The sequence below is a fragment of the Phoca vitulina genome, unplaced genomic scaffold (genome assembly GCF_004348235.1).
Source record: "Phoca vitulina isolate PV1807 unplaced genomic scaffold, GSC_HSeal_1.0 scaffold9, whole genome shotgun sequence".
NCBI classification, from domain to species: domain Eukaryota; kingdom Metazoa; phylum Chordata; class Mammalia; order Carnivora; family Phocidae; genus Phoca; species Phoca vitulina.
Genome location: NW_022589712.1, coordinates 64,479,841 through 64,624,019, shown reverse-complemented (window position 1 = coordinate 64,624,019; position 144,179 = coordinate 64,479,841). Strand labels below are relative to the sequence as shown.

The 144,179-nt window shown below is 34.5% G+C and overlaps 2 pseudogenes; both read left to right on the top strand.

The window, feature by feature from the left end:
• Nucleotides 1-896: 896 nt before the first annotated feature.
• Nucleotides 897-3,271, top strand: LOC116634289 (annotated as a pseudogene).
• Nucleotides 3,272-26,306: 23,035 nt separating this feature from the next.
• On the top strand, nucleotides 26,307-68,102 carry LOC116634288 (annotated as a pseudogene).
• Nucleotides 68,103-144,179: the final 76,077 nt, after the last annotated feature.

The window sequence follows — 144,179 nt, the reverse complement described above, 5'->3', positions numbered from 1 at the left end:
AATTACACTTACATTGGTATATGTGACATTTTCTTATAGATCTGAGGCTCTTTTTCTTTTCTCTTCAATCTTTTTTCTCTTTGGTCATTAGATAGTATAATTTCTATTTCTTCTGCCATCTTGAATTGGCTATTAAAATTATCCAGTGAAATATTTATTTAAATTATTGTATTCTTCAATTCTAGGATTATCATTTGGTTCTTTTTCAATTTACATATCCTTTTGGATAATCTTAGTTGACTCATTGTCATACTTAACCTAAATTTGTTAAACACAATTTCATTTATTGGATATGTGGTACATATTTATAGTAGATGCTTTGAAGTCTTAGTACTCTATATCCTACGTCTGGGAATATTAAGAGAGGGTTTCTATTGACTGATTTTAACCTGAATATGGGTTATAATTCCCAGTTTCTTTACAGATATCATATTTTTTATTGAAAATTGGACATTTCAGATAATTTTTGTAGCAACTCTGGATTCTGAGGGCATTTTTGAAGGTTGTTGTTAGTACTTTTTGTTTGTTTCTGTGTTTCCTAACTTGCCTAGGCTAAATCTATAATATGTATCTCCTGCAGTGCGGGGCCACTGAAATCTATTCAGATTTTAGTTTGTTTTTAATTTTTGTTTTATTTTGCTTTGTGTTTGTTGTTGTTGTCATTCTAACTTGTAAGCCTACTTTTAGAAATTGACCTTCATGTCCACAGATTAGTAGTCACTGGATGATTTGACAGAGATTGTGTTTAAATGCCAGAGCTGACAGTTTTCCCCAGCTTTGGGTGGTGGCCAATGGTGGACTCCATCTTCCCATCCAGAGGGTAAGGCAGCATAAACAGAGCCAGGCACCCCATGCCCCACCACCTGCAGCCTCCTGCCTCTTGCCTCAGCACCCAGATGTAGGCCATCAGGTGTCTGGTGGTAGGAGACAGATCTGTAGGTAAATCTTGCCTACTGATCAGTTACACAACCAATGCATTTCCTGGAGAATATATTCCCACTGTCTTTGACAACTACTCTGCCAATGTTATGATAGATGGAAAACTGGTGAATTTGGGCTCATGGGATACAGCTGGATAAGAAGATTATGAGTGATTACGTCCCCTATCCTATCTGTGAACAGATGTATTTTTTTTTTTAAGTTTTTATTTAAATTCTAGTTAGCTAACATATAGTGTAATATTGGTTTCAGGAGCAGAATTTAGTGATTCATTATTTACATATAATAACCATTGTGCATCACACAAATGCCCTCCTTAATAATCACCCATTTAGCCTGTCCCCTGCCTAACTCCCCTCCAGCAACCGTTTGTTCTCTATAGGTAAGGTTTGCCTTAAGGTTTGCCTCCCTCTCTCTATCTGCTTCCCCTATGTTCATGTATTTTGTTTCTTAAATTCCACATATCAGCGGGATCATGTGATACTTGGCTTTCTCTGATGGACTTATTTTGCTTAGCATAATACACTCTAGCTCCATCCTTGTCATTGCACATGGCAAGATTTCATTCTTTTTGATGGCTGAGTAATATTCCATTGTAAATATGTTTGTGTGTGTGTGTGTACCACATCTTCTGTATCCATTCATCAGTCAGTGGAATTTTGGGCTTGCTTTTGCCATAATTTGGCTATTGTTGATCATGCTGCTATAAACATTAGGGTGCATGTGCTCCTTCAAATCTGTATTTTTGTATCCTTTGGGTAATACCTATAGTGCAATTGCTTGGTTGTAAGGTAGTTCTACTTTTAACTATTTGAGGAACCTCCCTACTGTTTTCCAGAGTGGCTGCACCAGTTTGCATTCCCACCAACAGTGTAAGAGGGTTCCCCTTTAGAGAAAGGGGGCAAACATCCTCATCAACATCTGTTGTTTCCTGTGTTGTTAATTTTAGCCATTCTGACAGGTGTGAGATAGTATCTCATTGTGGTTTTGATTTGTATTTCCCTGATAACGACTGATGCTGAGCATCTTTTCATGTGTCTGTTAGCTATCTGTACGTTTTTTTTGGAAAAATGTCTGTTCATGTCTTCTGCCCATTTCTTAACTAGATTATTTGTTTTCTGGGCGTTGAGTTTGATTTCTTTATAGATTTTGGATACTAACCCTTTATCAGATGTGTCATTTGCAAATATCTTCTCCCATTCCATAGGTTGCCTTTTAGTTTTGTTGTTTCCTTTGCTGTGCAGAAGCTTTTTATCTTGATGCAGTCTTAATAGTTCATTTGTGCTTTTGTTTCCTTTGCCTCTGGAGATGTGTCTAGTAAGAAGTTGCTATGACAGAGGTCAAGAGGTTGCTGCCTGTGTTCTCCTCTAGGATTCTGATGGCTTATTGTCTCACATTTAGGTCTTTCATCTGTTTTGAATTTGTGTATGGTGTAAGAAAGTGGTCCAGTTTCATTCTTCCACATGTTACTATCCAGTTTCCCAACACCATTCGTCAAAGACACTGGTTTTTTTTTTTTTTTCCACTGAATATTCTTTCCTACTTTGTTGAAGATTAGTTGACCATATAGTTTCTGGGTTTTCTATTCTTTTCCATTGACCTATGTATCTGTTTTTATGCCAGTACCATACTGTCTTGATGACTACAGCTTTGTAATATAGCTTAAAGTCTAGAATTGTGATGGCTCCAGCCTTGCTTTTCTTTTTCAAGATTGCTTTGACTATTCAGGGTCTTCTGTGGTTCTACACAAATTTTAGGATTGTTTGTTCTAGCTCTGTGAAAAATGTTGGTGGTATTTTGATAAGGATTGCATTAAATGTGTGGATTGCTTTGGGCAGTATAGACATTTTAACAATATTTGTTCTTCAAATCCATGAGCATAGAATGTTTTTCCATTTAAAGAGATGTATTTTTTTAACAGATGTATTCTTAATTTGCTTTGCTCTTGTGAGTCCTGCATCTTTTGAAAATGTTGGAGCAAAGTAGTGCCCTAAAGTGTGACCACTACTGTCCTAACACTCCCAACATCCTGGTGGGGACTAAACGTGATCTCAGGGATGACAAAGACATGAATGAGAAACTGAAGGAGAAGAAGCTGACTCCCATCACCTACCCATAGGGTTTGGCCATGGCTAATATCAGTGCTCTCAAATACCTGGAATGCTCAACTCTCACACAGCAAGATCTCAAGACAGTATTTGATGAAGCTAATGGAGCAGGTCTCAGCCTCCCTCCCATCAAAAAGAGGAAGAGAAATGCCTGCTGTTGTAAATGTCTGGGGCCCTCTCCCGCCCTGTCCCCCTTGGAAACTTTGGTATGCTTTGCTCAATAATGATGGAGGCTTTGCCTCAATGCCAAATTTTTGTTACAGATTAGTTTTTCCATAAAACCATTTTGAACAACAACAACAAAAAGCCTGGAGCCAAGTAAGACTTATATGTTGTGTGTATAGTGTGTATAAGATGAGAAAGAACATTCAATGTATAAGCCATTTATATATCTGTCCTGGTTTTTACCTGCTACTGGACTTTTTGAGTTTCCAGGGTCTATATGCACAAGCTCATGATATGACAAGAGTATTTAAATAGCTCAGGGCCTTTCCAGTCTACTCTCCTGGAAGGCCTTTTTGGTTCTTGTGCAGAACAACACTAGGAACATGCTTGCCCAAACCCAAAAGAAATACCTGACTACTGGAGCAAGGCAATGGCTATCCCTCAGATGCTACTTCCAAAATGTAATTTTCTCAGGAAATAATGAGCCCTTTTGTCCCTGGCAAAGAAACTACTGGTCCTCATGGCCTATGCTGCCTTGGCAGAACTTCTACATTGCCCAAGATGGGAGTAGGGAGGTGGGATCAGCTCTAGGTCAGAAGGACAAATTCTCATTCTTCTTGCCTCAAGTTCAACAATTTTCAAATATAAATGCTTGTCAGATTGTTTAGTAAATTTCCAAAGTCCTGAAATAGTTGTTTTAATCACACTCATTTTATAGTTACTGTTTGGGGAGTATCTCATTCATCCATAGCCATAAGTTCCCTATAGTCTCTTTCATGAGCATAATAAGCAAGAAATAGAGCAGAAGCTCATGAGCAGAAAGAATAAGAAAACATATGTGTTTATTTTTAAAACAGTACAAAATCGTCAAAATAAAATAATTCAATGACCTTGCCATATTTTGGGTTTCTATATGAAAATCTATATACTCTAATTAACTTCCTATTATTATATTTTTATAAATTCCAGGCTAGAATATTTTACTAAACCAATTCTTTATTAAGCAACTCATTATGTGTATTTTAGCTCTCCTTTGTTCAGTTCTTAAATAGTAAATCTTTTATTTATTTACTGAACTTTTACTATTTTCTAATAAATTCTAAATGTTGTTCTATGAAGTTAGAAAACAACAGTGACAAAGATGCAGATTTTATATGCAGGGAAATCATAATCTAAGGGAGAAGCTAAACATTTGAAGCCCATTAAAATATTAGTTGATAGCAAAGAAGATATATTATTTGACCTTCACAATACCTTCAGTAGAAAATTTTTATTTCACAAAAGGTGTTCTGTTGCCTTTGCCACCTTCTGCCCAACATACTTTCATGTAAGCAGCATCTATTGGTCCCCTGTGTGTTCAGAGAGAAGCACAAAAAACTATAAGGTTTTAGAAAGCAGCATCAATAAATCTTCTGGAAGCCACTATCTTTTCTCAAAGTCTTCCTTCTTTCCCAGAGCTTTCAGTACACCCCTCCCCTGATTCTCCTGAATCCCCTAAGCCTTGGTGTTTTCTAAAATCTTAATTGAGTACTTAAAAAACTAAAAGTGAAACTACATCTTTTTAAGACAAAAACATTTCCAACTTTTTGTGATTAATACCAAGAAAACACAGTAGATTTTCATAAAAATCAACTGAACAATTGTTCTTTCATTGTCATTTCCAAGGAAATAAATGTCAAAGTGTGGTTTTATAGTGAAACACAGCAATAACCCATAAATTTCCCAGTGAAAGCAGCTCTATAGGGTAGATTCATGATGAGATGAAATGAAAGAAGCAGGATTAAGCAACAGTCAACTGATATTAAAATGTCAAACACAAGGTGAAAATAATCCTTTGATTGAAGATAGTACAGTTTGTGGAATTCACATGTTTTCACAAGGATGAACAACTATTTCAATAAAGATATTTTCTTTCATTTATTTGACAAGATTCTGTACTGATGAATAAGTTGAGAAAAAAGGAAAGGAATACCAATACTTGCCTCCTGTAAAAGTCAAAATAGGTTAATTTATGCTATGATAATAAACTAACTCCAAATTCTCAGCGGCTTAAAGCAACAAAAAGTTACTTATTTTTGCTGCAGGTTCCATGCAGGGCAGTGACAAAGTCTCTGTTCATTATAGCCACTGAGGCTGATGGAAGCTCAGTTTTAACATGCTTCCACAATCACCAAGACACAGGGAGGCGACACAGTAAATTGTGCATTGATTGTTAAAGCTCCTATCTGAAAGTGACATGCATATTTCCATTTCTTACTTCTTTGAGCAAAAAAAAAGTTACATGGCAATTCCTAACTACAAGAGCAAGAATGTGAAATCCTTCCAGCTACCTAGAAGTACAACCAGAATATTTGTGAGCAGCCCTACCTACTACCTCTGCTCTTCATGCAATCTACAATTTAATGAGGTAAATTAGACATCTATTCCTATGTCATTATAAAAAGAGATATAAGAGCCAATGAGCAAAATGATAAAAATACAAAGGTAATGACAATAAAAATGTTTAAATAATGTCTAAGTTTGGGGTGCTTGGGTGGCTCAGTCGTTAAGTGTCTGCCTTCGGCTCAGGTCATGGTCCCAGGGTCCTGGGATCTAGCCCCGCATCAGGCTCCCTGCTCTGCGGGAAGCCTGCTTCTCCCTCTCCTACTCCCCCTGCTTGTGTTCCCTCTCTCGCTATGTCTCTCTTTGTCAAATAAATAAAAAAGTAAATAAAATAAATAAATAAATAATGTCTAAGTTTTATCAATTTATTATTTTGCCAGTCATCATTTTAAGTGTTCTACAAGGTACTACTAATGCATTTAATTCTCAAAGCAACTCTCTGAGGTAGGTAGTATTGTTATTATCTTCTTTTACACATGAGAAAACTGAAACACAAAGAGGTTAAGTGACTTGCCCATTATACACGCGCACACACACATATATATATAGATATAGATATAGATAGATACCTATATCTATATCTGTCTATGTATATATAGATAGATATATACCTATATCTATCTATCTATCTATCTATCTATCTATCTATCTATCTATCTATCTATGAGCCAGGATTAGAACCTAAAGAATCTGGTTCTTCAGCCTGGCCTTTACATACTATAGGACATAATAACTTGTTTGCCATAGTACTTTTATTTTCCACCTTTGCTTTTAATTTACAAGACAGGTTTTCATCTAAAAGCTTACTTAGAAAGTTGCTATAAAACTAATCCAAGCGAAACATCTTTAGTTAAAATGGAGAGGAAAAGCTGGAGCCCATCCCACTTGGGACAGCATGTACTGTCTTCCAGCTACAGATCTAGAAAGCTGGCATTAACATAAAAAATACTTGACACTTCTTTACTGCTAAAAATATGACTAATTAATGTGACCCCTCACATCCTCATACCTTAGCTAAATTATCTATTGGTAACAGGTGTTATTGTAACATTAAAAAAACAGAAAAAACCAAGGACCCTGAGATACAAAGTCAGGAGTCTTTTGTCAGGCTAAAATTGAATATACTAAGTTTTTTATTTCTAGAGTTCAATATTTTAAAACCTTTTCTCAACTACATGTACGCAAACAAATCCAGGATTAAGAAGGCTGTAAAGGGAGGATGGATGATGCTCCATAAAAAGGATGAAAAGCACTATCCTACCAGTTAATTATTAGCCAGCTGGGTAATCTTGTTTAATTCTATAAAGAGGCCAAAAAGCACAGCTATCTGGCAGCCACCAACAGAGAAGGAGAGTTTGAATACCCTCTATACGCCATGAAATCCATGCACCTGTCGAAAGTATTTCCTCCTCCAATCCTAAATGTGCTTCTCATTACTCTTTCTTCATTAACATTGAAATGAGAAAAATACTAAGATATATATTTTTCTTTTTCTTTTTTTTAAAGATTTTATTTATTTGACAGAGAGAGAGACAGCGAGAGAGGGAACACAAGCAGGGGGAGTGGGAGAGGGAGAAGCAGGCTCCCCGCTGAGCAGGGAGCCCAATGCGGGGCTCAATCCCATGACTCTGGGATCATGACCTGAGCCGAAGGCAGACGCTTAAAGACTGAGCCACCCAGGCACCCCAGATATATATTTTCTAACTTCGCCACCATTAATTGCTTTCACTTAAATCGTCTGAATATAAGAAAGAAACACAAAGCCAATATTTATAATATTTCTTCTGAGAGCACAGCATTTAATATTAGTAGTCATTACTACATATTATTTTAAGGAAATAAATACTTAAAAACAAGCAATTTTAGTTTCCAGTCACCAATAATATAAATATTTGGCATTTTTACTACCTTTAAAATAATTAGGTATTTTTGTGAAATATGAGAAATAATTTAAAGAAATACAAAAATAAATAAGTAAATACCTATAATAAATATATGGATATTATACATAGCCCTCTTTCCCATACACAAACACAGAGCCACATTCATTCACTGAATACTTCCATTTTCTATTGTTCTCCTTTAATTAACCTCATGAATATATTAATGCATTTCAGCCATGCCACATAAAACTTTTTTTTAACCTTCATAATTATAACTGGATGTCAGTATGCTTAAAAAAAAAGGTTAAGATATTTCAAATCTTAGAATATTTTCAACTCTACTATTAGTAAGATTAATTGATAAATGTAAATTTGAAAAAGCATTTTAGGTTCAGGCAGCAAAACTGATAATATTTCAGATGTAGTCATTCTACCTACAGAGTTAAATTAGAAAACATGGTAATTTTACTGTTGAAACTAGTATAACATAAAGTGTGTTCTTTAAAATGCGTTTATATTTTTTAAAACCTTAAAGTATATCTCTGGTATATCTTCTATATATCTTCTTCATTCTCTGGGTCTTATATTACAGTGTGTGCTATTGGACACAAATTTCAAAGCCTCTATTAATTTTCAACGAAACCTTAAGTGATTAAGATGATTTTACTAGAATTTTTTTATGTCCTTGGAGAAGTTTGACATCAGACATACACCACAGAAAATAATTCTAAAGAAATGAAAATAAACAAAAAACACACTCATTTTAGACATTGTTTTTCAAATCTTGTCTTGAACTTCCTACCAATGGGATTTTTCTCTCTAGTTATTCCCTATTAAATGATCATCTCATTCTCTAAGACACTTAAAATTCCTCATCCCTCTTTTGTTTATAGTAGTTTGTTCTTTCATGGAAATCATGGTACTGGATATTAATCTTATATCACATTCATATTGGACAATGAATTTTCTCAACAAAATAGTTACATTCCTTTAATGAGGTTACTTAACTCCCAAGAACACTTTATATTCTCAGTGCTATGGCTATAAAATTTGATACTAGATTTATTTTTTTGATTCCACAAGCATCTTCCATATATTTGTTCCTGTATTGTAATGGGACATTTATATAAAACACTATAGGCAATCATATTATCATCACTGTCCAGAGTGCTATAAGGTTCCACTGCTGTCATTAAGTACTCACCTGCCAAGTTAGAAATACTTCTGTTTTAACAAATGTCTTTCCTGCCATCCAAATGGTCACAGCTGCCACAGTAACAAATGCCATCCTTCCTCAGTATCTATTTCTCTAAATCTCTAAAGAGTAACATCTGAACAAAGAATAAAAGGGGCAAAATCACATAAAGCCTGATTATATTCTTGGAATGAGTTCTATTAGTTGTAACTGAAGAGTTTAAGTGGAATGGAAAAAAAAAAAATCAAAATATGTCCTTAATAGAACTTTTTTCTCTGAGTATTATTGTGTTTAATTTCTGAAGTTTCCTTCTCTGGGTTAGTAGGGCATTTTAAACCAAAATAATTTCATTTGGCTTTGAGAAGTGCCCTGTTAAGCAATCTAGAAGTTTAGCAAATTTTCTAATTCCCCTTTGATTTATTATGTAACCTTAAAGTTCTTTAATATCACTTTTTTTTTTTTTTTTGCAATCTGACCTCTCAGTTACATTGTCATACATGTTTCCTGCTCTCTCAAAGGGAGGTGATCTAGATTAATGAGTTTGAACTCCACAGATTAATACTCTATAAGTAGAAATCACTTTTCAATTGGTATTATTTCACTATTTCAATTTCCTCAAATCACTCGGGATCCATACTAACCTAGAGGGATGACAAACAATAAGATTAAGCTAGAACAGCCATGATGTAAATTCTCACACAACCTTCAGAAAAATATGAGTACCAATGTTGTTAGGATTAGACGAGGACAAGCTAACTGCTGCCAAAGCAGAAAGACAATTTGTTCTTTAAAGGATCTTACAAAGCTCTTTCCCTAAGGCTTGCCCTCTAACTAAAATCATGCCCAGGAGATAAATGGAAGCCAGTGAGATACAGTGCACAGAAGCAGAGAATGTTTACTGAAGTTTGATGAAAGAGAATCAGCCTACCAGAGCATTGAGACAGCTTGCATTGATGATGCAAATTAGTCTAGAAGGGTGGTGTTATGACTGTGACAGTCTTCCAAAGAATCAGGATTTGTTAAAATTGAACATGTGGTCTAGAAATGTAGGCAGAATGTTGTTGGAAAAATGAACAAATTTAACAGTTAGAATATTAATATTACAGATTATTGAACATATATTAAATATTATTTGTAATAATACATGTATTTTAGAAGAAAAAAACTCAACATTGAGGTTTTCATCTCTCTTTAAAAATTTCAGATGCTGTAACCCTGTTCTTCTAGGATAGTAGTATGGCAGTAATAGTAGTAGTAGTAGTAGTAATCTGATGTAACTGGTAACTCCTAAGTAATTGCAGTAATTTGGACAATGTAGCTTGTGATTGGGAAAAAGCATTCATCTTTAAAGATATGCCATTAATAATAAGTAACATTTATGATATTGCTTACTACATTATAAGCACATACCAAGTGCTTTACATACAGTGCCTTATAGCAGTGAGGTACAGAAAGATATATTTCTCAAAAGTGCACGATATTTACTGAAATATGATCCTAGAGAAATTTGACTACTTTCTAAAATCACAGAATTATACAATAAAATAATCTATCTTCATTATTAATATATATTAGAAAGGTTAAATTAACAAAGGGATAATAAGAATGGTGTACCAAACATTTGAATGGAGACCATATAACCACCATAGAGTTTAGCTCTTTATCATATGATCATGTGAATATTCATTACCATAAACATACCTTGAATAGTTGTTTGGCCAATATTTTCAAGATAAGAATAGAAGAAAGATGCTGCTAAAGGCTTTGAAAGTATAGCTTCTGGGTCACAACTGACTATTCAGTGTGCTTTTGGGTTATAAATATTACTCAAATCAAATCATAAACATGTCTTTATAATATACTATATACCTCAGATTTCCAGAAATCTACAACTGGGAGGAAAAGCAAAGTATACAAAAAGTAAAAAACAAAACAAGACAAACAGAAAAACCCAAAATATCCCCCTCCACAGAAAAATTAATATTTAAGTAGTGGTTAAATGGCAATAAAAGCACTGTCAAGAGAAATTGTAGACTTAATTCCCCACTAATTGATACAACAGAGTATTATCCATAAGCTAAAGATAATCAGGTAAGTTTTTTCAGAATTTATGTAAGAGACTGACCCAGAAGAATTCACAACATGTGAAAAGAGAGGGATATTATTAATGATAAAAGAAGTTTAATGTGGCAATATGTAACCCACAATAAAAATATAATAGAGCACCTTTATTTATGTATGGTCGATGGGTGGCTTTTGAACTGGTGAAAAAAAAATAAATGGATAGTAACTTCACAAAGGTACTTTTGCCTTGAAAATGTATGGAGAAAAGTAAATGTTGTACAGTGTGCTGTAATCTTAGATTTTACATAGACAACAGATAGAAAAAAATGCAATGGATTTAATTCCCAGTTATCTCTTATAAAGATCTGATCTGTTAACATAAATTTACAAATGTGAATTTCTAGGCAAGTATAATGATCAGCAGTTCTGTTCTAGTAGGACACACACACAAAACTTAAAATAAGTTTTGATGATTTCATGCAATTAATTATCAGATAATTAGAGGCATTTTCTAAACCACCAAAGGTAATAATGGAAGAATATCATCGTGGAAGAAAGGGGTATGAATTAAGTTTTAAAAGAATGGCATTATTTTGAGTAATGAATAATGTATTGGAAAATAAACTTCGAGAGTGTAGTGTAACCTGCTAAAGTTAATTATACTAATAATACAACTCATTAAGCAACGACTTATTAAATATCTTCTCTTGCACACAAAGAAGCTACACCTCCAAAATATATGAATGAATTTTGAAAGACTGCCTTCCCTAAAGTACTTTATAAATTAATGAGAGAAACAGACATATATCACAAAAAAGTCAGATTTTCACACTGTTCAAATATTTGTAATAACAGATATTGATTGATTTGGAGAAAATGACTTTTGAACTTCATCTATAATTGAAATACAAGTTTAATGCAATTCCTAACAACATTTCAGAAACAGTGAGTTTTGACAAATTATGAAGGGAAGAATGAACGGGGGGAATCGGAGGGGGAGACAAACCATGAGAGACTATGGACTCTGAGAAACTGAGGGTTCTAGAGGGGAGGGGGTGGGGGGATGGGTTAGCCTGGTGATGGGTATTAAAGAGGGCACGTTCTGCATGGAGCACTGGGTGTTATATGCAAAAATGAATCATGGAACACTACATCAAAAACTAATGATGTAATGTATGGTGATTAACATAACATAATAAAAAAAAGAAATTGGTTTATTTCATCTAGGTTATCAATTTCGTGGGCACTGAGTTTTCAAAGCCCAACTGATTTTGACAAAGGTGAAAAAGCAAACTGATGAAAAGGCAGCCTCTTCAAAAAATCATGCTGGAGCAATTTAATATCAATAGGCAAAAATAATAATCCTTACCAAATCTCACACCTTGTACACAAATTAAGTAAAAAAAAAAAAAAAAAAAAAAGGATCATGAACACAAATATAAAGTGTAAAAATTTTATAAAAACACATAGGAAAAAGTTTTAAAGATCTAGGCCTAGTAAAAATATTATTAGACTTGACATACAAAGCATGATCTACAAAAAAATAAAATGTGTAAGTTTGATTTCATTAACATTAAAAATATTTCCTCTATGAGAGTTTTTGTCAAGAGAATGAACAAGCAAGTAAAAGACTGGGAGAAAATATTTTCAAATTATATATCCAAAAGACTAGTATCTAAAATATATCAAGAACTCTCAAAACTCAACTGGAGAAAAAAGCAAATGACCAATTAAAACATGGGCTAAATACATGAAGAGACATTTCACTGAAGAAGATAAACAACTGGAAATTTTAAAAATTTAAGTAATTAATTAAAAAATAAAATGAAAGATATTAACCATCATTAGTCTTATGTAAATGCAAATTAAAACCTCAAGAGTTGCTGCCAAATACCTCTTAGAAAAGCAAAAAAAAAAAAAAAAAAAAAAAAAAATGACCACCTTTCTAGCAAGTATGTGAAAATACTGGATCACTCATATATTGCTGTTGGGAATCTAAAATGGTACAGACACTGTAGAAAACTGGCAGTTTAACATGCATCTGCCAAGTGACTCAGCAATCGCACTCCTAAGAATCTATCCAAAGAAAGGAAGATTTATGTTCATCCAAAAACCTATACACAAATGTTTATGAATCAGTTTTATTCCTAAGAGCCTCAAGCTGGAAATAACCTAGATGTCCCTCAACAAGTGAATGGCTAAACAAAACATGAAGTTCTACTCAGCAATAAAAATAAAAGCATTGTTGATTTGGATAAATCTCCAGAGAATTAGACTGTATGAAAAAAATCCCATCCTCAAAGGTACAAAGGTACTGTTTGATTCCACTTGTATAACATTCCTGAAATGACAAAATTATGAAATAGAGAATAGACTAGTGATTGTCAGGTATTAAGGAGGGGTAGGGGCAGGGAGGAAGCAGGTGTGGCTACAAAAGGACAACACAAAGGATCTTTCAGTGATGAGAATATTCTGTAGACTGACTATATCAATGACAATATCTGAGTTATGATAATGTACTACAGTTTGGCATAATGTTACCAGTGGGGGAAAGTAGGTAAAAGGTAATGGGATCTGTCAGTATTATTTCTTACAAATACTTGTAAATCTATAATATTTTCTCAAAACAAAAGCCTAATTAAAAAAAAAATGAAAATATGGTCTTTATTTTTATTTTTTTAAAGATTTTATTTATTTATTTGAGGGAAAGAGAGTGAGAGAAACACAAGCAGGCAAGCAGGGGAAGGGGAAGGAGAAGCAGGCTCCCCGTTGAGCAGGGAGCCCGACATGGGACTCGATCCCAGGACCCGAGATCATGACCCAAGCTGAAGGCAGATGCTTAACCGACCGAGCCACCCACATGCCCTATATTTTTAGACCAGGAGGTAATGTATAAGAAAATCCACAAGAGGAAACAATTTCTGGGCAATGTTCACATTAAAAATACTGATTTTGAGATGTCCATGAAAATTTTTTACAGATTGCATTCTTCTGGAAGTAGATTTGAGATGAATTAGTGTGCAGAATATTTATTTTTGAGTGGTTTTGGGATTAACAGATGTTAAAGGGAAATGAAAGAAGCAAAAGTGAGTAGAGAGTCCAGCTGTAAGGCAGACGTGAGTACATATTATCTGACCCTAAAGAGATACTCTGGAGCTAAAAAAGCCCATCAGAGTTATCTCATGTTGGGTAGAAATGACTAGGCCTATAAGTGACTGATCCAAACTGCTCTAGACTGAATGTTTGCATTCCCCCAAAATTCATAAAATGAAACTTAATCTCTAATGTGGTGGTATTAGGAGGTGGGGCCTTTGGGAGGTGATTAGGTTATGAGGATGGAGCTCACATGAATATGGTTAGTGCCTTTATAAAAGAGGTCCCAAAGAGCTCTCTCACCCCTTCTGCTGCGTGAGGACACAGCAAAAAGATGACCATCTATGAACCAGGAAGTGGGCCATCACCATACACCTAATCTGCTGGCTTCCTGATCTTGGACTTTCCGACCTTCAGAACTGTTAGAAAAAATATATATATATATTTGTTTTTAAGCCACTCAATAATATTTTTGTTATAGCAGCCAAAATGGACTAAGACAGAATTTAGTACTGAGAAGTGGAGTGCTGCTATTAACAAATACCAAAAAATGTGGAATGGCTTTGGAACCGGCTAATGTGTAGAGGCTGGAAGAATTCTGAAGTGCATGCTATAAAAAAGCTTACATCGTTGGGAATGGACTGTTGCCATGGTGATTTGGGGGAAGGCCCAGAAAGAAAAGAGGAGACCTGGGGGGTGGGGGCACTGCAAAAAAAAAAAACCAACTAACAAACAAAAAGACCACTATCTTCTTAAGGAATACTTAAGTAATCCTGACTGGAATGTTGGTAGAAATATAGATGATAAAGGTCATTCTGATGAGGTCTTAGAAGGAAATGAGGAACATGTTAAGTAAAACTGGAGGAAAGGCTGTCCAAAAATACTTGGCTGAATTGTGTTTGTGCCCTAGTTTTTTGGGAAAGGTAGAACTCACGAGTTATGAAATTGGGTAGTTAGCTGAAGCTACTTCCAACAAAATGCTTAAGGTGTGGCTTTTGTTCTCCTGATTGCTTATAATAAAATGCCAGAAGAGAGAAATGAATTAAAGATGAAATTTTAATCAAAAAGGAAGCAGAACTTAAAGATTTGTAAAATTGGGGGCGCCTGGGTGGCTCAGTCGTTAAGCGTCTGCCTTCGGCTCAGGTCATGATTCCAGGTCCTGGGATCGAGCCCCACATCAGGCTCTCTGCTCCGCGGGAAGCCTGCTTCTCCCTCTCCCACTCCCCCTCCTTGTGTTCCCTCTCTCACTGTGTCTCTCTCTGTCAAATAAATAAATAAAATAAAATAAAAAAAAGATTTGTAAAATTGTCAGCCTATCCATATCGAAAAAATGAAAAAGTGTGCTCAGAAGAGAACACTAAGGGTGTGGCTAACCAACCCTTCCTAAGGATATTAGTCAGCCACTTCCACAGAAGCCAGGAGCTCTTGTTTAAGACAAAGGAAGAATGACTTCTCTCCAAAGCAAGACATTTCAGAGATCCTCAGAGTTGCTACTCCTATCACAGGCCCAGAGTGCAAGGGCCCCAGGGACAGAGTGATTCAAAGGAGGAGCCACAGCCTGTGGGACCTAGGGGCACACAGAGGGCTCTGTTTCCCTTATTTGACCCTTATTTTCGATTCCTTTACCTGACTATGCCCCATCTACTGTCTATGACGCCACCAAGGAAGAAAATGTGGAACCAGGGTGGGGAGGGGCCAACTATATATATATATATATAGGCTCTCTGATATTTATAATGCTCACATTATGTGTCAGTTCCTTTCATCAGGGAGTCATGGGCAAAATGTTGGAAGTACATTTTTGTCACTGTTAGTTAATCAAAAAAGAACCATATTAAAGCCAAATGAGTGAGTGAAATAACCAGAAAAACAAAAACAAAAACAAACAAAAACTTTGGAAATATTCTTCACAGAAATTTATTAGATGTTCAACTACACATTTGCATTCTACTTCTAGGAGATACATTTTAATATTAAAAGTTACACTAAAGTCAATCAGGACACCATTTTTTCATTTATATAAATCATGCATAAGCCATGTCATTTGAATCTTCATTAACTGAGGGATACAATCTATTTAAGATTAATTTGTCCATATTCTAAATGCATAATAATTGTTTGAGTAAAGTTGGATAACATGAATATTTATACCTCAAAGCTTAAACTTTATGTAAATTCCTTATGTTAATTTACTATTAAAAATTATAAAGTCATCAGTAAAATTTCATAAACCATTAACATTTTTGCCATTGAACAAAATTATATAAGGGTAAAAAGATTGAAACTTTCAGCACTGTTTTGCCAACTAAATATTACAGTTATTAATGTACACTTTCATTTGTTTTTCAAATACTACTTGGAATAGGTAGTAAAATAAAACTTATTTTAACACAAAATAAATTTGTCAGAGATTACTTTTCTAAACAATTGTTCTACATCTGATCTTTTCCCCAGATTTTGAGCCATTCTACTATACACACTGGAAACCAATGATTAATATATAAATATACTTCATATTGTTTGTTACCAAATAAAAATGTGCAGAGCTAAGAAATAGAAAAATGAATTACAACAGTGCCATTCTGAAGCTTGTTGAGTTTATCAACAGAAGACATTGTTTTTTTAACTTTTTAAATTAACATATGCCATTTGCTGAACTTTAAGAGCCAATTATTTGTTATCAAGTATCCTTTATTAGTCATTGTCAATGCCTTTCTTTAAACATAAAGTAAACCCATATTTTAAGGAAAACATGAAGATAAGTATGTATTTAATTCATCTACTTAAAAGGATGAAATAAGAGGTCATAGGCAAAGTGCTTTGATAGACCCTTCAACTACAATAGAAATGGATTAACATTAAACATAATGGCAAAATACCACCTCTTTTGAGCTTACAATGGTTAAAAAAATAAAACAGGAAAAGGCTCTTTATAAAAGCATGAACACAGTCTTAAAAAACCTTCCCACTTTCTACTGCAGAAAACATAAATTATATACTTTGCAACCAGCTGTAATGGTAGGCATAGGCAGCTGGTCCAATTTACTGTATAGTACTATTGTACATATTGTTTGATGCACAAATTACTTATAATTTCTAGAAGTGCATCTTTGCAGTTTGATATTTTTAAGTAGCACTCCAACAACTTGAAAAGTTGTAGACTTTTGGAGAGGCTAATTCTGAAAAGGCTTTACCATTGCTGAGTATGTTTTTTCGCATCATGGTTTACAATAGTCCATTTTATATGTTCAAAAAAGTAAACAGAAATGATGATGGTTTCCATACACTTCAGGAAAGAACTTAGCAAAATTTTGATGATTTTTATGTTCTGATTCCTAATGTTAAACCTTTAGCTGTGTCCAGTACAAAAATAAATCCACACCTCAAAAATCTGCCATCATCATAATTAGAAAAAGGAATTCAAAACTTCAGAGAACATTGAATGTGGGTCAAGTATATTGGAAAAGAATTCAAGAATTTGAGCAAAGAGTTATTAAAAGAAAACTCCTGGTTTTCTCAAACCAAAGAGGAAAAGCAAGCACTTAGATTAAAATCAAAGGTCACTTTACCCACTGTGAAATTGTAAGGAGACTGAAACAAGCACTTTTTTCTAAGTATCTGAATTTTTCTTTTCACATGTTTCAATGTGTTGAATCAAGAGAAGAGAAAGTTAAAAATCTCTTTTCTCTTTTAGTACCTTGTCACTGCAAGCCAAGTGCCCTAGGATGGCCTCTTCTGTCAGTACAAACCCTGTTTTCTGGCTTCTACAGCCCCTTGGACAGTCTGCATACAGTTGCTGCCATAGAACACGACCTAGACTTATTTGCCCCTGAAAGTGTGGGTTCCATTTTTGCTCATACCAGCTTCTCTAATATGTTCTCGTATTGTTGTATCCCTATTGTTCTTCTGTGATGATAGTCACAGATAATAAGTCAATAATGGAATTGTAAAAGTAGTATAAACTAGCATTGAATGGACTTAAGTCCACTGAATGATTATGAATGGTCTTTTCCCTAAATGTTTCCTTTGTTATTTAAGGCTCACTGCATTTTCCTTTGAAAGTCTTGGTAGGCTTAAATAAGGATTAACTCATTACAACACTTGTAGATCTCCAATGACCCTGGCCTTGTGTTCTAAGCATTTTGTCTTTACACCACTTTACATATTCAGCATTTGTAAAATACTTTAAGTCCTTTATCTTTACTCCTTTGTAGGAAGTTCTTAATAGCACTATGCATGCATAGAAAAATAGGACAAGTCTACACAATTATATCCAAATATATATACATATATATAGTGATGGATTTCACCTTGTGTATAAGGTTCCAATGATATTTTATATATTATGTCATGATTCACAGACTGTTATTTCTAGTACAGACATCTCTCTGAGCTTTAGCTCCATTGACTGAGTTGTATACATGGTTTCTCCATTTGATTGCTCAATGACATCTCAAACTCAATTGAACCTGTAAGCTCTTATTCCCATTCCCTAGATCACTCTTTCTCATAACTTTCAAATATCAGGGAGCACAACTACAAAACATCTAGTTTCAAAAAACTGGACATCACCCTGTATTGGTTAGCTAGGGTTACCAAAATAAAGTACCATAGGTTTGGTGGCTTATATAACAGATTTATATTCTCACAATTCTGGGAGATGAAGTCAAAGGTCAAGGTGTTGAAGCAGATGATCCTCTTGACATATCATCGAAAAGTCAATAGTAGCCTAAGGCTACGTCACAATGCCTACATCATTTACCTCACTTCATCTCACACACAGGCATTTTATCATCTCACATCCCAGGAAGATGAGAGTATAGTACTAGAGGATATTTTTAGAGAGTACACATTCACATAACTTTTATTACAGTATAATTGTGCTATTTTATTATTAGTTATTGTTGCTAAACTCTTACTGTGCCTAATTTGTAAATTAAACTTTATCATATTTAGGAATAGGAAGAAAAACACACTATGTATAGGGTTCAGTATTATCTGTGATTTTAGGCATCCACTGGGGGTCTTGGAACATATCCCCTTCAAATAAGGGAGGACTACTGTGTCTTCCTGTTTCTTAATATGATTTTCCCTCTGTACCTGTGTCTTCTTATAATGACACCAATCATATTGGATTAGGCCCACCCTAATGGCTTCACTTTAACACATTAAAGACCCTCTATCTCCAAATACACTCACATTCTGAGGTACTGGGTGTTAGAACTTCAACATGAATTTTGACATAATACATCCTTAATCTCTCCCTCATCCTCACTCCTCTACCTTCAATCACTGAACCCTGTTAATTCTACCTATTAAATATATCTCTAATATGCTTACTTTTCTCCATCACACTTCACTAACCTAATCTATGACAGTATCAGGTTTCACTTAGATTTCCCAGACTCCTAGTCTCATCCTGCTTCAATCATTTCTCTGTATTAGTTAGAATGAACTTTCTGAAATCCAGATCTGATTATAACACAACAGTGACTATATCAAGCAGTGTCAGGAGCTCAGATGAGCTGCCAAAGTGTCAGAGGAACCCATTAAATAGCAAGCCAAAAATGAAAGAGTTAAGCCTTTAATTACTTACTGCCATGGTATAAGCAATAGTCTAAACTGGAGAAGGTGCCAATTCCCCTGGTTCCATTTTCTCCCATGGAAGGGTGCATCAGTTGAGGGTTACATAGATCAGTGCATATGTGAGGGTTGTCTTATGAGTGAGGGAACTCTGAACAAAAGGCTCCAGCAGTTTTATGAACCCGAGGCTGGGAGGAGGATAAGGAAAAGGGCTAGTTGTAGAAAAGTATTGGATACTGAGTCAGAGTGGGGAAAAGTGTCTTCAAGGTTTCCCCTTCCTCTCTCCTCTTCTAGAAGAAGGACCTCTGTCCAAGGACTCACATAGAGATCTAGGACTGAGATGTCCACGCTAGGAATGGGATATTATAATATATATATATTATATTATATATATATATATTATATATAATATAAATATTCATAAGAGCATGACTGGCCAAGGAAAACTGAGTCCTTGACTACAATTCCCTTGAGAGCAACTGCAATATTCTAGCTGTGCATCAAGTCTGCTGTGTGTGTGATAGGATACTGGAGCAATGGGCGGGGGGGGGGGGGGGGGGGCAACTTTATCCATGAGGCCTGCCAGGTAAAGCCTCTGTAACTGCCTATTGTCAAGCCTCAGAAACGACATAAAAGATTTTAACCAGGAGCTGGGTTTCTCAAGTAGTAGAGTCAGCAGAGTTAAATTTTATAAAGTTAGAATCAGACTCCATGGGTTCAAATCTTGACTCTGACATTTATAAGCTGTGGATCTTGGGATAATATCTTAAACTTTCTGTACTTTACTTCCCCAAATTAAATTTGGTATAACAATAGCACATATATTTCATGGATTTTGTGTGTCTTAAATGAGTTAATAAAAGATTTTAAAATGTCACCTTGCACATACTAATTGATCAATACATGTTAGCAATCATTGCTATAAGCATGATGATTATTACTACGATTTTCAAGAGGAAAAGAACTAAAAAATATGTATGCTAAAATTAATCACCTTATAGTTTCAGCTTATAAATATGTATGTTTCTATAGACAATTTAGAAGAATAATAAAAAGAACAAATGGTCATGATGCAGTGCAAATTATCCTTATTATGTCCTTACTAAGGTAAAGCAACATAGGTAAATATTTCTACATGTAGAAATGCGTTGCCTATGAGAATACTAAACAGTAAACACTAAATTATGCTAAACACGTATTTTCCTATCTTAAAGATGAAACATGTAAAGGTCTTATCTTTTCTCTCAAAAAATAAAAAGAGGGTCATCTATCACAATCTGGTGCCTTGAATCAAAATACATTAGTCAACTGAATACAAAACATAAAATTACCTTAACAATTATGCTGCATATCACTGGGTTAAAATGTTCTGGACAGTAAATGAGGTAATAATATGAGGGCTTTAATCATAGAAGATCAGTTCAATACTTGGCTGAATATTTAGAAGAATTACTCCATTACCTAAGTTTTGATCATCCTTTTCCTTTTTTAAAGCTCTAGCTCTCTACATACATTGTGGCCTTTCCATGAAGAGAAATATTTAAAATATTCATTTAGTAAAAATTCTGAGGAATAACTTAGTTAAAGTAAGGGAAAAGCATAGAACAATCTAATAAATGCATATTGTAATAATATGGTCCTCCTAAAATTTCTTACCATGTACAATTTCAGAAAAAAAATTCAGGATGGAATCAGTATTTCTAATGCAGGCCAGCCAATATTTATTTAACAAGATATATAGAAAATCTGAGGTTGTTTGTAAATAGATGTTGGCAGATCTCTAGAGAGTTGTGATTACTCTAAGGCTTGGTAAAACCTAGTAACCCTGAATAGTATATGCATACAAAATTGATAATGGCTGGGTTTTATTAACTTAATAATATGACTGAAAATGTACATAATGGTTCTGGACATCCAACCCTTATATAGATGCTGTTTTTATGATTTAGCAGTGAACATCAGAATATTTGGTTTTGAAGTCATAACTTAAATTAAGGGGGTTTTAAACTTACTCCTAAAACTAAATCTCAAAAAGCAAGCTGCATTTCACTATAGACAATCTCCAAAATTAGGTAGTGTAATCATTTTCATTTTAGTGTATCAGAAAACCTTACTCTACCAGCATGCATGCCTTTATTGTCTATTATCTATTATCACCATCAGTTAACAGTCTCACTACCTTTTTTTCCATTTCTTTTCATGTGAAAAGACTCTCATGTTACACTATTGTTTTGCCTGTGAAAGTGGCATTTCTGCTTAACTGCAAGGCTAAGTGGTCAAACAACCTGGTTAAAAGTCTAAGCAGGTAAGTGACAAGCTAAAAGATAAAATATTGAATCCTGAGACTCCATTTGTAATGAATCTATATCCCACATGCCAAAATCATTTGGCTACCCATAGTTTAAGGGATCCAAGGGAACACTTCAAAGAAATGGATACAAGGGAGGATGAGTCTTTGAACTAGGAAGATTCCTTTAGAGTGAAAACACGAATTGCCAAAAAACCACAGATGTTCACCACATGAACAGGTGAAAAAATACTACTCTTTCAAATATATTTATCAAAGTCTTTTCTGCCTTTCTGTAATTTCATTTTAAATGGGCCTTACTTTTCAGCTGTTCTCTGCTTAAAAAACTTAATAAGTAAAGACAGATTGTATGACTTCATTAACAATGGTGAGCCAGAATCTCAAGGCCTTTTCTGGGCCTCTTTTCTCGGCATATGTAATTTTCTAATTGCTGTTCTCTAAAGCAAGAACTGCAATTAGAAAAATGTTATCTGAGGACACAACTCAATTGAACATTATTTGGCATTTCAATTTGTTTTCTAGCATTGAATCACTGTAATGGAAATTCTACTTGAAAACTTGGTTTGTCATAATCACCTGCTTATAGTTTATCTGCATGTATGGATTTCCTTTTTCAAATCTTCAATGGCCCATAAGCATACTCATTAGCACCCACAGAAAGTTCACTGGGAATGCCCCTAATAAGCAACTAGTGCAAGAAGGTAGCGCAGCAAAATGAAATTTTTAAAATACATTCATTTATTTACTTATTAGCAGCACTGTGGAATTATTAAGATGGTTTGTGGTAAATTAAAGATGACCATACATTATTTGCAACTTCTGAGAGGTAGAGTCCAATTTCCTTTCCCTTGAATCTGGGCTGTCCTCAGTGAGCTGTTTGGCCAAAAGAATACTGCAAGAATGTTTCGAGACTTCTGAGTCTTGCAGTGTTCATTTGGGTCTTATGGAACACTTGCTCACTGAAATCAGTTGCCAATTTGTGAGGACACACATGCAGACCTATGCAAAGGCTCATGTGAAGAACTGAGGCACCCAGATGACACCGTCTCTGAGCTCCCAGCTGACAGCCAACACCAATGTGGCAGCTATGTGAGTGAGCCACCTTGGGAAGTGAATCCTTCAGCCTCACTTAATTCATCCCAGCTGATGCTGCACCAAGTAGAAAAGCCATTCTGTCAAGCACTGCAGAAAGTACAGATTTAGGAGCAAAGCTAATGACTGCTGTCACTTTACATTGCTAAATTTTGAGATTTAGTAATTTATCAGTAATGCAGCAATAGATAATTAAAACAAGGACCGTGGCTTAAATAAAATTATGCAAAGAGGAAGGGGAGGGAGGGATTTTAATTTTTCTTTTTACTTATTTAATGTATTACATTGTTTTATTATTATTCTCTTTAGAGTTCAGTTATTAATAAACACTCTTGTAGTCTACCAATCTGGATGTTTGTAAAACTTGAGATTTTTCTAAATTGCTTGTATTGATTATTATGCCTTGAAGAGAACACTGTAATAGCTTCCTAACAGAAGTTTCTTTAGAGAACTTCCTCTATCCAGCTAATTCTTAGTAATGGGAATTAAGAACATATATTAATTTGATCAAAACAACATCTCTCTACTTGGCTAGAAAATAAATATGAAATAAGGAAGGTGATGATATTGAACATTATTGATATAGTAAGAGATCACTAGTTGCCCCAAACTCTTCCACCCTACCTCAGTAGCTGACAGTATAACTACACAATTACTCAGAACTGAGTCATATTTGAGTCCTCTATATCACTCAGACCTGGAAATTTCATTCACCATGGGTTCTATCCAAATTATAGCTCATACCTACCCACTTATCTCCATCTCCTTTGCAACCTCCATGGGTTCAGTCACTATCTTTTTCACCTGCACAACCACAATAATAAAATTCCCCAATTCCCCCTTTCTTCAATAGAACCCATTCTCAAATGAGAAGCTAGAGTGATCTTTTTAAAAGGAAAATTACACCTAGTGTATATTGCTGAAACTCTACAATGAAAACCCTGCAGGCCTTTACAAGACCTGATCTCCAACCACGTTGTCCAGGAATCTGTTTTGATCACAGTATCTTCTTTCTATCACTCAGACACTACAGTACACTATACTACAATCATATTTTCTTTCTTTTCTACTTCAGAGGATCTTTCTTAATGTCTTAAATACTCTAAACTGGATCTTCAAGTATCAGGCTCCTCTTGTTTCTTAGCTCTCAGATCTCAATCCAAGTAACCCTGACCACTGCAGCAATCTACAGTTATTTTCCTCCTTCAAGCTCAATCAATATTAGTTTCTTCATAAAACTAACTGCAATCTGAGCTTATTTTGTTGACTCTTTTTTTCTAACTTGTTACTTATTGAATATTTGCCCATCTCACCTTGTACAAAAGTGCTGGAAGAACAGATATCATGTTCTTTGCTGTCCCAGAGCCAAGAAATACCCTGGCTCATGGTAGGTTTTGCATAAATATCTGCTAAATGAACAAATGAATAATTCTTATATTTGTTTCTATAATAGGCTTCTCAAAGGACTTTGAACCACATTATAGGCATAATGCTATAAATTCTATTCTAAGGAAACATAATTGTAAGAAATCTTTATCTTTTGTAAATGGCCATAGATACACTAAATGATTCTTTACTAAGTTTATGTTAAGCAAAGATAAGGAGAAAAAGTGAGCCAGTCTCTTTACTTTAGACTCACTCTAATTTTCTGTGGCTTTTGTTGTTTTCCACTCAAATGCATTCATTCAAATAGAAAATGTCTCAAGTGATCTTTAAAAAAAAAAGTACCTCAAGAAAAGAAAATGTAACCACGATAACCAAGAAGAAAGGAAAATATATCTTATAGATGAGACAGGGTATCAGTATTCTTTTTAATAGCCATATGCATTTGGGAAGTGAAATAATTTTGAAATGATTAACAACTTTTAAATATCAACAAATCTGTATTGTGAGGAGACATAAAATGCTTTTCTAATTTCCTTCATTTTATACAAGGTAAGAAATTGTGGAACTATATTGTGGAAAGAAATTGTGGAACTATATTGTGGAAATATATTACTATATATTTGGAGTTAAAAAAATCAAATTTGAGTCCTGTTCGAATGAAAAATTAAATTTTCAAAAGCAGAGGTGAAAGTTTCAGTGCTGACGGATTTTCGAAATCTCTACGAAGTCACTCATCCATAGAAGTTTGATATTAATGTGTAACTTGGTTCTGAATATTTTTATTTCTAATATTCTTTAGAAATTATTAACTGAATTTCTCTAAACTTTAAAAAAAAAACCTCTGTTCAGAAATATCTATTTTAGTAATATATACTTATCTTTTTGTATAGATCTAAAATAGAGAATTTATTAGACCAATTTTATTACCACCTGGCATCTTTTTAATCTGTAGGAATAAAATTAAAATTGGTAAAACATAAAGGTTTGATAAGCCTCTACATTACTTCATACCTCCTGCAAGCATAAATAAGTACAGCAAGAAGCATGAGGAAAAAATTCAGCAGTAGTTTGGAACATTTATAGTTATCGATAGAAACATATTTCAGTAAATGTGTCTACTGAATTCCCTATCTTTACAGCAAATCACAAGATGATTCCATCTTCTTTCAAAATAAAGCAGAGTATTGCTCATCTTGAAAATGAACATTTAATAATAATAATAAGGATGAAACAAAAGTGGGGGTAAAGTTAACAATTACTAAATGCTTACCAAGTGTCATGCACTAAATTCTTTTCACTAATTAATTTCAAAAATTAGATTAATTAATTTAATCCTCATAATAATCTGATAGGGTATAAACTACTTTTATACCCAGACAGTAGTGCTAAGAGATGTTAAATAACTTTCCTTACTCTAGTCATATAGCCAATGCATTGAAATTAGCATTCAGATGGGTCGTCTGACTCCTCAGCCTAAGTTCCTGATTATTATACTGTGCTGCCTCCCAATGGAAGTTTTAGGTTCTCAGCACATATAGGTTATCCACTGTAGCACACCTAGAATATCAGGATCTTTGGAGTTAGGCATAAATATTCAAATACCAGGTCTGCCACATATTATTTTTTGTCGTTTTGAAGTTCCCTAACTTTCTGAGCTTTATTTTTCCATCTTCAGTAAAAAATGATTTTTCCCACCTCTCAGGAGTCATTATAAGAATGAAATATTTTTACATAATGAGGTGTCCAGCATTGTGCTTGACATGAGCTTGGTGATTAATAAGTGTTAATTTCCATTCCTTACTTTTTAATATGACAAGGAATGTGTATAGAAGTCAGAGTGTGTGGCATAGTCATCATATATGAATTCAAGGACTAGGAAGACCAGTAAAAGTCATTTATTAAAATAGAGCTGACTTCCTAAATAATCTCAATGCTCTTTTGACTGAGATAAGAAACTGTCACTAATCAAAGGAATGTATCCAAGGTTGTCTCATAGGTTTTACTCTGAGATATCATTCACAGATAGTTGAAAAATGTTTAATCTATATTTGGAAGTGAGTTCAAGGTTATAATAAATTATGATTGATAGCAGTTCTGGGTTAGTGACAATGGTGGCTGTTCAGAACATCAGAATCTCAATAGAAAATCATGCAGTGGACGTGCATGGTCTTAAAGACGTAATGAGACTCCTGGAGATGGCTATGCTGACGGTGCCCAGCAGAAGAACACCCAGTGTACAGGGTGAGTGGGGACTGAAACTCAGCCAGTGTTCCACATGCCAAACCCTCCAGTTAAGCGCTGGAAATATACAGTAACAATACCATAAAAAGTAAGATCAGTGAATGTTCAAATATATCCTTGCCATTCTCTAAACAAACAAAATCGCAGGGTGACCAGGGACTCAGGATTTTACACTTGATCTTAGCCAAAAGGCCGAGAAGCGATGGACCCAGGATTTTAGGACCTTGTATATTTTTACACTTAAACCTGGCTGCACAAATATGTGTTTTAGATAAAATTATTTTGTTTAATACACAAATTAATAATATAGAAAATTAATCAGAGATAATTATAATTTTGGGATACTTTTAAGTCCTTTTCAGTACAGTGTATGCAGATCTGCATACATTTTTCTCCCAGAAATAAGATTCCTATCATACATGCCATCTTACAACTTATAACAATGACATTTTTCATCATTTTCCAGTGTTATTAAATATTATTGTCAACATGTTTTTAATGTTTGAAAAGTATGCATGTTATATCATAATCTATTGGATTTTTCTCTTACATAGATCTTGTGTTGATATCTTTATTTGAATTGATCTTTGGATAAAAAGCTAAGAATTAAATAATTAGTTCAAGAATATGGACATTTAAAGTTTTTCTGGGGCTCCTGCTGGCTCAACCAGTAGAGCATGCAACTCTTGATCTCACGGTTGGAATTCGAGTCCCACATTGGGTATAGTTTACCTAACAATAAAATCTTAAAAAAAAAAAAAAAAAAGTTGATCATTGTTTGTTTTAAATAAATTGCCAAATTGTTCTTAAGAAATGTTGTGATCTTTTACAGCCATATATTAGAATGTCATTCCACCACAGCCTCGTAAAACCTTGATATGCTATTATTCTTTATCTTCAAATACTTAACAAATGGTATCTTATTATAATATTAATTATATATTATTATATTAATTTTTCTTCTGAAAGAACCATTTGCTTATTTTCCTTTGAAAATTACCTAATCAGGGGTGCCTGGGTGGCTCAGTCAACTAAGCATCTGCCTTTGGCTCAGGTCATCATCCCAGGGTCCTGGGATTGAGCCCTGCATTGGGCTCCCTGCTCAATGGGGAGCCTGCTTCTCTCTCTCCCTCTGCCTTTCCTCAGGTTTGTTCTCTCTCTCTCTCAAATAAATAAAATCTTAAACAAAAAAAGAAAAAGAAAATTACCTAACCACAAATTTTAGCTTTCTATTGGTGTCTTAAAGTTTTAAAAGCATTCTTTCAAATTTGGTTCTGGGAAAAACAAAACAAAACAAAACAAAACAAAACACTGAATTCAAGAACAAAAATCTTAGCAACAACTGGAAGCATTTTTATAAGTTAAACACAATATATGCATAACCCAGATGAATGTATGAAACGTTATCAACACTTCAGAAGTCTTTTTTTTGCCACCTTCCATTCATTCTTTATGCCCCCAAAGGTAACCACTATTCTGATTTCTATCACCATAGAAAGTTTTTGCCTGTTTTTGAACTTTATATAATTGAAGTCATATAATGTCTGGCTTTTTTTGATCCTTATTTTCAATGGGATTGATCCAAGATTTTGCTAGAAGCAGTTATTTTTTTTTCTTTTTTTTTTCACCATGAATAGAAGCATTAGTTCATCATTCTTACTTTATGAACTGACTACAATTTATTTATGTATTATACAGTTTATGGACATTTGTTTCCAGCTTTTGCTTATCTTGAATAAAGTGGCTATGAATATTTCTGTATATATCTTTGGAAGGACATATTTACCTATCTCTGTTGTGTGTCTACATAGGAAGAGAATTACTGGTTTGTAGGATTTGCCTATCTTCAACTTTAATACATGCTGACAGTGTTTGCAAGTGGTTGTACTCATTTACACTTCTAGCAGCAGCTTATGAGAGTTGTGGTTTCCCTACCTCTTTGCCAACAAATAGTTTTCTGGTGCATATTTGTAATTTATTATAGTTTAACTGGGTATTTCCCTGATGACTAATGATGCTGAACAATATGTTCACTCATCATCAGGATATTCTCTTTACCAAGGTAATTCTCAAGTCTTCTGCTTATATTTCTATTGTTATCAGCTTTTTTCCATGTGGATTTGTAAATTCTTTATAAAGTCTTAATAATATGCATTGCAAATATCTCCTCCTAATTTGTGTTTTTTCATGGTTGTACTGGTTCACTTTTGATGAACCAGAAATTTTTGATGCTATAGGGGACATTATGGGTAATGTAGTTTTTCAGAATATTATTTGCTTCATCCAAGAGTGTCAAATTTATTTGAACAGTATTTAACAAATTATCATCTTATAAGTATTTCAATGTCCTTTTATTCTTCTTTGGTCATTTTCATTTTTAATTGTGTGTTTTTTTTTTTTTTTTTTTAAAGAGTTTTATTTATTTATTTGAGAGAGTGAGAATGAGAGAGAGAGAGAGAGCACATGAGATGGGGGAGGGTCAGAGGGAGAAGCAGGCTCCCTGCCGAGCAGGGAGCCCGATGCAGGACTCGATCCAGGGACTCTAGGATCATGACCTGAGCCGAAGGCAGTCGCTTAACCAACTGAGCCACCCAGGCGCCCTTAATTGTGTGCTTTTATAATCACTACTTTTTTTTTTTCTTACATTTTTAAAGATTTCCTATTTTATTATTTTGTATTTATTAAATCCTTTTTATAATTAATTTATTTCTGTTTTCATCTGTAATTACAGTTTTTCCATCTTCCCTTACATTTATTTTGGCTATCTCTTGCTATCATTTATAGTTGAAGACTTAAGTCTGTTATTTTAAATATTTATTTAGAAAATGAAAGTGTTTAGGACATAGGGCTTCATCTGAAAAGTTCTGTAATTGTCCTCACAGATACTGATACAGAGTATTTTCATTATATTTCTTTTTAGACAGTGAGCAACTTAGGTATTGCTTTTCACTCTGCCAACAGGGATTTTTTAAGAGAAGTTTGGATGTTCTTGTTTTTGTTTGGATTTTTGGTAAATGTAAGGTGGTTGGGATTTGATTATTAATTTTTTTAAACTTATTTATTTGAGAGAGCACAAGCAGGGGGGAGGGGTAGAGGGAGGAGACTCCCCACTGAGCAAGGAGCCTGATGTGGGACTCGATCCCAGGATCCTGGGATCATGACCTGACCTGAAGGCAGACGCTTAACCTACTGAGCCACCCAGGTGCCCTCATTATTAATTTTTTAATAGACTTTATTTTTTAGAGCAGTTTTAGGTTTAGAGCACCATTGAGAGGGAGGTACAGAGATTTCCCATATATCCCCTGCCTCCACACATGCATAGCCTCCTCCTTATCTCTATCTCCCTCCAGACTGGTATAGTCCTTACAATTAATAAATTTACATTGACACACCATTATCATTCAAAGACCATAGTTTACATTAGGGTTCATATAAACTAACCTGTAATTTAATTGTATTATGGACAGAAAATATTATTTCTATTTTTATAGAATTTCTTGAAAAATGAGAATTATCAGGGTCTGTTTCCATGTTTCACGAGCATGAGAAATGAGAGCACATTGTTCATGTTCAGGGCATGAAATATATTTGAAGGTGTGTGTGTATGTGTGTGTGTGTGTGTGTAAAAAGATCAAGAATGAGATAAAGAGAATTTTATACCTCTTTGTTTATAGTATTCTAGGTGCTATTAATATTGTCAGTATTTTTATTTGTGTCTACATAAGCAATAATGGACTACGTTTAAGTTTCTTAAAATTGATTTGTTTCCTACAAAAATTTATTTTTGTATTTTTACAGAAACTTGTTTTATGAATTGATCCATACATAAACCTTAATAATTACCCATTGTAGCTTTTTGTAGTTTATTATTATAAGTTCTCTTTGCTTTTTATACTTTTTATATTAAATTTGATGCATTACTCTCATTATTTGTTTTGATTTGCATTTACCAAGTAGTTATTTTTTTCATTAACTTTCAAGTAGTTATATAGCATATGGAAGAGTTTGGAATCTATATTTTTGTTAAATATGAGAGTATTCATTTTTTCAAAACAATTGAATCTCACAAATACTGATATAGCAAATATTTTTGTGTTCAGATAAGTCTTATATATTTTTATATTTGCTTCCTTGTTTTCAGTATTTTGGTCAGCAACTTCCAGTGTCCTGTTCCTACTATGATATATATCCACTTTTCATCCTCCCTTAGTTTAATGTCACTGATTTTACAATCATTCTTTACATTTTGGGTAATTATTCCTCCTTTCCTTGAAGAGAATTTTGTTGGTGATGCTGAATTCTCTTTTATTGCTTTATTTATTCATTGGTTCTAGGGTTATAGCTAGGAATTGTCGTAGAAATGCCTTTACAAGACTGTTTTTAAATGAAAATTATGTTGCCTATTTAATAAATTGGTGAGGCAAGTGAACCACTGTCTTGTACAAAGTAGTGTAGAATGCAGCTCTGCCCATTATGTGGCCGCACCCAATGACTACTGTCATGACTAGGGGAAAAAACAACAAAAAGGAGTAGTCTGTTAATTATGAACTGACAACCACACAGGCTAATTAACAGAATGATTTATAGGATTGATATACAAGGAGCATGGATAAGGGTCATGACATTTAAGAGAAATGAAAAAAATCATAGGCAATTTGAAATTAATATGCAACTGATCCATGTCTCTAGCTCCATTCCCCATAGCCCAGTGTTATCAAAGTGAGGTTTGTTTCAGAAGACTGTATTCTATCTTGACTCTGCTTTTTAAGTGACTCTGTAGTTGTTACTGAAATACTTTCCTATGCCCTGGCTGCCTTATTTGTAAAACTGAATATTGATGACATTGTTCTTATCAGTTTGTGTGGGTACTTTTGGAAATGCTTTGTAAACTTTTATTCAAACAACTGTGGTACTATTATCTGAATTAATATAACTTCTGGAAAAATACTAGCAAGGAAAGAAAGCCAATATTCAATAACAAAAGAAATGAAACTTGTATTCTTTTAGTTAGTAACCCAGCAAAGGTTATAAAAATGCCCACAGCATTTAATTCAAGTGGGTGTGTTCCAGTACACTGCCCTTAGTCACTCTTAACTTGCATTCTAATGACCTCATCTCCTCCTACCAGTATTTTTTTTAGTCCACCTGCTAAACTGTTGTGCAAATTTATTCTTGGTTGTTAATCAGTTTAACCAATCTGTAGAGAAGATGAAAAATTTTCAGTGATGATTAACCTCACTCCTCTGTAGGTATTATCAAGGACATTATGCTCATTATTTTTAAAATTCTCATTTTAAATGTATTATTAATCCTCCCTTTCTCCCGATGACAAAAGCAAAGCTGGGTGATTATTTAACAACCAAGCACCACCAGCTGGTACTCCAGGCTGGTGGAAGTTACCATGTGTTCCCACTTCATCCTACCATAAATCCTTTAAAATGAGAATGTGAAAAGCAAATTAAGTTCATAAATGTCTTTGGATATGAACCATGAAGAAAGATCAATATTTTAATGCTATAACTAACCATCAAGGAGATGGGGTGGGAAATGAAGGATATCAAGAAAAATTGATATACATTAATTAGTTTAGCTAACTTATGTGACTTTCATTGTAAGTGTCCTCTGAAAGTGTCAAGATGCCACATTTAGAATTTAAATGCAAATAGTGCATGTTTAGTAATGTCAAAAAATTAATCCAATTATAAAGATATAGAAGCAATGAAAAGAAGAGAATGAACAGTGTGCATTAAAAAACTTATTTTGGTCCTTTCTGTGGTTATGCCACTGCTTTATTGCTTATTTTAGAACAATTCTGCTTTAACAATTCAGTAAGTAATTTCTTTTCTTTCATTAATTCTAAAGTGTAGACTCTACTATTAACTCATAAACTACTCCATTGACTCACCTCTTCTCCTCAAGGGAAAAGATGGTTAATTTTAGAGTTGATACTTTAAATCATTAAGTGCTTCACTTACAGAATTAAAACTTCCTAAAGTACAAAACAAAAATATAATGAAAATGTTTTAGATAACTTTTATTTTGGAAAATGATAAAAGCAAGCTATTTGTTTTTCATTATTCAATATATTTTATTAAATCAGAATTAATAAATAAATAATTTATTAAATTATTAAATCAAATAAAGAGTGACATTTTGAGTTATAGACAAATTATAGTTGTCACTTTGCTGACAAGATAAAATAAGGGAAGGTCTGAGACATGTGAAGTGCTATTCAGACAGAAGTTAACTTTCTTACCGCTTATCCCATTACTACTCTCTACTTCTAAACTCAAACTCTCCGCTTAGGTCTGCCTTAGGGTACTGATCGCTTACAGGAATCTCTCTTTTGATTTACTGCAGGAAGTAAAAGGGTCTAATCACTCTAATTATGTGTGGCTGCTTTCATTCTCTCACTTTCCCTCTTTTGCTTTGCTCCTCCAAGTCACTAGAAATTTGGGTGGCCAAAGCACAAAAGCATGACTAGGTGATCCCTTCATCCTTCCCACCCTTGGGAGGGAGGTCATACTGCCTTTGAGAGTTCTCTGACAGTCTTGTGGGCAAACGTGAATAGTTTTAACACTCAGCTGGCTCCTTGCACATAACTTTATAATGTTTTATTTTGATGGTCACAATTAGGAAGAAATGGGAGATAATCTAGTATGGTGTTATAGCCTCTAACTGAGAGAGAAGGTGAGAGGGCAAAAGACGATCCAGCCTGGTGTCATAAAGGAATAAAAACCTGAAGGCTTCTATGGCCAGTTTGACCTCATGTAGATGCTCTGACTGGTGTGGAATATTGACTATCATGAATGCATAATTTAAATGTTCAGTACCTTTTAGCAATTTAAATCATCTGGATATTTCAAGTCTGCTGGAATTCATTTTATCTCTAAAAGATGAAAACAGAAAGTAAGTAATTTTATCATGTTAAATGAGATAAAACGGACAACTTTAAAATGAAATTATTTTTAAACATTCACTTATAAGTTGTTTGAAATTCAGAGCATCATTTTTTTCCCAAATGAGTTTATAAAGTCAAACTATACTTCCAAGTCATCTAAAGGCCTTTCGAGGGCCCTGTCACTTCATCTTTCACTTCTCATTCCAAGTACCATTTGACAATTTTCCCTTCATAGTCCCTGCATGTAATTTTGGTCCTGTCCCAGATTAGATCCAGCATTCATTAGCACCTTTTTTCTTGTTCTTATCCAAAACCAGTGACCTTGGAAACTTAGTTTTCATGATTGACTGAGTTTTTGCTTTGTTCCTTTTGTTAAAACACTCTTTTTTAATAACATTACTTTAATTCCTCTAAGACTTTTAACACTAGCTCTCTAAATGATATTTTGCTACTAACCTTTCTCAGTAAAACTAACATTTATGGAATACTGCTATAAACCATTCATACGTATCATTTCATATAATCATTATTACAACCTTCTGTGGCTGGGACAGTTTAAGAAACTGAAGTACAGAGTAATTAAATAATTTTCCCAGGATCACAGAACTAAGCACTCAGAAGAGCTAGGATTTGAACCTAGGTAGCCCAGGTCTCAAATCCACGTTGGAGAGCACAGTTAATCATCCAGTCTTCCTGGTTCATATAATTTTCTTCTAAACTCCTTGTTTCCATGCTAACCTCTCTGACCCCAGCCCCACTGGGATGTCTACCCATTACCTCTTGTAAAACTCCCTGACATGCTTACAGCTATGCTATCGGTGTTGTCTCCTCTCTATTTATAGTAGAGGCAAGTCAGTCCATTCATTAGGAACTATGCTTTGAATACACAAATTAAAAAAAAAAAAAATCCTCTGCCTTTCATGAACTTACAAGAGGTAATAACTGTTTAGGAAACAAAAAATTCTTGAGTATGACAAGAATGAGTGAGATTAAAACTAGACACAATGCTTCTTTGAGTAGGGCAACTGAGACACTGCCCTTGGTCCCATGCTTGTGTAAGAGGTAACCCACAGAACAATGTAATTTACATATCTTCTTTGGATCTCACCAAAATTTAATTTCAAAATTTATGTTTTTAATACTACCCTAAAGGGCCTACAAAAGATGTTGATTTATTTTAAAATAATTTAGGCAAATTTAAGACTGGTTAAATTGCTTGAACTCCTCACTAGAGATGGCCCCATATAGCAGAGTAAGAAATAGTGGACTATTCATCTTTTCTGATGGCTGAATAATATTCCATTATGTATATGTACCACATCTTCTTTATCCATTCATCTTTTGAAGGGCATCTCTGCTCCTTCCACAGTTTGGCTATTGTGGACATTGCTGCTATGAACATTGGGGTGCATGTGCCCCTTTTCACTACATCTGTATTTTTGGGGTAAATACCTAGTAGTGCAATTGCTGGGTCGTAGGGTAGCTCTATTGTTAACATCTTGAGGAACCTCCATATTGTTTTCTAGAGTGGCTGTACCAACCACCATTTGCACTGACATGGATGGAACTGGAGGGGATTATGCTAAGTGAAGTAAGTCAAACAGAGAAAGACAATTATCATATGGTTTCACTCATATGTGGAACATAAGCAATAGCACGGAGGACCATAGGGAAAGGGGGGGAAATCCGAAGGGGGAGAAATCAGAGAGGGAGATGAACCATGAGAAACTATGGACCCCGAGAAACAATCTGGGGGTTTCAGAGGGGAGGGAGGAAGAAGGAGGGAGTAATAAGGTGATGGGTATTGAGGAGGGCATGCGCTGTGATGAGCACTGGGTGTTATACTTAACTAATGAATCACTAAACACTGCATTGTTCTAATTATGTACTATACAGTGGCTAACTGAACATTAAAAAAAAGAAAAGAAAGAAATAGTGGACTAAAGTGTTTATTCTACTTGGGGAAATAAGAGAATAATTCAGAGTCACATGAGCCTTAAGAATATAATTAGTTGTCCAAGATGGTAGAGGGCATCCCAGGCAAAGATAGGAGCAAAGGTACTAAAAACTTGAGTTATTAATTTTAGGTACCACTCATTGTTTCACTTATTCATTAGTACAGCAGATATTATAGAAGTCTACAAGATGCTAGAAACTTTTCTAGGTACTTCTTAATATTAACAATAATCACAAACTATTTCAATGAAGATATTATCACTATTTTACATATACCATAACTGAAGTTCAGAGAGGAATAATGTATTTTTTACATAATTATATAGTTAGTGATGGTTGATCTGAGATTCAAATTCACAAACATTTACCTTCCTAAGTCAATACACATTGCTGTAAATCAGAGAATATATTGTGGGAGACTGAAGGGAGTCAAGCTGGGGAGAGATGTTGATGGTGCTAAACAGTTAGACAGGGGTCAGATCATGAGGTAAAATAACATGGTCATGTTTGTGCTATGAAAAAAAATGACAAATTCTACCAGTTCTATAAAGATTAGAGAAGATACAGAGGGTTAGTAATATACTGAAATAACCCAAATGAGAGCATTGGTGGTTCAACACTGGAATAGAGTTAGAGAGGGAGAGAGTATTTGAAAGTAGAAGCCATAGGATTTAATGGTCAATATGTATTGGTGATTTTAATTCCTTAATTTGATCTGAGTTGTTTGGGTGTTGCAGAAGTGCGGTAGGGGTTAGAAAATGAGTTCAATTTGGAAACTATTTAATTGGAGGTGAGTGGTTAAGAATGAGAGCAAGAGTGAGTGAGCACGTGTGATAGAACGCGAGTGACAGCCAGAGAGTGAGAGAACGCACTGAGCCTCAGATGTGAGCATTCTACCTTCTCAATTTCTTGCTACCGAGCCTGCTTGCCAACACCTGTCCCACAAAGACAGATTCATTTAGTGGCTGGGCAGGTGTATGCACCTTCTGTTCTGACCTGCACCCCTGGCTAACCTGCTGCTCCTTTGACATCAGCAGACAAAATCGACTTAAGTGAAAACTTGGCTGATGACAAAACAGAGCTCTACAATGCAATGACCTTGTTCTGCACTTTTTTCTATGGAGATGAAGAATAATAGTTATTATTTATTGAACACTTAACCACGTTCAGAGTATTACCAGATTCTAATATATTATCTCATTGATTCCTACAAGATCCCTTGGGGTAAATATTATTATTCTTATTATTTTGTAGATAAGAAATTGAGGCTTAAAAAGTTTAAATCAATTACCTAAACAACTAGTAAGTGATGGAGCCATTCCTCAAATCCAGCTCTGTTTGATTTCAAAGCCCGATACTTAAACATTATCCTAAACTGCCTCTCCAAATTTTTCCTGATTCCAGTTGGATAATGCAAGATTACATCTCCTCAGCTATATTATTATAGAATTCAAACTCTGTAGAATTTAATTCCAGAAATTTTATGTATAGCTTGTGCAAGAAGCTTAGCTTGGCTTCAGCTCATTCTCTGAGATACAACAATGCTTTCTATAAGCCAAATCCACCAATCCCCACACTGTTCTTGAACACACCATGCTCTTTTTTATACCTAAGTCTTTGGGCAAGCAGTATATGAAGGTCTTCCCATCCGATACCACTCTAATTGTCATCTTCTTCGTGAAGCCTTCCCCACATTCTCACCTCCAAAAGATTGTTTAACTCTACCTCTTTGTGGCTGTAGCATTTTGTATAAAACTTTATTATTATGTTGACATCATTATTTGTGCTTCCATTTCTTTTTTTTTTTTTTTTTAAGATTTATTTATTTCATTGAGAGAGAGAGAGAGAGCACAAGTGGGAGGGGTAGGGAGAGGGAGAGAGAATCTCAAGCAGACTCCACCCCGAGCACAGAGCCCATTGCAGGGCTTGATCTCACGACCCTGAGATCACAACCTGAGCCAAAACCAAGAGTCAGACGCTTAACCCACTGCACCACCCAGGTACCCCGATTGTACTTCCATTTCTGATTCTCTCCTTAGACTCTGCACATCTCAAGAATCTTGTTTTATTCATTTCTGTTACCTCTTCAAGCAATGACAGTCATTATGTTGGCACTGAATCATATTTGGAAAACCAAAAGCTAAAGATGTTCTATTTGCTGAGAAACTGTGAGATTCCTTTCTACTCCCCCTCTATTTATCTCAGAAATGGCAGTTGGGATCACTTAGTAGGCAGGCATGGGGTGGGAGATGAAATGCCTGGTGGAAGCAGCTTCTAGGGCAGGTTGGGACAGTGCTCTGGACAGAGTGCAGTGAAAAGAAATCCTATCACTGGGTTGCTTTTAATAAATTAATCTTTAAGTCATTATACATGCAGTGAATGACTATTAGTTTTTCTCTTGAAATACCTTCCTAATAGAAGATAAAAATGGCTTTAAAATACTGAAATATTTTGAGGGAAAAGATTACTGTCTGATAGTAGAATAATAAATGAGAATGTAAGAGGAGAGACCAGAAGTACAGTGAAACCCTTTTTGTTTTTTTTGTTTGTTTTTGAAATTATGCAATCACTGTCAAAATTAAAAAAAAAAAAAAAACTTCAAATTTTTACAGGGCTCCCTCTGATTCTGACGTATTTTGACAAACATTATGTTCTTAATTATTTGCCAGAGAACAAAACATTAGGCAACACATTTAGGATCAAATATTGAAGATAATAAAAATAAATGTAGAAGGAAATTAACATTTGAAATACTTTTAAATAGCATATAAGTTACTTTCTTTAGGAGAGAACATTATATGAGATATATACCCTCAATGTTTTAAAGTATTAAATAATTCAAGACAACAAATACTATGTAGCATAAATTATACAAAGCAATGATTATAGATAAATTGAAGTGTTCAGTCATAATGCCATTGAAGAGGGAAATGGGATTAAGAGAAATTGAGAAAAGATGGATTTTAAATAGCAATGCTAAAAGAGGAGACATAAGTTACAAAATATTAACTATATTTTCCATATTTGGTTTATCTGCTTAGACCCAGAGAATGTTCACAGCTCAGAGATACGTATTTTTTTTATAACAATATATGAGCGTAAAGGAGAGAGGCACCCTGAGGCAAAATTAGTTCTATAAAGTGGTAGATTACATTAAGCTAGGTGGCAGCCTGTAGAGCATGACTAGAGTAGTGCTGACAGGTCAGACTAGCCAAAAATATGTTCGTTTTTCATTTAAAAAAATGTTTAAAATGTAAAATGTTCAGCCTACATACATACTGCTTCCAAGTTACCCTCTAACTCTCAACGATGAACAGTTAATAGGTTCAAATTGATTCCTAAGATTAGCTGACCCCTTGCAGCCAAACCAAAGATATAAAATGTAGGGAATGGAATTTCCTTTGGAAAAATCCAGGAGAGAATTGTAGAATTAAGAAGCTGCTGAAAAGTAGTGGAATTAGGAAGAAGGATCTGGGATTAGGTAACAGGGTACTGGAGGTTGTTTGTAATCAATGATATCAATACAGACTGATTTTCTGAAGACAGGAGGATACCATAAAAGGTGATATTGGCACTGAAATAAGAATAATGGGTGAAAGCTGACCTGGTCTTAAAGATGGTGGTGGAATCCATGTTAAGTTCTCCCTGTGAGCAGTTTCGGTACTGCCTCCCAGGTGATTCTAAAAGATCCACAAGGAACACATGTGGGAGATGACATAATTTTTTAAGCTCAAATCTTCTTGTAAAGAAACTATTAAATGCTTTATAAATGAGAAAAGAGCCATAGGAAAATATCTGGACATTTATTATATTATTTTATTATTATTTAAAAATATTCTCTCAACAATAAGAAAGTTCAAATGATTCCAAGAACTACAGACTTAGTACATTCCCTAGGGAAACTAGGATATTTCCACATGGACTTGAAACAGTATCTTTTCCTTTAGTTTTGAGCAGTGTTAAACATTTCCCCTAAGGAATTTTAGCAACAGTAGAACATTATTTTTAAATTAACTTTTTCATTAAATGCTGGTTTCCTTTGAAAAGGGAGCAGCTGTTAGTGCTGGCAGACTTTTCTCCCCCCCAATCTATGAGTACAAATCAAAAACAATTTGTTTTGTGAATAATCTACAGTATGACAATTTGTCTACAAATATGTCACTGCCTGTTTACCTCAGTGTGTGTCAATTGGATTTAGCCCCTTATTTGCAGAGAAGAGAGAAAGGCAATCTTGACAGCATCCCTGCCTGCAGGCCTGGCACTGCAGCCTCTCTCTCCCCCGACTTCCTGTTGCCACTAAGAACCACAGGGAGTGAGAAGCCACACACTGTGCAGACTGTGGGCTTCGCAGGACTAGGCCAGCTACAAAATTAGAGACCTGGGCTCTCACCGAGAGACTAGAGAGCTGTTCACACAGAGGCAGATCTTTCTGTACAATACTTTGATTAAGTCTAGGAAGAACCTTAATAGACTGCCATTTACTAGAAAGGAACCTTTAGAGACAAGTGTTGTGGGGGATGGAGTTTGATTTTTTTTTTTTCTTCTATCAGCTCCCTCTATACTGAACAGCTGATGCTTGCATTAAAAGAAGATCAAATAAAAGGCTTATTCAGCATTTATTAGATTTCCAGGAAGGGAAAAAAAAAAAAATGTCAGCTTTAGCTTGCTTATATATAGGTATATCCCTCTATATATCAGTTTATATCACCCTGTGTGATATATAATTCACCCTGTTAGTTAGTATTATAATGAGTGAAGTGCCTTCCCATCACTGGACACAGTTCGTTCTTTTCACATAGGCACTTGTGCTGCATACGTTAATTCACAGGATTGACCTAAGCAAGTGAACCCAAGAACTGCACTAGGTTGTTTCTATGGTCTGTGGATTACTAAAATAGATCCTAACATTGTTATTTTGTGACAAATGATAAATGTTCCTTTTCATAGCATTCAGCAGCATTAGTGTTATGGTAACTGAATTATAATCTCTCTTTTCCAAATGTTTGTTCTTTTTATATATATATTTTTTCAAAACTGAGATGTAGGAAGGAAATGGCATACCCATTAGTGAAATTATTTAAAGGACAAAACTTAGTGTAGGGCATGTATTCACTCACTGCACGAATATATATTTTAGATCTTTACTTATTAACAGCTTCAGATGTGTCTATTTTTTTAAAGATTTTATTTCTTTATTTTTCAGAAAGAGAGAGAGCGCACAAGCAGGGGAAGCGTCAGGCAGAGGGAGAAGCAGGCTCCCCGCTAAGCAGGACCCTGACACAGGACTTGATCCCAGGACTCTGGGATCATGACCTGAGCTGAAGGCAGACACTTAATTGACTGAGCCACCCAGGCGTCCTTTCAGATGTGTTTAGAAATTTGAAGACCAAGGACATCTAAAGATATTTACCTCAAGTCTCAAGTGCAGGAAGGTAAAAAAAAATTAAGAAGGTAAATTTTTGAGCAAAAATGCAAACGCTATTTATTTTATACTGAGACCTTTAATATATATTATGATATTACATAGGGATAGGGGCTAGAGGACATCCACATTACTTCCTTCTTTAAAATGTACTTGTAAAACTACAAATTTTACACTATACACAGAATTTTTTATGAGAGAAAAGTGCTATCTACCTACCTGGACTGGTTTCTGTTCAGATCCCATCATAATAAGAAAATAATAATGCAGACGGACCCAAGTTGGGAAAGAAGAGTATCTCTCTATCCCAGCTATAATGACTACCTTAAAATAGCTTAAAACAATGTGCCATGTGGAGAGGGTAAAAACATCTTTTTTTTTTTAATATGTAGAAAAATACTTATGAAGACATAATTAGAGACTATTAGATAAAAACTCGGAAAACTTAGATAAAACTTTAAGATAATTAAGAAAATGATTCCCTCTTGGGGCGCCTGGGTGGCTCAGATGGTTAAGCGTCTGTCTTCGGCTCAGGTCATGATCCTAGCGTCCTGGGATCGAGCCCCGCATCGGGCTTCCTGCTCAGCGGGGAGCCTGCTTCTCCCTCTCCCTCTGCCTCTCTCCCTGCTCATGCTCTCTCTCTCTCTCTCTCTGTGTCTCTGTGTTCAAATGAATAAAAAAAAAAAAAAAATCTTTAAGAAAATGATTCCCTCTTGATTCCTCTATGTATAGGGCAAGAGAATTGTATATAATAATGAAAATGCAGAATAAACGTTTGAAAAAAATAAGCAAAAGGTGAGGTAGAGGGAAACATAAAACTTACCATATTGAGAGTGAGAGGCCAGGGACATATGTAGATAAAGATGATGGGCTGAACCCCCCAATAATTTTTGCTTTCTACTGCAAAGAGAGATAAGGATTTTCAAAAAGTCTTATACCTACAAGGGTGAAGAAAACAGGGAAAAACAAAACAACAACTGACTTTCTGGAATCTGCAATGGTGACAGATGCATGTGACTGACTCAGCATATCCAAGAGACCTGAATCCTAAACTGGTAGTGGGAAAAGTTGAGTAACACAATTTACACAAGAACCGTGAAAAGGTGTAGAGATTGGCAGCACTGGAGGCTTCTTGAAGTGAGGAAAACAAAACAAACAAACAAAAAAACATAAAAAAGAAACCAGAATTATATTAAAGTTTGTTGAAGTAGTAGTCGGAGAACCGTCTAGCCCCCCCATGCAGTTCTTGTGAATGCTTGTGCCGCTGGATATTCTAATGAATGGTCCAGATTCCCCTTCAGTGAATAACTTGTCATCAGACTGCTATGAGTGGTGCTGCAAACAGACTTCAGGTGTTAGCCCCTTCAGAAGGCCATCTTATCTAAGGTCTCAGCCTGACTCAGGGTGGCCTATATCTAATGGCTAATCAATGCAGGATGATAAAGGCCTAGTAGCTCTTCAAGCACAAACAGGATCAACTCTGAAGGCCTGTTTTAGTTTCACAGCTGTGTGGGTCAGCTGAGTCTGTCTGTGGGACTACATTGTATCTCTTCCCCTGTCTGTAGATACTGAACCCAAGGGTTTGCCTTAATAGTCAATCTTCACACTGATTCACTCAGAGCCTCCTTCCCAGAAACCAAACCTGCAACAACGACTCTTCCTAATCTCCAAATAAGACTGATGACTTAGTCTGTAAAGCAAAGAGCCTACTTTAAAAAGGGGAACACTAGCGAGAGTTGAGGGCAGAAATTTTTTTTTTTTTTTATATTCAGTTAACCACTGTATAGTACACATCATTAGTTTTTGATGTAGTGTTCAATGATTCATTAGTTACATAAAACACCCAGTGCACATCACAACACATGCCCTCCTTAATACTCTCGTTACCCCCTCATCTCTGAAACCCTCAGTTTGTTTCCTGGGGTCCATAGTCTCTCATGGTTTGTCTCCCTCTTTGGTTTCTCCCCCTTCAGATTTCCCTCCCTTCCCCTATGGTCCTCCGTGCTATTGCTTATGTTCCACATATGAGTGAAACCATATGATAATTGTCTTTCTCTGCTTGACTTACTTCACTTAGCATAATCCCCTCCAGTTCCATCCATGTCAATGTAAATGGTGGGTATTCATCCTTTCTGATGGCTGAATAATATTCCATTGTATGTATGTACCACATCTTCTTTATCCATTCATCTGTTGAAGGGCATCTCAACTCCTTCCACAGTTTGGCTATTGTGGACATTGCTGCTATGAACATTGGGGTATATGTGCCCCTTCTTTTCACTACATCTGTATCTTTGGGGTAAATACCTAGTAGTGCAATTGATGGGTCGTAGGGTAGCTCTACCACCTTACACCAATTAGAATGGCAAAGATTAACAAAACAGGAAACAACAAATGTTGGCAAGGATGCGGAGAAAGGGGAACCCTCTTACACTGTTGGTGGGAATGCAAGCTGGTACAGCCACTCTGGAAAACAGTATGGAGGTTCTCATGATGTTAAAAATAGAGCTACCCTATGACCCAGCAATTGCACTGTGAGGGCAGGAATTTTATACTTAATAACATTCAAATAAGTGAATATTTATACATCAAGGCAGAGATACAAGCTTTCTCCCTTCAAAGATTGCCTTTAGGGCACTCAGATAAGGCCTTCTCTGGAGAATCTGAACAGCCAAACAGAGAAGACATAAATATGTCTATATTAAGATGAAATGGCCCCAAAAGATCACCCTTACAGTGAAGCACAAAGGTGAGCCTGATGACGGCAAAGAGCTTATAATAAGCTCTTCTGTGGCTTTAGAAGAAAATCAGATATTAATAAGTGTGCACAGAAACCCTCTACCATAAAAAAATAAATATATTTAAAAACATGGAGAAATCAAAGATGATTAAAGGATTAAGAAAATAAAATCATTAATGGTCTCAGAGAGAAAACAGAAGGTATTATATGCATGAAACAAGAACAAGATACTATAAAAAAGAAAGAATAAAGAAAGAGTTCTGGGAAATTAAAAACAAAACTCATTAGAGACCACCTATTTGAAAATATATCACAAAGTCAAAGATATGGAAAACAAGGTGGAAATTATAAGAAATATGGAGGCTCACTCTAGAAGTTTCAACATACAAATTCATGAAATTCCCAAAAAATAGAATTGAGAAACAAAACGAGGAAATCATCAATAAAATATTCAAGAAAAGTGACAAGAGCATGCCACAAAATAGATGAAGCAAAATGGAATTCTACAATATCCTTGGAATGGGATGTAGTAGAGTATATAAAGAGTTCTTTGAGGGGCGCCTGGGTGGCTCAGTTGGTTAAGCAACTACCTTCGGCTCAGGTCATGATCCTGGAGTCCTGGGATCGAGTCCCGCATCGGGCTCCCTGCTCGGCAGGGAGTCTGCTTCTCCCTCTGACCCTCCTCCCTCTCATGCTCTCTGTCTCTCATTCTCTCTCTCTCAAATAAATAAATAAAATCTTTAAAAAAAAAAAAAAAAAAGAGTTCTTTGAATTTCTCAGAGCAATCTTAGAAGGTAGGAGATAGTGGGGCAATAGAACATGTTAATGTCAGTAAGATATAATCAACAAAATTCTGCTATACAAATGACCAGTTGCTTCAATAAAGCAATGTTACAAGGCTGGGCACAGTAGAATTGTTAGATATCAAAAGAAACTTAAGCGACATAGGAACAAAATACAACAAATGGATCATGTGGACCTTCTTTGCTTAGATATTTATTCTCATCAGCCAACTTAAAACATTAAAAGAGATAGAGAGTTGGGAGAGACTAAACATGACCTAGTTATTAAATATATTAATGTTTAACTTATTGGTTGTGTCACTGTGATTGTGGTCTGGTTAACAAAAAATAGCTCTTATTTGGTATAGATACATTCTGAAATGTTTACAATAGACAATATGATTTCAGGAATTTTCTTTAAAATTGTCCTGTCCTTTTCATTCTCCCTGCCAAGAAAAGTGTGGAGTATGAGTAGATGACACAGTATAGCAGAAGAGTTGATGGGTGGTGATGCTGGGTGATGGGCACAGGGAGATCAGGGCATTATCCTTTCTCCTTTGGTACATGTTTGATAATATCTATTATTTATATAAATATAAAACATATATATATATATATATGTTCAGAACTTAGTTCTGAAGAGACACCAACCTAAATACTCAAGTGAGAGGATAGAATGCAGACATTTTTAGAAATACAAGATATCAAAAAATTTAACTCTCATACATACTTTCCCTGAAAGTTATGGGAGGAGATGGTGCTTCAAAATCAGAATAAAGCAAAAAACATAAACAAAAACAACCCCCCTCTCCCGAAAAAAGCATGGGGTAGGGTAAAGAACATAGGAAAAACAACACACAAGGGACATAGAGAGAATACCTTAGAATGATTATATCACTTTGTGCTTCTTGTGACTGTTCAGACCAAAAGAAAATACACACACACACACCTATTTTTCCATTGATGTCTAGTTCCAGCTCACTCTCAACAGAACCAGATTACTTCAGGTAAGTTAAGAAACATGAACTTTCATGAAAGTTTGTAAGAAACATACTTATGAGGATTTTAGCTCTCATAGGTCCTAAAATAGTTTTTTAAAAGTTGTTAGAGTAACTAATTAAGAAATTCAAGTCCATAAAAGTTAAATAAATTAGATAAAAAATTTGCATCGCCAGGTACTAGAACTGGTTCAGAATATAACCTCCAATTTATCAATTCCAGGGCTCTCTCCTTGCAATAGGAGCCATGAGGGGGTTTTCAAATTTTCTTTCTACTTTACACTGTGGCCTTAGTCACATCTAATGGTTAAAAGTACCTAATGTATGCATTGTTCTGCTTAAGCTTAAATAATGTTGTGTTCACAATATAAGCATTTATTAATACTTCAAGTTGAAAAAAAGGTGTTATAATGTACATTAGTGATGTAAACAGTAATTTATTAAAGGCAAAAATATGATTTTCTACTAAGAAGGTTAGTAATAGGAAAATATATTTAAATATCAATTGGCATAAAAAATAAAATGACGCTTGAAATAAGCAATTACTTTAGAAATTCTCAAAATGGCAACATTTTACAGAATTCTATAAAAGTTGCTTTAATGCCTTTAGTGTTTCATATGTTACAGTGGACCTGAACTTATTTTAGGTTACTGTATCACGTAAGTTGTAGTTCACTTTTTAGTTTCTGATTTCTATTAGTGTGTAAAGGATTTTACATTTGCATTTAAATAGAAAGGAAATGTGATAAAGATTTCAATTAAAAGGCTGTCTGTTAATTCATTTTTAATAGGAACAGTAAATATTTTTCAGTTGTTTTAGCCCTTACCACAAGATCAGTTCATTGTTCTTTTTATCTAGTTGTGTCAGGTGATGCTCAATAAAGAACACTATGTCAGCCCCTACTATTTAAGAAATATTTCTCATTTCTTCATTGATTTTTGAAAAACCAAAGCAAATTTTTGAATAGTACTTCAGAAGACTGATGACAGCAGGTCACTGCATTAGCACAAAAGATTCTTAACACATATAAAATATATGTTACCTATTAATATAAGTGTGTTCAAGCAAGTGTATACATAGACCTATACACATATGGAGTAGATTTTCATTCTAAAGTCATTTGATGGAAAAGAAAAACAAAAAACTATCCTATCTTGAAAGTTTTGCTGAGTCTTCAGAGTCTCATCTAGTTTTTAGAGATAGCTCTATAAAATGAATAACCATCCATTAATTAGTCTTCATATATATTATCTGGTTTTTTAAAGTGGAGGAACGTTCTATAATGACAATATCAATCTTAGTCTGAAGTCCTGTAAACTTTTTTACTTCTGAACCTAGTTCTTTGAAATTTGGTCACTTATCTGTTGACATGTGTCTTTTTTTTTTTTTTTTTTAAGATTTTATTTATTTGACAGAGAGAGACACAGCGAGAGAGGGAACACAAGCAGGGGGAGTGGGAGAGGGAGAAGCAAGCTTCCTGCTGAGCAGGGAGCCTGATGCGGGGCTCCATCCCAGGACTCTGGGATCAAGACCTGAGCCGAAGGCAGACGCTTAATGACTGAGCCACCCAGGTGCCCCGACATGTGTCTTTAGATTCTAAACAAATTCAGTTAATTACGTAGGATCTACTTGAAATATTGTATCTTAAAAAAATCATTTATACATGTTTATCATATTTCAGGATGTTAATTTTTTATTTTGTTTGTAGCTACAATTATCTAATTTGTAATGTTTCTTTACCTACCAGTTGCTAAGAAAATCACTCACTTTCTCCCTCAAGAACCCTAAAACTGCACTGGACATACTTTTTGGGGGTTGGGGGAGAAATATAGACATTTAAATAATGAACTGAAGTGTTTTATTAGTGTTTTCTGGCTTGCAGCTAGCAGAACATCACACTATTAAGTAAATGGATTAAGTTTCCTGTAATGCCAGCTAGGAGATATCTCGACAGTTGTGTTTTTCATTCTCAGGTGTCTAGTTAAGGAAAACACAGGGGTCCAATTCAACCTTTAAAAATGTTATCTTTTGACTAGAAAGATTACTGCTTTGAGATGCAATGGGATTTTCCACAGCAAACTTAGCAGAGGATTATGTGTTTCATTACTCTCTGAATGAAAAATGGAGTGAATAGATGCTGTAAATAGAGGATATTTCTAGAGAGAATTTCTGTAGAAATTATGACTTATCTCTATCATTTCTACAAAAAATTCATAAAGAAAGAAAGTGGCAGTTGGATTAGAGAAAGGTCCATTTTATTTTGAGAAACTGGTCCTTACACCCAAAAATATTTAGAGTATTTCAAGTGTTAAATTCTATTTCATCTCAACTTATTTTAAGCTGTTTTATTCCATTTTTTTATTATCATTAGAGTCCATTTTCCCCACAGTATGTGTGTATTTTTTAGGCAGTCTCTAAATTGACTGTTTCATGGTTGATTTTTTTCCAGCCATATTTAACCACTGCTCACAGCTGAATTGATTAGAGTGACTGTGGAGTAATTCAAACAGATAAGATGTCTGAGCTCACCGAACAAGCCATGCCATGGTCCAGTAATTGTGTTCCTATAACTACAACCTAATCCACTGCAGTAAGTTAGACATGTTGGGAACACAAAGAGCTACGTATAATACAGTTTACAACTTTTGTTTATTAGAACTTATCTTCTTAGATGTTTTAACTCTAATTTAGTGATGTGAGTCTTTAAGCAGATTTCACTGCAGAACTAGTAAACTTTAAGAAACATAAAGATAATTTGAAAAAGAAAAGGGATGAACACTGAATTCAGCATCAACAATTTCAAACATCTTTGTTCAGTACGGGTAAAAGAAATGTTCAGCTGAAGAATTCCCCAGGACTTTTCATAGTAAATTCCAATTAATGTCTTACCAGTGTCGGGGCGCCTGGGTGGCTCAGTTGGTTAAGCAACTACCTTCGGCTCAGGTCATGATCCTGGAGTCCTGGGATCGAGTCCCGCGTCGGGCTCCCTGCTCAGCAGGAGGTCTGCTTCTCCCTCTGACCCTCTTCCCTCTCGTGCTCTCTGTCTCTCATTCTCTCTCTCTCAAATAAATAAATAAAATCTTTAAAAAAAAAAAAAAAAGTCTTACCAGTGTCTCTGCAAAGTGAAAAAAGTAGTAATTGCTGGAAAATGCCAAGTTAAAAAAATAAATAAAAATAAAAAACCTGAATCAAGATTTTTTTCATAATTTTGTGAGAACCTGAAAGTTTAAAACTTCTGTGTGTACACACACACACACACACACACACGAGGTCATATGAGCAAAAGTATGCACTAAGTCTCTAATATTATTTAAAATGTATCACAAATGAACAAATTCCAAATAAATCTATGTTCACAGTTTATTACAGACTTCATACAAAGCACAGGTTTATTTAAGTTGTATTTTCTACTCTGTGCAAGAGTAAAAAGCCTGTGACAACATGTCCAACATCTACCATTTTAATAGATGTTTCTAGACACTTCAGATGAATAACCAGCAAACCATCAAGCAAGTTTGACTTTTTTTTTTTTTTTTTGGTGAAAAACAGCAAATTATTTGAATGAATGTATTCAAGTGGTTATTTTGATAATAGTTAAAAATGAGAAACTATTCATGTAGGTTTATAGTTATTATCTGAAACACTTTCTACTTACAAGTTTTTGACCTCATAATTGTATAATTATTTAAAAACTGCACATTACTTTTTCTCAAAAGCAATCATAAATTTCCAAATTACAATAAAGCTACCTGAGTATTTCCTAGCAATCATTAGTTGAGTATAGCTGGGCCACTTTTAAACTATATAATACAAAATAAAATTCTTCTTCTATTTTAATGTTGAAACCATGAGTTGCACAAAGAAATCTACTGTTTGGAGATTCTGTTGGATTTATCACTAATAATTTTTCTCCTCACAATTAGCATTACTGAAGTGTCCTACACATCACGCAGCATTTTGTAAAAGAGCTAGTGCTACTATATGGGTCAATGGTAAATGACTTGTGGCAAATTATAGACCTCGGTAAGTTTAGTTTAGTTAGAAAATTTCAGGTTCACTGATAACATTATTAAGCAAATAAATATGCAATCTCAATATTATTTTTTTTTTTCATCTTACTCTTTGCTCATACTAAAATTTAAAGTCTTCTATGAAGAGAGTGATGGCAAATTTGGATATCTTTAGGAATATTTTAGGAACACATTTTAAGAGTTTTTTTTTTTTTAAAGATTTTATTTATTTATTAGAGAGAGAGAGAGCGTGAGCATAAGCAGGGGTGAGGGGCATAGGGAGAGGGAGAAGCAGACTTCCCGCTGAGCAGGGAGCCCAACACGGGACTCAGTTCCAGGACCCTGGGGTCAATACCTGAGTCGAATGCAGATGCTTAACCACCCAGGTGCCCCAAGAGATTCTTTCTTTTGGAACTTGTGTTTCTCTGAATTACTTCCTCATTATGTCCTCAAATGAGAACATAGGTTTTGTCTACATAACTATACAAAAATATTCATTTGAAATAACTTTTTCTTTTTTTGAGAAGCAATCCTTCCAATAATGGCTATAAAACCATTACTGTTATGTTTTTAAAATTTTACTTACTACTGTTTTTGTTTTCAGGGACAACTCTTCATGTTAAGTGCTCCAATTAATGGAAAGTATAAAGAAAGAAAAAATATTCCTTTTATTAGATTTATTTTGAAGTCTCGGAATGCTTACATATCAAACAATACCTTCTTTAGCACAGGTAAGACATAGAATGAAATATTGTCACTTTGGTACAATGAGACATTGGCAAACCTTGTTAAAATTTGTAGGCTGGTGGGGAGGGGGAATAGAAAGTATTGGTAAAATCGAGTACAAAATTTAAAAATAAATTTTAATGGTATACAGACACATACATACATACATATGTATATGCATACTGAAATTAAATTTGCATTAAGCCCAATGGGAAGATTTAATTGACTTAATTCTTGAACACTGCTCATTTTGTGAAATTATTGGTAACAATTTTAAATGATTTTGCAACTCAGAAATTATTGAAAATCCATAAGATTGGTTTCATCTCCTTTTGATGCATGATGAAACTGAAGTCCAGAAATCTAACTGACATTCATACCCAAAGTTATGTCATTAATTAGTAGTGGATCCAAACTTAGGTTTTGCAACTTCCAGGTTGTTACTTCATCTAGAAATAATTAAAAATTATCTTACAAAATCCATTAAAATCTATAGTGTTTTATTTGTATAAAACTACATTTATGAATATACATATATAGGTATTTAAATATAGTATCAACCTCTATTATATGAGTATATTCCTTATTAATAGATAATTAGGTAACAAATTAAGAGTCTACAATGAAGCAAGGGGTATAAAGGAAAAAAATGAAAACTAAAGCCAAAATAATTCAGACCAATATGCTTATCATGACTTTGTTATAATTTACACTATATTAAAAAGTTTCAAAATTAGGCAAACAGCCAGTATGATCCTAGTCTTTAATGTTTCAGTGGGATCTTTAGGTGTTTAGTGTTCGGGCAGGATTAGTCAGTCAAAAGTCATTTACCTTTGGTTTGATCCTATTCAAACTCTGTCATAATAGATTTTTTAATTTCTAAAAACTTATTAATGTACTTTGAAACTATAGGTGCTTTTACAAATAAAAGATTATGAAGTGGTAAATACTTTTCCTGTTTTGAAAGTAAAGCATAGGCATGTGTCTCTGGGACTGACATACAAGTATTGAACAGGACTATTGATCACCTCATTTTTTTAGAGGAATCTCAGTATTATGAAGAAGTATGAAAGTTATCTTTAATGGTAATAAACACAGACCAACAAGGATGCAGTCAGTTGAAACTGATCAGAATTATGTTTCATGACTGTCCTATTCTTCAAAGCGCAAAGTAGAACTTCTGTGTTTTACTTAAAAGCATGTTTTTATTTCCATTAAATTCAAACATTAAAAATACGTAATCCTGCTAAATATTCAGAAGGTACAGATTTAAGGCAATGGCTGACTTCCGTTTGGCAAGTAGTTTAACATTTATAGAAGCTAGAAGGGTTGAGCCTGAAATTTCTTTTAAAGCTACTCAATTTACATGTGAAATTGGCAGCTAAGATAGAAACATAGGAAAAATAAATTGAAGGCTACTATGTTGAGTTAATATATAATAAATAATAAGCATATAGTGAGGATAATAGAAGTCAAAGTGAGTTGAAATACAAGTCTTCTTTGTGTGTGAAAATAACTACACTTTACTCCCTTAAGATCTATATTTTGACTTGGCTGCTCATAGAAATAAGGGCCTTTAGGGCGCCTGGGTGGCTCAGTCGGTTAAGCGTCCGCCTTCGGCTCAGGTTATGATCCCAGGGTCCTGGGATTGAGCCTCACATCAGGCTCTCCACTCAGCGGAGAGTATGCTTCTCCCTCACCCTTTGCCTGCTGCTAGGCCTACTTGTGCGCACGCTCTCTCTGTCAAATAAATAAATAAATAAATCTTTAAAAAAATAAATAAGAAATAAGGGCCTTTTGGTATTTTATAGTAAAAATTATGAATCCAGTTTCTTATACTATATAATGTCTATGGCTCTCTATACATTCTATAATAAAATAATCCTCTCCTAAAATATAGATTACTAAATGAAACAATATCAAAATATTGATCAATTTTGTTAAGAAATGTCTTTTAAATTTATTCTTACATACATATTATATATACAGATTCACAACTATACAAAAGAATTCTGATAGATTATCATCTTGGAGTTTTCCTGGTTTTCTACTCTAAAAGTTTCCATATTTTGAACATATACTACTCTTTTTTTTTTAAGATTTTATTTATTTATGAGAGAGAGCACAAGCGAGAGTGTAAGAGAGAGCATGAGCAGGGGGAGTGGCAGAAGGAGAAGCAGACTCCCTGCTGAGCAAAGAGTCCAATGCAGGGCTTGATCTCAAGACCCCTAGGATCATGACCTGAGCCAAAGGCAGACGCTTAACTGACTGAGTCACCCAGGTGCCCTGAACATATACTACTCTAAGTAAAATGAAAGAGAGACTCTGAATCTCGAATATATGAATATTTATTCAATATTAATTTAATTATTAATGCACACAATTAAGTAGTACAGAAAGAGAATTGAAATATGGAGAAGTTAGAAATAAAATTTCAATATTGCCATTCTGCTCCCAATGGATCACCTTGTACACCTATTGGGAAGTATACAACCACCTGTTCTGGGGACACTTGGTCTACAGTAAAAGCATGCCAGTCTCCTAATGTCAAGGTGTAATTCAATGGGAATATGGGTCAGGACCAAAGCAGTGCACTCTGAGGAATAATATACTAAAATGCTGTCAGGGTTCTGAAAAGGAGAGTTAACTCTTCCTTATTCTCTGAGATGGAAGTGTTACTGTACTGACTCTTAAGGTGAACATAATGGATTCTCTAATGTCTTATAAATGTGGCCTCCATATTCCACTCCAGTCTTCTCATTTTAAGGTCAACACTTCTATCACTGGGCAGTTTATACCTCTGAAATGGTCACATTCCAGTTGTTAGCATAAAAAGTAACAACAACCCTTGGACTAACTTACCACATAATAAGAATAACTACATGAGTATGAAGATTCTCTCAATAGGATATAAGAGCTGTCAGTTGAAAAGTAAACATTTTCAATTGCATATTCTGATTTCCTTGGCTAAAGAACATTTTCCCCATTTGGTCGGATTTGTTTTGTAGTCCTAGCCAAGGTTGGAGTCCCTACTTGTAGGGGCACCCTTAGGGTAAATTCCTAATTAAAATAAACATTATAAGATCATAAAGTCATCTCAGATTTCTACTGAGTACCTGAGAGCATATTTTGGATGTGTCCTAAGCAGTAGTTTTTGAACTTTAATGCACATATGATTCTGATTCAGTATTTTGCTTTTCTAACAATATCCCAGATGACATAAATGCTGTTGGCCCATGAATCACAGTTTGAGTAGCAAGGTCCTAAGTAATGTTTACCAGCAGCTGTTGCATCTATTCAGTAGGGGGCTATGTAGACAGGTGTACATGCAGTGGCATTTATTATCCAGTAAAGGTAGAAATGGTCTAATTTGCATAAGGATTAATGTCTCATCACAAAATTGAGAAACTGATGAAGTATGAATCCCAGTCTCAATGAAATCTTATTAGAAATTGATCAAATTAATAGCTAGGGTAGGGATCAAGAGAAATGAGATGATTTTAACGAGCACCCACTGTAGTATAATATGTCTGAGTTTTCAAAAATTTTTGTCTAATTTGAATCATTAGAATAAAAAATGCTGGGTTAGATCTTTTTTCAAAACAGTGAATACATAAATTATCATAGAAAATAAGAGATTTTTAGAAACTTCTTATAGAGTTTAGCTTCTCTAGCACTACTCTAGCAACTCATCAAAAATTTTAAATATATTTGATTTAATCATTCTACCTAACTAATTATGCCTATTGCCTAGATTTACTTTCATTTTGAGTTATATGAGGATCCCTGCAGTTGTTAGGGAAGCATACCTATTTATAACTAGATCAATATTCAAAAATTGGGTAGCATTTATTATTATCCACTATAGCAGGGGTTGGCAAATTATGATCCATGGATCCACTCCATCCAGCAGCCTGAAGCCTACTTTAATAAATAAAATTTTATTGGGACACAGCCATGCCCGTTTGTTTACATTTTGTCTATAGCTGCTTTCCCACTACAATGGTAGAATTACATAGTTGCAACAGAGACCATCTGGCCTGCAAAGCCTAAAATATTTACTATCTGGACATTAAAAAAAAAAAAAAAAGTTTGCTGACCTCTGTTCCAAACTCATATAAAACAATATCGACTAATAAAATTCACTCTCCAGGGTGGCTGGGTGGCTTAGTCCGTTAAGTGTCTGCCTTCGGCTCCAGTTATGATCCCAGGGTCCTGGGATCGAGTCCCACATTGAGCTCCCTGCTCAGCGGGGACCCTGCTTCTCCCTCTGCCTCTGTCTCTCATGAATAAATAAATAAAATCTTTAAAAAATAAATAAAATTCACTCTCTGTATGAACCATTCTAAAACACTATGATAAAATTCTACAGATAATAATAAAATTGAATTATAACATATTTAGTGTGAGGTACTATTCTAAGTGCCTATGCAAATTTGTGGTCCTTGAGGAGTCTGGATTATATGCTGGTGTTATACATTTCCTTCTAGTGAGACCATGGTTTTACTTTTGCTCTTATGAGTCTGCTGAAAAGAAAACTAATAGTCTCAATCACCTGTCACATTAAATAGGAGGTGAAGCACTTTAAATACAAAACAACTTGATTCAATGGGACCACTACAGGTGTCACCCAACAGAAAATGCACTTTGTGGTGATTTCTACAGCATGTTAGTGTTTCAACGGACAAATCCATTGGTTATAGTCTCAGATGGAACCTATGGGTTGAAACTTTGGTTCTGAGATAACAGAAGATAAAGTCCTTGACCGCAATAGTTGCTTTGTTTTGGTCTGTTGCATAATTTGTGCAGAGCTAAAAGGCCTACAGTAGAAAACAAAGCCATAATGTCTGGTAACGAAGATCTAAACTAACAGGGACCCCCTTTAGCAGCTATACACTAACATTAGCACTTAGCACATGTCAGGCATAGTGTGAAATTAGTACATAGTAGCTGTTATAGCTATATCATTTCCTCATATCTTCAATTTCCTTAAGTGTAAAAGATAAGTCCAAACTAGAGCAGTTACTGGTAACTCTGTGTATTAGAATTTTCCAGAAAGCTTTAAAATAATGATGCCCTACACCCACTTGTAACTAATTAAATCAGACACTTGAAGTAGTTTTGTAACTAATTAAATCAGAAAACTTGAGTAGTTTTAATATGATCTAGGGTTTAGAATTATTAGACTAAATTATAAATAGTGTCCAATTTTTCACTGATGATGCCAAACATGTGATAACACCACTCCTCTGATTTCTATCTGGGATGCTGAGAGAAAGCGATGGCGGGGATTTGAAAAAAAAAAAAGTCTCAGAGGTTGCCTACTGCCATTCGCCTTCACTGGTAACATAAATAGACAAGAAAGGAACACATACATTTATGGTTACATCAAACAGAACAAGAAGACTGAGGTTATATGAGCAATTTCACAGACATGTTTGTTCAGCAGAATGAGTGTGAATGGGTTTTTGTTTTGTTTTAACTCAACATTTCAACCAGCAGATTTTATTTAAAAAAAAAAAATCAGATTTCACCTTGTACACCTTTTGAAAAATCTACTAACATAGTATCTGAATTTCCATATGACAAGAGTTGTCAAGATCTGAGTAACAGCTATTCTTTTTAGAAGGGACATAAACTGCCCAAATCAACAATTTCCACATTGTTTGTCATCCTCCTGACATCACAGAAGAGTGACAGTTGCCACTTACTGTTGTCCTTATTTGTTGCTCTTCTTATACTATGGAAATATTATCTGTACCTATGTCTTTGTCCAAAAGGAAAGAAAAAAGAAGATTCATAGACTCTAGATTTCAAGAAAAATGGGAATAAACATCTATTTGTGGCCCATCATATTCCTTTCCATTACTTGCAAGTGTATGATAGGCATCTGAATTTGTGACTCAGTCTAGGGCAAAAATATATTCTTGTCCCGATATTTTTTGCTCTGAGATTAAGAGTTTTTCCTGATGACAAATTCAGAGTGGCTAATGCTTGCCAAATATAAGGATGGCAAACTCCAAGCTTTCTAAAGACTATGTGTGTGCACACACTTACTTGTGTATTAAACATCTAAAACAAGCCTTAGATACTATGTCTTTACTCAGTCATCTCAATCTTGAAAATTAGGTACTTATTGTTTCACCCTTTTAATAATGTGGAAACTGACAGTCCGAAGGAAAGTAATTAGCTCAAGTCATATAGTGATTACTTTATGTAACTCATAGTAATATTGTGGTTTATGCCACTTTACACCCTCTTAGACTCTGGACTGCGCTGCCTCCATAACTTGAGAGGCTAAGTTATTTCACCAAGTTCAAACAGATGCAATATTCTCAAAATTGATGTGCTATGACTTGGTATCAATATGTTAAAATCAGTATGTTAAAATCCTCTTTACTCCAAATTTAAGCATTCCACGTATTTACTATTTTCCAAGATAGTAGTTTCCTGGTTACCTTGAGAAGGCCAGGGAAGACTTGAGACTCATAATCTGGCTTTGAACCTCAATGGTAATCTTCCCCTTCTTTTGAGACACCTACATATGCCATTACATTACCTTCATAATTACTTTGTCTTCCTTCACACAATTTTAAGAATGAGTTCCTTAAGGACATTTTAAAATTATTTTTATGCCTGCATCTGTGTCTTCGAGAGTACTGAATTTAATCGAGTATTGAATCTGCTTAACAGTAGTAGTTAATGTAGAGGGAGTATGTGAGCTCTCTGAAAGCTACTCAGTAGAGTAAAAAATTAAAAGCAAATGAGCTGGTGGGGAGAGGACTCTCATTTAAGTCGGCAGGAATGAAGACCTCCTTGTTTGTTTTGTTTGCTACACATCTCTCCGAATGAGAGATGATTTTATCCAAATTACTTAATAGGTACTATGGGCTGAGTGGTTTTGATGGGACTATGCAAATCTTCCAGGGATAAGCCTGTACAATTTGAGTTCAGTAGTGAATGGGAAGAAAGGTCTGGCTACTGACACAGGACCCAGTGGAGCTCACCATGTCTGTTTTATGAGCAGGCAGTGGGTATCTGCAAATTTTAAAATTCAGTTACATATCATTCTCGGGTAAGTTTCTGAATAGACTCCTCAGCCTGCTGTATCGTAAAGTATTCTGTTATAGCATGTTTGTTGGCTTCAGGCTTCAAACAGCAAGAAAACAAATGAAAGTTTCTGGTTTAAGTCTTAAATTCCTGACATACTAGCAAAAGAGCCTGGACATTTACCCCCATGTGAGGGGTAGATCTTGCTCTGTAGTTATAGAAATAGCATCTAAATGTTCCATAAAGGATCCTTAGCAAGAGTAAAGTAAAACATTGGGGGTTGGGTTGGGAGAAAACACTATTTGAATTATCCTCTCATCTCTAGGTCATAACTGGACTTGGAATTTTGGCTGCAGTATGCATATGGAGCACAGCTTTGTGCTATGATCTTCAGTGAGTTCTTGATACTTGTTATCTGTCCATGAGAATCTTTTCCTGAGGGTGAGCATTAAAAATACCTCATAAAGTGAAATAGTTGCAAGGTGGTGTCACTGTTATTTGACACATTCCTAAACACTTGGCGTTGTAGCCCATAGAAGTCTACCTTTCAAGAGCATGCATTCAGGGTTTGCTTTTGTAATCTGAGTTTAGATCCCTCAGGCACTCAGCGTGTTGGCAATCCCCTGTAAAAGATATCAGCAGGGGACAAAGTAAAGTAAAGCGGATTGTATCTGACAGGGCTCCTTAAATAAGTTGTTCAATTGACAGGGGAGGTAGGAAGCCTTCTCTGGGTGATTAATTTGAATGATCTAAACTAGTTGATGTGTACTTTTAAATGATTAGTTTCTTATTATTTTCCTGAAGAATAGTAAAAAATGCATTCCAGAGAAAGAAGTATTTTGTAAAAGTTTAAACATATGAAGTCCTATGTTATAAAATAATTTACCTAAAGGTAGTTGTTCTCAAAATTAAGTGCACAGGAGAATATTCAGGAATGCTTGTTCTATCATGTTGATTTCCTACATCCCACTATGGAAAGTCTGTTTCTGGGTTGGAGCCTAGGAAATTAGATTTTTAACAAGCACTTCAGGTATTCATGATGAAGATAGTTTAGGGTTAGGTGTTAATAAGAGGAAATTTCAAGAAAAGATGTAAATGTGGTCTCTAATTGAGCCTTTCCTCTACTTACCTATACAGATTAACCTTTGGTCAGGAAGTTGGAGCAGATATTACTTCACCTAGAGAACCAGAAGACTGCCAGCTAAGGTGCTCAATGGAAAATGAAAGAACTAGAGATCCCTGGTTGGAAAGTGTCCTGGAAAGTAGCCTTCAAGGTGTTAAAGGGAGAATTACCAAAGTATTGGCCTGTACCTCTGTCCATGATTTGCTTTAGGCATTCTGTTTTCAAGTAAGTACAAAATTTTTCCTATTCTCTTTAAGAAATAATCTGTTAAAGTGCTTTCTCAATCACACTTTAGGGGTAATGTAAATTTAAAAAAACTGATTTAAAAAAGTCTAAATCATACTTAGATTAGGACCTAGCGAGAAATCATAGATACATGTTTGTTCTAAATATTGCATTTCTGATCTTATGTAAGATTCTTAGACATTTGTAGTGTTGTCACAGAAAATAAATTATGAATAAAGTGTAATACACTGAAGTTTACTTTAATAAGGAAACACCTTCCAAATAATTCTATATATGCCACATAGATTTCTAATTTTTTTTATATTAAAGTCCTGAATTTCAATGACTAATGTTTCTACCTTTTCCATTGACAATGTTTCTATGTCACTCACTCCTTATAACTTTCCTTTGTAATAGATTAATACTTTATCTGTCTGCTCTATATTAAACATGGGGTCTTAATGCTCAAAACTAATATCCCTTTGAGAAAATCCCACCTTTTTATATATCCACTAATTATAACTCTACTTGAATGCTGAATGGTAGGAAGACAGTAATATGCTCATATAATTTTAAAATAAGAAAAATTCAATAATTTGGGGGAAGAAAAAACAATGTTTTAAATATTCAGGTTATTTTTTTCTTTATTGTTAATGCTATAATTAAAATTTTTAAAAATTTAAGAGAAGAGGAGGTTGAATTATCAATTAAGTTAATGGCTATGATAGGTTTTTTGATGTGTCAACCTGACTAGGCTATAGTCTCTAGTCTTTCAATCACATTATTTTTGTATTGATGAAAAAGGATTTTTCAGATTCAATTAAAGTCCTAAACAGTTTACTTTTTGTAAGAGGAATTATTCTAGATAATCTGGGTGGGCTTGCCTTACTCAGTAGAAAGCCTTGAAAGCTTTCCCAAGGAAGTGCTAGAGACATCCCAAGGCGTCCTCATGATGCTGGCCATCTCCACATCTGGTCTGATCACTGTAAACTCCGCTATGCTTAACTTCTGTTCCACTCACAGACAGGACCCCTGGCCTATCTGCTGTTATCACTCATTTTGCACAATACAAAGTTTTATGATGATAATCTACATATTTCTCTTCCCTGCCTTTTGTCTAATTTTTACTTCCTTCTGTTTTCTTGATCCTCTACCATATTTACTCTCACTCCCATTTTTGTTGATTCTGATATAGCATTAAAATTTTAAAAAATATTTACTTCTTGTTCAAAATTGTTAAGTTCCCTGTTGCCAATTTAAAAATTATGTGAATCCAGGGGTGCCTGGATGGTTCAGTGGGTTAAGCATCAGACCCTTGATTTCGGCTTAGGTAATGATCTCAGGGTTGTGAGATCAGCCCTGTGTCACATAGGCTCTGCACTGGGCTTGGAGCCTGCTTGAGATTCTCCCTCTGCCCCTGCCCTCTCAATCTCTTAACTAATAAAAAATAAAAAAAAAAAATATATATATATATATATATATATATTTATTTATTTATTTATTTAAAATATATATATATATAAATCTGATTCTTTTTTCAAATATTTATTTTTAAGATTTATTTGAGAGAGAGTGAGAGAGAACAAGCATGAGCAGGGTGGGAGGGTAGAGGGAGAGGGAAAAGCAGGCCCTTGGGATTGTAACCTAAGCCGAAGGCAGATGCTTAACCGACTGAGCCACCCAGGTGCCCCTGATTCTTGTTTGTTTTTGTTCAAACCTGTTTTATGCCCCTTATATTTTATTAAAAATTATGTAATTATAAATTTTTTGGGTTTTTCTCTCAAAGTAATAAAGGACCTCCTAATTAGTTTATAGATTTATTTATGTTAATATAGCATTTCTTTATTTGTGTTGGCCATAGCCATAAATTATAGAATTGCCTACCTACCTCATACTACTTATTAGAATCAAAGCTGCTCTATTGCAAAATAACTATTTTGCTAGACTTTATAATTCTTTCTGTAACAGTATGCGATGATTTCTTTTCTAAACATATAACTATGAATTTCCACAGAGATAGACATTGTTATAATCGTATCAAATATGTGAAAGTATGTATTTAAAAAGAATCAGGTTGGAGTAATAATTCTCAAGCTGGGGGGATGTGTGTGTAGGAACATGCACTTTCATATTATTTTGTTACCAGATATACATCAAAGCATATAGTAATGGGTATAATATTATGCTAATTATGACCTAGATATATAGTTTGTTTCATAGATTGTATGATGATGATATTTACAGTTCTAAAAGTATATGTTCCACGAATAATTATTTTTACTAGAACTGTCGTCTTTTTAGCCTCAATGCCAGCAAGATCTACTCGAAACCCAAATTTTAGTTCTTTTTTTTTTTTTCTTTAAAGATTTTATGTATTTATTTGAGAGAGAGAGCAAGAGACATCACAGAGGGAGAGGGAAAGGGAGAAGCAGACTTGCCACTGAGCAGAGAGCCTGATGTGGGGCTCAATCCCAGCACCCTGAGATCAGGACCCAATCGAGAGGCAGACGCTTAACTGACTGAGCCACTCAGGCACTCTCGAAATTTTAGTTCTTAGTAAGCAGTTGAATCAAAACAAACCAGTTAATTTTAGCTCAGATAGAATAAAAAGCTTCAGGCCTCTTTAGGCATCCCCTCAGGGGTTGAGTTGGTACTATAGGTTAGATAATTAGTCTTGGAGTAATCTTGATTCCATGCTCCTAAATTCATGTGGCTTTAGGTAAGACATTTAACTCCTTTTAGACTTTATTTCCTCATACTTAGAATGAGTGATTAAGATAGTGTTACAGAACTGCAGTCCTCAGACTTTGGGGTCTAGAAAAGAAAAAAAAAAAATTCAGGAGAAGTTACTAAGAACAAAAACAAAACAAAAAGTAGATTCCTCCAGCCCAATCCTCAAATTCTCAGAGATTTTGACTCAGTGGTCCTTGTTGAAACATTTTAGGTGACTCTGACAGAGATGAAATTTGACTTTGAAGAATGCTTCATACTCTTGTGAAGAGTCAATGAATAAATAACTTGGCACATAATAGGCACTTGCAAAGGAATTATACCACCAGGTTATAGATTATGTGATTTATGGAAATATACTAAAATAATGAATCAAGTGAATCCTGAGGGTAGAGTCCACAATATTTGTTACTGAAGATTACACCATTTTAAAGATGCAGTTACATGGAGTAAGTACTAAACAAGGCATTTAAAAAAATTCCAAAATCTTAATTTCAAAGGTATTATAATATTTAAGTAGACTAATGCTATTCTGATAATGACAAAACAGAAGCAATACAAAGAAGACAAGACAAAATTTAGGAGTATTTAAGAAACATTAAATCAACTAAGTCATAACTAATAGAGCCATATAAACATAAATCATTCAACCTTTAGCTTAAATGTAATCAAACAAATATAACAATGGAAAATATGACACACTTATTCTAAAAATTTGTAAAAACTGATACACAGATATTTCTAAAGATAAATCATTATGGACAAATTTTTACAAAGGACAGAAATAAAGTTTATTGTGAAGGAGATATACATACTTAGAGAAAGAACCTTCTTCATTAATAATAAAAGTCATGCATAATAATGCGAGTTAAAATAATTTTAATGATTCATTTTACATCTGTTAATCTAATAAAAATCATTAACTTGGTTTGCCAGGCCATGTAGAGGCACATACATGTTAAATCTTGTTAGTGGGTTGTAAATCTGCTCAGTTATTCTGGAGACCAATCAAATAATATATACCAAAGCTTATGCAATATTTATTGGAAAAGAAAGGCATAGAATGTTCTCAGGTCAATATTTTGGAAATATATCCCAATGAAACAAACATCTTAAAATATGAAATGCTGGTCACAAAAGTGCATAATTAAAAAAGAAAAAAGAAAAAAAGAAGAAAGAAACCCTTGTAGGGGCCTGCCTAGTGGACAACTGAAAAATTACAGTAGAAGGTAAATGTTTATTAAATGAATGAATGAAGTTAATGGAAGACAATGTAGCTATTAGAAAAATCAAGTATATTCTTAGAAAAAATATTCTAAAGAATAACTGGTATATTGATTTAATATGTCAAAAATAACACCAACTATTTTAGATCTCTAGTTTTAAAGTCTATGCTTTTTTCACACTTACTATTTAAAATATTTGGCAAACACTTTAAAATGCTTTGGAATTACTCCCTAAAATCGTGTATAATGATGTGTAAGATATTTCAGAAAAATAAGCTCTATTGGTAAAACACTACTTTGGAATTCTCAACTAAAAAATACTAATTAAGACTGGATTGTATGTTTCCTGGCTCAGTTCATCCTTCCTAGGATTAAAGTGAGATTTAGGGCTAAGCAATTGATTGCTTCAAGTGATTTATTAATTTTGGTGAAGCAATTAGCTTGTTGATTGTTTTCACTGAATCAATTAAATGTTGGAAAAATTAACCAAATTCATTATTTGTTTGCTGACATTGCCTTAATCATCTCCACTTTCTTCCTTAGTTTTTTTCCAGGTGGAAATTGGATCTCTACCACAGAAATCATGTGAGGATATATAAAGTGGAAAATAAAAAGTACTTATTTCAGTTAATTTTTTTGTTACATATATTTAGACCCTGAGATATAATGGACTGAAAAAATAGTAATAATAATTACAAACACTTAACAATGTTCATCATAGTTTTGCTATGACAAAAATTTGGTACTTCGTACTTGGCTGAAAAGGCAGCATGACTTCAGGGAAAAGAGTAACCAAATCTTCAGAAGTACTGTAATTACTACTTATTATGACACACCAGAGTCTCTAATTATTCCATTCACAATATGCAATGCAGTTTTATTCATGATAGCAAATAACAATTTAGCAAGAAATGATCCTGATCCGATTATTAGTATCTAAGCATAAGAAATCATTCTATTTTGATGTCATACATTTTATCTTAAAAAAAAAAAAATCTATGTTGAATTAAAGGAATATGTCTAGAACAAAATCTTTTACAAGGCTATCAGTGGATTAAGCTTTCCTACTACAAATGTAACATTCTTTTTTGTTCTCAATGTTAAAATATATAGGTGGAGAAAGAGGAGTTAGCAAAACAAAGGAAAAGATCTATTTCCATATATCTCTGTTTCTCTGTAACAATTTTCCCTTTTAAGGGTAGTTAGACTTTTCTAATGGCACTGGTTCTATTAGCATTGGATGGATGTTGATGTAAAAATCCAGGAGCCAGAGCTATAGCAACAAATTTCCAAAGGCTATTTATAATATGACTCCCATCATGTGACCCCCCACAAATTATCAGTGATATCTAATAAACCCAAGAATATCACTGATGCCAAGGTACAAATTGCTCATTTTTTTTCTCTTCAGTTTTTTTTTTAAGATTTTATTTATTTGAGAGAGAGAGAGAGAATGGATAAAAGGAGTGTGCTGGGCTGACAACATCTCCAACAAGCACATCAAAGAACAATATATACAGCATGATACTGGTTAGTAAAAAAAAAAACCTGGGAAGAATAAAACAAGAGGAAATCAAGAGAGGGAGACAAACCATAAGACACTCTTAAGCATAGGAAACAAACTGAGGGTTGCTGGAGGGGTGGTGGGTGGAGGGGATGGGGTGATGGGCATGAAGGAGGGCACATGATGGAATGAACACTGGGTGTTTTATGCAACTGATGCATCACTGAACTCTACCTCTGTAACTAATAATACACTATATGTTAATTGAATTTAAATAAAAAAAAGGAACCCCCCCAAAAAAAGATTTTATTTATTTGAGAGAGAGAGAGAGAGAGAGCATGCACGCATTAGCAAGGGGGAAAGGCAGAGGGAGAAGCAGACTCCCTGCTGAGTGGGGTGCCTGACCAGACCTGGGGCTGGATGCCAGGACCCTGGGATCATGACAGAGCCACCCAGGTGCCCCCTCTTCCATTCTCAAAGGATGATATTTTTTGGACTCAGAAAGTAGGGTAGGCAGGAATGGAAGTCTGAAGTCCTTTTTATCACTAGGTAACGTAACTATTCCTTGGTACAGAGCAGGATTTGAGAGAGAAAGTCTTAAGTAGCTTTTGCCTAAACCAGTTAGCCTTGGTTGAGAACAACTGTGACAATCATGATGCTTAAGAGCCTAAAGAAAGATGATATCTACCACATTACCCCAATAATAATTGATATCTTCTGATAGGATAGACTCTCTGTATTCTCAGGAATTTTATGATTTTTGAGTCAAAATAGGAATCAATAATAGAAGACCTGTGTGGTGGTGTAACTAGAAGAGAGAATATGAAAATATCCAGTCTTGATCTACTTGATATAGTGGGGAAAATCACTGATGTCCTTTCATATTATTATTGATCTCTGATGTGTTTTGAAGAAGAGACTTAGTTCAAATTTCAATTAAGAATCAACTACTTAGAGCTGGGGTTGGGGACAGGGGGCAGTGGTGGTAAAGGAGAATAGGACTACATTAGTTCCATTTGAGAATGAAGTAACTGGAATTTCAGGTGTGCCTTCTCCAGTTAAGTATCTTCCAAAAAACTTTAGGTGAAAATTTTGTATATACCTCTCATGTGATATTTGTATTTTACTGGCTTAAATAAATATGCCCATAATAGCTGCTATTTTTTAATGACATACATTTCATTAGCACACATTCGCAAAATCATTCCACATGTATGTTATAAATATTTTGGTATACATATGGACTTCAGAGTACTTTGTAGCAACTCTGGTGTTCACAGACTGGAAGTCACTACTCCAGATCTTCAGCAAGGAAAGATTTTGCAAAATAAAACTAGTTTGAAGTGTTCATTCAAAATAAGTTGAGGAGGCACTTTAAAAAAAACTTGTTTACTTAGCACAAAAGAGATAATCAAACTAGAAGACCTTATTAAATAATGAATAGGTGATGTTATACAAGTAAGGAAACAGAAGTTTAGAGAGAGAGATACGGTACTCTGTATCATGAATGGATGGAAGAGTGAGAGTCTGGGGGATAACCAGAGAGTGGAAGCATAAATGTAGGAAGGTTAAATACTATAGCATGGGTTGGATTTCAAGCACAAAAGTACAATTTTGTAAGGAATGCCTAAGGTAAGATTTTGAACTGAACTACTATAGATAATTTTATAAATTCTCTACTTACATCCTTTTGAAATCTGCAGTGTATTGGTTATAGATTCTTTGCATAGAAGGTGATTTTCTAATATAAATGTTCTGGTTTGGCAAGAGCAAAAATAAGCTTTCTTTGGGAACAGTCTAGAAATAATATCAGACACGACTGAGTAGAGACATTTCCATATTCTTCTACTACTTGGTTCTGAGTGTGGAGCTAGTGGTTGATATTCATAAATAGCACTGTAACCTGTCACTGATAACTCTCCTGGATCTTTCTGCTCTTTTATCAATGGAACGAGTCAAGTGAAAACAAACATTTCAAAGCCTTAAGACAGTCCAAATGAAAGTAAAGGGCTCCATCTCTTTAAGAGCATTGTATAAAAATTCAACACTTTTATGCCAATAAACGTAAATAAAATAGAATGCAACACAGTCAAAATTTATGGGTTTTAATTTAAGGTAAAAGCCTCTGTTGCAATATATAATGATGTGTGAATTATATCTGATACAAATAAAAAAAATGTATATGCATGTAAATCTATTATTACCTAAATAAGAGTACATCATTTCACATATACCCTTTACCATGGCTAGACATGCATCTTTCTTGTTGTAATCTCAATTTTTTAGGAGAAAAAAAATGTTATCTAAGGGAGAAAGATAATTTTTTTTTTAATAAATGTAGTCCTGTATTAGACTGTCTATAAGTTATGACATTCATTCAAGGGAACTTTTTTTTTTTTTTTTTTGATGTGTTGTCAGGTAAAGTTGAAAAGATAAACAGAAAGGCTTATATTTACCAGGAAGATTTTTGCCTCACTAGAAATGTGGATAGATTCTAGAGGTAAATATAAAGAGGATTTTAGACTGTGAACCATTACAAGTATAGTCTGGGGAAAATTAGAAGAAGCCTTAAAGTCTTATTGAAATAGTCCTAACGGAAATCATTTGCAAAAGAACAAAATGAGGTGCTCTTTTAGTGATGTACTACTGTCACTTGGTCAGTGATTCTCCAGGAAGTGTGCACTGGGAATAACTAGGAGAGCTTTAAACTGTAGTTGCTCACCTCCCACCTCAGAAACGCTGATGCAAAGGGCCAGGAATAAGAAAGGAGGTGACTGGTAGGTGCATAAGGAAACACTAGTTTAGGCTTATAAGGTGATTTCAAATGTTACTTCTCCTCCAAATTGATGACCTTTGATTTGACCTCAAGGTCTCAAGCAATAGTCCTTGAAGAGAATGAGCTAATTCTTTAATCAGAATTACATTCAGTGATAGTTAAAAAATAAGTGTTAAAGCTCTGTTCTGTTTTGGTTTTAAAACACCTAACAACATAGAATAGTGAACTTAAAACACTATTTATTTATTTATTTACTTATTTATTGAAATAACAGATTACTCAGATCATGCTTTGGGGCCTGGAAGTATAACGTACATCCTTTCCTTTCTCCCTCTTTATCTAGATGGGAGTGTCAAATGTCTGACATACTGAAAACTATTTGTTTTCCAGTATTTTTGCTGGTGGTCTCATTCATGAAATTATAGAAAGCAAGGAAAGCAACTGGTTTTACTAAAAATATTAAATATTCATAGCTGCCTATGTTATATCAACCTCTACAAGGTCTCTGTCCAAAAGGTGAAAGGACTGCCATTTGGTACAAACCACAAGACTTAATCCTCAGCCACACTACTCTTAGTGTTCTTGAGCACCAAGTCCATTGTGTCATCTGATGTCAATATGCAGTAATTATCTTTTAATAAAAGAATTGATGGGTTGTACAGAAAAGAGCATAGGCTATAAAAACAAAAGGCCAACTGTTTAGTCCTACTTATGTGTCTTTTCTTCATGAATCTGGTATGTCTCAACAAATTTGAGCTTCACTTTCCTCACTAATGAAATGTACTTAAAATATACTCCTTACCTATGAGGAGCTCCAAAACATGACACATAAAATAAATAGAATATATATACTACTTTTGTATTTCTAAAACATTTAACATAAATTATATAAAAAATTAAAATATGTAGACTTTTTTTTATGAACTGTAGAATACTGTTGTTTTGGCCATCTCCGTGGCCTGGGGAGGCGTGAGTGCTGGGATTCTGCTGGGGGTGGCCGGGGAGCCTGGTGGAGCCAGCCTGGGGACTCTCAGGGGTGGGGGAAGGCAGCAGCGCCAGTGACAGCCAGAAGACTCCAAGCAACAGGCTCGCGCCTGGCGGGGGAAGAAGCAGCTGGCGGCCCTGAGCGGCCCGGGGATGTGGTGAACGTGGTGTTCATAGACCGGTCAGACCAACGGATTCCAGTGAGCGGCAGAGTGGGGGACAATGTTCTCCACCTGGCCCAGTGCCACGGAGTGGACCTGGAAGGGGCCTGTGAAGCTTCCCTGGTGTGCTCTACCTGCCACGTGTAGATGAGCAAGGACCACCTGGACCTTCTGCCTCCTCCTGCTGAGAGGGAGGACGACATACTGGACATGGCCCCCCTTCTTCAGGAGAACTCCCAGCTGGGCTGCCAAATCGTGCTGACTCCTGAGCTGGAAAGGGCCGAATTCACCTTGCCAAGGATCACCAGGAACTTCTACGTGGACGGCCATGTCCCCAAGCCCCACTGACGTGGGCAGCCGCACCACCCCGGGCACCCGTGGCCTCGGGGCTGGGACTGGAGGAATAGCCAAGTTGCCAGCCCAGCCCAGAGCATGGACAGGCCCGAGAGAGATGTTGGAAGCAACGAGAAGGCCAAAGCCCCTGCCTCAGAAAGATCCCATGTCCAGGCTCTGGTTTGGGAGGCGGAGGGGGACCCAGCCCCGCTGGGGCGGCCTCCCCAAAACTCAGGAGAATCAGTGTGTAGATAGGGTGGAATCTGACTGGAACAACAATAAAACTGTCTCACAGGAAAAAAAAAAAAAAAAGAATACTGTTGTTTTCACATTTTTTTTTTTTAAGATTTTATTTATTTATTTGACAGAGGGAGTCACAGTGAGAGAGGGAACACAGCAGAGGGAGTGGGAGAGGGAGAAGCAGGCTTCCCATGGAGCGGGGAGCCCGATGTGGGGCTCGATCCCAGGACCTGGGACCATGACCTGAGCCGAAGGCAGACGCTTAACGACTGAGCCACCCAGGCGCCCCTTCACATTCTTGTTTTTAAGAATGTTATTAATATTGCTTCCATGCTCCTTCCATAAAAGGAAACTATCAAATTGTCACTTTCTAAATGGTTAAATGAGATCTTTCACCTCTACTGTCTGCTCCTATAACATTGTACTATCTCAGAGGACTTATCTATAGATGCTTCCTAGCCTGATAGCATCAATAAAAACTCTTATATTTGTCTATGACTTCATTCTTCATGATTTTCACTTATATTGTTGCACTGATTTTCCATAGTGATTTATGAAATGGGTACAGCCCATGATTTCTCCATTTTGAACATGGAGAATCTGAGGTCCAGAAAGGCTGAGTGAGACATGATGAGTGATAATAAAGATTAAAGTAGGGGCGCTTGGGTGGCTCAGTCATTAAGCGTCTGCCTTCGGCTCAGGTCATGATCTCAGGGTCCTGGGATTGAGCCCCACATCAGGTTCCCTGCTTGGCGGGAAGCCTGCTTCTCCCTCCCCCGCTCCCCCTGCTTGTGTTCCCTCTCTCTCTGTGCCTCTCTCTGTCAAATAAATAAATAAAATCTTAAAAAAATAAAAAAATAAAAAATAAAAAAAAAAGATTAAAGTAGAGGTTTGCTGAATCCTAATCAAATGTTTTTTTTTTTTTTTTTTTCCTAAACTTAATTTAGAGCAAACTTTAAAGTTTTTATTGTGGTACTAACAGTGTTCAGGATTTATACTCTATCACTTCAGGAATCAGATTCTTTGAAGCCTCTGTAAATTTCTCAAAGTTATTAATTAGTTTAACATAATATGGTAGAGCACTGCATCAGTAAATAAGATTTACTCAGTGATTTTCAGTTGTCAAAACAAAAACTTTTGCATGCTTATTAATTTGTAGTCACCTTCATACAAAGTATGTTCAAACTATAAGACCAAATCATTCAGAAAGACTTTCCCATATACTCTAAATTTATATATATCATATACAAAGATTTGCCTTTTGAAATACCAGATTTTCACTCAAAAAACTTCAGTACCTTTAGAAAATATCAATAGCCTTTTTAAATCCTTCACCATAAATAACAATTTCCTTAAAATGAAGCTAATTTGGCCCAACAAAGAGCGCCCAATTGCCATGAGAAGTTTGGCATCACTCTGTTGATCACTCATACATTCATATGTAACTTCTCAAGTACCTATTATGGGCCTATTTAGCCTAGAAGGCTAAATATCTGAGATAAAATAATGACAAAGACACAGTTTATACTCCAAAAAACTTACATAATAGAAGAAAATATAGGCGAGTAAATAGATAATACAATGCAAATGAATAAGTGTTCTCACATAGATAAGTAAAGGGTACTTAAGGGGGAACACAGAAAGAGCATTGCTAAAGCAAGCTTACATGGGCAGGGATGTCTCTTAAAGGAAAAAACATTTGAACTGAGATCTGAAGAATGAATAGGATAAAGTAGAAGAGAGGAAAACATTTCCAGAAGTACAAACAGGAGGTGTAAAAGTATGATGAAGGAAAGAGGGAAAACATGACTTGTTTTTGAAAAAATGCAAGTTGTTTATATGAGACCAGAATACTAATAAGGTAAGAATGTTAGAAAGTCAACTGCAGAGGTGGGATGGGGCCAGGCTTTGAGATTACTGGTAGGCAAAGTAGAGTTTGGACTTAACTTAAAAAAAAAAAAAAGAAGTATCACTGAAGGATGCTCTTCCCAATGTAACTGTTAGTATTTCAATATATATAAATCTTTGTGGGGACACAATTCAACCCACAACAGAGGAACATGATCATCCACAACCTTCTTTACTGAAGTGTTCTTTTCACTGAGGGTCCCAGGGTGACATCACCGCAAGCCTCTTATGTACCTTTGTGATCTGCAAAATTCATAGTACAACATTATAAATTTCTCTTATACTGGAGGTTATTTGTGTTTACTCAACAGTCTGTATTTCTTTCCATGCTTAATTTTCTCTAAAAATCTGTAGCACTAAATCTATTATGCACTTCCATTAAGGAACTTTAATACAGATAGTGGTTAAATGTGTGATATAGGTAAAGCTTTCCCTGACTGTTCACTCAATGTTTCTAATGACCCTTTATTCACCTTTTGAACTGTCCTTTTTATAACCAGTGAAGAAGATGTATACATTTCATCATTAGCAGAGTGTGACAGAGAACAAAGAAACCAGGGTGAGACTCTTTCAGGACCCAGCCAGTGAAGTATGAGCTAAATTTCCTCATTTTTTCTATGCATAATCAGTGTTTAAAATTTTTAGTAACTGTAATGTTCTAACTATAAGTTTATTAATACTGACTGTATTTCATAGGAAAATATAGAATATCCAAAGAAAATTCAGTTACTTATAATATCTATTTAGGATAAACACTAAAATGAACACATCTGTTTATTTCCAGTCTTCAAGTCTTCCTACTTCTCTTTCTCCTCACCCTCCTTATTATCACACCCTTCCCACATAATTACACATTATTTATATCCATTGTTCCCCCCCCCATACACCATCTATCATGAGCATTTTCTGATGGCAAATGAATTATTGGAATTAGGGTTTGGCTGAGAGTAACAACAGCAATAGCAACAAAGAAGTCTGTCCCATTACAATCAAAATGTTTTCCTAACTGGAAGAAGTTAGTGTACAAGCTGTATATGATTTTCCTAGTGTCCGAGTGGGATCTTTCTATCTTGTTTTCCACAGAAAGCTTCCATCGCCAAGGTTATCACGTAGTCCTAGATGGCTCTGTATCTCTAACCAGTATACGTTTGTTAATATGGGAGTTGTCCTCTTTAACAATATGTAAAATTGCACTCACTCTTCTCAATCTAAAAGTAAACATCCATGCTCACTTAAAAATCTTGCCTAAATGTGAGCCTAAGGTGAGCACTTTGTGACTTACTTTATAAACAACTATGTCTACACATAGCATGATACCAACCTACATTAGATATCAATAACTACAACTGTAAAAAAATAAAATAAAATAAAATAACTAAAACTGTAGGAAGATTCTTCCATTAGTAAGTTTATGCTAGTTACTGTGAAAGAAATATTCAAAAATTTTCCATATTTAGAATATATACTCTTCAATTATTAGAGTTTAGATACCAGAATCTGTATCCATCTAAAATGTATTTTTACTGAAATATAATAAACAACTTTACAAAGCACAATTTTTGAAGGACAATGGCAAAATAGATAACTTTATTAAGGCAATGGGCCTTTCAGTTAGGTTGATACAAAGACTGTCAAACTTTCACTTTCTCAGTGTTGAAAAACACAGTACTATCACTAAGGCAAAACACTGATTTCTGAAATGGCTAAAATCTTCAGCTATATTATTTCTCAAGGGAAAAACAGTAGCTCAAACTAACCATTTCATTTGCTATAAACAATGTATATATCCATGGCTAGTCACATAACTAGTACCCATAGAGCAATGTGGAGAAAAGCATGATGAATTGACATTCAACAAAACTGCTTTAAAAGCGGATATTACACATTCCAATATTTTTCTTTCAAGTCTTTTTCTAGCACTAATTTATGTGCTAAAAAATAAAACACTGTAATAGCATATCACTACTATTTTTCTGCCTTATTAGACAAGATAAATTGTGTAATCTTTCATAGCACACAGTGAGGTAGAGTCATTTAATTACCTGTGAATCAAAGCAATTTAGGTAACTCTTTCTGATCATTATCACAGAGACTCAAGGAACCAAAATGCTCAATAATCAATAACAACATCAACCTCTAAACAAAGTTAAGCCCTTGCAATTTTCCTAGAATAGGAAGGCTCACTGTTTGACCAAGTAAGATTCCACTGACTCCAGAATTCCTCAAGCACCTCTCTTCTGACATGGCTTATCACTGCCTTCGTTAGTGCTTTGTGCCTGTTCTACTTTTAACACTTCTCACGCTCATTATTTCTTTTTTCCTTATGTAGCACAGTCTAGTAAGCAAGCCTTAAAAGCACCAGAGGGATTAACAGATATGTGTATACTCAATACCTAGAACTGTATCTGCCATATTCTGGGCACCAAGTATATAATTTATTGAAAAAAAAAGTTTAAAAAATATTTACAATACTTTTTACAGATCTCCCTTTAGAGCATACATTAGCTACAAGTGTTTCCTCATGACAGGGTGACAAAGGACAACTCTATATAATTTCTTTAGATAGTGTGCAAATTACATTCCATGTGTTTTCTAGCTGTGAGAAATAATAATAGGTTCTTCCCCCAAACAACAAACACAAAGCCCACTATGTTAACTATGAAAAGTCCTATAAAAAATAAAAATATTGAGGAAAGGCTATTCTGTTGTTTTGATAGTCACATGACATTTTAACATAGAAGTATTCAGCAGTCCTGCATTTAAGACATAGTTTTGTCTTGTTTAACCCAAATTTTCTTGTTTATTTGTTTATTAAAGAAAAAAAATAACTTTCACACAGAGTCACCTTGTTGTTTTGCAAGACATCATTTTGAGAAATTATAAGTTACATAAATATTTCCAGGGAGTCTGGTGCTCTTCACCAGCTGTGCCTTAAGTGCTTGTGAGGCATTTGCAAAGTGCATGACAGTAATGCTCTGAGTTTTTAAAATTTTAACTTTCATTCAGCAAGTTTTTTGTACATTTCTTTTCAATAACTGCCAAATTTGTTAGCATTGCATATAAGCAATTGTGTTAATTATTTAGTAATTGTGTTAATTATACATCATAATGTCGGTAACAATTTGCTTTTTTCCTGTTTATTCTGATAAGCATTTATCAACAACCAACTCTGTGCCAGGCTATACAGATAAACATCACCTTGCCCTCAAACAGTTACACAATACAAGAGTTATACAAACAGAAACAAGAAAGTGAAGTAGAGAAATGCATGGCTTCAGGACACCTGATTATTTGAATATGCACAATATTTGAAAGGCAAGAATTTATTCTTATGTCCTGAGTTCAGATTCACATTTAACAATTGTTCACTGAACTATAGTCTAGTCCTTTAGAGTCAATTTCTTATAATTATTTTAAACTGTTAGGAGGTGTTCTGATACTTTTAAGACATTCGTGTAAAATTTTAAGAAATACACAACCACGGGGCGCCTGGGTGGCTCAGATGGTTAAGCGTCTGCCTTCGGCTCAGGTCATGATCCCAGGGTCCTAGGATTGAGCCCCGCATCGGGCTCCTGGCTCAGCGGGGAGCCTGCTTCTCCCTCTCCCTCTGCCTCTCTCCCTGCTCATGCTGTCTCTCTCTCTCTCTGTATCTCTGTGTGTCAAATGAATAAATAAAATCTTAAAAAAAAAAAAGAAATACACAACCTCTAAAAATATAACTAAATGTACAAAAATCCTATTGGGTTGCAAACTTCAAAAAGCTTCATTTAAGGGATGTTTTATCATCTACATTTTCATAGAGGGAAATAAAGTTCAAAAAAGCCAAATAATTTATCTGTGAAAATCAGCTGGTAAATGGAGAAATGGGAATTCAAACCCAAGACCTCTAAGCCTTTGTCTAAATATTCTTTTCCTCAGGCCACAGCTGCCTTTTCCTCATATGCCTGAGATTAAACTTTTATTTGTTAGAATTTTTTTTTGCAATGCTTTCTCAAGTTAACTAAATAAACAATTTAGATTAGCTTTACTAGTAAAACTAGATATAAATAAATTATTTGGTAGAGAAAATGCTTAAAGAATTAAATGCCTTTAGAATTCATTAATTTTTTTTTTTTTAGAATTCGTTAATTTGAGCTACACAGTTCCCACAGGATTTCATTTGTGAGGTCATCATTTTGGGTTTTTTTCTGGGCTATTTATATTTACTATTTCAACAAACACTGTTCCTACGATGCTCAGGTAATGGTTTAAGCTGAAGAGATGGCATAGATTATTATCGATATGTTAGAGTTGACTAGTAAGGCTTACCACTTTTGCCACCGAATCAGGCGATACCTAAAGACTTTCTTTTTCTCCAGGTACCCTTAACTAAGGCCTCCAGAGACAAGAAAGACCATATCAAGAAAAACTGTATCAATTTTAGATTGTCAATTGGCCTTATATGACTTTTCTTTTCACCTTTTCAATATTTATCTGAGAAGACAGAACTAGAATAAAGTTGACTTTTGCTATGAGATCTATGTTATACAGAGTCTTCTAGAAAGTTTATAGATTAATGTTCTTTTTATATTGCTATATGTAAAAGGCCACAAGATACAGAGTAAAATCATAGTTCTACCACCACAAAATGCAGGAAGTTGTAAACATTCTTTTTAGCTTCAATGAAGTTTTTTTTTTTTTTTTAATCTACACAATAAAGATAACAATGCTTATTTAAGAGGGTTGCAGTGAGGAAAGAAAAAGTACAATCATAGTTATATGCAGGTATGGTGGGTGTGGCTGGCATTTAATAGATAGTAAATAAAATTCAGTTTCCATGAATCTTTTTAAAGCTATCCTCTCTCCAAGTTCTTTGATTATAGACTATTACAGCAAAAAGTTTTCACCACAATTTTCTGTATAGATTTATTGGTTAAATCTCCTGGAACTCACCATACCCTCAAAGTGACAGTATGTCCACTGCAGCTGCTAAAAGGAAGTCAGTTACTGCTATTTCTATACCTAATATATCAGAACAGGCTCAAAAAGACTAGTGCCTATTTTGGATTAAAATATACACACAAATTTCTCAATGAGTGGAGAATCTATTTTACGTTGGATTACACTTTTTTTTAATCTTTTTTTATTATTATGTTATGTTAATCACCATACATTACATCATTAGTTTTTGATGTAGTGTTCCATGATTCATTGTCTGCGTATAACACCCAGTGCTCCATGCAGAACGTGTCCTCTTTAATACCCATCACCAGGCTAACCCATCCCCCCACCCCCCTCCCCTCTAGAACCCTCAGTTTGTTTTTCAGAGTCCATCGTCTCTCATGGTTCGTCTCCCCCTCCGATTCCCCCCCCTTCATTCTTCCCCTCCTGATATCTTCTTTTTTTTTTTTTAACATATAATGTATTATTTGCTTCAGAGGTACAGGTCTGTGATTCAACAGTCTTGCACAATTCACAGCGTTACACTGGGTTTTTGTTTGCTTACAGTACCTGCCAATTTGTGTTTGTTTGGAGGTTAGAGTTTGCCCACATTGTTGACGATACTGTAATTTGATTTTTAAAAATTCAGAAATATACTTAAAGTATGTCCAGAGTTTTTAAATTAACTTTTAAAAAATTTAGACAGTTTTTTTAGAGAAGTTTTAGGTTCACAGCAAAATCGAGAGGAAGGTACAGAGATTACTCATATGTCCCCTACTCCAACACATGTATAGTCTTCCCAATTCTCTATATCCTCCACCAGAGTGGTACATTTGTTAGAACTGATGAATTTACATTGACACATCATAATTACATTACCATTCACTCTTGGCATTGTGCATTCTACTGAGTTCGGACAAATGTATAATGACGTATCATTTAGGTATCATACAGCGTATACTCGTTGCCCTAAAAGTACTATGTGTTCTACATATTCATCTTTCTCCCTCATCCCCTAGAAGCTGCTGCTGTTTTTCCTGTCTCATAACTTTGTCTCCTCCAGAATGCCATAAAGTTGGAAACATACAGTATGCAGCCTTTTCAAATTGGCTTTTTTCACTAAGTAATATGCATTTAAGATTCTTCCATGTCTTTTCATGATATCCATTTACTATTAAACGAGACGTGTTTTCATATTTATAGTGGGTTTCTTATAGATAACATATAGTTCTCTTAGCTTTTCAATTTTTTGAGGATTCTATTAATATAACCTCTAGCTCAGAAAGTCTTTCCTCAGCCATGCAGTCTACTAATAAACCCATCAAAAACATTCTTCACTTCTGTGTTTTTGATTGCTAGAATCTTTTTCTTTTATTCTTTCTTAGGATTTCTCTCTGCTTCCTTGTCCATCTGTTCTTGCATGGTGTCTATTTTATCCATTAGATCCCTTAAAATATTAATCATGGTTGTTTTAGATTCCTGGTCTGAGAATTCTAACATCCCTGCTATATATGATCCTGCTGCTTCCCCTATCTCTTCAAATTGTGTTGTGTTATTTTGCCTTTTGATATGCCTTGTAATTTTTTCTTGATAGCCAGACATTATGTAAAGAACTCACTTAAAGAAATGTTATAAATAGATGTTTAGTTAGATGGTGAGGTGTGTGGTGAGGGGGAGTTTTCTACAGTCCTGTGATTAGGTCTCCAGTCTTTTAGTGAGCCTGTTCCTCTGGACTGTGAGCTCAAGTCTTTCTTTACCTTAGTGTTTTGTTTTGTATTGTTTTTCCTCCCCTTAGGTTGGATAGGATGGCTAGAGTGGGCCGAAGTTGGTATTTTCCTTCATCCTATTCCGTTAGACTCTGATAATTCCCCAGCAGGTTAGGTTCTGATTTAACTAGTTTCCCTTGAAGGCAGGCCTTGTAAAGAGAAAGCATTCTGGCATATATCAAAATAGTTCCTTTACCCATCCCCCTGCCAGAAGCCAGAGCGGATTTTTCTCCAATATATACTGTGGGAAACCAGTCAAGCTTCTGGAGGTAAATCTCACAAAATTGTGGGGGTGAAGGGGTTGACTGGTCCTCTTGGAGTTTTTAACTCCCAGAATTATCCACACTGAGCCTCCTGTAATTCATCAATCACAGTTCAGGTATTCCTATTCTGGTACTAATTATCAGCTATTTCTGCTCATGAGTCTTTGCCTTGGTAAGATGCAATACCCTGTGTTCACTGTCTGACTCCCCAGTATTGGGGATATTAGTGTGCCCTGTGCCCTCTCTTCTCGTATGAATCTAAGATTTGTTGATTTATATGTCCAGCTTCTTACTGTTGGGCTGGAGTGACTTCCAAGGATGGCATCAGAAACCAGAAGGAAGTCCTTTAATAAACTTTTTATTCTAAAATAGTTACTGATCATGTCCAGAGTTTTAAAGTGTTTATAAATTTTCATTTCCAAGAATCTATCCTAGATAGATATAAAATGAAGGAAAAAAACATAAAAGAGCTATTAATTTACTAATTCATCCTTTTATCCAAGTTTTAAGTGTCAGCTACAATCCAGACACAGGTCTAAGTTCTCAGATAGAAAGATAATTGACGGGAAACCTTTATAACCTCTATCCATCATGAACTCACCAAGTCAGGAACATGGCATCCTTTCTACTCCATGTTCCTTTAAGGAAAAACAATAACCCTTCACAAAATCTGATCTGCCTACAGTGGCTCACTTCAGTCATTAGGAACCCTCTCTCACATTTTCTAGACTCTTCACTCTGGCTCCTTCAAAAAGCAACTGGTGTGTGTGTGTGTGTGTGTGTGTGTGTGTGTGTGTGTGTGTGTGTTGGGATGGGAAGAAGGGATGCCTAACATTTATTTTCTTTGGCAATAAAGGCCAATTTCCTTTTGGGGAATTATCGCATATTCTTTGACCACAATCAGATTGAAGGTTGAAATATTAACCTAGGTGCTATGCTTGATCACGATGTTGAAAATGACCCAGTCTACACAGATAAATTGTTCTTTTTCTCTGGAATCCATTCTTGAACAGAGAAAGCTAAGCCAGCATTTGTGCTGGGATAAACCTGGTAATTAGTTGTTGCTGTGTTTTTTAACCTAGATCCTGGGTGGCCATGACTACTGATTTTTATCCAGCTGGGTTTTCTAGACTTTGTGTTATTTTTGAGAGTCTTGCTAAATGCTTACCAATGATTCCCTTCTGGTTTGAATTACTCAGAGTGGATTTCTATTACTTATAGAGAAGTAATTTTAATTAACGTGTCCAGATTTAGTGTCTACTGTGCCTTTTTGTTCATTCTTGAGAGTTTTATTTTTATTTTTTTCTTGATGTCTTCCAAGTAGACCATCATTGCTACCCCAAAGAGATTTAACTTGTCTTCCTCTGATTCTCTAGCCCACAGCTCCTTCTTGGTCAGTTCCACAACTCCTGGTATAAAATACCTAGGCTGTGCTCTGGTCAGGGCAATCAGTGCTTTGTTGGAGATTGGTATTAAATGTATACTAAAACTTTATAAGAATAATATAATAAAGCTATTCACAAAAGAAAGACATGCATCCTCCAAAAAAGCTAAAATGAATTTTAGTATCATCTCCTTCCCCTTCCCATGACCTTGCACTTAGCATTCTGGCCATACCAACAATCATCCCCAGCAAATTGCTTCATTCAGGACTCTATGTACTTGCAACACTATTCACTCAGCCCAGATATCTTTTTCATCTCTTCTCCCAATCTCTGCTTCTAAATTCCATACCATATGCCTATCACAAGTGATCAGTGTATAACTATTTATGGGATTCTTTAGTTATTTTCAAGGCACTGTGTTAGCTTTACATGGATTATCACATTTAAGCCTCATAAAAACAAGTCGGTACTATACAGCCTACTTTATAGATGAGGAAACTGGCTTTGTAATACCATGCAGTAGGGAGGTAGCAAAAATTGGATTTTGAGTCAAAGCAGACGTAGCCTATAGATTGTGCTCCTAATGACTACAAAAAACAGACTTTTATGTAGTCTGTGGTTATTTATGTGTCTACACTTAAAACATAACTGTGTGTATACTATACTTAATTGCATATCTACTGTTTTTTGTTAAAGAACTTTGATTAAATAAGAACTTTTTCCTCCAGCAAATCTTATCTGACCACACTAATATTTTTAATCATTTTCTCATCAGTACAGCAAGAGTATCACATCTTGTTTAGTTCTTACTTCGTCCTAATTTTATTACACTTAGCTCTTTATAGCTCTGCCATTTATATTAATCCTTCAACTTCTTAAAAGTAAGAAACAGTTATAGCAGGGAAAGTATGGGATATATAGTAAAAGGCATGAGCCTCCAAGACAGGTATATTTGGACAAAAATCCCAGATTTTGATGTACTACTAGTGTAGCCTTAAAACAAAGACTTCTGAGACTCAGTTTTCTTATCTATAAAATGAAGATTACAATACTTACATTGCAGAGTGTTAAGGAGTGTCTTATCCATAGCAGGTATTGAGTAATTATGGAATCGGTGTTATTTAAGGATTCAATATAAGCTACCATTTAACTTCTACTTTTCTCTTTAAGATCTTGCAGAATGTTTTCCTTATCTCTTTCAGGTCTTTCAAAATATAATGTTGTTTTTTTTTTTTTTCCATTGTACAAAATAATGATAATGTAAAAAATTCTAAACTTTTAATACATAAATCTCATAAATAACATGATTACAACAAAATATATAAGATATTTTAACAACTACATGTGAATGAATTAAAATGAATGAATTAACCTTCAGTGTAAATATAAATATATATAGGATTACAAGAATCAGTCTCAGTATCTTTCAAAATATTTTGGCCTGTGGGCCACAGCTTTATATTTTTTTCCTGGAGAGTTGTAAACAAAATTTTAATTTTTTTGCACTACACTTCTGCACCTTTCTACCTACCTGCCCCTCGTCCACATATAACATTGCTGCATCATCCTGTGTGGTTAAAGTATGACCAAATGTAATTTAGTAAGGAGAGAGGTGAAGTGACACGAAGCATGAAATTTAAAAATGAATGTCACACTGCTTTTCATATTGAATACTTAGCATTAATTCACACTGCAAGCAACTCGATGCAAATATTTTGTTGCAAAATAGAGAAAAGTAAAGGATTTCCTTATATTCACTGTAGTTGCGAGAAGTTTGAAAAATTTCTATTCAAAGTATCAGACACAGGCACTTAATTATGTACTGAGATTCAACTTCTGGCAATTTGAATGTATATCCCTCACCCAATTATACTCACGCTATTAACTTAGGGCACTGACATATCTGGTAGCACATGGATGCACCTATGTGATTCAGGCTGATTTCTGATGGCATCTTATAAAGCTACAGTCTGGATCCTTAGTTCTGACTCTATCTTGTATACTTCTTCCCCCAGGACAATGTCTTTGCTTTTTGCCAGCTCTATTCCTACTATTTTTTTTTTTTTTTTAACTTTGTAGAGAAGAAATCAATTTAAACTGACTGAAGGCAGAAAAAGAAAAGGATGAAGAAAGTAGAAAAAAAGTGTCAATGGATATTAGAGAATGTTTCTAATATCTTGATCAGAATGGCAAGGCATCTCTAGAGATATTTCCAAGAGTTATTTCCAAAACCATTTTTCAACAATTAACATATGTTGGCATGTGAGTTTAATAAGTCAAAATATAGGCTCACTGTCCCAGGCTCAACTGTGAAATTATTTCTGAGCTGCCTGGTTTACACAGTGAATCCTGTCTTCCATCCCACATTTTCAAAGTAATTTGGCCTCCTATAAGAAAGACTTGCTGTATCTATTTATACATCATCTCCATCTCAAGTATGGGCATTTTAAATGCTTGATCGCAATTTTGGAGTTATATGAATTATAGCTTTAACTCCCACTTTATATAATAAAAATTTGTGGGATACAAGAATGATAGATCATAAAGAAATTCTGCTAAATCCACATCAATGAAAAATGTAGACTGGAAGTATTCTCCTCCTTTGGCCATATAATCTAGACACACCACTTAATGAAAGTATAGGAGGTACCAATGGTATGTCTTTGAAGGAATATATGCAATTGGATGTTTAAATTCTTTGCTTGTTAACCCCCAGACTCACTTCCTCAAAGCCATAAATTAAGTTCTCAAATGTCCTTCAGAATGTTGGATGAAAGGAATAAAAGCAATACTTTAATTCCCATTGCAATCTACAGACAGTAAAATGTTGGATTTTTGGCTAAGCAATCTTTTGATTTTGTGGGTTTCAGATCAAACTTAATGCTTTCTACTTTATGTTTGGCACCCTTCAAACCAAAGCTTTGAGGCTTTTCAACCTTGGAAAGCACCAGGTAAAGTATGAAACGATAAAAAAAATTCAGTGCAAATCACTTTGGTGCATCCATTTTAAAGGCATATACACCTATGTCGGGGGTAATGTGAAGCTGCTTGTTCCAGACTACCCACAAATACACAATTATTTTATTTCAGAAATATCATTTATTATTTGTTTGCTAAGACCTATGCTTGCTATAAAGGAATTTACAATGAGAAAACTGAAGTTGACAAGTTCCTATAAAAAACAAAGTGACCATAATTGAGTAAAAACAATTTCTTTTCCAAATTCTATGTATCTGATGATTTTTTTCTTAGAGTTAAATTAATTATAAAATTGATATTAAAATTATATTTTAAAATTGTAAAAAATTACAACTAGGGCTTTCTTTAGGTTTTTTCACTTAACCTAATTTACTCATTATCAGGGCCCATACATTATAGAAATGTGAATTTTATTATTTACTTTGTATTTTATTTATTTGTAAATAAAATATAAAATAAATACAAATTATTTATTATAAATTCATTATTCATATTTATTAAATATGAATTTTAATAAATTTGTATAAAATACTCTTCATTGGGCTTTTTAAAATGGCTTTATCTTACTGTGTTCCAATAGGTAATCAGATTCAACTTATTTTACTTCTAAATAAACCACCTTCTCTAGAAAGTATGCACGTATAAGCAGCTTTCATTTACTTATCTTTTCTATGAGATAGCAAAATATTTTAATCTAACCTGTCTATATAGAGTATTCATAATCATTTCATTGCAGCTAACTCTATCTTACACCAGCTCTAAGACAAACTAAATATTCAGACAAAAGTAGAAAAAAAAAATTCACTGCGAAAGATTTGCACATTGCAGAGCAATTCCATAGTCTTGGAAAAACAATTGATGTAAACTGAGACAGAATGATTTTGAATAAAATAATTAAATTATATTTAATTACATAACTTTGTTATTTAGTTGCCTCAAGACAGTATTTTTCTCAAGCATTTTTGTTTAAGGGGAACATAAAATACATATTTAACAGGCACTTTGTTTCAAGATTAGTCAAATATGTATTATGTATTCTATTTGTTTCAGTGGGTATTGGATATACATAGACAACATAAAAAACTAGCCTATTACCATTTGTAGATATTAGAAGAAGACACTAGATTACTGGGTCAAAGGAAAATGGATTTCATTATTTAGGGCAAAGCAGTAACTAGAACGTAGTCAGCATGTTGTTCACACTGCTTCCCCATGTCCAGGATGGTGGCACAGTGCCTCTGGTGGATGCCTGCATACACAGTGGGTTGTGTTAATTGAGAGCTTACTAGATTCACCACTTTTATAGTAAATAAAAGGATGTCTGATTTTAGTCCAAAAAGAGATGTTCTCTTATCCTTCATGGTTGCTCACTGCAAATACAAAAAAATGGTTCAAGCCCAAGAAATGGCTCAAATAAAGAGCATTGAGAGACTTCATTTTTTGAAATGCCCAGCAAGAATTTTAAGGGCCCATGGTAGATCACCATTCTAAGAGACTAAGATTATATGCTCGAAATTTTCAAACAAAAACAACAAAAAACTTTAAAAATTATAAGATTTACAAAACAATGAAATACAATTCATAGAAATGAAAAATACTATAAAGATGAATTCAATGTACAGATTAAACAGAATAGCTGCAAAGAGAAGTAGTAAACTGGAAGATCAGTTTACTACTGTGAATAAAGCACAGAGATAAAATTTTGGAAAAAAGGATAAGATAAAATAAAGCAATAAGAATATCAAACATTTAATAGAGTCCTACAAGTGGGAAATTTAGGTAGAGAAAGTATTTAAGAGATAATGGCTGAAAATTTTCCAAAATAAGCAAAAGACATCATACCCACATTTAAAAGAAAAAAATTCTGAAAGAATCCTCAGCAGGTTAAATTAACTGCAATCTATACCTAAGTTCAACATATTGAAATTATTGAAAGACGTAGGCAAAGGGAAAAATGGAAAATTAAAATAAACCAAAATGATGTCAAAGAGAAGGAATTCTCACAAAGAACCTGTAGTAGGTTAACATCTGAATTCCTAGAGTTAATTTTGCCCATTTAACAGTCAACAAAAGAAGAAATCCACTGAAGTCAAGATATTTGGTGCTCTCTGGACTTGTACAGAATACAACAATGTCCCCTTGGAGGGATTCATATAACACACTGCACAATCTTCTTGTCATCTGTCTCAGGGGGCTTTTCCATTTCTTTTCCTCTTGCTCTTCCCATCCTTTGATTTCTCACAAACAAGAAACCCTAGGCTTTGAAATACAGTCACTGCCAGAGTCAGCTCCCCCATCCCCTCTAAGTTCTAGCTTTCACTCTAATCTGGATAATCAGAAAATGTCCTCCCATCAAATAGGATGATATTCCTGAAATAAAATGTTACTGAAGTAAATTCTGGTTATTATATATTTTTTTCAACTCACAATACCCATATAAATTTATGCCTCAATCATTCATTCAATGAAAAGTTATTCCAAAGTTGCATCATTAAAAAATATGGATGCTATAACCATGTGTATGTATTTTCAAATTTCTCCCATCTTCAAAATAGTAGTAACAACACCAATCCAAATAAATAGTCTTACTCTTTTCACTTGCAACTTCTTCAAAAGTATTGTTTCTATTTTCTCTACATCTACTTTCATGGAATTTTCTCCTTTTTTGGCTTGTCTGATATTACTCTTTGTTTTGTTTCATCCTGCTTTTTTGGTTATGAAATGAGGTACTGAAACATGAAGGCTTTGATGTCGAGTTGGCTTTTGGGTTACCTCAGCCCTGCTATATACCAATTGTGTGATTTTGAAAATACTGTGCCAGCAGAGCCTCCTCAGTCTTCTCATTACTGAAATCGTGATGACTGTATCACAGGCTCTTTTGAGAATTAAATATTTTAACATGTAAATGGCTCAGGTTATAGTGTGTGTTTATTAAATGTTAGGTACCTCAATATACTTCTTTCCTTTACCTTAACTCATCTCAAATGTACCTGACAGCTTTAGTGATTGATTTATCTCCTCACTACTCCCAGTCCAAGTCTTTTAATCAGGCTTGACCAAAACATTCTTTTCTCTTCTAAATAAATAATTCCATCCATGAATATGACTTTTAGCCACTTTACAGTGAAGATATCTTTATCTTCATATCCAGATTTGTTATCTTTTTCTCTCATGAATTATATGTCATTTGGAAGGTTTTGCTCATGGAAAACACAGGCCTCATCATTTCATCAGGCCTGGTCTTCCTTATTGCAGTAAATGGACTTGACTCCATAACTACTTTTTTAAAGTAAAGAACTGCAAGAAGTTTACACAATTCCTTCCTCTCCCCCCACTTTCCACATATAATCAGCAACTAAGTCTAGCTAATTCCATCTTCTAAATGTTTCTCAAATATGTCCTCTCTCTCATACTCTTCATACGTAATTCCTCAGCTGCAGTACCACAATAGTCTACCTTCATAACACCTGTCTTCAAGATAAGTTCAAGCCACCTTACATATCATTGGCAAAGCAATCATTCTAAAACCTAAATGCATTCCTCTACCTGGAATATTCACTCCTCATATTATGTTTCTCCTAAGTCACTGTCAAATAACTGAAAAAAAAAATCTATAAAAAGCAACTCAAGCATTAACTTCTCAGGGAACAGTGGCCTTATCGTCCAACCATAGATTTGGTGCTGCATCTTGTAGTACCACAGGAACAGGGACATATTTTACAGGGACATATAAACATGCTTATCTTTCTCAGACCACACTTTATCATATTGTGAGTAGTGGTATAATTTTCTGTATTTCTCACTAGATAAGGAGTTTCTAATGTCATGTGTAATGAACATTTATTTGGCGAATAATAATTGCCAGGGAATATGCTAAAACTATGCACAGATTACATCATTTAATCCTCACAAACTCCTGTGAAGTAGATAGTATTATTATGAACAGTTAACAGATGAGGAAACTAAAGTCACAGAGGTTAAGTAACTTGCTGACTGTCTCTTAGCTAGATGGTAATGAAGACAAAATTCAAACTTAGACAAGGTAGCTCCACGCTGGTTTTCTCAAGAACTATCTATACTCTCTCCTTTACAGATCAATAGCCATTTCTCTGTTTCTATATCTTCAATGTGTAGGATAATGTTAAAACAGTAATAGATACTTTGTAAATATTCACTGGATGACTGAATGATGAATGAATAAATGAATTTTTAATAGAGTGCTTTTTGCTTTGATATACTGGATTTGCATTAACAATAAGATTTGACCAGAGAGCAAGAAACTGCTTGCAGTTAAAATGCTAACGAAAACTGTATTTGAGTTAAAACATAATAAAAGGGAAAAAATATCATATCTTTAAAATTTGGGAGTATTCTTATAGATTATAGGGATTAAATGATCGCTGTGTTTTGAATAAATGTATAAGCCTGTTTTACGCTTAGATTCAAAATATAGCTATATACAAAATGAATCTGCAAAATTGTCTTTGCTTCCCCCTCCCACTGACAAATTTAGCAATTTTAGAGATGGTGACCATGAGCAGTCTAACAAAATACAGTATCATCAGATTCCTCATCTGTAAAATTAGGACAATGGGCTATGGAGTCTCAAAGGTCCCTTCTAGTTCCATCATTTATAATCTTCTGACTTAATTTATATCATATGTTTTACTAGTGCACAGCATGTTTTCTTTTAGTTCCAGACTAATTTCTTTCTTTTTCTAAGTCTATAGACTAGTGCTAATTGTCATGCCTAATCTATAGGCCAATTTGTAAGGGAAAAAAATCCACTGGGGATATTGCAAAGAATCCACAATTTGCAGAGGGTAGAGTGGGAAACCTGCTGTGCCTGGATTGAAACAGCTGTTTCAAGAACCTTAAGCATCTGGGGAAGTCATCCAGAGAAAGGCCATCCACTGTGCTTTGATCTCTCCACTGAAGCACTGCCTGCCCATATGCTTGGTGAGAGTCCAGCCTGTTAGACCCATGCCTAGGGCTAGCTTTTCCCTTTGTTTCTGCCCAGGAAATGGCACCAGAGTGTTTCTAAAGTGTAAGTGAAATAAAATTTCATTATGGTAGGGCTTTGTATGAAACTGAGGTTACATGATATTACATTAATTAAGCTGAGTAAGTCAACATTGTGCTTTACAAGTGAATAAAAGAGAAAATAAAAAGGGATAAAGGGGTAATGTTCAAAAACGTGTGCAGAACTGGACAGTTTCTTAAATGCTTCTCAAATATTTTTTCCTTTAATCCCTATAAGAGTCCTCTGAGTATACTCTAGTTACTTCCATTTTATAGATGGAGAAATTATTTTCAGATAGTTGCTTAAGAGCCCCTAATTAGTAAACATGGGGTCTGGGCCCAAACTCAAATCTCCTGTTACAACTTTCTTATCCTTCCCATCACTGTGCATCATCCTAAGAGAGAGAATGATAGGATAGATATACTCAAGGCATATTTAACTTCCTAAAATAAATTGTATCCATATATAGAAAGCAAACATTTTTATGGAATGAAAAATAATTTGCATTGGTTGTCATTTAACAGACAATTTTATGTACCTTATTTCTGTAAGAATACAAATTATTTTCACAGAATAGTCAATTTTAATATCTTATTCACTCTTAGTGAAAACAGTAAGAATGTTATAGGGCACTGATGATGTATACTAATCAAGCATTATTTGATTCATACAAAAAAACACATTTAAAGTCTTAAATGCAAACCCTTCTCTCTAAACCATGGGAAAAGTCAAGGGCATCACTTTGTTAGGACCAACTCATTTTTTATACCTACCTTTGTCAGAAATCATTAATTACCTACCTTACCTAGTCTTCTCCTCATTTACCAACAATACCTCAAAAAACTAAAATCGGCATTTTCCAGACTTCCTAAGCATATAACCTAGGATTAGCACAGGGTAGTTGTTGGGTGGCTCCAAAGAAGTTCTTTAAGTGTGAAAAACTCACTGGAATGAATATTTTGCCTTTGCCCTTTTCCCTTCTTCCTGAATGGAATGTGGGCAAGTGCTAGTTGTGTAGCTGCCATTTTGGGACTATGAAGACACAGGTATGATACTGTCTGATATGGATGCCTGAAAAGAAAGAACATACTTAATATTGTTTGTTTTTTTTTTAAAGATTTTATTTATTTATTTGAGAGAGAGAATGAGAGAGCGAGAGAGAGCACATGAGAGGGGGGAGGGTCAGAGGGAGAAGCAGACCCCCTGCTGAGCAGGGAGCCCGATGCGGGACTCGATCCGGAGACTCCAGGATCATGATCTGAGCCGAAGGCAGTCGCTTAACCAACTGAGCCACCCAGGCGTCCCATACTTAATATTGTTGATGGATAATGCAGCTACTGACCTTGTCCCAGCCTGCCTGGCTCTAGGCTTTTTCCATGATACAAATAAACTGATATTTAGTTAAATCGCTATTATTTGGGTTCTCAGTTATATACAGCTGAACATAATACTTGACATATTTACCCTGAACCAATCAATATATACAGAGAGAATGATGGGAACTAACTGGCTTATGTCTGTCTATTGCCTCTCACCTTACTGATTTCTGTCCATTTATATATATATATTTAAATGAAGCCAATCAGGGCCCACACCACATAAATCAGATAGATGCGATAAAATGGGAGAAAATCCAGGTCCTGTGAGAAAGGGACAAGAAATAATGAATGACAGGCAGTCCTTCACAAATGTCCACTATAATATCCATGTACCATATTTTATTTAACTAGTCCTCCATTTGGGGATACTTAGACTTTCTATTTTATTATTATCATAAGCAATGTCTTGTTAAACTCTGCTGTAGATGAATCATTGTAAGAGTTTCTGGGTGTGTATGTTTTGTTTTCTTTTTAATAGATTACTAGGAAGAGAATAACTGGTACAAATCTTACTAAATTTTTTTTATAATCCTTGACATATTTTGCTAAATTGATTTTAATAATGTTTGTTTCAATTAAAATTCTGCTTCAGGTACATAAGAATGCTCCAAGTAAAGTTACCATCATCATCACCATTTATTTCTATCATCATATATATTTAGTTGCATATGCAAAAAATATTATATTAAATTTGTTTTCTTTGATTTAAACAAGTATTTTTTGTTTTAGTTTTTGAATACTATTTTTATTTGTGAATCATGAAGTAGTTAATAAAAATTTCAAAGTATGTGAAGTATAATTTTAAATAAATGTCAATTAAAATCTCCACGGCAGTGGTTCTCAAGCTTGAGTGTGTACATCAGAATCACCTTGAGGGCCTTTTCACCCTAGCTTTACTGAAGCATAACTGACAAATAAACTAGTATATATTTAAGTTGTATAACATTGTAATTTGATATTTGTTTACACTATGGAATGATTACTACAATTAAGTTAATTAAAACATCATCACATCACAGTTACCATTGTTGTATATGTGTGTGATGAGAACACCTTAGATCTACTTTTAGCAAATTATAAGTATACAATACAGTATTATTAACTATAGTCATCATTCTGTACATTGTACATTCTGTAGAAAACGTATTCATCATAACCGAAAGTTTTTTCCCTTTAACCAACATCTCACCATTTCCCCCACCTCCTATTCCCTGACAACCACCATTCTACTATTTCCATGAGTTCAACTTTTTTTAGATACCACATGTAAGTGAGATCACACAGTATGCCCTCCAGGTTCATCCATATCATCACAAATATATATATCATACATATACATATATCATATTTTCTTTATCCACTCATTCCTCAAGAGACACATTGTTTCCATATGTTGGCTATTGTGAATAATGCTGGCAATGAACATGGGAGTGCAGATATCTCTGAGATACAGATTTCATTTCCTTCAGATATATACCCAGAAACGAGACTGCTAGATCATACGGTAATTCTGTTTTTATTTTTAATTTTAACTGTATTTCCTTTTTGTGAACATTCAGTTCATGCCCTTAATTAATTTTTCTCAGGATTGTATTATCTTTGTCTAAGGATCATCGTTGTCTTTTTCATATGTGCTAAATATTTTTCTAGTTCCTTAACTGTATTTAAAACTCCTTTAAATATTTTGAATTTCAAGATTTCAAATTTTAGAATAGCTTAAGTTTGTGAAGTAGCTTTTGTGTTTCTACATTGCTTTTATATTTAATTATAAATCAGTTATTCATTTATATTTTCTTATACCAAGGTATTTTATTAGTTTTTAAAAACAGCTTCTTGTTTTATTGTTTATCTCTATGTATAGTTGATCAATCTGATTTCTTTTTTAAATTTTATTATTTTTATTTTTACCACTTTCTTTTCTATAGTTCCTTTGGGTTGATGATAAGTGTCCAACATGTTTAGGAAAATGCTCATTAAAATTTAATATTTCCTAGTTTCTTTTTAAACATTTTATTTATTTGGTTATTTATTTATTTGAGAGAGAGAGAGAGAGAGACAGAGAGCGAGAGCGGTGCACTGCAGGAGCATGAGCAGGGGGAGGAGAGAGGGAAAGGGAAGGCATCTCAAGCAGACTCCCCTGAGAGGAGGCCCACCAGGGCTGGATCTCAGGACTCTGACATCATGACCTCAGCTGAAAGCAAGAGTCTGACACTTAACCAACTGAGCCAACCAGGTGCCCCTAATATCTCCTATTCTCTAAAACAAATTTAAGAATATAAATTTCCCTCCAAATTCTTATTTAGCTTCATTAAACTTCACACATCATACTGCTGTTCAATCATGATTAGCCTATAGCAGTTAATAAAGTATTTTACTCCATTTACTTTTCATAAACCCATTTTTATATTCCATATCTACAGGTCTGGGAACATCTACTTATTACCGAATTACTAATCTTATGTTGTAATCAGGAATGTTCCTCTATGCGGAGTTGATATTTTTATAATTTAATGGCAGTTCCTTTACAACCTGGAAACATTTTTTGTAAATGTTGCATGAATCTTTGAAAAGAATGGGGGTTGTAACATTAACAAGATGGTGAAATAGACCGTTCCCGATTCTTCCTCTTCCCAAAGAGGGATGCAAGTAATAAGCGGCTACACGTGTAGGATCGCTCTCTGAAAAAATCCAGAAACTGGCTGAGAATCTCCTATACACCCAGTGGCTGAGAAAATACACACAATGGAAAAAGCAGGAAAAGCTGAAACACACTCTCATCCTAAACGCCATCCCTGGCACAGCACCCTACAATCCAGAAGGAAACCCCAACTCTCTCCTTTTTCGTGAGGAGCGAAGAAAAGTTTAGATCACGCATCCAAAGCACCAACCTTTACTATTGCCACCTGAGGAATCGACCCCTAACGCACGTATTTCTGGGAGCTGACAGACATTCATTAGTCCCCCGGGACCACAGAGAACGAAGAGTCCACTTTAAACCCGTGCAAGAGCACTTCGAGCAGCTAGTCCGCACCGCTCTGCGCAGAGCGAGCCCCTGCCATTAAACCCAGTCCCAGCTTCTCCCTCGAAGGGGCTAGACTACACGTCTAAATTCCCGGCTCTTCGGACTGCGGCTAGAGAGTCTGGTTTCTAACTCTCCTACCTTTGGCTGCCGGCAGGGTCCTCTGGGAGCTTGGCCGGTTTCGGGCTGGTGAGACCTTGAACTCAGTAACATCGCTAACCACAGCTATTTTTCTGTGGTAAACGGCGGGAGCCACGGACACGTGACAGGAGAGGCTTGTGGGCACTTCCGGTGTTCCTCCCTCCCACCCTCCACCCCTCTTCTGAGGAAAACAAACGAACACAAACTTTTCGCTTCCACCGGGAAGGAATTGGACTATACTTCCAGTGCCCTCACTTTTCCTGCAGCTGCCTGAGGGTCTGGGCTTCCATTGCCTGTGTCTGGGAACTCCTGGGGCCTGGCATTTGCTAGTCCCTCAGATCTCCGGTGAACAAAACAGTTTTAAATGACTCTGCAGGCTCTCCTGCGAGCCTGGTCCTATCACGTTCCTGCTATAATGCCCATCTCCCACCTTCTGCCTGAAAGGGGTTAGACTGCACGTCCAGTGCCTCAACTTCTCCAGCTGCTTCCCCGGAGGTCTGGCTCCTAACTGGCTTGTCTCTGGCAGGTAATCCCTAGCCTCCTGGTAATTTGAGATGGCGGGTGGGCACTGCCTACAACACCCCTCTTGCCCCCGTACTCCAGAGACAGAGCCAAGCCTCCAGCTAACCCACCTGTCTCTGAGAGCTGATGAGCCCTGTGGTTCGCTTGTCCCCTGGGAGAGACAGAGAGCAAAACAACCATAGGAAAGAGCACGTGGCCTGAACAAGAGTGCAGGCATTTGCCACAGCTCCTTCCCCCAGCTCAGTGCGGACTGGGTGGGCACTCCAGCTCCCAGGTTCTCATTGAGGAGAGAAGGAATTGGAGCCGACATCTAGGACCCCGGCTTTTCCAGGGGCTACTAGAAGGGCTGGCTTCTATCTTGCCTGTCTCGAGAAACTGAGACAGGCACACCTTCATCTCCTGGGGAGGAAAATGATAACTATATGGGGAAATGGTTATGTTATAATTAGTTTGACTGTAGTAATCATTTCACTATGCGAATGTATATCAAAACATCATGCCATAGACATTAAATATATAGTCTTATTTTAAAAATTTTAAAAAAGGAAAACAAATGTGTATACTCAACTTTTTGGGAGCAGAGCAGTATTTACCTATTATCTATTAGAACAATTCATAAATTATGTTGATCAAACCTTCCAAAATTTCAACTGTTGTACCTACATTCCATCATTTTTCAGGATTTAGAATGTCCCTTATGATTTTAGATATATTTTAACTAAAAACCTTTTTCTATCATGAATCACACATTTGTCGATAATGTCTTTTTACAGGAGAGTGGGGAAGACAGCATATGTATATTTTTAAAATTTCTAGTGCTACTCCTTTTTCAAAACTCTGCTGCTTACATATCTCTTAGATAATATCTTTTATTCTATCCATAACTCACCCAAACCCTCATCGATATTATTAAATCCCTAAATTCTCAGAAACTGATTTCTGAGACTCATTATAAGAGGATGCTCCCTTTTTGGCAGACTTTGCTTATTGATATTAGGAATAGCAAGACACATTTCAATATAGTGTGGGGCTTATCTAAACCTGATTTTAAAAGCGTATCCTTATAAACAAATATACATAAAATTTAATGTTGATGTAATATTTTACAAGTCCAATGATTTATCTTAGGTTAACCTTAAATATCATAAAGTAGGACATTTTACTTGATTCTTCTAATTTTCAAATCGATTATATATTTTAATTAGTCAGACTCATGCACTGGTTCTCAATGATAAACACATGGGAGACTTAGATTTAAGCCAAAAGGCACTTTAATACTTTCACTATGAGGATTATGCCATTGCTTTTTGAGGGACTGGAACACTGATGCTCATCATTCTTGGCATCCCAGCCTGATGTGCATTGGACTAAATTCTAAGCAGAAGGTTTTATGAGGGATAACAAATAGTGATTAAGTTATAACTTTTTCTAAGTTTGATGATCCCTTTTTTCCCTGACTCTAGTCATCTTGATTGGATTTGAGGATATTCCACAAATTTACAAATTGTCCCTAAGGATGAGCTACTTCTAAGATGGCACCTCTCAAATATTACTTCTTGATTTTTTCCCATCTTTTCTGTGGCTAATCTTTTATTGAAATTAAAGGGACACATCTTTCAAACTCATTCTCAAAATTCTCACTTGATTAATTTTAAGTCTTCTTCTTGTACTTGAGCTGCTAAAAGTAAATCAGAACCATTCTCAATGTTTCTTGACCTATAACTGGCTTTTGATAACATAGAAGTTTCACTAAAATAAATGCTTTTGATATGTATTTTTACTTTATAGTCTTTTAAGATATATTGGAGCACTACTGATTGAATAAGAGTAAAAAATATATAGATACATTTTCAGTTTTAAATGATAAAAATGATTTTCTTGTATCACATAATTTTCTATCCAACATTCTATAATTCTGTTTGTGATTATGTAATCATAGGGTCCTAAAAGCCCTGTAAATCTTCAGGATCTTTTAATGTTTTATGTATACTAACTCTTCTTATTCTCAAACTATTTTACAGATGAGGAAATGAGTCACAGTGAAATCAGATGACTTTCCTAGGTCACAAAGCTAGTAAGAAATGAAGCAAGGATTTAAATCTGAGCAGGCTTGTCTGGAGTCCTCTGGGCTTTATTGGAACTTCTGGCAACATATGATAAACAGCAATAAATCAAACTACACATTATTACACACAAAAGAGTATGAGAAACTTGTTAAAGGGATATAAGAATCCAAGGGAAAAATACAACATTGTCTTGGAAGTAGAATGACAACATACCAAGCGGGGGCAGTATTTTTAACAAGGTTAAGTGTAAAGTAGAAATTTAACAGTTCCATTCCTTTTACTACTTATTAGTGTAGCTTACTCTTAATATTTTTTTTAACCCCAAAATATTTTCAAAGCTGTTTGTAAGAATGCCACAATCACTCCTATCATTACATATTTTTTTTCTGGAAGTTTTAGATAATAATCAAGAAAAACTAAAAGACATTTGAAAGAAAGGAGAATTATCATTAGTATTTGCAGAAGTGATTATATTCTTTTTTAAAAATTTTCAGTATCGTTAACATACAGTGTTATATTACTTTCAGTGTACAATACAGTGATTCCACAATTCTGTACGTTACTCAGTGTTCATCTTACTAAGTGTACTCTTAATCCCCTTCACCTATTTCACACATCCCCTCCCCCGACCTCTCCTCTGGTAACCATCAATGTGTTCTCTATAGTTGAGTCTGGTTTTTTTTAGTTTTTCTCCTTTTTCTTTGTTCGTTTGTTTTGTTTCTTAAATTACACATATGAGTGAAATCATATGGTATTTGTCTTTTTCTGACTGACTTATTTTGCTTAGCATTACACCCTTTAGATACATCCATGTTGTCGCACATGACAGGATTTCATTCTTTTTTATGGCTAGGTAATATTCAATTGTATGTGTATATACACACCACATCTTCCTCATCCATTCATCTGTTGATGCACACTTAGGCTGCTTCCATATTCTTGCTATTGTAAATAATGCAATAAACATTAAGGTGCATATATCTTTTCAGATTAGTGCTTTCATATTCTTTGGGTAAATACCCAGTAGTGGAGTTACTGGATCATCTGGTAATTCTATTTTTTTTTAATTTTTTGAGGAACCTCCATACTGTTCTCCACAGTGGCTGCACCAGTTAGCTTTCCTGCAACACTGCATGAGGGTTCCTTTTTCTCCACACCCTCACCAACACTTATTGTTTCTTGTGTTTTTGATTTTAGCCATTCCGACAAGTCTGAGGTAATATCTCACTGTGGTTTTTATGTGCATTTCCCTGAGGATGAGTGATGTTGAGCATCTTTTCATGTGTCTGTTGGCCATCTGTATGTCATCTTTGGAGAAATGTCTGTTCATGCCTTCGGCTCATTTTTTAATTGCGTGTGTGTGTGTGTGTGTGTGTGTGTGTGTGTTGAGTTGCATAAGTTCTTTATATATTTTGGATTCTAACCCTTTATCAGATATGTCATTTGCAAATATCTTCTCCCATTAAGTAGGTTGTCTTTTAATTTTTTTGGTTGTTGCTGGTTTTTGTTTTGATTTTGTTTTTGTTTTTTGTTTTGTTGTGTTTTTGCTGTCTATAAGCTTTTTACCTTATGTATTTGTAATAGTTTAATTTTCTTTTGTTTCCCTTGCCTCAGGAGACGTATCTGGAGAACTGTCGCTACTTCCAATGACAGAAATTACTGCCTGTGCTCTCTTTTAGGATTTTTATGCTGTCAGGTCCCACATTTAGGTCTTTAATCCATTTTAAGTTTATCGTCATGTAGAGTTTGAAAAAGTGGTCCAGTTTCATTCTTCTGCATGTTGCTGTCCAGTTTTCCCAACACCATTTGTTGAAGGACTGTCTTTTTCCCATTGCATATTCTTGTCTTTTTTGTCAGATTAATTGACCACATAATTGTGGGTTTATTTCTGATTATATTCTTAAAAAATAGCTCCCAAGAAGATCAATTAAAACATTGTTGAAATTCAAAAATTCATCTTATTTGAAAATACAATTTGAATAGTTCCATATGGCAACATAAAATGTAAAATGTCTGATAATAAATGAATAAAATATATAGAACTTAAAAATGGGCATTATAAATGTCTCTTGGAAGGAAACTGAAGCAAACAAATAATTGGATTATATACCTAATAATAGATGGCATTATCTCTATTAATTTATTGAGCACATATTAATTGAATAATCAGTATATGGCAAGTACTCCATGGATGAAATGTGTGAGCCAAACATTGCCTTTACAGAACTTACTATTGAGTGGCAGAAGGATTAGTCATATGGCCTATAAAAAGTTACTATGTAATAGAAGACTGTAACCTAGTAAAGGAGTTCACAGAAACTACCCTATGAAAGAGACAATATATGTAAAATTGAAAATAAATTGAAGAGGCTCCTAGCTGCAGAGGGTGGGAGTGGATAGCCCCTTCAAGGCAGAAGGAACCATTGTTTAAGACCCTGCTTGGAGCAGAAACGTAGCAGTATTAGGGGAAAACTCCCGTGGAATTAAAGTACAGTGAGTGCAAAGAAGTACACTGAAAGGTGAAACTATGATAGTGGGTACATAGCAGATGATATTAGTCCTGCTCAGACATGGTAAAGATGTGTTCTTAAGAGCAAAATGAGACCATGGTAATGTTTCAAGTAAGAAGAAAGCATGATCCTATTTGTGTTTTATAAAAATCATCCTGGCTGCAATGAGAGAACAAATTAAAAAGGGGATAAGAATTCCCAGAAAGAAAAGAAAGGAAAGCACAGAGGATGAAGACAAAGAAGACACCCAGGTTTCTGATGGGAGTAGTGTCATTTAGTGAGATCGAAATATTGAAAGAACTGGGATATTGAAATATTGAAGCCTGGGTGTCTCAGTCGGTTGAGCATCTGACTCTTGGTTTCAGCTCAGGTCATGATCTCAGGGTTGTAAGATCAAGCCCTGTGTTGGGCTCTGCTCTTAGTTGGGAGTCTGCTTGAGATTCTCTCTCTCTCTCTCTCTGCCCCTCCCCCAGCTCACACTCTCCCTCTCTTTCTCTTTAATAAATAATTAAATAGATGTTTAAAAAAAAATATTGAAAGAACAAAAGATTTGAGGAAATCAGAAAATAGAACAAGGAATTAAAAAAAAAGTAAACCAAACATCTGTGTATCTTTATCCACCCCGTTTCTCTCCCTTCATTAGAATTTACTGTGTTAAAAAAGAATTTTATATAATGAGAGAGAATTATTGAATGAATAGTGATGGGACAAAAACTAACTGTGGGAAACAATTTAATTATAGCAACCTCAAAACATTTAACAAAATAAATTTCAAATATATTAAGTATTTAAAATCATGTTCAAAAATTTAAGATTTAATTAGAAAATTGCTCAAGTAAATATAAATTAAATATAAATTAAATATTTTGGTTATTAAACTTATGATCTTGACTTCAAACTGACCCTTTTTTACCGTGTTTTTAGTGGGGCTGGAATTTTGCAAACTACTTTTCTCCTTTGATAGATGGTTCCTATTAGATTCTTTCAGTAGAAGTAAATAGAGGAAGGCTGTAGGAAAAAGGACCTGCTACTTCTGTTTGTTTCCTGCTTCTGTCGCCATCACCACAGCACTTCTTCGTCCTTAGAACAACAGAGAACTGATTGCTGTGGTAGCAGCTGATTCCACTTTTCAGTCTTTTAATGCTGTGGGAAAGCATAATTTTCTGCTGTGGCATCTCATAGATAGCCCCAACTTAGTATCATCCCTTCCTCAGAGATCTGAGTTCAGATTCACAGGACTCTTCTCCAGGTTTCTAAATGCTACCAATTCCAACCTTACCTCTTTGTTCCCCAGCCATGAAAGTGGTAATTGCTTCCTTCTGTGATACTTTAGTATCTCCTTTTTGTCTTTCTAGTTCTCTGAGACATGGTTTATAATTCTTTATACCAAAAACTCTGTTAAACTGTCTGATGAAATTTTTGTATCTGGACTAGACTGGCTGGTACAGTACTGCTATTTAACTATGATATCCATTAAAGAAATCTTAAAAGGAAAGATTTACAGATTTGTTAATGTTAGAAAGCCTACCAGTATTCTATGGGAACCTACTATTTGTTAAGTACTTCTCTTAAGTGTTAGGAACACAGGAGTAAAGACAAACTGAATCCTTGACCTTAAGGATCTTACTTGATAGTGAGGGTTAGGTGTGAGATAAGGATTAAACATGTAAACAAGATAAGTTCAAGTGTTGATAAGTGCTTTGTTAAAGATAAAAAATGAATGATACGCTAGAATTATAATAGTGTCTAGGGTAGGGAGTGGAACAGATATTTAACCTGAGACCTACAAGATGCAATAAGACCTAATAAGCAAATCATGAAAAGATCCATGAAGGAAGAAACTTCCTAAGCATGCAGTCCTGAGAGTAACATGAACGGTCATTCTTTCTGTTTTTGTAAGAAGAGAAAAAAAATGTGTTTGCTTCTGCAAGAAAATAAATGAATAAATAAATGAAGGAGGAGGAGAGTAGAAAGAAATGAAATTAGATAATAAATAAAACTGAATAAATAAATAAATAAATAAAATTAGCAATATTTATCATATGAAGATAAAAATGGGTAAACAGCACTGGATTAGTGACACTCAACAGTCAAAAATAAGGTTATATTTTCAAAACTATTCTTTATGTAATTGAAGGATGTCAAGTCCAACTTAAGAACCCAATTGATATATGTCTCCTATTAAAGATTTTGGAAATTTTCTTTTTCTTTACAGCATTTTTCTATGAATGGTTGTTAAATGGATATTAATACATCAAAACTGCAGAAACATAATGATTATGAAGCTTTAAAATCTAGAAACCTTTCAAATATACTACCTCGTCTATTTATGACACAAAAAATAACTGAATGAACAAGTATTTTCATAATGATTTTCTCATTAGTTCTTAAAATTATATTCTTTCAAACAATCTTTCTCATGAAACAAATACATATTGAATACCTACTATATGCCTTGCACTCTTGTGTGTGCTGATGATTTTTTTGCCTCCATGGTACGAACCAGTACCATCAATATGTAAAAAATTAGTTGACTGACATTTTAATGTTAAAACTCCTGTGAGGATCTTTTTTTTCTTTTTTAAGTCAATACCTATCCAAAGATTTGAAATCCCCTGGACAAGGTAATACCAGGAATTTCTCCTCTAATCCACTCCCCCTTCATTCTTAAATTAAGGTAGTTTAATAGAAGAAAGCACCTTGATTGTGAAAATCATTGCATTAACATACCTCTTCAGCAGCATACTGTAATGCTCATACTGCAACTCTGAATTACCAAGTGTGTCAATTTCAAACATCTCAGATGACAAATGTTCTGATTTCTGTCCACTCTTCTACTTTGCTATTCTATATCCTATTTTCTATTCTAGTATACTAATTTTAAATTGTTTCAACCTAATGGTACCTCTATTTTATTAACCCTATGTTATTTACAGGATGAGAGGTCTATCATTTTTTTCCTTTTTCAGATTATAACCTGATCTAGCACTATAATCAATATCATGAATACGATCTCTACTCCAATATTCCTTTCTTTTTCCCTCCACCTTTCGTACTTACCTGACAAAATCTAAATTCTTTAACTATTTCTGCAATATATCCAGACTACTGAATGTAGGGGATAGAGAAGAAAATGCAATCTCACTGACCGGTCTGTCTTTGAATTGATGGCTACAACCTCAAGTGAGCCTTCAGACCTTCCATAAATCCTGCTGCATTTCTATCAGACATTTTCTCATTGTCTCTCCAGATCCATTCTTTTTTTTTTTTTTTTTTTAAAGATTTTATTTATTTATTTGAGAGAGAGAGAATGAGAGACAGAGAGCATGAAAGGGAAGAGGGTCAGAGGGAGAAGCAGACCCCCAGCTGAGCAGGGAGCCCGATGCGGGACTCGATCCCAGGACTCCAGGATCATGACCTGAGCCGAAGGTAGTTGCTTAACCAACTGAGCCACCCAGGCGCCCTCTCCAGATCCATTCTTTACACTTCTCAAAACTGTTCTTTTTCTTGGGAGACTGATCTATATGGGCTCTCTAGGTTTTGCAAAATTTCAGCCTTTACTGGGAGCAGGAGTGAGGGATGGAGAATCATTCATCATACTTGTATTTGGATCACTCGAAATTATTGGAGTTTCTATTATCAGCCCTCCCCACTAACAAAAACTTAGACATGGGAGTACCCATGCTTCTCAAGGCCTTACACCAGTACCTAGATTCTTTTTACTTTTGATTTCCTCCCTTTTTAGGACAAGGTTATCTGGTCTCCAGGAAGTAGAAGTATTACACTTCTCAACTATACTTCTAACACTATCGCTGTAACATAAGGTCTTTACATCCCACCCTTAAAAGCTAAGCTTTTAACTTCCTGTCAACACTCTTTTGTTATTTTGCATTATACCCTATCTCAATACAACAGGTCGAGCTGTATGAATGAGATAGCATCCATTGGAATAGTATGAAATATTAAAGAATATTGAGGAATAGAGTAATATTTCACACACAAAATATATATGAAACTGAAGTTTTCTAAATTAGCCCTCTGAACACATTAACACTAAATTGAAGAGGCTTTTTCAACTGGTAATGGGTTCCCATTAATGGAGGTATTAAGGTGAATTAGAACAATCATCTCTCTAGTATATTGTCCAGTAAATTAGTACATTATAAGGAGATTGGAGAAGGTAGCTTTCTAAAAAGGGTAAATTTTATGGTTCACTCAAACTCTGAATTTTTATGCTTCTAGTTCTTCAGTCAAAATCCTTTTCTTAAGATAATCTTTTTCCTTGATGCACTGCCATGTGGCTATGACAAACTCAAGCATACTCTTGATTGTTTTAGGTGTCTGCAGTGGACAAAAAGTTATTTTGATATTCTGGTAAACATTTTCCCAACCTCAGCAACCTCTTCTATTGTTTTTAGACTGCATATGACCTTGAAATTTTGGAAGCTAATTGGTCAGGAGAGTGTTAGGTGTTCTGTGTGTCTCAAGAAAGAGCTGTTTCTTTTGTGGACAGATCGTAACCCATTATTTTACTTTTATGCACTTGTGAAACTCTATTTTAGAAGGTACAATAGATTAGATGATGGAAAGTATAGAAGATATCAATCACCTCAAGCTCTGAATATATGTATTAAAAGTATATAAAGTCGTAAGATTAGGTGGAAAAATAAGTACTCTAGTCGAGGTAGACATGTCTGCCATGACAATTAGGGAAGGCTCCTAGTGAAAAGTGACATGATGAGTAAAATTTTGAAAGACAGATGAGAAGAGAATTGAAAAGATTTAGGTAAAAATGGAAGTGGGGGAGGAGTAAAGGGTATTTACTGATTTTAAGAGGCTCTTTGTTCTGTAATCATAGCATGGGGTGAAATTAAGTTTTCAAAATGACTAGAGTCTGCTGTATTCAGGTGAAATTATGGTGATCTCAGCAGTACTCTAACCAGCGAATGAAGGTTTTCTTCTGGTTCCCTCCAATTCTTAGGAGCCTCCAAGGCCAGTTTGTTTGAAAAACTGTTATCTTAAAGCTACTGTTTGCCATTTGAATTTTGTTTTATTTTAAACCTTTAATTTACACCAAAACCATGGAATCCCACAAAGCAATTCTATATCTAGTTCTTCATGAAGAAAATACTTTGTTTGCCATAGGTAACCATCTATATTCTGCTTCTTGCTGCAATGAGTTCCTTGATACCTAGGATGACCATTTTTCTTGTCTGCCTTAGAGAGTCCCAGTCTAAGTTTGTTGTCCAGGTGTAATTGTTATTAGTTATCCCTTTTACTCTCAGAATAAAAATGAATAATAAATCACATGGCCACCAAAAATATAGTATAAAAGTATTGAAAATTTTTTGTTATATATGTCATGTTTGTCTTTTTATATTTACTTTAAAAATGTAATTATTAGGGCACCTGGGTGGCTCAATCACTTAAGCGTGTGACTCTTGATTTCGGCTGAGGTCATGATCTCAGGGTCCTGGGATCGAGCCCTGCATTGAGAGTCTGCTTGTTTCCCTCATCCTTGGTCCCTCCCCCTTCTTTCTCTCTCTCTCTCAAATAAATAAATAAATCTTTTTTAAAATGTAGTTCTTTTACATACAATTAAATAGTATTCATTGCATAAAAAGGGATTAAATTTTGCTACATGCTACAACATGAATGGGCCTTTAAAATATTACACTTAAGCCAGACATAGAAGGGCAAAACTTATATGAAGTACCCAGAATAGACACATTTATAGATACAAAATAATAGAATGGAGGTTACCAAGGATGGCGGAAGGAAAAAAATAGAGTTATTATTTAGTGAATACAGAATTTTTGTTGGGGATGATGAAAATTTTGGGTTATAGATTGTGGTGATGGTTATACAACATTGTGAATGTATTTAATGTCATTGAATTGTATATTTACAAATAGTTAAAATGATAAATATTATGCTATGTATGTTTTATGACAATTAAAAAAAAAAGACATGCACTAGCCTAGAACAATATTATATCAAGATTTGTTTAATAAACAAGCTGAATTAGGTGAGCTGGCATGCTTTACTATCCCAAATTTGGCATGTTTGTAGATACTCTGGGGAACAAGATGAATGCACTGCAATAACTTTAATTCTGACTCTTCATTTATCCTTTTTCTGTGTTTTTTATCCTGTTTCCCCAGTATTCTTTCCTAGAAATTAGCCTGAGCTCATGAGGGAATTCTCAATTGTAGGATTTCAAACTGAATAAGTCATAATAAAACATGTTAAAAATGTAATTATTTAAAATTATATTTTTGTCTGGCTCATGGATCAGTTAATGAGTAGAGAGTTTAAACTGTGAGTAGGTCATGATTCATTGATCATTGTGCCAGTCATGGAGTTATTGATAAAACTTTTAACTAAAAAAATGATGATATAAAACACATGTGAAATATAATTAATGAATCTGTATTAATAACAAGACATTTAACATTATAAGATGTCCTTAAATAGTTATTTTAAAATGGGTTTTATTAAGGTGGTGTTGCAAATACAACTGTTTAATTTCAAATTGCTAGGGATTTGTCACAATGTTTGAGAAGTGTGTAAGTTTGCAGTAACAGAATTATATATTTGCTATGATTTACTTTTAAGAAGTATTAAGTAGAATAACTATGTAGACTGAAGAACACATGTAAGAGGATTTTATGGAATGGTTTGCACCATATGACAACTTCCTATATGTAAACTTCATGTTACATTTCTATGATTTTTAAAAATTATCTAAACAAGAAAATGTAAAGGGTTACTTCATGTATTTCAGTAGTTACTATTAATTTTTTCAAAATATAAATAACATACTATGTTAGTGAAATACTAATATTTTGTTTTATCTGTGATTGTTAACATTATGCAATATTTTTAGTGCACTACTAAAGTTACAACTACTCTAGTGCAAATGGTGTGGGAATAAATTAGAATATTAATAAAACTGTAGATATTATACTTATGAGTGTTATACAATATCAAATATTCACCAGAGAGACTGATGATTAAAAAAAAATCTTCCAAGGATATATATGTATATATTAATCATGTATTATATATTTTATATATTATACTTTAGTTTGGTGTGTTGAGCGATAATCTTGTTCTTTGACATTAATGTTAATCCTATGAGGATAGGGTGATGGTGGAAATAGTTCACAAAGATTTCTTGGGCAGGCAAAAATGTTCATAGTCAGACATAATAGGATTTGCAGCTATTTAAGTCAAAATGAGTTCCTTAATCCTCTATCTAGTGCAGGTAGAATTAATTCATTACTAACCTCACAACAAATTTCAAGGAAACCAGGTCTGCTGTAACTGTTAAATTGTGATAGAAATTAGGAAATGTTGAAATGGTCTCATCAAGAAACTGTGCATAATGTCATTTAGTGCATTAGCAGAGTCCCCCAAATCTTGTTCAAAAGTGTCTTTTTCTATCTTCATTTCACAATTGTGTGGATCATTTGAAACAGCCAGCATGTCTGAAGCAGTTTATAACTGTGGCTGAAGAAACTATTCAGCACAGCTCGTTAACTAGCAATTTTACCTCAAGACCATCTTGAGTATTTGATTCCTCATGGTTTATTCTTCTGAACAGAAAATAAATAAATAAATAAATAGTGCGTGCTATAAATATACTTCTTGAGTGTGGGTTGTTTCTTGATGAGTCAACCGATAATATTAATTCAGTTTGTTGGCTAACAATGATTGTTTTTTTTTTTTTTTTTTTTAAAGACATGCTTTTTTTTTTTTTTTTTTTAAGATTTTATTTATTTATTTATTTGAAAGAGAGAGAATGAGAGAGAGAGAGAGAGCACATGAGAGGGGGGAGGGTCAGAGGGAGAAGCAGACTCCCTGCTGAGCAGGGAGCCCGATGTGGGACTCGATCCCGGAACTCCTGGATCATGACCTGAGCCGAAGGCAGTTGTTTAACCAACTGAGCCACCCAGGCGCCCCAACAATGATTGTTTTGTGCATATCCGTGTATGGATTGCTAGGGTAGCAACAAAATTCTTTAAACAATAGCAGTTTGGATGCTTCATGTTCTATCTTCGTTGTTAATTCCTTCCTCTTCCCCTGAAGTTTCATAAAGTGAAGATGGTCAAGTAATTTTGGGTTCTAGTCCCTGTTGTATAGTTGGCTCGATATACCTGAGTAAACACCAAAACAATGCTGATTCTTAACAGAAGTGTTCTTCCAATTGGTTGCAATAAGGACTGCCTAATTCTCTCTTTCTATCCCCACCCCTCTCTCTGTGTCACACACACACACACACACACACACACACACACACACACACACAAATGTACACATTCCTCTTTTATCCCCATTTTTCCTCTCTCCACAAGCAATCAGATTAAATTTTATTTTTGATGTTTCTGGTAGTTGTCTTCATAGTTCTAAATAATGTGTTTATATGACCATAGTTTGATTAATCAACTTTGACAGTGTCTGATGACCTTCTTCTATGAAGAATAAGAGATTAACTCACCCTGACCCTCTTATCCTCTTTTTCAATTTTTTAACTTACTTTTTTATTATTAAATCATCCATTAGTTGATTTAACAATATTTCTTGATATACCAAAATTCAATATTCATGTTATTAACCTACTGTGTAAAAAGAAACTTCTAGCCTTACTTGTTTCTCTAATTTTCCTTTGTCTTTTAACCTGCCGAATTTGTTCTTCTATACCACTTTTATATTTTCAATGTTGATAAAACTGTATTTATTCATGAAAATATAAATTTTCTGTTCAATGTCTAAGAGATGAAAACTAATAATACTCAATATATTATTATATATATATTTTTTATTTTCTGCGTTAAACTTTTGTCTATGGGGAGACTTCCCATTCTTTGCTTTGTTTCCTCTATGGAGACTGGGGAGAACCAGGTCTATAAACTTTTGGTTTTCTGACTCTGGCAGCTCCTACAGTGGGAAGCTCATAACCTAGTACTTCAGCTAGACGCAACTCAAACTCCTTAGCACAAGGTAAATCTTACTATACTCAGAAACTTCTTTCTCCGAGACGGTTGTGTTAGCAGGTAGAGTAGGGTGAAGTCAGAGCCTGCTATAACCAGGAAGGAAGCTCATTCTTCTATTTACATCCTCCTTCAACCAGCAATGTGTCCAATAGACACATTTTACCAGTGAGGAACTGAGAAGTTGCCTAGACTTGGCCTTTTTAGCACGTATCTTGATACAAGTTCTTTATTCAACCTATAATTTCTAATAAGTCAAGCACACCAGTTTGCCCAGTCCCATTTCCATCCATTCACATATTCTCCACATTATGGAAAGATTACACGTATATGTAAATCATAATATCTGTTTCACTGTGTAATTAAATCTTTTGAGTTTTTACCATACTTCCGGGTTTTGTTTTTTTTTTTAATATTTTATTTTTTTACTTGACAGAGAGAGATAGCGAGAGCAGGAACACAAGCAGGGGGAGTGGGAGAAGGAGAAGCAGGCCTCCCACTGAGCAGCGAGCCCGATGCAGGGCTCGATCCCAGGACTCTGGGATCATGACCCTAGCTGAAGGCAGACGCTTAACGACTGAGCCACTGAGGTGCCCCCATACTTCCAGTTTTGATGCCTTCTCCTTTTATTCATTCCATTAAACATGATCCTTGAACAATATGGGTTTGAGCTATGTGGGTCCACTTATATTCAGATGTTTTTCAGTAAATAAAGTACAGTACTGTAAATTTGTTTTCTCTTCCTAGTGATTTTCTTAATAACATTTTCTTTTCTATAGCTTAATTTACTGTAAATATGCAGTATAGGATACATAGAACATATAAAATTTGTGTTAATTGGCTGTTTATGTTATCAGTAAGCCTTCCAGTGAACAGTAGGCTATTAGTAGTGAAGTTTTTGGGGACTCAAAAGTTATATGTGGATTTTGTCCTTAACCCCCACAATGCTTAAGGTAAATTATATATTCCTTTATATGTTTAAAAACATTCTACCTGTATTTCCTTCAATTTTTGATGGCCAGTGTATAACCTGATATTATGCGCTCATATTGTTACTGAGATTTTCACACTTAAGTATTTCACACATATTAACTCATTTAATTATCACAACAACTCTATGAGGTTGGTCCAATTATTGCTCATTTTACAAATGAAGAAACTGACACAGAGGTTAAATGACTTGGCAAACATCATGGAACTCATGGTGTAGCAGACAGTGGAAAAATAAAGTCAAGGCTCTCAATCACTCCAATATTCTGTCGCTCATATTCATATAGTTACCAAGTTTGTTATGGAGAATTGGCTTCATTATTTAAGACAGTCTTCTCCCACTTTTCTGTTTTCTTATCCACCTTAGACAGAAAAATAAATGGAATTTAATTGTTAGTTTTTGAACAATTGAAAACGCCTTTACTTTATATTTGATAACTTTCTAGTTTGCATATTCTAGGTAGAGTCAGTTTTCCTCTGAACAGTGAAATCATTGTTCCATTTTTCTCTAACATCTAATATGACTAATGAAATCTGAGATCATCTTATTTTCATATCTTTATAGGATAAGCTGATTTTCTTCCCTCTCAAAGATTTTGTAGCTTCTATTTTTCTCTGATATTCTAAAATTTCACAAGCCACATGTCCAAATGAAAATGTTTTCATTTGTCATGTTGAGCCCTTAACTCTGAAAACATGTTGACTTCATAATTTTTGGTATATTTCATTATTTTTTCCTTCATTGTTTCTGCTTAACTTTTGTCTTTTAAACTTTTAATCAGTTCTTTTGAGAATCTTATTTTATTTTTATTTTTCTAGAATTGTTTCTTGTTCTTGAATCTTTTGTTATGAATAACTCTAGATTTATTAATTATAATTAATATTTTAAAGGTTTTGCTTCCTTTGGCTTAAGTTCTCTTTCTTCAACTTGATTCTTTATACTATTAATTTTCCTCAGGTGTCCAGTAGTTCCTATGCAAATGATGAATTTAGGACTAGAATTATGATGAATAGCTAGTATATGCGGCATGGTGTTTCCACCGCAGGCCTTTCCTCAATTGGAAGATTTACTTGGGTGAACTGAGCATGTGGGAAGGTCTTCCTGACTTAGCAAGACTCATTTTCAGGTTTCGGGACACCTGGGTGGCTCAGTCGTTAAGCGTCTGCCTTTGGCTCAGGTCATGATCCCAGGGTCCTGGGATCAAGCCCCGCATCGGGCTCCCTGCTCGGGGGGAAGCCTGCTTCTCCCTCTCCCACTCTCTCTGCTTGTGTTCTCTCTCTAGCTGTCTCTCTCTCTGTCAAATAAATAAATAAAATCTTAAAAAAAAAAAAAAAAGACTCACTTTCAGGTTTAATGAGAAATAGATGAACATTCTGGGGTCCATACTAGTACAGAAATAAAAAAAAGAGCTTCACTTTTGGAATCTAATAGCCATACTAGGTGCCCTACTCCTTCTCAGACTTACTGCTTTTTTAGACTAGAGAGTAGAAATATCCTTGTAGACAGGGAAGGATGGAAAGCAACATAACAGTTTGCTGTATTGTAATATGGGAGGGGCAAATATGTAGGAGATTCTCAGTATTATGAATGCATCTTTTAATTAACCTGTTTCTCACAGCCTATTACTCTTCTCAGTATTCACTAAACTGAGACTTTCTGCCATTCTGCATGCTAATGAGTGTGTTCTGGTCTGTGTCTACTGCCATTCTTGCTCATACCTTAAAAGAATTAATGATATAATAACGGAAGATGAAGTGTTGTCCTGCCAGTCTCAGAACTGTAATAGATTTGTCATTTAAATGAGATTTAGGGAGCTAAAACATATGTGTTAAGTTTGCAATGGAAATGGAAGTTCTAAATAAGTTCTAATTGTCAATGCCTATTTGCCTGGGGCAATTTGAAATTCATGTGAAGGTGACAATTTTAGTGGTATTAGGCATCAAATTTACTTAAAGCACAAGCTTCTCTTGGTTTTACTTAATTCCTATCTCCTCTTCCCACTCTTTACATTTTTCTCCTTCCTCTTCATGGTAAAATTTTTATAAAAAGGTCTAATTTTGCAGCCTCCAATATCTCCTCTCTCAGTCTTACTTGAGAGGTCTTTAAGACTTTCTCCCCACACTCTAGGGAGACTATTGTTTCTAAGGACATAAAGACCTCCATAATACTAAATCCAGTGGTTATTCATACCACTTGTATTACTTGACTTACCATCAATATTTGACCCCGTTGATAACTCAGTCTTTCTCAAAACATCCTTTTTCTACTTCTCTTGAAATAACCTCCTAACTCAAAGGTGATTTTTTTCTAGTTATCTAGAATAAGAGCCTGAATCCTTTTTTTTTTTTTTTTTTTAAATTTCACTGCAGACATTTTTTTCAGCTTTACTTATTCTTTCCTCTCCTCCTTCAGCCCCACATCTAAGCAAATTTATAAGAAAACCTGGGTGCTCCCTCCTTTGGTAGCATCAGATAGCAGATTTAAACCACACAAGTTCCTCCATAATAACCTCAGAAATCCTCATTCTGACTACACACAGAAATCCTCATTCTGACTACACCCTGAACCATAATAAAAACTCCAGGCCAATCTCTCTTCTTTGCTCTCTCAAGCCATTTCGGATCAGTTTGGGAGGACATCCCTTCTGTCTCCATAAAGCCTCTTATGAGTAATAAACATTTTTTATCCTCTTGGTGCATGTGTGGCATCATCAGTTTCCACATGTGAGCTAAATTTCTCAACATTTTAACCTCTTAATAAGGCTCAATGAAAGGACCTCTTCTTTATTTTAATCCCAAATATATGATCTACATCAATTCCCAATTATATTATCTATTCCCAAATGTATTATCTACATCAGCCCCTCCCTTCAATTCCAAACATGTATATCAATTACTTACTGGATGTCTCTCCTTAGATGTATAATAGACATCTCACACCCAGTATTCAATACTGAGCTACTAATCTCCCCCAGACCTTTTCCTCCCATAGTTTTTCTGTTTAGTTACTTGGTCCAAAATCTTGGAATAATTCTTGACTTCTTTCCTTCACAAATATGTTTGCAAACCTTATCTGCTACACAAAACCTTACCACCTTACATTGCTATTACTGCAGAGACTATTATGCAAGCTAATATCATTTTCAAACTGGGATTAATGAAACAACCTGTGAACTGACATTTCTTCTCTAACCCTTATCCCACACTCTTCAGACTCTTCTAAACATAGCAGCCAAGGTGGTCTTATTAAAAATGTAAATTAGAGAATGTCACTTCTCTGCTTAGTCCCACCCAGACTTCCTAGTTTACTAAGAGTAAGAAATAAATTCCTTTAAACTGCATACAGAAATCAATATAATTTGGCACCCATGATTCTCTGACTTTATCTCCCATCACCTCCTCACAAATTTGCTCTACACTAGCCACAGTGGCTACCTCTCTGCTCCTACAATACAGCAGATATACTTCTGTCATACACTTTTGCATTTACTGTTCCCTGTGTCTGGAATGAAATTTTTCTATGTAATTTATTGCTCACTCCATCATGTGCTTTAGGTTGTTACTCAGCTCTCACTCTCTGCGAAGTCTTTTTCCTCAATAGCATTCTCTGTCCTCTTTACTTTTCTGTACTACACTTATGAAATCAACAACTAATATATTGTTTTATATTTTGTTTTGTAACTTATTTTTCACCACTCAAATATAAGTTTCATGACAACATGGGTTTTTCTCCTTTTGTTCATTGCTAGAACAGTATTTAACACATGCATAGTCCTGAATAGTTATTTGTTGAAAAATCAATTTAAAATAATTAATTTGATAATAATTAAATAATTAAATCCAATAATTTAATTAAAATTAATAAATTAAATTAAATAATTAAAATAATTAAAATGATTAGTTTGATATAGCATTGGTAAATTACTTCTAGTTGAGCTTCTTTTTTTTTTTTTTTAAAGATTTTATTTATTTATTTGAGACAGAGAGAATGAGAGAGAGAGAGAGCACATGAGAGGGGGGAGCGTCAGAGGGAGAAGCAGGCTCCCTGCCGAGCAGGGAGCCCGATGTGGGACTCCATCCAGGGACTCCAGGATCATGACCTGAGCCGAAGGCAGTCGCTTAACCAACTGAGCCACCCAGGCGCCCTCTAGTTGAGCTTCTTAATGTTCACTTTATAATTCAGTCAGTATAATGTATATCCCTTAACTTGATTTCTCCATTTCTATAATGGGTACAATAATAAATCATGTTACCGGGCTTGATGATAAGAAGTAATCTGCGTGACTTATCTAACTCATGGTGAGGTATATAGTTTATTATGTTTTAGTCAAGTTCTGGAATAGCTGAGCATGTAAAATATTTGGGGTGTGTGTGTGTCTTTTAATTTTGCCACCTTTTAAATACGTTTCTTTAACAGCAAAGATTAATAAGTGAACAATAGTTATTATTACATCACCCGTTGTGAATAACTCAATCTGACTCCCTGTCTCCTGGGTGCTGAGTAATGGATTAATTTGGGCTGGGTTATGATCGGGCTCCGAGACTGAGAAAGAAAACTTCACCATATATAGATTGTAGACGATATACAGAGGGTGGGATGAGTTAGTAGAACCAACACCTAAGTGTGCAATTAAAAGCCAATAAGCAAAATAGAGATGGCACAGAAAAGTGGCCAAAAGTAGAAATTAAACTGAATATAGACAGCAAGGATCATTAGAACCAGGTAAACAAAACACAGCAACCTTAGTGAGTCGGGGAGAGTTGATGAACCAGTATAATTGCCTGGAATAAACCTTGTTACCTGCGGTTGAGTTTTTATATGTGCTGTGGGGTAGGACAAATAGATATTCTGACCTCAAAGAGATTACAATCTAATGAGAAAAGACAGAGATCAAAATACATGAAATATCGGGCGCCTGGGTGGCTCAGATGGTTAAGCGTCTGCCTTCGGCTCAGGTCATGATCCCAGAGTCCTGGGATCGAGTCCCGCATCGGGCTCCCTGCTCCGCGGGAAGTCTGCTTCTCCCTCTGCCTCTGTCTCTCTCTCTCTCTGTCTTTCATGAATGGATAGATAAAATCTTTAAAAAAAAAATACATGAAATATCAACAATATACAACAATAAGCATTTTTTAAAAATTGAATTACACAAAATTTTGAGTCTTAATAGTTGCAATAGAAAGAGAAAGTACATAATGGATAAAATTTTCAAAATTTAAATGAATATAAGAAACAACTAGATTCCCTTAAAACATTATTAAGTATGTAATACATATGAGTGGTTTAGACCACTTTTGTTCAGTATTATGTCTGTTTTTAAATGAAATGTAAAGTCACAGAAAAGAGTTATCTTTAACTCTGTCTTTATACTATAAAGCTATTTATAAAAATAACTAATAACTAGTAAGGATTCTTTCTAACTGAGGATATTATTACAAGGAGATTGCTTAAGGCTGGATGGTCAATCCAGATTTTATGATATTAATATTTTTATATTGAAATTGTACCATATGCCAAAGAAATTGTTTTTTTTTTTTTTAAGATTTTATTTATTTATTTGACAGAGAGAGACACAGCGAGAGAGGGAACACAAGCAGGGGGAGTGGGAGACGGAGAAGCAGGCTTCCCGTCGAGCAGGGAGCCCGATGTGGGGCTCGATCCCAGGACCCTGGGATCATGACCTGAGCCAAAGGCAGACGCTTAATGACTGAGCCACCCAGGCACCCCAAGAAATTATTTGTTTTAATTTAAAAAATCAGGTTTGATACTAATGGATTATTATGTAAAAAAAAAAAAAAAAAAAACTCTTAGAGACAATTAATTTACATTTTAATATATCAGGCTGCTTCTATCCAAGGTGACCAAACCTTCTCTTTTGAGAAAACCAGGTTAAGTGTATTAATCGTTGGACTGTTAAGCACATCACTTAATATTGTTCACTAACATTTTTGATTCTTGGAAAAGACTTGCTAGTAAAGCCTCATTCCTGTACTGCTAAGATTAGGTTTATCCTGCATTAATGCTTTAGTTTGATCATTTAAATGTCTCTCAAGTTCAAGTTTTACATTTTAATTTATTCTTAGGCCTATGACAGTGCAACTACAACTTTTAAGACTCTACTCACTGTAATGATTTAGCCTTGATTTTAATAAGCCTAGGCAAATTGGCAGCTTTAAATAACACACAAAAGGCAGATTTTTCAAACTTTTTGTACATAACTACACGTGATTATCAATGTTATGAACAATGAGATGTGATTGTTCATGGAGGAAGAAAACTTCCTTTTATAAATTACAATGCATCTATTCTGTCCAAGTAAGAAACTTCACAATAGTTTTGAAAGTTTTTTTTTTAATAGCCCATGGGGTGGGAGGAGAGTATAAAATGAGTCAATCAAATTAAAAGATGACTAAATTTTTCTTCTTTTAATATTGTCTCAGGGTTTACCCATGAAAAGGAAAAGTACCCAAAAATTGTAAACTAGAGTATCAGAAGTTAAAGATGTATATAGTTATTCAAAACGATCTTCTTTCATAGACTTTCTTTGTATTTCTATAGTTTATTTTTACAAGCATGGCTGTCTCATTGATGTCAAGTGGCCACTTGAAGTGTCCCTAAAATATTTTTTTGAGGGCTATGGAATATGAGTCATGATAATCAATAAAACTCACTTTTTTAAGTAGTCATTGAGTTGTTTGGCCATAGATATATCATCTCTTTGTTATTTTGACAGCCTTCAGATATTTCCTATCTCCACTTGCTATGGCTTTTTCTCAAATCTCTGTAGATACAGTCTTAGGAACCTATTGAATTTCTTAGAAAACATTTCACTTAATTTTAATAGGAGCCTATATGAATGTGTTCCATAAATGGGCCATTTCTACTTAGTTACTCTTACCAAAAAAAAAAAAAAAAAAATCAAGGTGAAATATATCTGAATGCTCAGATTGAGTTATCCAGGGTAGCTAACATGAGGCAGGCAGCATGTCTGTAATGACTAGATATTAGGGATGTGATTTGAGCTCCTGTTTATTAAATTTATAATAATTAAATAAAAATCACATTAGTCCATGGATTGGCCAAAAGATGACAAATTAAATCTGAAGCATTATTTTAATCAAGCAGTTAGGGTTTCCAAAAAGGGAAAAAAAAGTTTGCCTAAGGATCACACATTCCAGAGGAAGTATAATATATTTGAGCAATAATAAATATAACCAGTTAATTTAGCACATTTATTATGCACAGATATTATATATCCCTATAGCTGCAGATTTTGCTTTTTATGGATATTATTATAATGAAAGAGTGATAATGCTTGACCTGAATTTAAGACTTTTGGAGAGAAACTTTGAATTAGTATAGGCAGTAGCCTTTTTGGTGTTTTTTTGTTTGTTTTTTAAAGAAGCAACATGACTGAGACTGTTAGCAAACAAACTCCTGAGAAGTACATCTGGCCAGGAACTATTTCCCCAGCTTTGGCCACCATCTTCCCTTGAAGTAACCCTCAGAAACCCTTTTTATATTGCTTTTTCTTCATTCCTTCCTTCCTCACTTCTTCCCTCCTTCTCACACCCCATTTTCTTTTTTAAAATTATATTTATTTATTTATTTAATTGAGAGAGAGAGAAAGTGAGAGAATTGAGTGGGTTGAAGGGCCAGGGAGAGGAGCAAAGGAAGGGAGAGGGACAAGCAGGCTCCCCACTGAGCACAGAGCCTGACATGGGTCATGACCTGAGCTGAAATCAAGAGTCGGAGGCTTAACTTACTGAGCCACCCAGGTGCCCCTCATACCCCATTTTATTTCTCTCTCTTTCCATATCTGTGTGTGTGTGTGTGTATGTGTGTGTGTTACTGAAATATTAGTAAGTTCCTGGTACTGTTTAAGATGTTATTATATAGTAATAGATAAGACTAAGTCACTGCCTTCATCATGGTGAAATATTGAGATTCTAACAAAGTATACAAATACATATATGATAAATTTATAGACATTAAGGTATGCTATGAATTAAAGTAGGGCAGGTTGATAATGAGTAATTCCAGAGATGAGTATCGGATGGAAGTAGTTATTTTCATGGATGTGTTTAGGGAAATTTTTTGTCAGAGGGGTGCCATTAGACCTGAATGACAAAAGTAAGTGACATAAACAAAGACATGGGTACAGTAGGAGTAGACAGCTTTCTTTCAAGAAAGAGCCCATTTCCAAAAAAGAAAAAGGAAAATAAAAAAAGAAAGAAAGAAAGAAAAAAAAGAGCCCATTTCATTTAGAAGTGCTCTAAATGAAAGATAAGCTAGAAGCATAAGGTGTTCATTCCAATGATGCAGATAGCTAAAAAATAGAAAATCTTCTCACATAGATAACCATATAAAAAGGTCAAAAAAGAAAGATGCTTGACCATCTCACATATGCCACAAGGGCATATGACAAACTTCTAAAACAATGTCTGATTTTTAACTCTTAACACAATAGCAGTAGTTGACTCTTTCCTTAATATAATTGAAAAATGAAAAAAAAAAGTATCAGTCCATAACATTCTAATGTTTCATTGGAAACATTACTGAAACACTGAAACAAATATTAGAAGCATTTCTGTTAAAGACTAGAAGGAATAAAACAAGCTCAATATTATTTTTTTTTAATACTGATTTAGAAGTACTGGCCATTGCAAGAGAAAAAAAAAGATGTTTTATAAAAAAAACTTTCATTGGATCAAGCAAAATTGTATTGGAGAAAGTGTGGGTATTGAATGGGTAACAAATGAGGTTGATGAGGGAGGCAGATGTCATATTAGGTAGAAAGGCATTGGCCACTGCTAGTGATGGGCAATATTTTAAGTGTATTGGAAAGGTAACGGAGAACCCTTGGGAGTCTCAGAGGACATCTCATAGACAATTCTGATCATTAGTTATCAAAAAGTTTTTCCTAATAGTTTTTCTCTTCTATTCTAATTTTTACACAAGAAACTTCTGAACACTATTTCCCCATCCCCTGTTGCTATTTTCATTCGTGGAAATGTTCTGTGGATAGCTTCCAACTCTCCTGTTTTTGCACTTGTCACAGCAATCCTCTGCCTGTGGTCCCAAAGCCTTAGGGTGTCCAAGCTGCCCCAAAACCAATGGTAGAATTAGCAAAGATGTAGTCTTTCTCTTCAATTCCATGGTGCATTTTTGTCCTCTGGTTCTACAGGTAGGACGCTTTATGCTGAATTTAACAAGCCTCAAAACAAGCATAGGATCCTACCTGTACCCCTTTCTCCCATGAGCCAGCAGAGTGTCTTTTGTTCTTCATTTCTGTGGACATTTTTATTTGCCCCTTGTGCGTAATTTCCTGCTTTTTAAACTAAACAAAGAAAACAAACACAACTAAAACCTTCCAGCATATTCACTAATACAAATGCATATCAGTGTCTGGTACTAGGCTCCACCAGGTCAATAACCACTTGGGCCCAACTGAGACAATCTCTTCGAGTCATTTATAAAAAAAATAAAAATTAAAAAAATTGTATCCATTAGACTAAATAATAATCTAATTTCTGCCCATTAAAGAGACTGAAAAAAATTCATCATATATCTAAGTTTGATCTTATCTGTATTACTATAAGAACATGTTTTTTATTAAAACTTTTCAGATTATAATAGGACTATATTTATTTTGGAAATTGTGAAACATGCAAAAGTATAAAAAAAGAGAATGTTAAAGACTCATAGTCTACCATTAACAGTGAACGACTGCTAACATTTTGTAAGTATCGATGTGTGTGTACATTTGATAATTACGTGTTTGTACCATTTGAGAAGTTGATTTTGCCCCTTACTTTATTTTGAGCATTTTTCCACATCTTAAATATCTTTTTATAATTTGATTTTATAGTGAGTATCTTGGTTTGGTGTCATATTTTAAGTCTATTTATATTCTGTTTTCTACAGGTGCAACAGTTTGGTGCTCTTTTATTCTCTATTGAGGTTTTGCTTAAACAGAATTATAACTTGATGTCATCAATGTCAATGCCATTATTTCAAATAAAATTTCTTTAATAGTTATTTTTGATATTTGGTTGAAGTTTTATCTTATTAAAATAATTACATCTATGTTTTATTGGATACGTTGAATATTACTGGTTCTTTAATTATAAAAAGTCCCATTCTAGGATTTTAGGATTTGAATAATCTCTCAGTTATTTGGAGTGTGTCATTGAGTACTTATTTTTTCTAAACAAAATGTAGATGGCATATTTTTTGAGATGTTTATCTAAGAACAACTTTTAAAATTTATTTTAAATTGTTTTTGCCTTCCTGCATAAAAATCAGATTGGCTATATTTAGAAATCTTGTTTTACAATCTTCATTATCTTTTGGAAATTTTACTTTCAAGAGTTTGAAGTCAGCCAGCTATTTTCCCTTTTCATAGGTATTAATTTTTTTTTTTCCTAGAAGCTTATTGAGAGTATTTTTTAAGTCCTTTAAACATGGAATACTTTCACAAAGGCATATCTGAATTCTGGTATCTTTTAACTAATGTTGACCAGTCCTCTATGAACTTTTCTTATACATAAATTCAGTTCTTTAATACAGAACTATTTTTAATTATTAATTAAAAATTATTGATCTACCATTTTAAAACCTGTCAGCTTTGTTCCCTCCTTCTGGGTTGGATCATCTTAATCATTATTCTACTTTTTTTCTCTTTGGCTTCTGAGATAATTCCTTAAGAATGTTATTTATTTTATTAATCTTATTTTCCTTAATGTCCAATCTGATGATCTCATCTCCTTTGTGGTTTTTATTTAAGCAGTCATAGAGTCATATTCTGTCTTTTCTATTTCCTGATCAGAAAGTCATTAGTCTTGCATAAATTTTATTGAATTGTTTCAAGAACTTGAATAAGACATTCTCTAAAGTTCTTTCTTATAATAGCATTGTTTACAATTGCCTTTCAGAATGGTTTCCTTTCTTTTAAAATACAGAGTTTTCATTATAGTTTATGAATTATTTTTTTCTTGTTACTTACTTTATTTTGATCTCCTGGTATTGATATTTGAAATCTGTTTATGTCTTTCAGATCCGGAAAAATGAAGAGGAAAATATTCAATTTTCTGTAATTGACTGATCGACTTCATATATTCTGCTTGAGGATAAAGGTAAGGTGGCTAAAGCTCAGTGTAATTTGACTAGGAAGTGTCTTCTCTCCTAGGTTTTTCCCCACTCTGGCATGGCTTTCTTAACTTTGGTAGGTGACTGTTTCCACTGTGTGTAAGCATGGTAGTCATTACAGATTTAGCAGTGTGTTTACTTTTTGCCTCTTAAGTTGTGTCTGAAAATTATTAACCAGGAACAGTTGCCAGTTTAGATGATCTAAAGACTGTAGCTTCTTGTATCTCTGACTTTCTTGCTAGAGTTGCTGATGAATCTATTTATTTATTTTGATTTGTTCCTTTTGATTTGATGTACAAGTGCCTTCTGTCCTCATGCCTCTAAGTGAAGGGATGTTAGTGGGGCTCTGCTAAGTTCACTGCACTTATTCCTCAAAGTTTCTATTCCTTCCCAGAAAGGGGCATCACTCTTATGTCCAAGATATTCTAAATCTGATGCTATTCATTTTATATCTAGCAGAAAGAAATTCCTTGAATATACAAAATTGTTCTGTCCATACTTTCTCAGTTTTAAGAATTCATATCACACACACTCAACATTGGAATAAGAATCAAAGAGAGTTTTTTTTTTGTTGTTGTTGTTTTTTTATTATTGCTACTTCATCTAGAAGGTGCCATTTTTATTTAAAAACAAAACAATGTCTCAAAACTCCACTTCATCTCCCTTGGTCTCTACATACTTTTGTCATGTTGGTAAACAAATATAAAGTTTATTTATTAAAACATAATTAGATTATGTTCTTCAAAGAAAAAATCTTAGGTGCTTATTATTTGTGTGGTTTTCTGGTTCATAATACGTGTTTCTCTGTGGGGGCATGGGGGTAATAGTGAGCCTTGCAGTAATGGGTAGCCAGGCCTTGTCCCTTTAGAGTATGAGCCCTTAATCAGAGACGTAAGACACACACAAAAACAGCTACCTAGGGCGCCTGGGTGGCTCAGTTAGTTAAGCGACTGCCTTCGGCTCAGGTCATGATCCTGGAGTCCCCGGGTCGGGTCCCGCATCGGGCTCCCTGCTCGGCGGGGAGTCTGCTTCTCCCTCTGACCCTCCCCCCCCTCACGTGCTCTCTCTCGCTCTCTCTCTCTCTCAAATAAATAAATAAAATCTTTAAAAAAAAAAAAAAAAAAACAGCTACCTAAGGCAGAAAATCTAAAATGTCCAAGTAGTAAAGACAGTAAGAACCAAAGGTGCTCAAAAGAGGGAGTTTATTAGATTGGCTTATTCAGAGAAGGCACTGGAATTTTAATTGGGACTTGAAGGAGGGGTTTGGTTTCAGTAAATGTGAGTAGCAGTTATCCTAGTAAGGGGAAAGGAATGGAATTCAGAATGTAAGAGGCGTGCTGGAGAAAGTTAATGTATTGCTTATTAGGATTGTTCATCATGATATCTACTAGAACTTTTGCATATCTGCACCTGAAAATTTAGTTAGTTATTATTTTTAAGTCAATTTGTATTTTTGAATAACTATATCTTGAATCATTCGTCTATAGTAAGTTTGTGATGAAATGCAATTTAAGCAGCTTGAATTGAAAGTTTTGAGGATATCAGCATACATCATTTTTTATTAAAAATGTTTCTCTTGTCCAACTGTTTTAGGAAAGAGTTTGATCAAACAGGAAAGAGTAACTTGATCTTAGTGAACTTTTGTTACCAAAGTTTCACCTAAATTTTTGCTATATATAAAATTGGATGGCAACATAATCTAAGAATCTGAATAACGTTAATTTAACAAAAGTATTTTTCTTGTTTGTACTGATAGTTTTTTTCCGCAGCATTGAACTAGTGTATTGAAAAAGAAAACATCTTATTACATCAAAGTCCAATGATGTGTAAATACATTGGGCAGTATTGGCTACTGACCCTACTTTCTTAATATTTAATTTTCTCCATTACCAACAAAGTTGATTTTTCCAGTTTAGAATAAAATCAAAGAAAAATATTTTATTCAAAAGGATTATATTAGGCACTGTTTTTGTCTGTTTCTGGATAATCAGGACATTGTGATATCTTGTAAAGATCCAGGGAAAAACTTAGAATCACTGAGTTTTATTGAGTGTCAGAATATTTTCAGTAGTGGATTGAAAGATATATAACCTTATTATGCATATTCAAGAATATTGTGTCATCATAACACAGTATTTACACTGGATGGAGTAATTCTGAGAAACCTTATTTTCTCTCTCCCACAAATTATCTTTTCATATATGTTTATGATCATTTTTAGTCTGAAACAAAATCATTTGCTCAAAAAGATCTGTGATTTGTCTTACAAGCTTAAAAATTATTAACTCCTAAGAAAGTGTAACATTAAAGATACTGAATTTAAAGTCAGATAAATGCATGTCCAAATATGGGCTTAAATAGTGACAAATTGTATAATCCTGAGTAAATAATTTTGATTTACTTGACTTGTTTGAGTAAATCTTTATGATAGAAAGTTTGAGTAAATCTTTATGATAGCAACAAATACATTTAGATGGACATAATATATAAATCAAGGAAAATTTTATAAAACTACTACTGATTGGAAGTTAATGTTTATTGAGAATTCATGTTAGGCAGTATGCAAATATTTTCATTGATTATGTCAAATTTATTTCAACCCTCTGAAGTACATTCTATATGTATTTTCACTTTACAGTGAAGACAAGAAGGTTAGGTATTTACTCAATTTGCTCTAAGGTCATATAACTAAGATAAGGCAGACTTTAGCTTAAAATCAAGGATATGTGTATATATAATATATGTATAATTTTGTGTATAGATTCTGCACCAGTATACACACACACACACACACACTGTGTGTGCGTGTAAACATATATATATGTATGATTCATTAATATAATATGTTCACATGACTTTCTGTTATGTTAATAGTGAATTTTAGTGTACTTAACCAAATGTTCATTTCCTCTTCCCCCTCTTCTTTATATAGTTCTAGCACTATTTTTAGTTTAATTAGTAATGGGTATTTACATCCTTTCAATTTCATTTTGTTCAGTGCAGAGTTAGTATATTATGATCACATTTCTTTTATTGAATATTGTATTATTTTCATTTTGTATTACATATTTTGAAATTCACATATCCTTAATGCCGATACCATATTTTTTTTAATGTGCCTATATAAGGTATTTTATTGAGCTTCCTGCTTTATTCCCCAGAGACTTCATTTCTAAGGCTGGCAGTCCTCCTGCTCTTACCTGGTTGGCTCCCCAAGTCTACTACAGAGCTGCCATGTTTCTATTACTGTGTTGAATCCACTGTTTGATTGTTATTAGGCTTTCTTCTTTCTTGGCATATGCTCATGTCAATCAGAGCGTTTTAAGAACTCCCATAATAGAATACATGGGAGAAAAATTTTATAACTCCCTATATTTCTTTTTTTTAAATTTTATTATGTTATGTTAATCACCATACATTACATCATTAGTTTTTGATGTAGTGTTCCATGGTTCATTGTTTGTGTATAACACCCAGTGCTCCATTCAGTACGTGCCCTCTTTAATACCCATCACCAGGCTAACCCATCCCCCCACCTCTCTCCCCTCTAGAACCCTCAGTTTGTTTCTCAGAGTCCATAGTCTCTCATGGTTCGTCTCCCTATATTTCTTAATGTATTTTTATGTCTTTATACTTAATTGGTTAGTTGACCTACCTAGAATTCTAGGTCAAAAATTATTTTCCCTTAAAATATTGAAGTTTTTATCTCCTTTATTCTAGCCTCCTGGGTTGAGAAGTGTAGTGCCATTCTGATTGTTAATCCTTTACATATTCGCTTTTTTCTGAAAACTTTTACTCTTGGTGTTAAAAATTTTATGATGATGTGCCTAGTTGGGAGTCTTTTTTTTTTTATTAAAAACTTTTTAAAGGGCCTGTGGATTTTACTATTGTGAAATGTTCCTGTATTAATTCCTTGATAATTTTCTCTCTTTTATTTTCCTTTTTTTTTTTTTTAATTTTTGAACCCCCACTAGAAGGAAATTGAACTTCCAGGATTGAGACTAATATTTCAATTTTTCTCTTTCTTTCTTTGTCTATGTTCATTTTCTTTTTGTTCTACTCTTAGGAGAACACCTTAAGTTTCTCTTTAAAACTTTTTAAATGTAGGAGTTACACTATATTTAAGAGCATTTTCTTTACTTATTGCTCATTTTTTCCAAAATACATTGTTATTATTTCAGCTGTAGAATGTCTTTCTCTCAGATAATTTTTTTAAAGGATTTTATTTATTTATTTGACAGAGAGACAATGAGAGAGGGAACACAAGCAGGGGGGAGTGGGAGAGCTGAGCAGGGAGCCAGACAGGGGCTCGATCCCAGGACCCTGGTATCCCAGGACCCTGGTATCCCAGGACCCTGGTATCATGACCTAAGCCAAAGGCAGACGCTTAACCGCTGAGCCACCCAAGCACCCCTATCTCTCTCCAATTATTGAGTTTTTTTTTTTCTTTAGTTATTCTGTTGGTACATTTTTCCTTTTCTCTCTATGTTTCTGGTGGTTTGTGGGGATTGGGGCTGTTGATTCTTTAGTAAATAGACATTCATTTCATGTACCTCCTTTCATAACTGTCCAGGATCTGTACCTGCCTCTCATTGTACCAGCCTCCTCTGACTTCTGAGTCTAAACAGGATTCTGTGAATCAAATTCTCTCTTTTTTTTTCTTAATCAATAGTTCACTCTGCATCCAAGTTAGTCTGTATCTCTCTAAACCAGGAAAGGGGGAAAAAAGAATTTATTTAGCTACTTACTCCAGAGCTAAGTGTTTTTCCCACAGAGCCCTGGAAAATTCTTTTTTTTTTTTAAAGATTTTATTTATTTATTTGAGAGAGAGAATGAGACAGAGAGAGAATGAGAGGGTCAGAGGGAGAAGCAGACTCCCCGCCGAGCAGGGAGCCCGATGCGGGACTCGATCCCGGGACTCCAGGATCATGACCTGAGCCGAAGGCAGTCGCTTAACCAACTGAGCCACCCAGGCGCCCGAGCCCTGGAAAATTCTAAATTTAAGGCAAATAAATATACAAATAGGAGTGGACATTGAGTTAATACTCATGGTAAGTAATTAAATGAGTATCTACAGAAAGAAAACAAAAAAACTGGGCTGACCTGACATGAACCTCTGTTATCGACGCACTTGCAGTGGTAGTGTTTATTCATTGAGTATTTCCAGAAACCTGTACTCTAAAGACTGAGAGTTCTGCTTGAATGACAGTGTCCATGCTGACCTCAGAAGGAAAGAACCAGGGCAGAGACTGAGGCAAAGCCAGGCTTAAAACAGAAAAGAGACCCTTAAGAGAAAACATATATCCAGAACAGAGTTACAGTTAAGTGCAAATCAGCCCCCACAGTAAACAATACAAAATTTAGACTTGAAAGAACCTATCCTTTCTGCTTGTTTACAATTTGTAAACCTCAAAATGAAGCCTGCCAGTTAAAAGTGCCACATTATTCTAAGAGCCTGAAGTCAACCAAACTATAGCCAGAAAGTATGAAGAGAGACCTATACTCACACACCATCTAGGAAAACCCAGCTGTATACACTAATTATGATAGATATCCATTCATAATTTAGGATGAGACTACCCAGAGATCTGCAGATAGTTTGGAGAAAACTGAGAACATGAAAAGAAAGGAGCAAGGTGAGAAAAGAACAGTAGCCATAGATAGACAACAATTAATTTAGGAAATAGAGAACAATTTAAATGAGTATCTAGTATTTATTGGTATCTTTAAAGATTTCAAAAGAGCATTGGTCCATATTTTTTTGTAAGTAAGACATCTAAGAGATAGGATAATAAAGAAAAAAGAGCTAGAATTTTGAAACATAATTTCTAAAACAAACATAAAAAACATAGAAATGTAAAAACACAAAGAATAGGGACAAAAACCAAAATATTAATATAATAAATAGATTTAATAAAAAGAAGCAAAACTGTAGTTCTGCATGTAAGGGGCTTAGAAGTCATCACTGCATCTTAACACAAGTAAAAAACTGCAAAGACTGAAAAACCAACAATCCTTCTAGGATCCATAAGAGAAGTGACACAGGGAAAATGCTGCCCCCCAAAGTAGAGATATAGCCAGTCAAGTGCACGGAGTCACAGCTTATAGGAGCAGAGATTTGGCAGCAGAAACCACTACAGGAACCAGTGCTGATATAGGAAAAACTGAACCATAATTGGTGAATTGAGGAAGGCTGAGTGTTGAACTCCACATGTAGCCAGTCATAGGAAAGAATCCACAGTTTTGTGAGATTTACCTTTAGGAACTCAACCAGCTTCTCACAGTAAATATCAGTAAAATTTCTTCATCACTAAAATTCCTTCTGGTGGGAAGAAGGAAAAAGGAACCATTTTGGAATATTCCAGAGTACTCTGTTCTTAACAAAAGCTACCTCAGGTGAAACTAGTTAACCGTTAAGGGCCTGACTGACCAGAGGAAAAGATATACCCAACTCCAGACCACTCTAGCCATCCTGTGTTACCTATGGGGGAAGGAAAACAAAACAAAACAAAACAAACTAAGGAACACATATAAAGTACATAGTCCACAGGTATCGGCTCACAAAAAGACTGAGACCTAAAAATAGGACTATAGAAAATTTCCCCTCCTCCAGCACCTCACCAGCATAGTACTAAAAGCCTATTTACCATGGTTCCTTTTACTTAGTATACCATATACGGCTATCAATAAATAAAGACTTTCTCAGACAAACAAAAACTTGCCTATAGATCTGCTCAGAAAGAAATGTTAAAAGATATTCTTTAGAAAGAAAGAAATAATATAGGTTAGAAATTTGGATTTATTTAAAGAAAGATCATTGAAGGAGTTAAGTCAAGATTAGAAAAATAATTCTTATTCTTATTTGATCTAACAGATAATAGTTTATTCAAAATATCAATACTATATTTGATTATGTATAAGACATATATGCTTGTATAGCTTACATGTAAGTGGGATGAATGACCGCAATGAAGGAGGGAGGCATTAGGATTATTTTGTTATTTGTTATTATAAGGTACTCACACTACCTGTGAAGCATTACAGTGTTATTTGAAAATGGACTTGGATTAGTTGTAAATGTATATTGCAAATTTCAGGGCAACCACTAAAAAAAAGTTAAAAAAAAAAAGATGTATATCTGATATACTATTAAAAGAGAGACAGTGAAATCATATAACATGCTCAAATAAAATTTTAAAAAGCAGCAAAAAAGGTAGGAAAACAAAAACAAAAATGAAGAACAAGGGCAACAAATAGAAAATAATAACAAATGTGGTAAGTATTAATCCAAGTATATCAATAATCACTTTAACTGTCAGTTAACTCAATTCAATAAAAATAGTGATTGTCAGAGTGGATTTAAAAAAATCTACTATATGCTATCCACTAAAGACACATATATAGATTAAAAGTAAATGGATGAAGAAAATATATCATGCAAACACCAAAGAAAGCGAAGAGTAGATATATATATTAATTTCATGTAGAGGAGACTTCAAAGGGAGGTAAGTTATAGGGATAAAGAAGGGCATTATGAGGAGATTAAGAGTTACAAACTTCCATTTATAAAATAAATAAGTCACAGAGATAAAAAGCCCAGCATGGGGATTGTAGTCAATAAGATTGGTAATAACGTTAGTGACAGATGGTGACTACACTTATTGTGGTGAGCACCGAGTAATGTAGAGAATTATTGAAAAAAAAAAAGAATTATTAAATCATTATGTTGTACACCTGACACTAATATAACACTATGCTAATTCAACTGCAATAAAAATAAATTAAAAAATAATGATAAAGAGGTCAACATTCCAAGAAGTCATAACAATTCCTAACGTATATTTATTTAATAACAGAGTGGCAAACTGCATGAGGCAAAAACTGATAGAACTGCAAGGAGAAATAGATGAATCTACTATCATAGGCAGAGACTTCAACACTTCTCTATCAGATATGGACAGATCGAGCAGGCAGAAAATCAGTAAGGACATAGTTGAGCTCAAAAACACCATCAATCAACCGGATATAATTGACATGTACAGACTACTTCACCTAACAAAAGGAGAACACCTTTTCAAGCTCAAGGTAGCGTTCACAAAGATAGACCACAATCTGGGCCATAAACCATACCTTAACAAATTTAAAAGAATAGATAATACAACATCTACTTTCAGACCATAATAAAATTAACTTAGAAATTAATAACAGAAAGATAAATGGAAGACCCCCAAATATATGGAAATTAATCAACACATTGCTAAATGACACATGGCTCAAAGAAGAAATCAGGAGAAATTAATACCTATTTTGAACTAAATAAAATGAAAATACAGTTTATCAAATGATACGGAATTCAGCAAAAGCAGTGTTTATAGGGAAATTTGTAGCATTGAACATATATATTAGAAAAGAAGAAAGATAATAAATAATCTAAGTTTCTACCTTAGGAAATTAGAAAAGTAGAGCAAATTAAATCTAAAGTAAACAAGAAAGAAAGAAAGCAGAAATCAGTGAAACTGAAAACAGGATATCAATAGAGAAAATCAATTAAACCAAATTTGTTTCTTTGAAAAGACTAATAAAATTGATAAGACTTTAGCCAAGGAAACTAAGGAAAAAAGAGTACACAAGTTACTAATATTAGAAATGAAAGAGAGGATATCACTACAGATCCCATGGGCATAAAAATGATAATAAAAAAATACTGTGAACAACAAAGGGCACAGGTCTACTACAGAAAATACTCTGTATGATACCATAATGATGGATGTAAGTCATTATAAATTTGTCCAAACCCATAGAATGTACAACACCAAAGTGAACCCTAACTAAGATAAACTATGGACTTCGGGTAATTATGATACATCAAATGTAGATCCATCAGTTGAACAAACATATCACACTAGTGGGGGTTGTTGATATTGCGGGAGGTTATGCATGTGTGGGGGAGGGAGTATGTGGGAAATCTCTGTACCTTCCTTGCAATTTTGCTGTGAACCTAAAACTGCTCTGAAAAATAAAGTCTTAAAAAAAATTACCCACAAAACAAAGTGAAAGTATAAGGAGATGGAAGAAATGAGAGGAATTGAGGAAAATTCCAAGATACTTAACCTCCACCAAATAGGATATCCAGAAGTTGAAAACAGATCATGGGGAGAAAGAATAAATAAAGTAATAGAAGAAAATTAATATGATTGAAAATCCAATAAAAAATCATGGTGTTGTAAAGGCCGACAGAGTGTTGAGCAGGATAAAAGGAAAAGTATTAAATATAAAGCTTTATACCTCCAAGTTTAAAGAAAAAATTCTAAAAGTTTGATATAAAAAATGTAAAAGACAGAAAGGAGGAAGTCTTAATTTATTGTAATTAATTCCTCTATTGAACATTAAACCAGTTCTTGCTCTTGATACCTTCCAGTTCTCATCAAAACTTCCCATATTTACTTCAGATTTCTGCTATACATGGTCTCTTATGGAACAACTATTCTTGTTTATCTTTCAGTATAACCCCATGTTATTTTCCTATTTGGGAAATTAATCAGTATGTCTGGTCACAGATTTCATCTATTCCTATAACCGGCATTGCTATTGATATACTTACTCCTTTTTTTTTTCATATGTTCATTCTCATTTTATTGTGCTTAGTCTACCATCTTGAATTACAAATCTGTTCTGCTATTACTAGTTATGAAAATGTAGCAAGTTAATTAATTTCTCTATATTTTAATTTTCTCATAGAAAAAGTCCTGGAGAGACTCAGAAGTAAGAGGAGTTTGGTAAAATCAGACTTGGGTACAGATCTTACACTGTTATGAAAACAGGTACATGAAAATTGTTCCAAGAAAATAACTAAATTAAAAGGAAAGAAAAAAACCACATTAATAATATGAGAAAGAAGACATTCCACACATGAAATAATAACGAGGTGTTTTAGGAAAATGATCATTTAAGAGGTCTAGAAAATTATCTTAATAACTGTACATTTAAAAGGTTTTAAAGATAGGGCGCCTGGGTGGCTCAGTTGGTTAAGCGACTGCCTTCGGCTCAGGTCATGATCCTGGAGACCCAGGATCGAGTCCCGCATCGGGCTCCCTGCTCAGCAGGGAGTCTGCTTCTCCCTCTGACCCTCCCCCCTCTCATGTGCTCTCTCTCTCTCAAATAAATAAATAAAATCTTAAAAAAAAAAAGGTTTTAAAGATAAATTTAAGAAGATTGCTGGCACATTATATGAACTTAAAAATTACTAGTGTACTTTCTTTATCGGTAGTCAGGGGTCTCCAGAGAAGCAGAATCAATAGGATATCTATATATTTTTATCTATAGCTCTATCTAAATCTCTGTAACAACCTATCATCTCTCTCAAATAATTTATCCTCTATTTTATCTATCATCTATCAAGAGAAATTTATTTTAAGGAAATGTCTCATAATTACAGGGGTTAGGGATATTAAAATTTGTAGGGCAGACTGGCAAATTGGAAACTCATTCAGGAGCTGATGCTGTGGTCTTGAGACAGAATTTCTTCCCTAAAAACCTTGGTTTTGCTCTTAAGGCCAACAGTTGATTGGATGAGGCTCACCCATGTCATTGAAGGTAATCTCCTATACTTACGAGATGCAGATGTGAACCACATCTATAAAATACCTTTACAGAAACACCTAGATTAGTGCTTGATTCAATAATGGAGTACTATATCCTATCCAGATTGACATATAAAACTCACCATTACCCTTCCTCTGACAAGTTTTTTTTTTTTTTTTTCTGTCTAATAATGTCAAAGACTGAAGGTCATACTTCCCAATTTAAGAAGCATAAGTTGGTTTTAAGAGGAGAATAAATTTGGTTATCCAGTACCCACCCTGTGAAATATTAGCCCAAGCAATGATGATTACTAAGAATAGGATTTAGGATTGGAGAAGGTCGTAGAAAATTAAACATTCATTTACTTTCCACCAGTAATTATTCTGATCAGGAGCATTCAGAGAGATGAAGTAGAGCTAAGGCACTAGAGCATTTTCAAGTCACTCCTTTGTATAGAATAGACTCCTCTCTCACTCTCTTAAACTGATCTTTAAAAAAGTAATAGTCAATATTTAAAAAATCGAAACCAAGTTCTCAGGAAACTTTAAGGTGACCTTTCTAAAGTGAAAGTGCCCTGAACTTTCCCACACAATATTGTACTGTTTCTAGAGAAATCACATGGGGATGCTTATTCCATTATCAGTTTATCCTCGTGTAAATATTTGGAGGCAAAGCTGCTGAACCTTATCAACCCAAAGAATTGTTGTTGTATATAAATAAAACTGGAAGAGGGCACAGGTTGCAGCTTTAGCATTTTATTTTGTTTTCACACTGGTAAAAAGTCTTCAATGTAAATAGATATTCTATTAACACTGAAATTAAGCCACAACATTTTTATACTATTTTTAAACAGTATATCAAACTTACTTTAATTAGATATTGCTAATAGGTATTTATCATTGTATTTTAGGAACAAGTTATTATTGAGTAGGTTTTTATTTTAAACCTTTAAGGATAATATAACTAAAGATTCTCATTTTAACTATAAATTAATCCTTATAACTTATTTTTATATGAATATCAAAAATACATATTTAATAAAAAGTTGGAAAACCAACTAAATTGATTCAGTAATTTTTATTTATAATAAATTTATATCAATATGAGAATGATTTTCAAATAAAATCATGAATGACATCAAGACTATTGATGTCTTAAAGTTTATTTCCACCAGTTCTTGACATTTTGTAAATACTACAAAAAATTATTCAATCAAAGAATGCAGTTTTCTATTTTCTTTGTTGAAATGAATGATGTCATTGTTGAACCTAAATGATTTAAGTCCCAAGATTAGCTAATTTTCTCAATGGTCAGCTAATACATAATCAACAAACTTGATGCTCTGCTTCAGCTTGAGGGATAGTTTTTTTTTTTGCAGGCTAGAAAAAAAAATAAAAATAAATTGCCCTTTCCAACTTCTGTTTTCCTCTTGAGCTCGGAATAGGCAATTTCATCATGTATGATCCTCTCATGTATTTATCCCCCCAAAATAGTATTTTTCCACTCAGTCACACTTGTATACTTGTAGGAACTGAGGTGAAAATATCTGGGGTTAATGGAGTGCACACCAAATGTGTACCCTTACACAGTTTTACCTTTGATTTTTATTGTTTTAATGCCTGCTATATTGAAAACTATTTTTTAATGCCTTCTGTACACAAGTACCAACCTACGAAATTTACATCCATTATCTTTTAAAATTTCAACAACAAACTTACTTGATAGCTATAATTTATCTTCATTTTAAAGGGGAGTTTAATGAAGGTCAGTGTGTTTAAGTAATACACCTATGTGTACATCTCTATTTGGTAGACTTAAGATGTATGCCCAGCTATGTCATCATACTGAATCCTTCCCAATTTCAGTGTTTATTTGCAGTATTGTATAGTAAGAATCAATACTCCTAATAATGTTCCAGTGATGGCTTCTCAATCATCTGGGACCTGGTACACCAGTTTATTGGTTGAGATAGACCTACTTTTGAAAGAGAGAGAGAGACCATTTATTTTCTCATAATTATTTTTGCTTTTTATGAAAATGGAGTTACTTACAGGAGAGTAGTGGGGCCTTGATCATGGCAGTAGGATATAAGTTTGCTCTCTTGCTTTGCAACTTTTATTATGTCATAGCTGGCTTAGTTTCAGCTCCTCACATTTCTCTATCGGTAATAATTTCTAAGTTAAAGGACAATTCTAAGTTGGTAGTTCAGCGCCTGACTCAACAATAATTTTACCATTGCTTAAGTAAGCTAATCTCTGTTCATGCTCTAATACTTTTACTCCTACCACCCCGTCCTCCAGTATCTGTGCCATTGAGTCTGCCTGTTTTTCTTGTTTCTAGCCCTCTTGAATTTCACTTACCACATTTTTGCCAAATATGGTTGACACATATATTAAATAATTATGCTAATTATTTCAATATATTATTTAAATTTAAATTATTTAAAAATAAACATATTTTAACTTTCATTTTTAAAATATATAAGTAAGTAACATCATTATAAGGTACTGTCTTTAAAAATAAATATGTTCTTTTTTATCTATTAGTTATAACATATTGGACTCTTCTTCCTTTTAATATTATTTTATAGCAGAGAAAATTAATTCTTTATTGTTTCAAATTTCTCCATGTGCTCCCCTATATTTCTCATAATCCCTTGAAATTAAGTTCATGTCTTATGACCAGTTCTAGTCAGTGGACTTAGAATATAAATAATGTGTTTCCTTTCCAGTCTGAGAACATTAAAAAATGGTGTGCTTTCTCTACCACTGTATTCCCAGGTCATAGCAATGTTAGAGGGAAGGTGGTCCAGATAGTATAGCTATAGGACGAAGGAAGTCCACCAACCCTTCCATCTTATGTGAATAAGCAAATGCTTAAAGGATTAAACTAATGGTATTTTGGGGCTAATTTGTTAGAATTGCATGGTCTAGCCTTTTCTGCATGATATAACAGTATACTCTCCAAATACTTGGCAGTGCCTTCCTCCTTCCAATAAGATCTTGACTATAAACTCTTTTGTTCATAGATAATTTTAATTATAATGATTTTCTTTACTACCTAATTTTTCTCATGATGTCTAAATAAACTTGACTCAGAACATAAATTCAAAACAACACTTTAAAAATAGAAATTAAGTATTTGGGTATATATTTATAGTACGTTCATGACATCATGAAAGATTAAACTACAAAAAACAAAAGCATAGCAAAGCAATGAGAGAAATAGAACCCCTCTTCCCACACACACAGATATATTTCATGCAGTTGTCCTACTCTTGCATCTTCATATACATTTCTAAACATATATCCATGACAGAAGAAATATTGTAGAGTTTATAAATCAGTACAATATAATAAAACAGTACAGTTTAATAAAAAAACAGATACTGCTTCTAGACTTATTTCATGAAAACTACGGGACTGTTATAGCACCTTTATCTTCATTTAAGTACTACTATCTATCAATTAATCACATAAGTGACCTTTTATTACTATATCTGGAATGTGCTTTGGGAACATACAATAGATTTAATTCCTTACATCAGTAAATACATGAGATTCTGAGCTAAAGTTAAGGGACAGTTGCACATATTCTAAATTCTCCTAGATCTGGCCTACCATTCCTCTGCTAAACATTCCAAGAATATAGAGCATTCCAGGAATATAGAGGCCATCTCATAATTGTATAATCAAGTGCACTTTTGCCAGCTGCCATCCAAGGTGACTTACTAGGTGCACAGAATCAGATTGCCTGGGTTTTAATCCTGCTTCATAGCTTACTAGTGAGGGCCTGGGCCTTAGGCTCTTCATCTGGGAAATGAGGATGTTAATAGCATCAACCTTTTATCATTATTACAAGATTTAAATATGTTAAAGTTTTTGTAAAGTGCTTAGAACAATGCCTGGAATATAACAAGCACTATATCATTTATTTTTTTGTACTAATAAAAATATGAGTGCTTACATTATTTATATGGCAATCATAGGTATATTGTACTTCTATCATTAAGTTAACATATAAAGGAGCCTCTGATAATCTCAGATGTTTATTTAACAAAAATATGCTTTTAGTCAGAAGCCAAAGGATTTAGTTTTCTCAAAACTTCTTTCCCAACATAAAATCAAAACACATACTATTCCTAAACGTTTTCACATGGAAGCCAGAGGTCCTTATGCTGGTAGGGATCATCTCATGTTCTTGCTGCACCCACTCACAGCCTAACTTCTTGGCATTATTCACCAAAGTTGGAGTCTTAGTGTGACCTGTTATTATCTGTCTTGCATCCATCACTTGTTTCTTGTCCCTACCACTAATTATACCCTGATGTTAGGCACCATAATTCTTGCATGAATTTTTGATTGGTTTTGGTTGTCTGATTCTCATTGGTCCTGCCAGAACTTACAATCAAAAACCAACTTTTTAATTTTGTTTTGTTTTGTTCTTTTTACCAGGATATCCATCTCTTCTTCTGAGCTTTCCTATTGTAGCTCTTTGTCACTATTCTAGGCTTCTGGTGACAGATGTTGACCTCAGAATTTTTACCTCCTTTTACATCTTTTTGAGAAAAAGAAAAAAAAAGAAACAAGCAGTGCTCTGAGCGTGTATTTTTTATTTAATTCATCAGTTCATATTTCCACATGTTGTTGCTGTATAGGAATCTTCCATTGCTTTCAATTTCTTCTCTGAAAGGAGGTGACCCAGAGAAGCCACTGATTTTCTTGCAGACGCTCTATGGTACTAGTGCCATTCTTTCTTTCTGATTCACAGTCTGTGTTTGAAAGAAAGCGGAGCTGACTTGGGACTTTCTTTCAAAGCTATAGTATGTATAGACTTTGAATATCCGAATAAAATGAATGACAAAAAGAAAGAACAAATGAATGTTTAAATTAACATTATTAATTTATATTTCTCTATAGAGTGATTTGATATATTCACAGAGATAACTGTATTATAGCATAATTTTAGAAGTAGGTGGGAATATATCACATAAAACCAAAGTATGAATATAAATGGAAGCCAATAAAATCTCTAATGCACTGAATACATATAAAGGTGAAGGTGAGCATGGATGCAATTTTATTTTTTACCTGTCAGTAATAAGACAAAAATGCCATTGTTTGCATGGGTCATGACATCCATAAAAACAAAACCAGTGAATAGGGGAAGCCAAACAAAGATAAGAAATACATTTTCTTGAGGGAACACATGTACATATACACAATATACATGTCAACACTCATACTTACATAGCTATATCCTTATATATCAGGTAGGGATTACTTACAAATCTCTATTAAAAATTTTTATAATTTGAGCTCCTTATAACTACCTTATAACCACAGGTGATTTCAAAGCAGGGAGAAACATGAAATCTGACAAGGCTGTGAAGTCCAAAAGATTAAATGTCAGGTTTGTATTGCTGAGGATTGTGGATGCACAGCAAATAATGGCTCTGAAATTGAAGCTTCTCCAAACCATTTAAGGATTGTGAGCCACAGTTGAAACACACTGAGCCCAAAGTCTCTGCTCCCATCTCCTTTCATCAACCGGAACCTTAGGTTTTCTTCCATACCTCTTGGCTGTACCTAGCCACAGGACTCACTTTAGAAGGCATTTTCTGAACCAGGAAGAATCATTGCCACTCTGGGAAACAAATTGAGAATATAGCAGGAAATTTACTTTATTTGGTCTATCACAATTTAATCTTCAGCTCTAATAGTTTATTTGCTAATCCTACTTGACTAAATTCTTGCAGAGGTCTTTAATCTGTAATGATATTTATATCAATGCCCGCAAGCAGTGCTATAGTTAATGGTCTGTTGTCATTTCCATTATAAACTCCCTATTGCATGAGGAACAGGAGAACCAAGAACCTGTGACTTTCCTAGCTGAGGGCACATTTCAGTGCTCTTCTAAATTACAGTATTAGCCAGAGCACTTTTGTCAGGCAGTATTTTCAGGCAATTTAAGAAATAGCTTTAAAGGGAAAAAAAGAAATCCAAATCCTACTCACTATCTTAACAACCAAAAAAATATCTGTAGGTAAAATTCTGCTTTTGTAGTTTTTAAGCATGTTAAACATTTATGTACAAATAATAAATGGTTTTACATCTTTATTGCATTACTGAGACATTGTCTTTAGCATCTGGCTTCAATTAAATACAAAATAAAGTAATAAACATGAGGAACCTTTTATGTTTTACTCAGATTTTTAAGCAATCTACTACTATATCTGGAGAGGCATGAATGAGAAGTATTACTAACATATTTTATGAAAGACATTTTTTAATATACCCATTGGAAGGGACTGATAATTATAATTGTAATGTGGTTGAAATGGATAAATATAACCGTAATATTCTTTTCTCTGAATAAATTATACAGCTGATTGTTTCATTACAGTTGTGCTTTGCTTAATGGAGCAGAATATGGAACCAATAGTTTTGGTCTCTTCTTGACTAACCTGCTGTGGTTTTTGTGGAATGATAGGCTCTTAAGAGAATAGCCTTCCCTTAATAGAACTGGGATATTCCACAATGAACAAACAAAAAGGAAAAAAAAAAATACAGATTCAGAAAATACGGTGTTAACATTTTTTTTTAATTTAAAATACATGGCAGAAAGAAATGTATTATATCAACTGCACCATTAATTCTAAAATGTAAAAAATAGAACATGTGGAATAAGTACAATATATATAATCGATAAAGGTGCATTTCTTTCATTACACAATTCTAGGATATGCTAGAGGACAGGTTGCTGGGGTCCCAGTTCATTGCGACAACTATCCTGTCCAGGCTTCCCTTTCTCTCTCTGCTTTGCCTACTCAATGTGTCTTTGAGGACTAGTGAGGGGAAATGGGCACAGAATGTCACTTATTCATGGCTGTCTCTGAAACAAAATGCAAACCTTCTGTGAACGAGTCAATTTTGAATAATTTGTTTTATGATATTTCATTTTACTCTTAAACAAAGGCACTTAAAAATCATACCCATTTTTTGTCATATATTTTTGAAATTTATTATATACCTTCCTGTATGTATGAAGAGAGCACATTTAAGACCATTTAAACTGTCATTGATGATTCAATCAGAATTTAAATTATTGTCTTGTGATCTAATACAGCAATGCCCCTAGGGCATACTGAGTTATGTAAGGCTGTTTGCCATTATGCTAAATGACCTTACACTGTGCTGTATTTGTGGTTCTTATGTGATGGTTTTGTGGATATTTTTCATATTTTTCTCTGATGCCTGGCAATATGCTGGCATATTTTACTAGCCTCATTGAAACTGTTAGTCTGTATTTCCATTTAATTTAATTTAATTCAATTTAATTTTGTTACCTTACATTTTTTAATCTTATTTTATTTTGCTTCTATTCTACTGGTGACCCAGAAAAGGCTGTTAGGAATTCATGTAAAACAAGATTCCATAGCTGTGAATGAGAACCTGAGTGTATTTAGAGCTTAGCGTTATTTCATATATTGTGTGACCTAAGTTATGATTCTTCAAAAGTTTTCTTATTCTCTACTCCATATACTTTGTATATCTACAAAACACATTTGGAAACTTATTGAATAACAATTAGGTGAGTTGTGATGATACAGAGGACTAATTTCAAAGAATATTTCTTTATTAAAATATTAATAGAACCTTATGAAGATACCTTTAGTAATTCCAATACATAAAATTTCAAATAAGTGTTTTGGGGTTTTGCATGCATTTTAGAAGATAGTAGGTACCTACCAAAGCTCCGTTAGGCTCTGCATTAAAAAATAATAATTATCATTTGGATGTGAAAAAAACCTAAGAAGATCTAATATCTAAGATAATACCAAATATAAAATATATGTCTCTTAAATTTTTTCATGGTGGGATTGCATTGGCAACTGTTGAATATTGAAATCATATGCATGCCCAATGATAAGAGTAATGCTAGTTTACATGTATTGAGGGCTTACTGTGTATCAAGCACTGTTCTAAATACTTGTCATTTAGTAATTCTTTTAAATCTCACAACAAACCCTCTAAGATGTGGATACTATGTTTTTTAAAGATAAGGAAACCAAAGCATGAGTAAATAGCAGAGCTTCCCATGATCCCACAGGTAATGAATAGGGAATCAGAATTCCAGCCCAGGTGGTCCAAAAACATAACTTCTTAACCACTCCTCCTTAGTGGGAGACATAATAAAACATCCATCCAGTAGAGCATTAACACCCATTCAATAGATAAAGTAAGTTATTATGACTATGTAGAAATAGAAAAACCTAGAAAAACAGTAAAAAATCCACACCCTTTGTGATTACATCTCTTTAAAAATATGGTTTGTAAAGTGATTACTAAAAAGCATAGAGAAAATGACAGATAGAAAAATTATTTTTTGTTTTTCTATATTTTATGTATGCATATACATATATATATGATTTTTTTCCTTTTCTTTTTTTACAGTTGTAAAAACACAACATGAGAACTACCCTCTTAAAAATTTTAAGTGTATAATATAATATTGTTAACTATAGGCACAACCTTGTACAGCAGATCTCTAGAACTTAATCATCTGGCATAAATGAAATGTTATACACCTTGAACAACAACTCCCCATTTCCCTTTGCCCCCAGATACCATTCTATTCTCTACTTCTATGTGTTTGACCATTTTAGATTCCTTTTATATAAATGGAATCATGCAGTATTTGACCTTCTCTGACCAACTTATATTTTTTAATGAGTATATATTGGTTTATAATAAAGTGTATGTTTAGCTATATTTAAAATATGTAGTACATCTAAGAAGAAACTTATAAAATAGTTAAATAAGCAAACAATTATAAGCACGGATGATATCAAGGATGTAGTATACATCAAGAAGTTCTATTCTGTCAGCCTTTCATCAGATTCAGAAGCCCAGCGGAAAATGAGTTGGAGAAAATACAGGAAATGTACTAAAGGACTCTCTGAAAAAGAGTTTCAAGGGCCTCCTTATCCCAAAAAAGGAAGGAAATGAAATCTAAGTTTGAAATGTAACATTAAGGAGAGTAGTGTTCTCAGTAGCTCTGGGAGGGGCTGCTTCACCTTGGCTTGAGCCCCAGTGGTGAGGAAGCCCCAGAGTAGAGATGAGTGAATGGGCTACCAGGGACAAAGAAGGCCCCAGATGATTAAAGAGATGATGTTCAGAAGCAACCAATATTTCTGGCTCCTAATGTTATTCTTGTAGTTGGCTTTATAACTATCCTAGTTTGTGATTCTGCAAAGAGCAAACTGGTCCCTCAGTTTGATAGATAATTCAGTCATAGCTCAGAATTCTTAGCTCTTTTTACTGAAACTGTAAGCTCCCTCTAGGTACCAAACATGAAAGCATAAAACCAGGTACCTTAAGAGAGAAAGGAAACTAACTACATGAAAGTTTATTATAGCAAAGAATATGATACTGATTTTTAAATACTTGTGTTCCCTAGTTTTAGTTGCCTGGATTCTGGTAGTTATGAGGTAGCCCCAGATATTCCTCTCCTCGACTTATCTGGCCTATCTTTCTTAGGTAGTTAGGAAAGGGGAGCCAAACATGGAGTCTCTAAAGAATAGGTGTCGAACATCTACATTTACTTTTATGACTCATTTTTCATATGTTATTTGCCATGTAAAGGGAGAACAATATGAGCTGCAGTCTCCTGTTTATTTATATGTGAGGAATAGAGAGAAGAAGCAGAGAAAGTCAGGTTAGAATGTGAGTATTCCCCTGATTAAGTTTTGGCCTAGCAGAAGACAAGGGAAATGACAGAAGCCAGAATTACCTGCTAGCCATCTGAAAAGGTGGTTCCAGTGGGAATAACCAACTTCTTTTCTGTTCTCCATGTTTTGGGTCAAAGTCAGTGGCCTTGGTTACTCATGTCCTCTTTTCCATCAGGGACAAAGTGCAAACACATTCAAATGTGTTCATGCCATAAGGGAGCCACCTGAAGGAAAATAGTGTCTTGTTTGGGAATTAGTTGTAGTTTCACATATCCACCACGTGGACTTTAGATATGTAGTTAGGCTTCCTAAGAGGAAAATCTGTAGTATAGAGAAGTAAGAGCAGCCTTGAGGTCTACTTTTCACTTTTTATAGATACTTGAATGGCAGGTGGGAAGAGAAGGATATTGGGTAGAAATAGGTCATGGTATCTGCTCTATAGTTCTCTCTGTTTTCTATTCCTGAGGATCTGGCTTACTGAGCAACCTCACAGGCAGGAATAACTAGTCAGAAACCTGACAAAACAGTCTTTATGAGAGAGAGGAGGAACGATCTCAGCACAGCATACCTAGGTGCTTCACCCGAACTAATGAGGAGAAACAAAACAAAACCTTAATTCAGTTGTCTTGCTTTGCCAAGTTTTCCTGCAGCCATCTTCTTAATGTTGCCTTAAGCAATTTATTTTGTTTAATTGTCTAGTTCTATTACAAAGTGGGATGACTTTGCTTAAAATTGCACTTGAATATTACCTTCAGAAGTGTTATTTACTATGTTCACAGAAGAGTTTGCTTTGTAGGTTTTATAATATTCATAGAGAATGATGTATGCTTGTTTGAATTTAATTTAGACTAGAAGAGTAGATAAAAGGGGAAGTTGACAAAACCAACAGGATAGCATTAAGAAAATGAGGCAGAATAATGCTGCCGAAGAAATGCAAATCTTTCAAAGTCCATTAGTACTGTTAATAGAGAAGTAGAAGAAAAAGCATCAACTGCCTCCCTGGGGTAAATAGAGTTCAACTCACCCATAAAGACTCTGAGGGCTGGGCCTTTGACTGGGTATTTTTAGACTTTACAGACTCAGAAAATGTCTTAGATCTTTATTAAATAAAATAAATGTATGGCTTGTGCTAGGTAAAAAACAAAATTAGAAATTTTCTTCTGTAACTGAATGATAAGTGACCCTGTGTGTAGCTACTTGACTGAAGGAGTAGGTAACAGAGAAATTGACAGTTACTGGATTTTCCTTGTTTTGAGATAATTCTGAAATCTGCTATGATGTTACAAAGAAAATTTACATCTAAGTATTATAAGACTCTTAATAGAAAAACTGTATAAATAATATTTTTAATAGCTCACCCTGTCAGTGATAAAATCTCTGGTTCTGTGTATAAGAAGACACTTTATGATGCCTAGATTTTTCATACTGGAGCATTTATTTAGAAAAATGAGATGTCAATGGAAATAAGCAATGAGTGATTCTCCTGAAGAACAAAATAAAAGTAATTTCTTGAGTCACTCTATGATTTAAGTAAATCCATACATTAAAATAGGTACTTAAAAAGACACCTGAACTCTTTTCCATTTAGTAAGATTCTATTCATTAAGTGTGGCTGTGAGAGACTGAACTGTCTTATCTGCCTGAGCATCAAGTTGACCAAATGTGTTAAATGCCCAAACTGTGTTAAAAACAATTTAGAAATGAAAAAGTTTAAAGAAAAATAGCCAAGTGGGCATCACCTTAACCTTAACTTCACTACATAATTGGGGACAGAGAGCATATACACATGAAAATAAACTGCAGCATTATTACATCTCCTTCTAACAAACTATTACATCTCTTTACTAACAAATTAAGAAACTAAGTACATATGTATTAGTGGGATAATTACGTGGACTCCTCAAGGTGCTTACTAACTTCCTAAGAGGAAGTGATTCTGCAAGTGACTTTGACATTAAAAACAAACTGATTCATCACTTCATTTTTCCCTTCCCACTATCCTCTTTTATTTTTTAACATATAATGTATTATTTGTTTCAGAGGTACAGGGGGGAAATCAGAGGGGGAGATGAACCATGAGAGACTATGGACTCTGAGAAACAAACTGAGGGTTCTAGAGGGGAGGGGGGTGTGGGGATGGGTTAGCCTGGTGATGGGTATTAAAGAGGGCATGTACTGAATGGAGCACTGGGTGTTATACGCAAACAATGAATCATGGAACACTACATCAGAAACTAATGATGTAATGTATGGTGATTAACATAACATAATAAAATTAAATTAAAACAAAACAACAACAAAAAAACAAAACAAAACAAAAAACCAAACTGGTTCAGTAAGAAATTGCTCAACTGGATCTGGGTTTTTTGTTTCTTTTTCTTTTTTTTTTTTTTTTTTAGTAGCCCATTAGCACATTTTAGGTAAGATTATTCTATTACCTGATGAAGTATTTGCTGTCTGTTGCACTAAAGGTACCCATTACTCTGCTCTTGCATTCCAGGCTATGCTGGCAAGAGTATTTATGTAGCTGTTTTTATAATCTTGTGGTGAAAATAGATAATTGCACTTATACTGTCAGCACACACATGTAAAAAACAGAGAATCTCTGTTTCCTTCTACTGCCCATCAGCTGCACCTGTGATGGTGGCCTGCTCTAGAATGAGCCCTAAGTAAAATTGGCTCCAAAACTAGCATTTATATTTGGAAGCTCATTGACACAAGGTAAATTTTACTCTTATCAAATACTACTCTCCTATTCTTCTTTCACACTAAGTATAAATAGTTGATAACAAGCTGAGTTTATGTTTCTCAAACTGGACTTGCCAAACAGTATTATCAGGTTTTCAGCTAAGTTATATTCCCGTAGTGAAATAAGCTTGAGAAAAGCTACTATTTCCCCCGTTTGGAGAGTCATATTAGTGCATATTAGTATATGCAAGCATTGAACAGTCCTGCTATAAAGAAATTTGTTTATCATCATTTAGCCCAGTGTTTTCCAAATGTGATTCATCCTACAGCATGTTTTATTTTGCAAAACTCTTTTTATGTTTGGGAATGAATTTAATGGATATGATTAGGGAAAGGCTGGAATCAAGAATAACCCATTTGTGGGAAGAAAATGAACTTTTAAGTCTGGCCTGTTGTGGAGAAGAATGGAGTGAGGGTGAGAGAGGAAACACTGGCAGTCAAGGCTTTCTCTTTGTCACCAACAAACTACTCTGTCTAGGTGTGGAGAGACTGTCTTTGCCATCCCATTGTGGCCCAGAAAGCAACTAGGTAATCATTTTAGAGGGCCCTCTCAAGATACGGAAGGAAGTGTGTTTGATGAAGTCGATGGTACAAAGTTAATTTTTTTTTTCCAGCATCAAGAAAGGCATTAATGATTCTTTATACATAGCACCATTCTTGTTAAAAGCCAATTGCATTGCAGGCCATTGGAAAGGGAATGCATGTGGCCAAATGGAAAGGACCTTTGGATTTGAGATGTACAGAATTGTTTGAATAGTTACTTTGACACTCTCTAAAGCTGAATTTAATTCTTTTTCTCACTTCAAGCATGTGTAGAATTGATAAATAAAAGAAAAAATACTGGTATATAATATGTGGTCAATAAGTGTCATGTTACACGTTTTAGCTCTGAACTCTACTTTCTCAGGGATAAAAGTATCATGAAACTGGAGATGGAAGAGAATGCTATTAAGATGATGTAGAAAACTTAATTCTAGAATAAAAAATGATTTCAATACCTATTTTAAAAATAAAGTGACACAAACCTGTACCCCTGAAACAAATAATATATGTTAATAAAAAATTTAAAAAATAAAGTGAAAATTATGGGGTTATTTTTTAGAAACTTAATTTTTTAGAGCAGTTTTAGGTTTACAACAAAATTGAGAGAAGTATGAAATTTCCCTTATACCCCCTGCCCCAACACATGCATAGCCTCCCCCCATTATCAACATCTCCCACCAGAATGGTACACTTTTACCGAGGATTAATCTACATTGACACATCATATTCACCTCAAGTCCATAGTTGATATTATGGTTCACTCTTGGTGTTGTACATTTTATGGACTTGGATGAATGTTTGCTGACATATATCCATCATTATAATATCATATAGAATATTGTCACTGCTCTGAAAATTCTCTATGCTTTGCCTATTTATCTTCCCCCATCATCACCATGCAATCACTGATTTTTTTACTGTCTCCATAGTTTTGCCTTTTCCATAATGGCATTATAGTTGGAATCATACAGTGTATAGATTTTTCATATTGGCTTCTTTAACTTAGTAATATGCATTGAAGATCACTCTATATCTTTTCATGGCTTGAGAGATCATTTTTTTTAAAACACTGAATAATAAATATCCTATTGTCTGGGTATATCACATTTTATCCATTTATCTACTGAAGGACATCTGGGTTGCTTTCAAGGTTTGGCACTTACAAATAAAGCAGCTACAAATATCTGTGTGCAGGTTTTTGTGTAGGTAGAAGTTTTCAATTCCTTTGGATACATACCAATGAACATGATTACTGGATCATATGGTAAGAGTATGTTTGGTTTTATGAGAAACTACCAAACTGTCCTTTAAAGTAGCCATACCATTTTGCATTCCCACCAACATTATATGAGAGTTCCTGTTTCTCCACAACCTTACCAGCATCTGGTGATGTCAGTGTTGTAGATTTTGGCCATTCTAGTAGGTGTATAATGGTATCTCACTGCTGTTTTAATTTTCATTTCCCTAGTGACATATGATGTGGAACATCTTCTCATATGTTTGTCAACTCTATATCTTCTTTAGTGAGGTATCTGTTAAGGTCTGCACTCATTTTTTAAATGGGTTGGATATTATCTTAATGTTGAATGGGCTTGTTTCTCAAATCTGAAACATCAATGTAGCAACCATAACATTGACTATGGAACATTATAAAAGTCCTGCTCTTGCTAACAGAATATAATAGATATTATACTGGAAGTATTGCAGTGAGGTGGAATAGGATGATTTGTGTTTAAATATAATTATCATGTGATTGTTCATGTGAAAAGAAGTTTGTGATGCCTTGTCCATTGCCAAGGGTAGAGAATGCCAATAGTCGTTAAGAAGCTAACATTTATTTTATTTTTTTAAGATTTTATTTATTTATTTGACAGAGAGAGACACAGCGAGAGAGGGAACACAAGCAGGGGGAGTGGGAGAGGAAGAAGCAGCCTCCCCTCTGAGCAGGGAGCCCGATGTGGGGCTCGATCCCAGAACCCTGAGATCATGACCTGAACCGAAGGCAGACACTTAACCGACTGAGCCACACAGGCACCCCAAGAACCTAGCATTTAAATAAAATGTGTTCAGGGGAGCCTGGGTGGCTCAGTCAGTTAAGCATCCAGCTTGTGATTTTGGTGCAGGTCATGATCCCAGCATCCTGAGATCAAACCCTGTGTTGGGCTCCATGCTCAGGGTGGAGTCTGCTTGAGGTTCTCCCCCTCCCTTTCCCTCTGTCCCTCTCCCCACTCATGTGCAGGCTCTCTCTCAAATAAATAAATAAATAAAATCTTTTTAAAAAGTGTGCTCCAAAAAAAAAAAAAAATGTGCTCAGTGTACAGTGAAAGCTGCAGTCATGTGAGCAAAAAATGTGTGTGTGTGAAATGAAAGCAGGCATCCAACATTGTAGAGCAAGTTGAAGAAAATAGAGAAGAATTCATTCTGTGAACTTATTTACTGAAAACATTGGGCTTTATTTTTTCTTCAGTAGTAATTGAAAGTGTTCTGCAAATAACAGTAAGGCAATGAAACAGGCAAATGTTCTTATTCCTGAACAAGGTTGTTTTGTTTTTGACATAAAATGTTAAGCTAAAATTTTCCTTCTCTTTTAAGTATACATAGATGCATAAACTGAGGCATCCTCTTAGTTTTAGTCAAGATTCTAGTGAACAAGTAATAACCATATAATAACTGTTAAGAAAATCATTTTACAAAAATCATTTCAGCATTATAATTTTCAGGTTATATTAAAATATAATTGGAGACCCATTTAAACTTAAGAAAATTATATTTAGGACAGGGATTTCCAACATTTAGTTTCTATTTTACTCAGATGAGGCCTCCAGCTCAACTAATTAGGGGTTAACAAAGAAACATAAGGAGGATGTTTGGCATAGGGCAGTTAGGGAGACTATCTACCAGTAATTCATAGGGAAGGGATGATTTTCAGATTTTTATTTTAAGTGTGATGCCTTCTATCAACAGTTACTCACTACAGCTAATTTTTGTGAGATTCACAAAAGAATGATGCTGACTACAGAAAATCCATTGACCACAATAAGATCTATGTAAAATTAATGGGGTACATGGTTTAGGACAAGTCAAAGGATGTGCTGTTCTGCACAGCAGGTCGGTGAGGGAATTATAGAATATTAAAGACAGAAAAAACTTTACATGAATCCCCTCATTTTGCATATAACAAAAGAAGATGATAGATGAGAAAGTAGTGACAGTGTTAAGATTAGAACTTTC